The following is a 144,179-nucleotide window of genomic DNA, read 5'->3' on the forward strand; positions in this document are numbered from 1 at the left end:
GGGACTTTCTTGAGTGTGCTTCCCTATAGTTGGTTCTTTCTGTGAACACCTAGGAGAAGCATGCAGAAAAGAACTTGCAAGTGAGTGCCAGTTCTCTTTCTGTCTGGGGATCCCAGTTATTCCAAACTGATACACTAGCCTGTACTCAGGCTTTAAGAAGATAGTGAGTAATCTTAGCTGATTTCTTCATAGCCCCCTTTAAGGCAGCCATCTCTTCTGTTTCTGTTCTCTCTATGGAATTCACTTTAGAATTCAGTCTACTGGGTTGTCTTCTTACTCTAGCTCTCTGATGAGTTCAATAAAAGATAAAATTTTCCTTGATTATCCATGTTTTTTCTTGTTGGTAGATTGGAAGCAACCTTCTCTAGCAGCTTTTTACATCCTAAGCACAAGTGGAACACTCTTGTGAGTCTTTAACAGGGTCATTTTATAATCTGGGCCAGCTAGTTTCAGACCACAAACCTAAGTCCTCTGCTAGGAAGCATAAACACACACACAAAATTCACACACAGGTTTATTTATTACAGGGAGTTGGCTTATGCATTTTGGGGACTGGTTAAGCAGTAGGGCTGTTGTCTTTGCTTCTGAGTCTGCAGTTTGAAGTCTACAGAGAAGAAAGAACAGAAGATCATAAACAGGTTGGAACACACTAGCATGAGCTGGTGTGAAGGCAGACTGAATCCTGGGTCCAGTATTGTTGCCTCTGAGGATGGTGACGGGGATATTCTGCAGGACCTGGACCCCTTGTTACAAAACTCTCCACACCACCTCACCTAGGAATCAGAAAAGCTAAAGAAGGGAGAAGGGGAAGGGAGAACCATTGCAGGCCCAGTGAGGTGGCTCAGTGAAGCAAAAACATCTACTACATTTTAAAGTATTTGTAAAGTATTTTGTAAAGTATTTGTAAAGTATTTTGTCTACTACAAAGTGGCTGTTGCTCCTTTACTTCCTTCCAACTCACTAGTATAGCCAGCCTACCCTAACAGGAAAAGACCTTCAGCTTAGACAAGTTGACACATTACAAAATCACCAAAGATAACTCCACAGTCATGGGCCCTATTCTTCCACTAGTTCTCATCCATTATGACTGTTTGCTCATGTGTTTTGTTATCTTTGATTGTGAATTCTTCATTTTTCTTAGAAATTAATTTGTGGGAATTCTTATAGACTTGGTTTGGAGTTGGGTTTTTACAGAATAGTTTTTATTAGCTTCTCAAGGAAACTGAGACACTACTAGTAAGTGACCATACCAAATTCTTGGCTTGATATTTTTGGGCTATACAAGTTATATAATTTTGGGAGCAAATCCACAGTGACAAAAGAATTGTGGATCCAAATTCTTAGCATCATTTTTTTTTCTCCCTTTTTGTCTGTGCCATTTTAAAGTTTTTCTTTGTTTGTTGTTATGTTTTTGGGGTATGTGTGTGTGTGTGTTTGTAATGCCTTGGAGATTGGGAGCAGATTTACTTCTCGTTCACCTGTACACTAAGAGTATAGCCCATTAGGGCCTGAAGTCATGTAGGGGATGGGAGAAAATACATTTTGCTAGATCCCTACATTAGCATGGTCCTGGGTTTATTTTAGGTTTCAATTATGGAAGAAAAAATTTGAAGGAAATGTCTTTAAAAGCATCATTGAAAAAAAATATAGACTATACCATAGCTATACAGTTCTCAGAGAATGAACAATTTGAGAAAAATCTTTACTCTGAATATTTCAGGTTAACTTAGGATTTAAACTTAAATTTTGAGCTATTTTAAAATAAAATGTTTTTTATAATAGTTCCCTGTCATCTTTAGGATTTTTTTAATACTAAATTTAAATTTTCTTTTTCCTTATTCAGAATAATCACTCTGTGTACTCTTAAATATCTGGTCATACAATAATCTTACAAGGCAGAGATTATTTAAAATATTCATTTTAAAACCCACAGAACCCTAAAGCAAAGTTCTTCAAGCATGGGGAATAAAAAATAATTAATGTACTACTGGATGCTAATTTTGATTTTGGTGAGTCCACCATGATTACATTTTAGAAGAGCTGTTCTTGGGGCTGGGGATGTGGCTCAAGTGGTAGCACGCTCTCTTGGCACGCGTGCGGCCCGGGTTCGATCCTCAGTACCACATACAAACAAAGATGTTGTATCCGCCGATAACGAAAATATAAATATTAAAAATTCTCTCTCTCCCTCTCCTCTCTTTAAAAAAAAAAAAAAAAAAAGCTGTTCTTGGTGTCTTCTGAGCATGTTCAACCTTGGCTTTAGTGACACTGATGGGAATACCAACAACTTGGTTTTGTTTTTGTTTTTGTTTTTCCTTGCTGCAGATGGGACCCTGGGACTCCTACATGCTGGACAAGCACTCTACCTCTAAGCTACACCCTCAGCCCCTAGTAGCTTACATTTATTGATCGCTTACTGTTTGCCAGCATCAAACATTATATGGTTGGTGCTATTATTATTCCCACTTTATATTTACATTTATATTTGGGGAATGGAAGTGCAGGAAAGTTAAGTAACTTATTCAAGGTCACAGCTAATGCGTAAAAACTTGAAATATGAACACAGGAGGTTTGGCTCCAAGGTCAATGGTTTAGTATTCAATTGTGCTGTCCTTCCAGCGTTATTCTGCCCGAGGAGACAGGCAGAGCCACTCTGCACTTCTGAGGCAAGACATTGAGTTTTACCACCTTCCCATTTGGAAAGATCTCACACCTACAGAATTTTTTTTTTTTTAAGAGAGAGAGAGAATTTTTTAATATTTATTTTTTAGTTTTTGGCGGACACAACATCTTTGCTTGTATGTGGTGCTGAGGCTCGAACCCGGGCCGCACGCATGCCAGGCGAGCGGGCTACCGCTTGAGCCACATCCCCAGCCCCAAAGAACTCGCTGGCCTACAGAAAATTTTCAAGATGAAGACACTGAGCACTCTTTGTCTAGACTTTTAAATCTTTTTTTTTCTATTTCTCTTTTTTAATCCTTTGCAAACATCACTATCATTCAAGCTTAAATATTTATCCTTATATCTCTAAGAAAGAGGGTGTTCACTTATCTTATTGTGGCCCATTATTAAATTTCTGTTATTATTTGATTATCCTTTCTGTTTTTTTTTAAGTCCAAGATCTAATAAAGAATGACTCATTACATTTAGTTGTTGGACATCTTTTGTCTAAGTCTAGAGAAGCTTCGTATCCTCCATCCCCCACTTTTTTTTTTTTTTTAATGACATTGCCTTTGAAAAAAAGTCCAGCCCAGCTATTTTTGTCGAATGTCCCTCCATCTTTACTTGTCTGACTGCATCCTCAGGATTAGACCTGGACAGGAGCACCCAGAGGTGATGTGGGTCCTTACAGGCATGTGCCACCACACCCAGCGATATATTGCTTTTAAAACTAAAAAAATCTAACAAAGACTTTAAACTTTGGTCATATCAAAATAAGATAGATGTTATATCAAAATGATTCCCAGAGAAGTTAAAGGGATAAATTTAAAAGTCTAATCTTTGAAAGAAAACATAAATGAATTATTTGTCAATTAAAATTAAAGGGAAGACTTTTAAGAATTTTATACTTCCAATATGTAAACCAATAGGCACTCTAATTTAAAAAAGACAAACAAACAAATAACTGCTTATTTAGCTGAGTGAGGTGGTATATATTCTTAATCCGAGAGGTTCAGGAGGCTGAGGCAGGATAATCATAGTGCAAGGCCAGCCTCAGCAATTGAGCCAGACCCTGTATCATAATAAAAAATAAAAAGGGATGGGGATATAGGTCAGTGGTAAAGGTCCCTGGATTCACTCCCCAGTACCTCCCCCCGCCCAAACAAACAAATGAACCAATCCTGCACTTACTTAAATACAGATTTTAGGTTAGGAAGTTTTGCTATAAGGACACTAAATCAATAATTAGCTTTCAAAAGTTTCAGAAACTAGTTGAAAAAGTGCTTGTGGGCTGCTACACCATAACAACATCTTTGCTTATGTTTTCCAAAGTCAGGAAGAAGGGAAGCGGCTCTTGGTGAACTGTTCTCCAACTAGGACCCAGCAAAACAGGAAAGGGTTAGAGAGGCAGCTGTCAGGGAGATGAGAGAGTGTCAGGAAGAAGCAGAGGAAAACGACTGGGACATCTGTTACTGTGCTGCTAAGAGATGCTTCCTTTTTCTAACTGGCCCCAGGCGACAGCCCCAGAGAAGACAGGAACAGAGCAGTGGTTGGGAGAGGGGTACTGGGCAGCCAACCTCCTTCTCAGGCCCGTCAGCCTGCCCCCCAGGAAGGAGGCTGTGGCGACGTTGTCAGCCTTTGGTTTGGGATCCAAGGATGAAGAAATGAACGCTGGACCCAGAAAGAACGAGGCCTAAGGCTTTACGTAGGAAGGGATTTCTGCTCCTGCCCGAGGGAGACAGTACCCTGGGGAAAGAGATCCCAGGCTGACTCAAGGGAAGAGCAAAGGGAAGTAGCTTTTAGGGCATCTCTGGGATGGGTGGCGCTGGTCCCTTGATGTCATCACACGCAGAGGCGGCACTTCTTCATGTGTTGTGCGTCTCATTGCCGTCTAGCTCCCAGAGCTTGAGACTGATGCTCTTATCTCCCAATTATCTAGAATGGCTGCAAACACCCCAAGACAGAGAGCTGGCTTGGATGTCTTATTTCCTTCAAAGACGTTCATCCCTTCCTCCTAAGGGGTCCTGTTTTTCATGGGGGTCCCTGACTGTGTCAGCAAGGAGGGAAGCACTCTGGCTTTTGACACCAACCTGGCGTGAAAAACCTGAGGAGGACTAACACAGAAGGAAGACTCAACAGGGGCTGGGCAGAAGCCAAGCCTGGAGAAATCAACCAGGTGTCAACCAAGCAGTCATCGTTATTATTATTATTTGTTCTAATTAGTTCTATATGACAGTAGAATGCATTTTGACTCATCATACATAAATGGAGTAAAACTTCTCATTGTTCTGGTTGTATGTGATGTAGAGTGACACAGGTCATGTAATCCTATATGACATAGGGTCATAATGTCCAATTCCTTCTACTATCCTTCCTGCTCCCATCTCCCCTCCTCTCCCTTCACTCCCCTCCGCCTAATCTAAAGTACCTCTATTCTTCCCTATCCACCCCTCCATTGTGAATTATATCCACATAGCAGAGAAAACATTTGGCCTTTGGTTCTTTGGGATTAGTTTATTTCATTTAGCATGATATTCTCCAGTTCTATCCATTTACTGGCAAATGCCATAATTTCATGCTTCTTTAAGGCTGAGTAATATTCCATTGTGAATATATATATACCACACTTTCTTTATCCATTTACCTATTGAAGGGCACCTAGGTTTGCTCCATAACTTAGCTATTTTGAGTTGAGCTGCTATAAACGTTGATGTGGCTGCCTCACTGTAGTACACTGATTGTAAGTCCTTTGGGTATGAATCAAGAAGTGGGATAGCTGGGTCAAATGGTGGTTCCATTTTGAGTTTTCTCCATACCCCAGGCAATCATTATTAATATATTTTCTTAGCTGTTATGCTCATTTTAATTCCAATTTAAAACTGTATTTGGAATTACCAGTTAATTTTTTAAAAATATTTATTCTTAAGCTTTATGTGGATAAAATATCTTTATTTTGCATTTATGTGGTGCTGAGGATCGAACCCGGTGCCTAGTGTATGCTAGGCGAGCACTCTACCACTGAGCCACAACCCCAGCCACCAGTTAATTTTTCGCTTAGATTTTGTTCCCTTCCTAAGTGAAGACCTCTATTTTGTCATGGGACAGTTTTTAGAAGCATATTTGTGTGGAATGAGGCCCAAACATCTTCATCCTATAAACCACTCCTGTGAGTGGCCTCATCTTGAAAGGTCACGACGTAACCATAACTCCTATTACAGGTGGCCTGGCTCAGGTGTGTCAAGGACACTCTCCTTCTCATTTTCTCTTCCAACTGGATGAGGCTGCTCAAACTTACCAGTCAACACCCACACCATTCTGATCACACCTGTGATTGGGGCATATGTGTAAAGAAGTGTGGATTTCCCTTCCTCCTATTTCTCCCAGTTCTCTTGGGTTCTATGTAGGGTACAGACATAACCAGGACTCTCGCCCGGGGCCTGGGCAGGTGACAGAACCTGTTTGGAGTGGGCTGGCTCAGAAATACGGCAAAAAAATCACACAACACAGAAAATAGTTTTAAAGAGCGGGGGCAGGACGGCTGTTTGACCTGGAGGGTCAAGTTCCATGAGAGCCCGCCTTTGCTTTATTTATATGGGGGAACTTCAAAGGCTTTCTATGGAATGTTCTTAGTCAATTAAGGTAGGAGGTGGGCTGTCCAGTTCCCCATGGGTCACTCCCAACTCTGGAGCTGTAAGATCAGTCTTCCTAGGGCCACGGCAGGCAGAGGTCACATGCATTGCGCAACCCTTTAAGTGGGAAGAGTCACAAAACAGCTTGCAATGCCAAACCTAAATCTCCCAGGTTCCAAGGCTCAAATAGCTCAGGGGTGGCTCCCCACACAGGACTCTCCTGCGATGAGGTAGCCCAAGATGGACCGATTGGGAGCTGCTCTGAACCAATTCTGAGCACAGCAGGGTCCAGTCTGGTTGCTGTTTATAGGAAGGATAAGGAGCAAAGTTAATTGTAGGCATTGCCCTAAACAGGCAGGGTTGCCAGACACAGAGCCTGGTATGTCAAAGTCAGCCTGCAACTTGCCCAGCTACCACTCCATGAATTAACTATTTGTGTGTCTGGGTGTGCACACATGACTTTTACTGTGAGACTCAGGAAATCGCGCTGTTGATTTACAGATAGCGATTACGTAGCATAGACTCCATTTTTCAGGGCTGCTGTCCCTTTGTGAAGTCTGGGTCAGTCTTCCTCAGATCTGTCCTCTGCAGGCTTGTTGCAGTTTCTCAAAGGTCAGCTGCTGTTTAGCAGCGTGTCCATTGTGAAGTGCAGAAATCTCCCATTCTACCTGGGACCTTTGACCTAGGTGCATATTGGGTGCCCTCAGCACCGTGCTAACTCTTAGGCTGTGTTGGACACAGCTTCAAAATTCACATGCTGGATTCTGGCACCCTCCTCCCCACCCCACTTTTTCCCCCTCCTTTTTGTTTCAAGGTATTTCCTGTACACTTGGAGCAGCCTTTTGTACTCACAGTGCAGCTTGGTCAAGGAAAGGTGGAGTTCCTTGACTTTATTCTCTCCTCCTCTGGCTGACAAGACCAGGAGAAAATTAATGGTTGCTTCCTGTTGTCAGCTAGCTCCCCCCCAACACACCCCCACCCCCACAGCTGGGGCTACTAGGCAGCAGGTTAGCAATTCTCTACGTTCACCTAACCTGTTTCTCCACATCTTTGCCAACATCTGGTATTGTTGCTATCTTCTCTTTTAGCTGTTCCGATCGGTATGTAACAGTATCTCAGAATAGTTTTAATTTGCATTTCTGAAATAAGTGAAGATGCCTAACATCATTTTTTGGGTGGGTGCTTATTTTGCCGCCTCTATCTCCTGTTTTGAGAACTATCTGTTCATATCTTTTGCCCATTTTCTAGTTGGATTTTTCTTTCTCCTGTTGAGTTTTAAGAATTTTTTAGACACCTAGATGCCAGCCCTGGTTGGATATGTGGTTTGCAAATATTTACTCTGCTCGGGGGCTTGTCTTTTCCTCCTCTTTACATGGGCTTTCACAGGGAACGTTTGCAGATTTTCACAGATTTTATGAGGTTCCATTAATCAATTCTTCCTTTGGCATCACATCTAAGAACTCTTGACCCACCCTATGATCTTCTTTGTGTGGATTTGTATCTTTTCCCAGATTTGGGGAATTTTCAGCTATTATTTCTTCAGATACTCTTTCAGCCGATCCTTATGCCGCTGTGGTGATACAAATATTGGGCCTTTCATTATTGTTCCACGTCCAAGTTCACAGCCTCAGGTTCAATGCTTCTCTCTGATATCTCTACTGAGCCTGTCCCAGGGAGAGGTCTTTGGCTTTTTTATTTTTATTTTTCCATTTCTCTTATGGCATTTTCTGGTTTTATAATTTGTTCTGTTTTATTGCTGAGATTTTCTATTTTTTTTTCCATTTGTTTCAAGACAATGGGTTCATAAACATTGGAGCTGGAGGTTTTTTGGGGGTGGGGGAGTACCTGAGTTTGAACTCAGGGGTACTGGATCACTGAGCCACATCCCTAGCCCTATTTTGAATTTTATTTAGAGACAGGGTCTCTCTGAGTTGATTAGTGCCTTGCTTCTGCTGAAGCTGGCTTTGATCTCAAGATCCTCCTGCCTCAGCCACCTGAGCTGCTGGGATTACAGGCATGCACCATGGTGCCCGGAGCATTTTTTATGATGCCTGGTTTCAAATCCCTGTCAGATAAACCCCTACCTCGGGTTTTTCTGGGTGTTGCCATCGGTTCATTGTCTTTTCTTATTCACGTTGTGACTGTCTTGGTTCTGGGTCTGACCGACATTCTCAATCATATCCTGAACATTTTTTTCAATTATTTTGGGAAGACCCTGGGTCTCATCAAAACATTTTATTTGGGCAGTTTTCTCCCTGTGCAGAAATAGCACAGAGACAGGTCCTGGCCTCATTTGCATGCTGTGGCTCCAATGGCAGCTGAATTTCTACAGCCTCTGTGTTCTCGTTTTCTTCTGCTAGGTTCATCAGGTGGCCCTGGGTTCCAAGTGCTGGCTCCTGCCAGTTGTGCCACCTGCCTCACTATTTCTCGGCAGAGCAAGGGAATGTCAGGCTCATAGGGAAGGACAGTTCCCCCCTTGCCACAAAGCTCCCAACCGATAGCCCTTGCCTGCAGTGTCCGGCTCACCTGGTGTTGTCAGCGGACTCCTGATCCTCCAGGGGAGGATTGAGCTCACTGTGGACTCCCAGTGGACTTCTGTTGGGTGGGCAGGCACCAGATGCTCTCCCACCGTGCTATCCTTCCATCCCGGGGTTGCAGGCCAGCTCACCTTCCTCTAACCACCTCCAGTGATCTCCTTTGGTTGTCTCATGCTTTTAAAGTTTACAGTTGAGCAGGCAGCCAGGACTCTGAGCCAGCTTCTCCAGACTGGACATCTGTGTGCTCCTGCTAATAATGCCTTCTGCAGACAGTTTTTGGGAAGTTGGCGGGGACACGGGGACAGAAAGCTGTTTGAAGAAGCAGGCCCACATTAGATAAAATAACAGAAGTGGCTTCTCATTGGTTTAGAACTTGATAACTTATTTTTAAAGTTTATTTCTTGAAGATTGCCTCCAAACATTTCCCCCAACAACCTCTTTCACCCTTGCACAGACTGCAACAACTGGAGTTTTACAGTTGGGCCCACAATTCCCCAGAACACCATGGGATGTGCTGAATAAAAAGAACTGTCCTTCTACCTCATCCTGCTTCACCTTCCCCTACAACTTATCCCCTCTGCAGTCGAAGTTTCTAGAAGCAACAGTAAGCGCAGATGTAGTCATTCCCAAACCATCAAGTAACTGCAGACTTAATAGTTGTAAAGTCGCATATTGGAATATGTCATTGATAATTATCAGTTGCATGAGTGACTCATTTGCCATTTCTAAGAAGTTTTCTTTGAGTCTCTGAATCTCTCCTTCCCTAAATTTAAATAATTGAATTACCATGTATGTGCATGTGTGCCAGGACTAGGGTGGAAGCTCTAGCTGTGCATTTCTGTAGTTTTCTGTCCTGCCCTTCATGCCAGGGACATCTGCAGGTCCAGTTTGTTGAACTCTTCTCCACTGGTGAAGTTCACAGGAATGCTAGAAAAAGCTAAAGATGGGCTTTAGGAGTATGTCACTGGGTCGTCATTACAAGCAGCAGTCAGTGATGCTGGTTCGAGTTCCTCCACTCTACCCGACATCCTCAAGGTGCCTTCAGGGACCCTTCTTGGTTTAGTTCAGACCCAATCTGGGGGCGATGCTCACACAGTGCCGTCATAGACGCAAAGACCAGTAACTGACACTTGAATTCAGTTTTCCAGGAAGTCATATTCAGCCTTCAACAGAATGCCACCAGACAGGCACTTCTCGCTTCACGTTAGCCGTGGAGTACTGCCCTTTCCCCTAGATGCAGACAGGCCATCAAAACAAAACCTTCACTGGACACATGGGCTCCCATAACAGGATACAGGCTTGTGGTTTAATTGCTTATTTAACTACATCTTTTACCCATTCGTGGCTATAAACAATGGGCAAGGAGAACTGAGCTAATTTTCCTGTCCACTTTCTCTCCAGCCCCTAACACAGTGCCTGACACCCAGTGGATGTTATTATTTAACAATTAACCATTTCAGACACTGGTGGGAGGAGAGGTAGAGTCTAAAATAGGAAAGAACTGGTTGTTTCCTCTAACAGCTTACAGCTTTGGTGAGGAAGATGAACGGGCAAATAGCTAACAACAATGTAAGTTGCTAAAATAAATACTGGGAAGAAATTTCAACGATCAGCTCTGATGGACTCCACCATAGGGAAGTTAATTGCTAATTTGTGGGATTAAGGGAGACTTTTTAGAAGTGGCTTTCAGCTGAATGTGGAAATACTGCCATCTAATATGTGGGAAATTCCTTTTCTCGAGTGCACCTTCTTTTTCCTGACTTCTATTCTTTTTCCTGAAAGGAGAATTTTTTTTTTTTCCTTTTTAACAAAGTCTTCCTGTTCCTAAGGATCTGCATCCTGTGGAAAGTCCTGAATAGCAGTCAGTGATTAAAAAGCAAGAATCTCTCTATGTGATAATAATGGATTCAGGTCTGGGTGCTTAAGATGGGAAGGAAAACATGAACCAAATTTTCAGCCCAGATACTATTCCAGGATCTTTGAGAATCTCTCTGTTTTGGTTTCAGCCATTTGTTTTAGGCTCATAAATTATCTCAGATGGTAGCAGCATTTCTAATTAGATCTTAGTCCTGCTGACTGTAATTTACTTAAGGGTGTGAACAGTTTTTTTCTTAATTAGATTCATAATGATATTGAATTCTCCAATGACCAAGATAAATTATATAACCTTCACTGATTGGATTTTCCAACTGAAAGGCTATTGACTCTCCCAAGAAGACAGAACTTATAACAAATCCATTTGAGCTCTGGTATTATTATAGGACTCATATTTTCATGAAATATTTTGTGAAAATACTACCAAAGTCTTTGGGGGGGACCATCAGACTAATCTTCACCAGAACCTGGTTTCAAAGATTGAAAAGAATCCAATTATATTATTTTTCTGAGATAATGTCTTCAGCATAGAATGGTTAAGTAATTTGCTGCTCATCACACAGCAGACTAATTGCAGAATCATTATTGTATCCTATATTATATGCTTGCTTTGGGGCTATAGAGATTTGAAAAACCTGTGCTCTTAGTAATAGAATTTTCACTGACCACTCTGAAAATGAGGGCATTCTGGATTGAGGGTGAAGGAGTTCAAAATATCCTGAAATCTGTCATTGTTCAGCTGTTTGTTTCAGCCAACGTCCTGAAAAATGGCAAGAGAAGGTGGGGAGATGAAAGCTGCCTGAGGGAAGCAGGATTTCTTGAGGTCACCATGAAGGTCATACCATTGACCTACATCACTAAAATGGCCCACGTTAGAAGAGGCTGTGACACTGGGATTTGGGGTATGGAGAAAGAGCTTTGGCGGAGGTGACTGACTTCATAAAGATTGATGGAGTGAATGAACCATTTTCAGGCCCTTCCTCCATCTGAAATAGCTTATGTCTCCTTAGCTTCAGCAAAGCTGCCAGGGTCAAAGCATTGGCTGTCTGCACCTTCAGTTAGCTCTCCTCTATTCCGTGTAGTGTCTTGGCGCCAGGCGTCTCCTTAAATGGACAAATAGACTGTGGTCTGTTCAGGGTTAAGGACCAAGTTCCCCTACTTCCCACCTGTGAATCACCAGAGGCAGCACCAGAAGACAGGATTCCACTTTGTGATTCTCCCTGGGAGGCCCAACGGAGCCAAAAGGAGCCTTTCTCTTAGACACTTGGAGTGTTGACCTAAGGGTGGAGTCGGGGGAGATTTGAATTTCTCACCCATGAAAACCCATTAAAGGGAGAATGAAAGGTTGTAAGGATGGCTTAACCTTAGCCTACATAACGCCATTTTAAAACAAAACTGCAGTCCCTACTAGGCAAGCCTACGGAGCCTCCAATACTGTCATCAGGCATAGCCTAGTAAAATAAGTCACTTTCCACAACCCTGATAAAACTCAGAGTGAGTAACGGATAGGGACTGAGAGGACGAGCAGAAGCCCCCAAAACTTAGCATAAACGATGGAGCAAATGAAGAGACATTCAGACACTGACGCCCACATGCCAAAGAGCCTAATGAGGACCGGGACTGACATCCCAACTCTTCTCATCATCTGCTTGATCCTCTGCATCGTCCTCACCACTCTCAGACTCTACAGCCACATCTTGACCCTGGTGAGAACGGTGGTGACTTCTCCCTATGACCCTCTCTTAGCTCCACCCAGGAGAAGCCTCCATCAGTGCCTGACCTGGTCACTGTGTTCTGAGTGACTGTGCATCTGCTGGACTTAAGGCCCAAGACTTTAGATCTGGCACTTGAGCTTAGCACGCAGAGGCAATGTCTGTAAGGAGTCTCTCATGGTGAAGTGTGTTTGCAGCGCTTAGGATTAACCTAGAATTGTTTGCTTTGAATTGAGCATGTCTAGTGCAGTGCCCAGCATTAAAGATTGTCATTTTCTTGATTAAGAACCTGTAGAATGAAATTGTATTGAATGATTTGAGTGAATAAAGCATTGAAAATGGAAGAAGTATGTGGACATTCTTTATTTCTCTCCCTCAACTACATAAGTCGCACCGTTGCCCATCACAACAAAGGTCTATGAACTCTCTGGTTCCCTTATGTGGCCCACAGTATGGTTGCTGACCAAGAGGCATGGTTTCTGTCCTTATTTACTGACTCCACAATTCCCTCTCTGCTACCTGCAGAAGAGTCTTCCATCTCCTGGGAAATAGGTTCAGCTTCCAGTCTAGGCATAGTCATAAAGGCCAATGATAACCATAAACTTTTTGATGATAATCATAAAATTAGTTCTATCTAAAGACATGACAGAAAGTCTGCTGAAGCTCTTCTGAGAAATATTTATTGCTCCTTGAAAAAAAAGGGGAATAATGAAAAGTTTTCCTCTGCCCTGGCCACTACCCTCTAGATCCCCCTGCTTCCTGTGCTTGAATGGTGTTAAGGCAGCCATCTTGTGGCCATGAGGCGACCAAGCAATGAATGACCACATACCAAAGCTGGTTAAAAGAAGGGACTGGAAGAGTTTGGTTCCCTGATGACATTGAGCAGGGGCAGATAGAGTCTTGGAATATTTAAAGTGCTATTTTGCTAGATAATTAAATATTTTTATTTCTAAAGTCACTCTTAGATTTTTTGGTTCTTGGAAAAAAAAAAAAAGTGTCCTAAATGATGAGACAAATGATCCAGACCTTTTACTTTATATCTGAGTAGATTCAACAAGAAACTTTCTACAAATTCTTTTTCAGTAACTAAACTTCTAGTTTGTGCAGCAAAAAACACCATTAATGAGTGGATAGGTTTTTAAAAAAATATTTGAGATTGTGTTTTTCTTTCCAACTTAGTGAAGCCAGATTTAAAATTAGGCAGTCAGTGTAGTTAGGTAAATCGGGTCTGATATCGAGTAAGATCTAAAATGGAGGCCATATTGAGAATGAATTCCGGGGAAATGCAGGATAACTCATGGAATGTTAATGAAGTCCTGAGAAAAGTCCTAGGCCCAGAGCCCATCCCAAAGAAGTGTTAATGAAATCCTTCCTGCCCAGATTACTTCTTTGGCCCACCTGTGTCCCACCCCTGGGGCCTTCCCACCTACATTCCATCACTGAAAGAACTATAAGAAGGGGAAACAACCGCACTTCCATGGATTCCACCTCTTGGGTCCCCTTCTTCCTCCGGGAGAAGTCTTTTCTGCTGTCCTTTAATAAGCTTCTAATTTCCACTCTGACCTTGCCTCGGCGTGCTTCTCTGGTGTTATTCTTCAACACTGGGGAAGCAAGGACTTGTCACCGGTCAACAGCGGTAACACTAGGAGGAAGTCTAGAAATGGTTCATCCAAATACAGAGACTAAATAATACGTTCTTTGTCTTCATTGAGTATTTTTCTCTTGATTTGACTCAACTCTGGGTCAAGGTAACGATGAACTCACAAACTGTGGCCACACTCTGGGTTTTGCCAAAGGGAAATGGGAATTAGAACATGGCTTCATCAAAGAAAAGGTGCGCTTGGTAGTAACTGAGGAAACGTAATCCAGGGGGACCACTAGATGTCACCTGAGAGGAGGGGAAGGTTTGAATACAAATATGCAGCAAGGAGCCTTTCCAACTTGCATGTCCCCCTTTTAAAGGGATAAGATAATATTTAGTAAAAGCTACAGAGACATTCAATCCTTTAACCAAGTAATACTACCCAGAGCACTTTTCCTAAGGAAATATTTTGACAGATGTAAGACAGATGTTTCTATTTGTTAAGAGGAAAAAAAATTAAATACTCAAAAACAGAACAATTTAGTAGATGACAATGTAATCAAAAGAAGGCTGATAATATAACAATTAAATATGATAATTATGAAAGCAAAGTAAGAATATAAAAATGTGATATGGTTGTTTTAAAAGCAAAACACATAATATGCATATTGTGACTTCAATCATAGATTATTAGATCTGGAAGATCCATGAAAAATAGTTCTTGGAGCCAAGTGAAATTTGTTTCCTTTTTCTTTCCTTTTCTTATTCTCAGTTCATCCTACTGTGCTTTATTGTTCATGAAAAACATTGTGTCATGCCAAGATTAGAGCCTGTGCATAGAAAAGTTTAGCCTCTCTCTAAATACCACGTGGAATTAAGAATTTGTTTATCTTTTCATGCTGAATAATCTGAGCCATAGAAAACTTTTGAAGACTAACAGCTGAGAACGGACATCTCCATCATCACAGGAACACAAAGGATACGTAGCTCAGAGGGGACTTAGAAAAATGAAGACGTGGCCTAAGTAGCATCAGGGTGGCTTATGGTCTTCCTGGATGGTTTGAATGTGCTCTCTGAAGTTCGTGTGTGGGAAACCCAATCCCCCAGGCCGCATGGCTGAGAGTGGGCTCTTCAAGAAGGGATTGCATCATAAGGCCTCCGACTGAGTGAGTGGGTTACTGTCATTATCCTGCAGGGGGTCCCTGGTAAAAGGATGAATTCAGGCTTCAGCTCCCCTCCTCCCTCCCGCCCCTCCTCTCGTCCCCCTCCATCTCTCACTTCCTCACCTGCTTGAACACTTTTGTCCTTCCAATGAGACCAATCACAAAGCCTCTCACCAGGTGGGCCCCTTGACCTTGGGCTTCCTGACCTCCCAAACCAAAAAAAAAAAAAAACCAACAACAAGAACAAAAAAAAAAAAAAAAAAAAAAACTTATTTTCTTTATAAATCATCCAGTCTTAGGAATTTTGTTGTAGCGGTATAAAACAAACCAAGGTGTTTCCTAATCCCTGTTGTCTGCCAGATGACTCCTTATGTTTTCTTAAAAAAGGTTTCTGAGCCTAAGAAGTCTTCTCCTGGGCATTCTGAAGTTGAACCTAGAGAGGAAAAGATCTCAAGGAATAAAAGCAGTCCCTCTCCCTATAACTGACAGTGCTCTTCTTGAAGGGAACATAATGGACACAAGAGCGACATCTGGAATATATTTTCATTTTTATTTCAGATGAGAAAGTGCTGGAACCTGTATAGGCTGGGCTGAGACAAGCTGGGACTGAATTCCTAGGTGAAGCAAACACCATAAATTCCACCTCTATGTTCGTTTGTCTATAGAGAAAATAAGCAAACACTAAGTAATTATACACCTTAAACTTATGTGCTAAAACCCCACTGAATAGCAACGGTCTTTTTTTTTTTTTTTTTTTTTTTGAACCTGGGATGTAACTCAGGATGCTTTATCATTGAGCTGTATCTGCAGCCCTTTTTATTTTTTATTTTGAGACAGGATCTTGCTGAGTTGCTTAAGGCCTCACTAAATTGCTGGCCTCCAACTTTTGATCCTCCTATCTCAGTCTCTGGAGCTGCTGGGATAACAGATGTGCACCACTGTACCCAGCTAGCCATGGTCATGTTTAATGGTAAGAATGAATCTATGTTCAGAAAGAACAGAGATCCGAAGAGAGACGAATATACTCCTGGAGCAAATCTTCATCTTGTGTCCCAGTCACAAGAAGTAAAAATTGCCTTTTGGGGGTTGGGGGAGGGCACTTGTGAATACAGGCGCATATATATATATAGGAGGTCTTAACCCCATGGATAGCAGCCCCGGTAGGCCTTTGGAAATATGATCGAGAAAGGTTTCTCAATGTAGTGATCAAGGGCCAGGAATAGTGAGTTCTCACAAAGCTAGAGACGATCCTGAATAATGAAGAATCATTTCCCACAAAATTCCAACCAAGTCCCTGTAGGAAAAAGCTAATTTGAAAATCAAAGCCAGAGATAATCTTGAAATATTGTCAAAATGGAAGGAATAGGGGACTGGAGGACAAAAACACATTTCTGAGGGTTGAATTTTTTTAGTAGTAATGATTGAACACCTCAGGCCTGCGTATGAGGAAAGGCTTTATCTCAGAGCCTTATATAGCATTGTTCTGGAACATTCTCAGGAATACTCAGCTGTTTTGGAATTTTGTCCTCCAGTTAGAAGCATTCTGAAAGTGGTGACATTGTGAGAATTATTTTAAAGACTAGCTTAAAAAATTAGGTTTCAAAAATCTTATCTGCCAGAATTTTTATTAGTCATTGTGATTTTTTTTCCCCAAGTTTTGTAATTTTATGTACTGGGATAGTAAAGCTGATGGCAGAGAGTATCCAGCCAATTAGAGGGTCTAAAAATGATACTTTTCACTTTGAGTCTAAAATTTTTTTTTTAATTTTTTAGTTGTAGATGAACATAATACCTTTACTTTATTTATTTATTTGTATGCTGTGCTGAGGATCCAACCCAGTGCCTCACTGATCAGCAAATGCTCTACCCCTGAGCTACAAACCCAACCCCTGGAGTCTTATCTTACTCAAAACAACTCCAAAGTCTTTAGGACTTATAATTTTACTTTTTTTTTCAAATTAGTAATAGTTGGGTTTGTGCTAATGTAGTCGTGCAGCATGATAGACTTTTAATTAAAACTGTGGCATGAAGAACTGAAAAAGCATGAAGAAACTCTAACACATATTCTTCATCGGGTAACTTCATGGAAGATTATTTTTACAATCCCATTAGCTGTGGTTTTGTTTGTTCAACCTATAGTTTTTAGCCTTTTAATTTTAATCCCCTTTTGCCTGTTCATTATTGCAGAGGATTAATATAAGGGAAGGACTGGATTCTTCCTTAATTACAGTCTACATTATATAAAGGGGGAAAAAAAAAGCCCACACAAACTGAAACACGTCCTTGCCCAGGCTGCGGGAAATGAACATGTTGAGAGAGAGAAATATTATCAGCTCACTTCCTTTCTATATGTCGCTAATGTATTTTAAAGTATATGCAACTCTGAATCCAGACTATATTAGGGATTAAGTTTCCTTTTAAAACTGAAGTTTTCTCTCTCTGTGGGTCTGTTTTTTCTCTCCTATTTTCCTGTCTTATCAAAGGATCCCAGGACCTTGGCTCGTCCTCATTGTATTCTTCTTGTCTAGGTGCTTATCTTTATGAGCGAGCCTTGGGTAAGGAAAGCCAGCACAGAAGTGACTTGAAGGTCTAATGAACCTTTTCACCCTTCACTTTTCTCCTTGCACAACCTCTGCCGTGTTGCTTTTGGCCGAGTCCCCTGGTGCAGGTGTGGGAGGCATGCTGGCTGGAAGCTGGTGCAAATTCTTGGGCTGGCCCTGGGTCCTCCTAGGAGGCTCTTTGGAGCCTAAGTTTCCATGCACTTACAGAAGAAAAGCCCTCTGAGGCCTGGACAGAAAAGATAAAAGAATATTTTTCTTTGAGTACAGACCAACCTAAGAAACTGATCCTTGTTTTTCATTTCAGGACTCTCCACGCTAAGGAAAACAGAAAGGGAAGGGAAGCCTGCCTCTCTCTCCACTTAGGTGGCCACAGCCAGGTCCCCAGAGGCATTCCCTCCCAAGTAGAGCAGTGCACACAGCCTGGGTGGCCAGGCGAGGTCCTCCTAGAAAGATGAACAGGAAGGGGATAGGCAGAGCCTGGGGAAGGTGAGGCCTGACCTTCATTCTTCCTGATACTACCCAGGAGGCCTCGGTTGGGAGCCTCAAGGCAGGAGGGCTGATGGAAACTGGTTTTTGTTGTTGTTGTTCTGTGCTGTTTTAAATGACAGGACCAAGACTATTATTTCGCCTCCCATGTTCTATTGAGCCCTACTTCTAAAGTGTGCCATTTTCCCCCAGCAGATATCACTTACCTAAAAAAGGGTCTGTAATGAAGGTCTGATGAGTGGATACAAGACCACACATAAAGACGTGCAGAGGGATGCATTTCCCCTCCTGTGAAGTCCTAGTAAGGGCACATGCTGTGCCCAGGACCTCGTTGCCCTCTTGTCTGTTCAGAGGACCTCCTGATCCAGCAAAAGCTGCCCTGAGATATTCCGGAACGGCTCTGTGAGAACACCGCTGTGTTAAAACTTGCACAGGCAAACTGCTTTCTCAGTGTTGTCCATTTGCAGATTTCAGACAATAAGACAGTAGTGAGAAGGGTCCATCCTCTCTTTCCACCAGAGAAATTTAGAAAGAGAACAACAAAACCACTAAAGTACAGTGAATGACTGGGTTCATGTGGTGAGTGGAAACTGTTTATGTCTGACTACAGACTTCACCTATAGCTCTGTTCTGGGTCTCTTGGGATCTTAGCAACAGCCTCATCTCTTTTCCCCCTTATAGTAGGATCTGGAAGCTTGGAAACTACAGTTTCCAGCCTGCTTTGTCATCGGGATTCTAGCTTAGGGACTGTCTTAATCATCTTTCTGTCACTACAGTGAAATACCGGTGGCCATGAACTCATAAAGAATAAAGGTTGATTTCAGTTCATGTTTGGAGGTTCCAGACCAAGATGGGGGCCTGGGGCATTGCTCTGGGCAACACCTTGTGGCAGGAGCATGTGGTGGAGCCTGCTCACTTTACAAACCAGGAAGCAAAGCCGGAGAGGAAGAGGACAAGACCAGGGTCCCACAGTCCCTCTTCCAGGACATTCCTTCATTGACACAAAGATCTCCCCCGGGGGCCCCACCTCCGGAGGGTTCCTCTGCCTCCCAGTAGCCCCACCTTGGAGACACATGGGCCTTTGAGGACATTCAAGGTCTGCACTACAGCCGGTCCATGAACATAGGCCCTCCTTGAGACTGACTAGGACCTAAGGCAAAGACACCATCGCTGAGGCAGCAGCTGTGAGCAAGGAGGTAATCTTGGGCCATGAGCAGACAAGGGGTTTGGCTGGAAGCTTCCAGGTATCCTGCCATTTACCTACATTGGCGCTGCACGAAGTGGAGATTATTGGTGGAGGTTTCTTCTTCTGCGCTCTGAACTTCCCGATTTCCTGAAAGCTACAAGGGGCTTCTTTGATCCTTACTCTCTTAGCCTTTGTAGAGGTTTTGTGTAAGGCTCAAGTTCCCTGTATTAAATCCTTTTCCACTTAAAATACCTAGAGAGGGTTCTGCTTTCTTGTCCAAACTCTGAGCAATGCAATGTATATAACCAAGAAGAGATATTAAGAGCTACAGGGTGAATTTTTAATAAAACTCTCTAGTAAGTACTCATGGGGACCCAGATAATTAAAACGAGGGTCAATTTTTAAAATTTCTTCATATTATCCAAACTCCCCCCACCCTCTTCATGAGTTTCACTCCTGTTTTTTATCTCATACCTGTGATTTGTTTTCCCTGTCAGGGCTCTTGGCTTGTACATGGTGGACTAATAATACTCACTAATTTAAAAACATGAACTGTGCTTACACCCTTGATTTAAATACATTTCAACCATCATATTTGTATCTAACTAGCAAAGGTTACTACACTTTCAAAATAATTTACAAAAAGTCTGATATTCACATGTACCAGGGAATAGTTAGTTCCTCCCCCAGTGTGAATAATGTCGAGTCATTGCCTATTCATTCTTGCATGTAATCATTTGCCCAGGAAATGTTTATTGATCATCTACTTTGTTCAGGCAACACTATAACCACTTAGGATGGAGTGAACAAAACAGGCAGAGATCCCTGCCCTGTTCCTCTCCCTGCTTTGATTTGATCATACAACTTGAGACTGGGTGCCACTGCCTTGGTCCCTTTGTGTTATGTGCCTCACTGACTAAGGAATTACTCTTAGGGGGATCTTGAGGGTCTTGAGTGTAGATACAAATGTAAAACTGATTCTTCCTAGCAGGAAGAAGCGTAGAGTGCAAGCCCCTGTGCACCTCACCTTCCCAGGATGCTTAACATAGATATGACACTCTGTTTAGCTCACTACCTGATGTCACCTAGGTCACACAGGTACATAGACAACATTCTTTCCTGCAAGAAAACGCAGTCTTTCCTCTCTAGTAGACACAGCAGGAGTTAGGCACAGTGTCTCCCTGGGCCTTGGCAAATTGTGTTCTACCGGGATGGATAACATTTCCTAGGGCTCTCATTTCAAGTTCCTTCTTGCCTATGACTTATAGTATTGCTCTCCTTGTTTATTTTACACATAAAATAGTCTGGGGGACCCTCATAGAGTGATTGCCTGGCACGCATAAGGCCTTGAGTTCAATCCCCAGAACTACACACACACACAAAGTCTGGATTGGTTGCTTATTTTTATGTATTGTTTTTGGCATACATCCATAAAGAAGTCCTGATTGTCTTTGCTCATACGGTGCCTGTAAGTGACTTCTGGGATGAGGATGACTCATTGCTATGACTAATTTTGGTACATTTCCTTTGCAAAGGAGAACCCTATAGTTAACCCTAGTACATTATAAATATTCTGAAAAATTAAATAGTAAGCTATGAATAAATGACAGAAATGTATTGCCCTCATGCATGTATTTTGTACTTTTTGGAAACTGAAGCATCCACTCCAACATTGGTTAGGATAATTTTGCTTCTCTTCGTGAGTAAGGGAGGCTGAAGCAGTCACTCTACACCTGCTGGTCCTGCAGCAGGCCAGAGGGAAACCAGGGTCATAAGTGGTTGTGGTTGCTGTGGAGTCTTAGGCTGCTGAGGTTGGGCCTTGGCCTTTCTCTCCTGCTTTACGCTCAAGGGATGATGCTCTGAGCAGAGCTGAGTAGGACAGGGCTGGGAGTGGATGTGGTGAGACCTGATGATCTGGGCCAGCAGAGCAACAAGAAACCCAGGAATTGTACTGCCCATGACCAGTCCAAGAGATGCTCAGGCAGCTGAGACTTGACTGTATTCAAAAGAACCTGTGATCGAAAATAACACAGGTCACTTGAATTCATTCTAAAAATGTAAGTCAACTAGTATAGCATAGACCAAAAGGTGGAAAATCTATGCTTCTAGGTTCTCATTCTCTATGTGCACATGTCACAGGAGAAGATAAATCTCTGAAGAAAGGTTTGGGGAGTTCCTAGACAGAAGAGGAAACTTGACTCAGGGCCAGGGGCGGGGGTTCTTGGCACAGTGAAGGAAAACAATTTCTTCACAGTCCAAAAGCGTTGAGAGCGGAAGGAGATGCAAATTCAAGGGAGAATGGGGACAATCTCAAGAGAGATGCCTTTGAAGTAAAGCAAGAAAGATGCATTCTGTGGGGCTATCTGCAGCATCCTGTTGATGTGGGGTGTTAATATTTAGAGAGGGACGGTTGCTAGGGTCTGAACTGGAGGTGGAGTCAGGGTAGGGTTACATAATTTTGCACCAGTTTTCCTTGCACTTGCACGTGGTTACAAGGGCTTAGGCCAAGAGTGCGATGCTTGGGAATTGCGATTATTCCTGGACATTTCATTGGTTTATGGCCACTTCCTTTGAGACTCTGTATCTCTCCCTTTATCCCCAAATTCCTATTTCACAAACATGAAAGTAGAAATCAGGTCAAATATATTTTACTGTTTGTATCTTGTTGACTGTCTTCCTACAGAAGCAGCCTCAGCTAGGTAGAGGAAAGAGTCAACAACCGTGAAGGGAATGGGAGAGGAAAAGGGAGCAGGGTAGTCGGGAGAAATTTTAATTATTTTATCATTTAAAGTGATGTCACTGTTAACATTTTTATTTTAACTTAAAATGTATAAATCTATATTTATTCACCAATCTTTTAATATATATTTATTTTTTTAATTATTATTTTAATTTTACCAATTGAGGGGTACTTTGTGACAATGCTACACATGTATGTATGTATAGTGGTCAGATCAGAAAGCTGGGGACATAGCTCAGAGGCAGAATGCTTGCTTAGCATGTGGGAGGCCCCAGGCTTTGCTCCTGAGCATTGAGGGGTGGAGGGAAGAAGAAGAAAGAAAGAATAAACAATCAAATCAGGTTACTTAACACTTCTGTCTCTTTAAACTTAAAAACCTTTGACTCACACGTAGTAATATATACTTATGGGACACAGTGACATATTTCAATAAATATATATAATATGTACTGATCAAATCAGGGTGACTTAACTTTCCACCTCCTTATCATTACTTTGTATTTGGAGCTTTAAAACTCCTCTCTTCCAGTTATTTATAAAGCATAATAGGTTGTTTTAACTACAGTCTCCTCAAGGGGCCATAGAACTCTAGGACGTTTACTTCCTTGTAACTGTGTTCGGGTACCCCCAGCCTCCCACTATCTGCTGTCAGCAATCCTTTCTAGCCTCTGGTAGTCGCATTATACATTCCAATCAACTCTTTAAAACATTCCTATATGAGAGATTACATGCGAATTTACCTTTCTGTGTCTGACTTGTTTCACTTAACATAATGTCCTCCAGTTCCATTCATTTTTCTGCAAACGATAGGATATCATTCTCACTATGGTCAGCCAGTGTTCCATTGTGGATGTCTACCACATTTTCCTCAACACATTCATCCACTGATGGGTACCTGGCTTGGCTCTGTATCTTAACTGTTATGAATAGTGCAGTAACACACATGGGAAAAGTGTCTCTGACATGCAGGTTTCATTTCCTTTGGATGTATACCTGGAAGTGGGACAGACAGCTGGATCAGATGGTAGATCTATTTTTAGTTTCTTGAAGAATCTCCATGCCATTTTGGGGAGGAATTTTAAATCAGTTATCCAAAAAATACAAGGAGAGGAAATACCAGGAGCCTAGTATTCAGTAATAAATTGTCTTATATCAGGAAAAAAAAAAAGAACCTTAGGAAATTAGGAGCTAATTTTAATACCTTTTCCACCTAATTCTATTTGAAGTGTTGATGAAGTTCAGGAAATACTACCCCCAAATATGACACTTTGATATACTGATTCCTTTGAATAGAGGGTGCTTGGAGATGGTAGATGCAGGCAGTGACTTTCTATGAGACAGATCCTAAAGGAACTAGCTGCCTAGAGACAGATCCTGAAGGAACCAGTGGTCAGGAATCCCCTCCCTGGGAATCTTAACCAGGGAAGATTGGGATCACAGGCAAGGACAGCAGAGGTTGACACTATTCCACATGATCTGTCAGCTGTTCTAAGGGCTGCTTCAGGTACTGCTACTACTGAGAGGCTCTATCTGCACAAGACTACCTTTAGTCAACAAGAGCTCCCTCCCCTCGCCTCCTCCTCACCTCCCCGCTCACCTCACTTGTCTCCACCACCTCCCAGAAACTCCAAGTCCTATTTTTTTTTCTATAGCTCAGGATGCTATAGAAGCTTCAGTCTGCCCCTTCTGCTCTCATATTTTGTTGTTTTTTCTCCTGTTAATCTGGTTTTACGTCAATTTAATTTGTAGTCCCGCCAAGGAACCTAGAAAGGTGGACAGAAGCCATCTTTGGCTCTCTCCAGGCCTGAGGCACTGCTGGGGAGACACCGAAAAGCCAGTCTTTCTGGTAGACCCCTACCCCTTTGTAGTCAATTTCTACTTTAATCCAGCTTATCTATTGTTATTCTGCATGGTATTTATTAAATAAAGGAAGGTAATAAACATTAAATATAGGAAGGCATAGCTGGAGATGTTCCAGGTTTGAAAACGTGGTAGTAAAGGGGCAGCAGAACACCCCTGGGCAGCACATTCCAGTTTTGTTGGCTAACCAAGGGGTGGTACTGAAAAAAAAAAAAAAAAAAAAACTTAAGCAAATATTTTTTCAGTTAATGGGCACAATTACTGAAATTTCACATAACACTTTAATCTTGTACTGCTGTTCAATTTCCCCTCCACATTCAATATCCAACCTTTTAAAATACACATTTGCAGAGTTCAGTTTGCTTTAGCGAGTTTTGAAGAGTCCTACCAAGTGGGTGGAAACATGCTTTGGCTTGGTTCAGGCTATGAATTTCTTCTCTTTTTCATTTATTTGTCTCCCTCAGGTTTTCTTGTCCTGGTTTAGGGAATGTGTTGAGGGCAGGGAGATAGCTGGGGTCTGGAGGCAGGAAAAGGGGAATTTATGTAAGTTTATATATACTATTGGAGCATCTTTTTTAGGACAAAATCTCCCCAGGGAACAATTTAGCTTTTTACATGCCAGTCATATAGTGACTTTAATATCCTTATTTAATTATTACTTTTACTACTATCATGATTATTTCTACCAAATTTCTTCCTATCAGGAAAGATTTGAGGATTTTGTAATTACAATCATAGTTAATTAACGGAATAATAAAATTAGGAGGTAAATTTAAAAGCCATTATAGTGAAGGCAAAGGAAGTATAACAGATCATCAATTATATTCAGATGTTTATTGTAATGAAAACAACGAAAAGAGCAGATATAAAGCTGTATTTATTGAGAGCAGTCTTGCAATTGTTTCCCATCATGCATCAGAACACAGAAAAGCACTTATAATAATGCCCAGTAATATCCAATTATCGCATCTTTGGTGTTTTCATTCTGGAGAAAATTTGGTGATAGATTTATTCTCACTGTAGTTTACTGTGATATTCCAAACATGCATTAAGCAAAGGTCATGGCTAGGGAGTTCAGAGTGTTTGTAAACCTGTCTAGGGATATGAAAAGGTGCTGTTACCAGGGGTAGCTGAAGAATTTGGCTCCAGGCCAAAATTGTATGTGTGATTTCTTTGGGGGGATGGGTGGGAGCTGGCCACAGGCAATGACTGGAGTTAGAACCTCTGGTGGGGAAGACGCCCTCCCCACATGGCGCTGGGTGCCCAGTCTGGACAGAGCCGCCTTCAAGGACTCCACCACACAGACTAGCCACACTCCCACGAATAACTGCATTCCTAGTCCCAGTGCCTCCTTGCGCAGGCCTCCTTATCAAGTGTCTTTTCTCCACTTTCAGTACTTCTACTCCTCTTGCTGTCCCCATGGGCTATGAGACAATCTGCCCTGTTGTGTCTGGCTCACCTGGAGCTCTTCTGGGGGCAAAGTGAGCACACGGAGGGAGCTGGCACCTCTTCCTGTTTGGCCTCTTGCTTCTAGTGTACTGCAGTCAGAGAATAAGAAGTTTCTTTTCATTCAATTTGGCCTGTCTTCCTTCACCACCTCAGGACCTGTCTGCTCAGCTCTCTCCAGCTCACCTCTTGGCAGCCATTAGATATCAAAGTTTGGAATAAAGACAATTTTTATTTCTTATCAAGGGCGAATGGACCTCTATTCAACAACCATCGGGCAGCTCATTCTTGGATGCCCCTCAGAGCAGTTATCACTGGACTTCACTGTCAGAGTGATGGGAAGAGGTTGTGGTTTGAATGTGCACGCCCCCACAGTTAAAGTTGAAATGGACTCTTCATCGTGGTGGTGTTAAGAGCTGGGGCCTTTGGGGGAAGGATGTCATGAGGGCTAGGAAGGGTCCACCTCGTGAAAGAATTAGTGCCTCACAAAAGGGCTGGAGGAAACTAGCAGGTGTCTCCTTTTGCCATTTCATCTTCTGCCATATCAAATGCAGCCAGTGCGGCACCAACTTGGAAGCAGAGCAGCCCTCATGGATGTCAAACCTGCCAGCACCTTGACCTTGGAGTTCCAGCCTCCAAAATGATAACAGACTAATTTCTATTCTTTATAAATTCCCCAGTCTTGTGTATTTTGTTATAGCAGCACAAATGGACAGAAAGGGACACATAGTATAGTCCTCAATGCCTTCAGGAGTATCCATCGGCCCAACACTGGTTCATCTGGGTAGTGCTGGGCCCCAGATGAGAATTAAGAGTTTTTGTCTTATGTGAGGCTAAGAGTCATTTGCCTTGGAATTTATAAGACTTTATATATATTTCCCAGAGCAGAGAAATCCATGGTTTACTTTTAGGATATTCCTGGGTTAGTTTCCAGATTCTTGGCAAATGAATACTTTTCATTATATGTGGACATAGGGGAATACCTATTCTATTATTTACTAAATTTGTAGATTTTGAACAAACAGAGGTGTTATAGATTGAAATGTGTCCCCCTTTCTTTCAAATTCATAGGTTGGTGCCCTAACCCCCAAGGTGACTATATTTGAAGATGGGGCTTTTAAGAGGTAATTAGGTTAATTGAGGTCCTAAGAGTGAAGTCCTAATCCCAGTGGGATATAAGAAGATGACACACCAGAGATCTCTGTCCGTATGCACGTGCAGAGGCGTGTGAGGACACAGAGGAGACAACTATCTGCACACCAGGAAGGAGGCCTTCCCAGAAACCAACCCTGCTGGCACCTTGATCTTGAACTTCCAGCCTTCAGAATTGCGAGAAAATAAATTTCTGTTGTTTAAGCCATATCAAAGTTCGGAATAAAGAAAATTTATTCTGTTAGGGAAGTCTGAGCAGATTAATACAATGAGGAGAACAATAATATGTATAAAATTTATTGTCTAAACATAAAGCAAACAAAAAAAATCTGGCAGAGCATTGGGCAATTGATAGAATGTAAGAATATCCATTTGACCTTGATAAGGTTCCTTGAAGTAGCCCAGGTTTATTGACATAGGATTATGTTTCTCTCTTTGTGGGTCTGATCGTACCATTTGTTCTGCTGAGAACAGCATTTCCTGAAACTTGTATTTTAATTATTAGTAACTGGTTTTCAGTTTTTATAATTTGGCCTTTCAACAAAGATTTGGACATTTAAATATAACAAATGCATGTATTTACATGTCTGTAAATCAACATAAAATAAAAATATTATAAAATTTAAGAGTGTAAAAATTAAAGCTAGAGTTGATAGGCTGGAAGATGGTGGAGGAAGAGAGTTGGAGCAGGATGTGGGGAACTAATTCCTCATTTTAGACATCATAGGGTTGAGAAATACTATCTAAAGTAGGTTAGGAAATAGAAGATATAGTTTATTAAAATTATAAAGATTAGCAGGAGAAGAACTCAAAAATGCTAGCAAATTAGCACTGTTGGCATCGGAGGAGAAGGAGCTGCTGAGTGAGCAAGATCCTTTGTTATTTATAATGTAAGATCAACAGGTACTACGAAAATGGACACACCAAGAAATAGAAATGTAAGGATATTGTTTTGAACTAAAATCCCCCAAAGCCATCAGCAGATGGTCTTAGAGCCTCTGCAGAGAACTGATTAGCAAAGCTCCTCTTTCCCATGCAGTTTCTGAACAGATGGAGGAATAAGGCAAGGAATAAGACTGTTGGGAGATTCTAATGCTACTGTATTATTAATAAGGCAAAGCTGAAGTACGTGGCTTGGGAGAGCTAAAAGCCAGGCTTAATGCACTTCGGGGGGAACCTCACCCATAGTCATAAAAGTACTGGGCCAGGGCAGCCTTTCTCACATTTTGGGAAGGGCCTATTCCTGGAAAAGTAGCAAATGCCTTTCCCAAGAGAAAGGGGAAAAGGAGCAAAGCCAGGCACACACAGTTTATTTTTCTCAAATTTACCCTCAGGTTAAGCCATTTTTTAAAGTGAATTCCTTGGTGGGACAGAGAGAGGTCAGGTAAATCACATCTCCATACGGAAGGAGACACCAAGACTAAGGAGTTTTTTCTTCTTCACAATTGCCTCTAGGGAGTCAAAGTTGCATTTGGTGTGGGGTGGATGGGAGAAGAATTTTAATTTTAAACCCCTTTGTCTTTTATACCTGTATAACTTTTGAGTCCCTCCAAATTTGGGCAGAATGTCAATAAAAAGGAAGAGGCGAAGAGGATTTGTTCTGAGCCTAACCACACATTGGCCTATTTTTGTTCTTATTTTATCCTTCAACCCAAACTGGAGATTTAGGTTGGGCCAAAAGAGAGGAGGAGGCAATGGAAAGATTAAAGTAAGAACAAAGAAATAAATGTCAGCTCAATACTGTTCCGTTCTCCTGAATGTTTATCTCAATTCACTTCTGAATATTTATCTTCAGGTACATTTTCTCTGACCAGGAAGCTAGGCCTCAACCCACTTCCATATGGTTACTTTTATTTGACCCATTAAGATAGCCACCCTCTCCTGTTCTTTTGGATTCTCAATAGTCTTGTTTTCTCTTCTATGTGAATAAATTCTAACAAGGCCAGAGTTCAGAGAGGCTCCTTCGAACAGACCAATGGCCACTCCAACAACCCTCAATCACCCCTTGCCCATCACTCTTCATTCTATTGACCCCTTCATTCCATTCACACCATTGCATTCACCAAACATCCCTCTGGTGTTTAGAACCAAGCATCACTTCTTCCTGGTGTGCCCGGTGGTCAAGAACTGGGCAGTCCCAGATCTTCATCTGGGTGTAGTTACACAAGTATACATGTGTGAAAATTTATTGAGTTGCTTGCTGTAGACTGTTGAGCTTTATTTAATTTACTATATCAATTTAAAATACCAAACCAATTTAAAAACTCTCACCTTCAATTTCTTGGAAGCCTGTATTCCTGCCCAAGACCCCAGAGCAAGGGCAGGTGTGACTTGTATTCTGAAAACACCTTCACAGTGGGGCTTTCAAACACTCCACAACCGGCCAGTGTCTCTCTGCCTTTTAAATATTTCTTTCCTCAACACTTACTAAATATTTTCAATGCACATTAAATTTCTTCTCATCAAACCTTCCTAAGTGTGACACAGAAACAAGAATCCACAAAAAACTGTTATATTTGGCTGTATTAAAAACCCCTTCTTCCTGGCAAACACACCATGAGCAAAATCAAAACATAGATGAAAAGATCAATAAAAGTGGGAAAACATATCCACAACTTCAACAGCAAGCAATGTGCTATGTCCCTAAGAGAGAGTTATGACAACTTATAAAGGACTAACAACCCAATAAAAAACTGGGCAAAGGATATGAATACTTCCATAAAATGTAAAGCCCCAAACAAACAGATGCTTCACCTCCTTCACAAGAAAAGTGGAAAATAAAAATTAGAAGTAAAAATGAAAATAAAAATTACACTAAGATACCATTTTTTAAGCTGTTGGGCCGGATAAAATTCAAAGGTTAGATATGACATGGTGTTAGGAAGGCTGGGGACACAGGCTCTGCCTTTGTTGCTTAGAATAGCAACTTTTCTAGTTTTTGTAGAGGGAAGTTTAACAGTGACTGTTACTTACAAACACACATTTGATATTTGATATTTTTGATATTTTTCAGAATATCCCTTCGAGATAGCAGTTCTATTAGAAATTGAAATGACAGGCATACTTTTGACAGGCAAAATGATGCCTATCCAGGGCAACACCATTCTCTGTAATAGTGAAATAGTGTAAATGACCGTAATATATGTGAATTGAGGTCTGGTTAAATAAATTATGATATATACTTACAATAAAATAGTAGGCAGATATAAAAACCAAGAAAGTCCCCCCCCCTTTTTTTTTGGTCCTGAGGATTGAACCAGGGTGTGCTTAAACCATTGAGCCACATCCCCAACCTTTATAATTTTTTATTTTGAGACAGGGTCTTGCTAAATTACTCAGGGCCTTGCTCAATTTCTGAGACTGGTTTTGAACTTGAGATCCTCCTGCCTCAGCTTCCCTAGCTGCTGGGATTACAGGTGTGTGCCACTGCACCTGGCAGGTTTTTTTCCCTGAGTATAGGTTACAAATAATCTTTTGTATCATTTTCCCTGTTTAACACCACAGTCACTGGGTTTTATCTTAGCTACACTTTTATCATTTAGAGTAGGATACACTTATTAACTCACTTATACTCTAGTAGTCTTATCAATGAAAAACATTAGAGAACTAAGGACAAATAATGGAGTCATTATTTCACCGATCCACATCTAATTTCAGGAAAATCACCACCATGCCCAGCCCTCTTGGTTTAATATGAAAAAAAAAATCTAGATTATTGTTAAGTAAAAAAAAAATATTATAGATAGAATGAAGTGCAGTATGTGTTAATATTTGTGTAAAAAAGGAAGGGAAAATATGCGTATCTATCTATATCAGCTAATAAATGTATAAAAACACTCTAGAAGAATAAGCAAGAAATGAAATAAAAAATATTGCTTATGGGAGACATTTTACTTAAATTTTTGTTTGGTTTAATGTTTGAAACTTAATGCTAGTTCAAAACAAAACAGCAACAACAAAACAGTCGCAGGTTCACCTGTCTCCTCTTGGTGGCCCATAATGGCTGAATGTGCCCCTTCTGTTCATCCAGAAAGGACAAAATCTTCCTTCCAGTCAGTTGTAAACGTGTTCAGCACTTAGAGATGGATGGAAGGATGGAAAATATTGATTAATATTTTAGACATTTATTTTCTTTCCTCATATGTTGCTTTGCAATTGGAGCTGATATCCCCACTTGTGAGCTATAGAAGTTCTCCCTCCTGTTTCTTCTTTGTGATTATGTCCCTTGGCTTCTGTGCTCATTGTCCATCTGATGCTGGAGTCCTGTGGCTCTAGATCCCCACTTTTTTTTTTTTTTTTTTTTTTTTTTAGTATCAGGGATTGAATCCAGGAGTGCTTAACCTCGGAGCCATATCTCCAGCCCTTTTTAAAATATATTTTTTTTATCCCCACTCTTAATGGGAAAAACCTCCAAATAAAGAGATTTCCTCTTGCTAATATGAATGACTCCTCCCAGAGTGACTTCAATGAGAATGGGAAGGGATAATGAGGTGTCTTGTTATAGAGACTAAATAAAACTTAACACATTCATATTAATCTTTTTTTTTTTTTCATCAGTGCTGGGGATGGAACCCAGGGCTTCATGTCTGATAGGCAAGTGCTCTACCACTGAGCTTCACCTCTCTAACCTTCAGAATAATCTGCTGCCCTCACTTTTCTATATTTGGGCCACTCACTCCCAGAGCTCCCTACTCCAGTGCTCACACAATCCATTTAGACAAACCAGAAATCTAGACCTCATCCATGGAAACTGAACTCCATATCCTGAGACGTAATCTATCAATAGGTCTATGAATTTTATTTCCTAAATATCTCTTGACTTTCTTCACCTCTTTCCATCTCACTGAGATCACGTTAGCCCAGATAATCATGATCTGGGTGTAGATTACTGCAATATCTGCATTCCTCTCTTTTTCTTCCATTCCTTCCTAATCTTCTTCCACTTTCTCCATCTTTTTTTTGTGAAATATAATATTCATTCAGAAAGCACATGTAGTGCATGATTTTGGTGACTTCCCAGGTTACCTAGAAGCAGGTGCACCTGTGCCCAGGTGCTGTGAATGTTGGCTGACAACTTACAGATGCTCTCTTGTCTGGAGTTTCCCTCTGCCACATCCAGCTGCTATACCTGCCAGGTCAGTCTTGCTGGAACCTTCTGCCCACACAAATGGAAGCCAATCACAGGAAAGATGGCTCTTCTGCCTCCAGTGAGGTTGACTGTGGGTTTTGAGTTCCAGAATTCCCTGTAGGGTCAGATCCTGGCCTCTGGACAGCGCGTCCTCACTTACCTTTCCTCCTGCTCCACCATGCTGCTCTCATTCCCTCTACTCTCCTTCCCTGGAGACAGGGAGAAAGCACTTCCCCAGTAATCCACTTGAATAAGAATCCTCATCTCAGGCTCTACTTCTATGAAACCCAACCTCCCCAACCTCACACAGTGCATAAACTGGAATCCTTTAACTTGTCGAATTAGTCTAAATACCTAAGGAAAACTACCCAGGACTTAACAACAAGCCAAGGGAAAGGCAACATGTTCTTTCAATGCCACATTTTAATTTGCCTAATGATTATTTGATCATCAAGGAAGCATCCTCAAACTTTGGTGTTCATCACGATGGTGGTTATGAGCTGAATTGTGTCCTTCCCAAAATTTGCATGATTTAAGAAAAAAACACCAGAAGGGTAAACTATGAAATTAAACAAAAATGGATACAGTACCAGTGGGGAAGGAAATAGAGTAGGGAATAGAAAAGGGATAGAAATTTGTGTTCTTGAAATACACTTTTTGTAGTTTTCAAAATTTTTATTTTAGAACCATGTACATTGTTTTCTAGTTGAAACATGATTTTACAATTTTAAAAATTAAATTTATTTTGACTATAACATAAAAATATAAAATTATACATATTAGTTAATGGAGAACCATGTAGCATTTTTCAAAAAAAAATTTTAAACTTTTATTTTCTTTATTTATTTTTTATGTGGTGCTGAGGATCAAACCCAGGGCCTTACACGTGCTAAGTGAGTGCTGTACTGCTGAGGCATAATCCCAGCCCCCATGTAGCATTTTGACATGTGTATTTTGTATAAGGTCTACATCAGTTTGAATATCTATCTCCTAAAACATTTATTATTTTTTTATGGCAAACTTCCCAAATCATTTTTCTACCTTTTTGAAGTGTACAGTGTATTATTGTTATCTACAGTCTACAGCAATTGCATACCAGAAATTTTTGTTCCTGCTAACTGTAACTTAGTACTCATTAACAATCTTTCCTCATCCCTCCCTCCCTGCTATTTTTCCTGGTCCTTGGTAACCACCATTCTGCTCTCAAAATTTCAAGAACTCTTTGTAGATGGCACCTCTCTCAATTCTCATAATTTTGTGCTTCTCCTCTGCTGTCAGCCACTGAGCCTCTGCTGACATGGCTGCCAGACTCAGCTCTGACCTGCAGTGACTACCAACAAGTGCTCTGTGGCCCCCATGCCCTGTGTGCTGCTTCTGATTTTTTTAGTTGTGAAAATTTTTTATATAAAAAAAATAATTCTTAGATGAAACTGGATTCCCTCTTTCTTACTCTGCACAAAAGTCAACTCAAAATGCATCAAAGACCTAGAAATTCGATGAGACACTTTGCAACTCCTAGAAGGAAACCTAGGGTTAAAACTCCAACAGATAGGTGCAAGCAAAGACTTCCTCAATAGGACCCCTAAATCTCAGGAAAAAATTAATAAATCACTAAATGTTAATAAATGGGGATGGTATCAAATGAAAAAGCTTCTGCACAGCAAAGGAAACAATTGAGAGCATGAAGAGAGAGCCTATAGAATCAGAGAAAAACTTTGCGAGCTACTATTCTGAGAATTCATATCCAGAATATATAAAGGATTAAAAAAATTAGTATCAAATGAACCAAAAAATCCAGTTAATAAATGACTCAATGAACTAAACAGATATTTCTTAAAAGAAGAAATACAAGTGGATAACAAAGATACAAAAAATGTTCAACATCTTTAACAATTATGGAAATACAAATCAAAACTACAATGAAATTTCATCTCACTCCACTTAAAATGGCAGCCATCAGAAATACAAATGATAATAAATGCTAGAGACCATGTGAAGAAAAAGAAATACTTTTACACTCTTTGAGGGATTGTTAATTAGTACAACCATTATGGAAGTCAGTATGGAGTCTAATCAAAAGACTAGAAACAGGACCACCACATGACCTAGCTATACCACTTCTTGGTATTTATCCTAATAATTAAAGTCAGCATACTATAGTGACTCATGCATCCTCAGCCTGGTAGCAGCACCAGTCACCATAGCAAAATTATGAAACCAGCCTACGTGTCCACCAATGGATAAATGGATAAAAAATAAACGTAGTATATGTACACAATTAAGTTTTATTCAGCTATAAAGCAGAATGAAATTATGTCATTTGCAGGAAAATGGATGAAACTGAGAATATTATGTTAAGCAAAATAAACCAAACTAAGGTGGATTATATGTTTCTCTCATATGCAGAAGCTGGAGAGAAAAATGTAAAAAAACAAAATGTAGTGGTGGTGGTGGGGAATCTATGATTACTGAAGGGGATCAGTGGAATTGAGGAAGAGGACGGGGGAGACAGGAGGGGAGGGTAAAGGGCAGTTCTGGGGAATGAAACTGACCAAATTATATTGTTATATTTTGTGCATGTTCAAATGTAATAGGGAATATCACTACTTTTTATAATTATAATTCACCACTACTGACAAAAAATGAATTTTTAGAATTTAGTGATAAAAGTGGAAATATTTAAAGACTACAAAGTCTGGGATTGCTTCGAATTAATTCCAAAGGGAAGCAGGTGAGATGGGTACATTGGCATTCATTACCAGTTTGGATTTTTATATCTCTGATATTTTCCAGTTTGAAAAATAAGTTATACATATAGCACAGGACAGCTAACATTCTCCTTGAAAGGTACATTAGCAAGTTTTTAAACCCCTAGATATATTGTAGGCCTGAAAGAATAATGAAGTTCTTGATCTCCTATCAGAATTCAGAGGTGTAACAGGCCAGTGGATTTTAAAACAGGTCCTAAAGCTGTTTTCCTTCAGTTCATATCTTTTTCCCTCCTGCTGCTAACAGACAAATCCCATCCTGTTCCAATCTGTCCCTAGGCTATTCTAGCAACTTCCTTTTTGTTTCTTCCCATAGCACAAGAACAGAATAGAATAGAATAGAATGAAGCAATACCAAGGCCTCCTTAAACACAGATGTTTAAAATAAAAATCAAACCAAAAAGTCATAGGATGTACAGGTACTATTTTTTTTTTTCCTTTTGGTAAGTGAGAATTGGATCACTGAGCTATACCCCAGTCTTTTGAATAGGCACTATTGATTAAAAATACTTTCAAAGCAACAATGAGAATTTAGGCTTACTATCTCATTAGGTAAAGTTGATTAAAAAATAAAATAAAATAAAAGATAAAACAAGTACAAATACATGTGCATAATAAAAAATTCAAAAAGTACAAAAATTTACTGCAAAAAAACAGGTCTTCAAAAGCATTAATACTAGCAATTTATTGTGTATTCTTCCAAAGATACTTAAAATTATTTGTAGAAAATATAATTTACATAACACACATTGTAGTATATTAAATATAGTTAATAAATAATCTTTAACTTTCTCCAATATTATGATTTTTTTTTAGGACTCCTTTTTACTTTTGTACTATCATTTACACAGTGAGCATGGGAAAAAAAAACAATTCTGAAATAACATTTGCCTCACATTTATTTTTTCCTTTGGTTTTGACAACTCAAGCAATTTCATTTTTCCAGATGAATACTTACAGGACTGCATAAATAAAAAATTTAAATTAGCATGTGCATAAATTCACTACTGGATTTCAGCAAACATTTTTCACTGGGTCATAAAATTTTCAGTGGCATAAAATTTAACATTTGAAAAAATAAAACTAGATCATCCTGACTTTGCCTCCTATTTTCCTAGTTTCAGAATTGTGGGTTTTACAAAGACCCAAACCACGAGGGTTTTTAATGAGAAGCTACCATGAATAAGTGACTGTATATTAAATCAACCATTGCAGGGTGGGGAAGAAGCCCAGAGCCATTCTCTCCCTCCAGCATGGGGGAGGCAGAGACTGGGGGTGGGAAGGAAAGAGACTAGGGAAGTCCTTGCTTCTTTGTAAGCTCTACCCTTCAGGATCCTGTATCCTACTTTCTCTTCTTAGTGCCTCTTATTGGAGAAGGCCCATATGGCCTGATGTCCATGCTCACTTTTCTTTTTTTCCCTTCAGGGACTGGGGATTCAATCAAAGGGCACTCTACCACTGAGGTATATCTCTAGACCTTTTTAATTTTGAGACAGGGTCTCACTAAGTTGCCTAGTCTAGTGTTGAATTTGCAATCTTCCTGCCTCAGCCTCCTGGATAGTTGGGATCACAACCCCTTCCCCACTCCCCTCCAATACTGGGGATTGAATCCAGGGGTTCTACTGGTAAGCCACATTACCAGCCCTTTTTAATTTTGAGATAAGGTCTCATTAAATTGTGGAGGCTGGCCTCTAACTTGCAATTCTCCTGCTTCAGCCTCCCAATTCCCATTTCTAAACTATACCTTTAAGTATGAAATAAAATTGTAAAATCCCAGCAACTGTCCTCAAGCCTGCTATCTTTCTCTGTGACCTTCTCCCCTCCCCCTTTATCCCCCTTCCCTTTAACATCTCCATTGTCTTTATTTTCAACAGTTCAATTAGTTCCTAATAAACCCTGATTACTCCATCCTCAAGGACAAGTCAAATCCAAGCTGGTCTTAGACCCCACCTTGTCTCAGTCATCTCTTTCCATGACAAAAACCTGGTGGATTTCTTACCAGGTTATACTTACAATAGATGAACCTACTCTGAAAATTCATGAGCCCATCAGCCAACCAAATTAAAGAGAGATTATACAAACATATTCTAAAGATCAAGAATCCACAAATTAAATAAATGCCAGAAAGAATCCACAGGAAGTGCAATATAACTAAAATCTATAAAGAAAATATTTTTTCCCTATGTTCCCCTCCACCCCCCACCCCCACTGGGGACTGAACCCAGGGGAGCTTAACCACTAAGACACATCCCAAGCCCTTTTGTGTTTTATTTTGAGACAGGGATCTCACTAAGTTGCTTAGGGCCTTGCAAAGTTGCTTAGATTGGCTTTGAACTTGTGATCCTCTTGCCTCAGCCTCCCAAGGCTCTGGGATTTCAGGTGTGTGCCACCACACCCTGCTTGCTATGGTTTCTGACTCTGCTTTTTAGTTAAATACATTAAGGCACAAATGAACCAAATACTTTCCCTCAAAAACCTTCCACCTCTCCAAAAATTGAAATTTTCATACATTGTCTTATTCTGTCAGTTAAGGGACATAATAGCCTCACAAATTCTAACAGACATTTCTTCAATTATCTGCAACTCACTTTGGGAATCACAAACTATTAGATCAGATACAGATCCCATTCAAGGGTTTTCTTTTCAAAATTTAAAATAATACTGAATGAATTTTTAAAAATCACAAGGTTATCATCAGCTTCTGGGAAAACTTCCTGCTAAGAGCACAATTTGGGCTCAAAACATTTTTTGGAAGAACCCTAATATTTTGCTTCATGATTCTGATTTGCCTAAGTACATTATCTTGCTAAGGACACCTCTCTCCTGTGCATACTGCCTAGTGGAAGGGTATTATGGTTCTTCAGAGGAAAAGAACAGTGGAATGTATACATAATTATAAGAGGGGCTGTACTAAATTCACTAGCATGAGTAGAGGCTTGATGGTCCCACAGTGGCCATCAATCAACTGCAGAGCCAGGGGAAACTAGAAATGGCTTAGTTCAAGAAATCTGGAAGCCTCAAGCAGTTCCAGTCTGAGACCTGGACCCCCAGAGAGTAGTTAGTGGAAGTCTGCTTTCAAAGGCTGAAGAATCTGCAGTCTGATATCCAAGGATTAAGACAGCAGCAGCAACAACAACAAAACCCCACCCACGTGAAAAGTCTACCTTGCACATAAGGCCAGCTTCCCCTTAATTTTGTTTTTTGTCCGGTTTGGGTCCCTAGCTTATGGGATGGTGCCATTTCTATTCAGGTCAGGTCTTCCACTCTTCTCTCATTCACGTGCCAGTTGTCTCTGGAAACACTCTCACAGACACACCCAGAAGTATGTCCATTTTCAAGGAATCTCTTGATCTAATCAAGTTGATAAGCAAGATGAAGCATCCAGGTGCTATTAAGAAGTCCTAATAAGAAGTCTGTTGTTTTTCCGTTGTGTGCAGCTGTCTTGCCATAATGGCATCCCCTGCAGCTGACTCTGGAGTCTCTAGTGCATGTGGTTTCATAGATGGTTGATCTTGGACGTGTGCTTTCAACGATTGTATTCAGCAGGAGAGTCATCATTAGAAATATATAAGAGGACAGAATCCACACTTGGTGTTTTTGTTAAGCTAAATTTCTATAATGGCTATAATGCTGCCTCAGGAGAAAAGGATGATGCAAAAAAGAAGTACAGAGAAGACACAGAAGAGAGGTCATCTGAGGAGTCAGCCATGTGTCTGTGCAAAAGATATTGGTAGTTCTACATTTTTTTGTTTGTTTTTTACTTGGAGGTATATAAGGAGTAGGCGAGGCAAGTATGGCAGACTGGTTTTCTCGAAGATCCCATGTATTTGTATGATCCTCAAGATTTTTCATTATTATTTTTTTTGGTTGCCAGCTCTCAGAGTAATTGTTTAGCTTTGACCAGCTTACTTATTTCTCCCAGCTCAATTATGCTGTGTGCATTGGGAATGGCGACTCCCCTTAGAGTGATTTTGAGTCTTATAGTAAATGGGGCTGGGGTGTAGCTCAGTGATAGAGTGCTTGCCTAGCATACATGAGGCCCTGGGTTCCATCCCCAGCAACACACCAACCACACACACACACACACACCACACATAAATGATCTCTTAAAGGTGATTGATTAGGGTCAGAAAATGAAAGAGTAACACACATGGCTCTTTGTTTAACAGCTCTGTTGAATTTCTGCGGAGAGTAGTAAGTCATTAACTAACGGAGCCTTGGGAGGTCGTCACCAAACTCTTGTCAACTGTGTTCATACATGTTGTTAATGAAGATGCTTTTTATAAAAAACACGATGACTTGCTTATTGTTCTTTATTCAAAACCAGTACTCCAGTGGTTAACTGATACTGATTCTCCTGGAAAGGGAAGATAGGGAGTATTTAAAGTCTTTACTGTCAATCAGTAGTAGATCTGGGAAGATAATTTATTTGCCAGATGGCAGCCAGCCTATTATTTTGTCTCTAATACCTAACCATGGTGCCCTACTTCTTTATGTTCTGATAAGGAATTGTGGAATATTCAATAACTGTTCCAGACAATTGCTGACCTGTTTATTGGCAGCCAGTATCCTCACTGAAGACAAAATAGAATATTTGGGGTTGTCACTTCCCAAGACAAGATTCTTAACTTTGCTTGGAATGTTTTCTGTTACTATTTTGCTGGATTTAGGGGAAGCCAGTGAAGACTGAGAGGCAAATTAGTGCTATTGTTGTAGTTATTTTGTGTTCATTTTAGCCATGGGTGAGTAAAGTTATAAACTTTTGTCAAAATATTGGCAAATAATGTTTATGCCACATTACTTCTATTACTAAAAGCCAAAAGGATATAAATTATCCAGGGAAAGAAATTATTCAGCAGAGACCTACAGAGGTATACCATCAATTTCAGCTACAAACTAGTTTTCCAAATTCTGAGCCTAGATTTCAATATTTTTCTCATGAACTCTGGACCATGGTTTGAGACAGAACCAAATTAAGGCCAAGCTTGTCTTTCACACCTGAGGATGAAGTTCTCTGGAAATATGAACTGTCAAAAATATAGCATGGATAGTCCAACATCTGCTTGGACTTAGCCAAGTATAGACCATCTTGGAGAAATGACATAGCAGCAGGTCTGGTGTTCTGTTCTGGAATGTTGTGATTTTGATATAGAGATCATACAAATCACAAGACAGACATCCTGAAAAATATTCACCTTTGTTATTGTCTGCTTCAAGAAACGAGGCTCAGTGGTAGGAAGTGGAGGACAGAGTATAACCCAAGATGAAGAAGTAAAAATAAACTTAAAAAGAAGTCAAGATGTTCTAATACGCTTGAGCAGATGTTATGAATTATTTCCTTTATTATATGGTAGACAGATTGGCTAATAAGTTGTCAACAGCAGCAGTATTAAAAAGTAATTTTATTGGTCTGTTGCCTTAATAATGGGGAAGTCATCAATATTATTATAAGTTCCTCTTTCAGAATTCATATATGGCTCATTTGTTTTCACAGCTGTTCAGAAATTTAATATATGAATACTCACAGTTTATCTAACTAGTCTTCATGGACATTTTGATTATTTCAAGCCTTAGGCCATTATGAATACTGTTGTTTTAAATATTTAAAAATGTATTTTGTGCATGTTTTGTTGGATCTATCTCTAGTCGTGGAGTGGCTGGATAACAGAATATATATATAAAAAGTTATATATATATATATATATATATATATATATATATATATATATATCACTTTAGAAGATACTGCTGGTTTTCCAAAGTAATCATATGATTTTTTACTCCCATATGTAGGTATCTATTAGAGTTTACATTTTCCATTTTCATCAACATTTGTTTAATTTTTTTTTATTCTATTAGCATTTAATGGCTTATCATTGTGGTTTTGTGTCTTGATTATTAATGAAGTTCAGCACTTTTTTGATGTTTATTAGAAATTTGTTTTTGAAGTGCCTTCTCAACTCTTTTGCCCATTTTACAACAAATTATCTTTTAAAATTTGATATATGGGGGGGCTAGTGTTGTGGCTCATAGGCAGAGTACTCACTTAGTATGTGTGAGGCCCAGAGTTTGATCCTCAGCACCGTATAAAAATATTGTGTCTACCTATAACTAAAAAATATTTTTTAAAATTTTGATTTATAGCTGTTATATATATATATATATATATATATATATATATATATATATATATATATATATATTCATATAATCTACAATTATGTTCCATTCATGGCTTTTTTCATCCTCAATGGTGTCTTTGATGAACAGAAGTTTCCATTTTAATGTTATCCTTTTTATCATTGTTTTCTTTCATGATTAAGGCTTTATTTTAAATTTCTGACACTAGGGATTGAACCCAGGGGTGCTTTACCACTACACTACATCCCCAGACCTTTTTGAGACAGGGTCTCCCTAAATTGCTGAGGCTGGCCTCAAATTTGCAGTCCTTCTGCCTCAGCCTTCCACATTACTGGGATTACAGGCATGTATTACTGCACTCAGAATGACCAAGGCTTTTTGGGTCTTATTTAGCAATAAACCTTTCCATTCGCCTAGATTTTGAAGATATTCTAATAGGTGATATTTTAGAAATGCATAGATTTACAATCCACAAGAATATATTTTGTATAATGCGTAAAGGGATAATTTTCTTTTCTTTTACATGATTATTTAATTGCCTCATTAATATTTAACAAAAATTATCATTTTTACAGTGCTCTAATGTTTGTACAGTGTTTGATGTCTAGGGTGACCAATTTACTGCAACTTGCCTAGGATTTTTGTTCTTAGCTCTGAAAGTTCTGTGTCTTATGAACAGCCTGTCTCTAATGAACTAGGATAGGTGGTCACCTAATTTTTGTTATAAATCACGAATGCATGTAAGTATAGGTTTACTTCTGGATTATCTTTTTAAAATAGAATAAGAAGCCCACTCTCTCTTTACTATCTTAGCTGTGTAATAGCACTTACTATCCTGTTTAAAAAAAAGTCATCCTACCTTTCTTTCCAAGAGTCTTATATTTTTTGTAATTTTTCATTTTAGAATCAGCTGAATTAACACAAACAAGAATTCCAAGATTGAGATTGCATTGATTATGTAGATCAGTTTGAGGGAAAATTAGCATTTATAATATGAAAACTTCCAAGTCTTCTTTAATTTTCTAAATAAATATTTTGTGTGTGGAGGTCTTGTGCATGATTTTTCCCTAAAACATCGAACTTCTAGATTTATACAAAACAGATTTTTGTGTTGTTTTTAAATTAATACTTGCCCTTGGTATACAGAGTTACCCTTTAATTTTGCATATTGACTTTGTGTTAGGGAAGTTACTGAATTGATTAATTCTACTGAGTTTATGTATAAGTTAAATACTTTTGTTCATTATTTTGGATTTTAAAAATAGAAGTAGGTGACTCGCTCAGTCTGTAGTTTGCCAACTCTTTTATCCATGTTTATACTTCTTTTCTTGGGAGTCTCATGTCTGTCAGCCTGTATGGTAGAAGCCGCAGGAGATGGAAATCGTTGCTGGTGGACACAGTGTGTGCTTCTAGCTTTTCAGTTACCCTCTTTCCTGGACGTTCTGTAAATTGAGTCCATTATGTCAAGTCTATTTTCTAGCCTTCTTTTTTCCTTTGTGTAGAATCAAGTTTCCATCTGGTAACACTTTCCCTCAGCCTGAAGAATTTTTTTCTTTAACAAACCTCATAGTGCAAATATTCAAGAAAAATAATTCTCTCAGCTTTTGTCTAACAAAATGTATTTCATTTTCACTTTGAATGAAGTTTTTACTGGATCTAGTGAACATTCACTAGGTTTTTTTCTTTTCTTTCTTAAGTTTTTAGATGTTTTTAGATGTCATTCCACTGTCTTCCAGCTTGCATACTTTCTGATTACTGTCTTTCATTTCTCTATATCGAGGAACATGACCTTTTTCTGGCCATTTCAATTATTCAATTCTGCCACTAGTGTGAAAACAGTCATGGACAATATGTAAGCCAACAGGTAAAGCTGTTACAATAAAACTTAATATATGAAAAAACAGGAGATAGGCTAGATTGGTCTGAGCTGTATAATTTGTTGACCTCAGTTCTATGCTTATTCTTCTTGTCTAGTTGTTTTTAAGAGTTTCTCTCTTTATGACCATTTTAAAGTGATTAAAAAGTGGAGTGCCTTGGTGTGGTTTTGTTTATTCTGCTGGAGGTTGGCTGAACTCTTGGATCTGCCATTTCTCTCTCTCTATTGTATTGATGTTTTTTTTTTTTTTTTTTGACATTCCTTTTAAGCTCCTAGTTTGCAAATTCCATTCCCCTTTTCCCATAATTTCTGCAGCTGTTTCTATTGATTGGTTTTTCTCCTTGGTATGAATTACCTTTTCTTCCTCCTTTGAAGGTTTGGTAAATCTTGTTCAGATGCTGGGTATTGTGAATTTTACTTTTGTATATAATGGGTTTATTCTTTTAAAAACCATTAAACTTTGTTCTCTATGCAGTCACATTACTTACACAATTTAACCAGAATTCCATCCTTGCAAGGCCTGCTTTTAATCTTTGTTGGGTGTAAAAGATTAGTTTTTGCGGGCAAATTTAGTTTTTTTAAGTATGGACTTTTTGGGACTGGGGTTGTAGCTCAGTGGTAGAGCACTTATCTAGCATGTGTGAGGCTCTGGGTTTGATCCTCAGCACTGCATAAAGATAAATAAACAAAATAAAGACATTGTATCTATTTGCAACTACAAAAAATATTTTTAAAAAAGTATGGACCTTTCAAAGAGAAATATTAGATACAACCTAGGATGAAAGGGGGACTAATTTTAGAGAGTTAGAATAAGACTTGAATATATTAAACAGTGAGCTGGAATTAGTCAGAGAAAGTAGGATAAGGAGAACAGTATGCTCTACTGAGATGGGCATATGCAAAGGCCTAAACATGGCAATTACATGATGTTGTCTGAGTCAAATGATGCACAGGTCCAAAATGATTGAGGGGGAACAGAAAGGATGGAGATAATAGACAGGTGCAGATAAGATGTTAAGTAAGCAGATAATAGACAGGTGCAGAAATGAGCTGGTAAAACATGCTTCCCAACCCTTTGGATTACCATATCAAGGTTTTAACAAAGCAGATTATAATTTTTTTAAAGGAATAATGTTAGAGGTGCAAGATGTGGTGAGACAGATTGGAAGAATTTTATTTCACAATATTTATCTTAAGCCTTTATTATATAATTTGCTTAAAGCCTTTGCTCACATTTTTCTCCTTGTAACTGTTCCTCCAAACTAAAGCACTGACTTAGAAACCCTAAAGACTTGGATTAAGATCTTAGTTCTGATTTTTCACTAGTTGAATGATGTTGAGCAAATTCCCTAATCTGAGTCTTTATTTTCTTTATCCATAAAGGGGTGAGGGAAAGGTGTGAAATGAGCTTACAGGGCTAGTGCTAGTATAAATTAAAAAGACATAAATACCTGCCAGTGTACAGAACATGGTAGAATATTAACATATACTATTAGTCCCCTAAGATAAAAATCCTAGGAAAAGAATTTCTTTTCGAGCAGAAATTTTTAAGCCAGATTTCAAATTTAAATTGCAAGAGGAACTTTAAAAATGAGGATGCCTGGTCCCCACATAATTTAACTGGTCTGGGATGAGGCCTGAACATAGTATTATTTTTTCCAAGTTCTCCAAGTAATTTTCACATGAATGCAAGGTTTAAAATTGCTATTTAATCTGGGAAGGTTAATCTTTTCATTCTTCTGAAATTAAGGTGTGTGCGTGTGTGTGTGTGTATGTGTGTGTGTGTCTGTCTGTCTAGCACAGAAAGCAAAACATCAAAACATATCTATTAAGAGAAAAACAACTGCAGGCCATAACAGACACTGAGAGAGCTGGCAATACACTTGGCTGACTTCTTAGATTCTATTTTTAATGTTAAATCCACATGAGTTATGTAACATCGGGGCCAAAGGTTTTATATAACAAATCTTTTTGAATTTCTGAAACTCAGATTGTTGATCTTATAAAATTTTTGATTCTCCTTTCTTGGAAATTATTTCTATAGAATCCTTTTCATATGGAAAAGTTGCAGTTTTTTTTTTTTCCAAGTACTTTTTTTTTTTAATCCCTCATTCATTGTGAGGTTCATTTTCAAAAAAAGGACTCTGTACAAAAATTAACTTAGTTAAAAAAAAAATAAGGCCAACACTGAAGACATATGACAGTTTGGTAAATACTTAAGAATATTTGGAACACCTTGTAGATTAGAAATATTTCAAAAACTTTCTTGAGATACTTTACTCCATTGATTTTGCATTTAAGCTTTTTAGTTACTGGATTATATTATCCAAGATTTAGCCTTACTCCTCCAAATGATATCACTGAGATATTAATAATAAAGAGTTCACATTTCCTAATAAGTTTATAAAATGTAAATAAATTACCCTCCATCTCAGGAATATTTAGTTTTAGAAACCTAAACTCTATACGAAAAAAACACAGATTGTGAAAGGATATATAAGGTATAGCATTCTTATAAGATAATATATAAATACACAGTAGTGTTTCCTCTGAAATATTCATTGAAAAAGCATTCTTTATATAGAGTATATTATATAATGTACAAATTTGGAAACAAAGTCTAAAACATCAAAATGATGATTTTCACTAACTGGACAGACTATGCAAATTTTTTTCCTTAAACTATGCTAGGCACAGAATAAACATCCAATCTCACTTATAACAGCACGGCACTGAAGAGGTAGCACATAAAAAGATGACAACTTTTGTAGATGGCATTATCATAAAAAGAAGAGATTTAGTTTTGCAATATTTTTCTTCTCCCCAGATGTGAGTTAATAGGCTGTTTGAACCTTCACAAGGATACTCTAGACATCATGAGGAATTTATATTTCTACATCCAAAGGATTCTACCGGTATCTTAAAGTACGGAGACAAAAGTCATGGCTCTCTAGTCCTTTAGCTTCCCTGATTATTCAGCTGACACAGAGGGATAATGCTTGAATGGGGGATGAGCTAGAATCCTCCAACATGATCTGTCCTAAGTCAGAGCTACAGGAGCACCTGCTAGTGAACAGGTTATTCGGGCCTATGAGACAACATCAGAAGTATTTCCTTCTTAGAATATCTCTCTGGAAAAAAAATAATACTTTTCTCAATGTGTCAACAAACATCTTTGAGGATAAGAAACTCAAATTTCCAGCCTTTTATTTTTGTTTGTAGTGAAGCCTAATATGTTCTTTCTTACTTTTTTGGGTACTGGGGATTGAACTCAGGGGCACTTGACCACTGAGCCATATCCCCAGCCCTATTTTGTATTTTATTAGAGACAAAGCCTCACTGAGTTGCTTCGTGCCTCGCTATTACTAAAGATGGCTTTGAAATTGTGATCCTCCTGCCTCAGCCTCTGAAGTCAATGGGATTATAGGTGTGTACCTTTGTGTCCAGAGTATTACTGTATTTTTACTCTTTGAAATCAACTCAGTATTACTATATTGCTAGAATTTAATCTTTATCATTTTGAAAATTCAATACATATTATCTTAATACATAAAAATCATTGAGCTAGGCACAGTGGTACACACCTGTGTACACAGCTACCAAAGAGGCTGAGGCAGGAGGCTCGCCAATTTGAGGATAGCCTCATAAATTAGTGAGACTCTATCTCAAAAGAAAAAATAAAATGTTTGGGGATATAGCTCATAGTAGAGAGAGCCCCTGGATTCAGTATCTAGCACTACAAAAAAAAAAAAAAAAAAAAAAAAAAAATCCTGGAAATTCTTGATACTCAAGGATAAAACTGTGTCTTATTGACTATAAAGAATTTTCTAGAAGCATTTTAACCCAATATTAATTCAAGCATTAAATGACTTCATTAATTTCAATAAATGCTAAAACTGCTATAATATGATTATAAATTATTTTGCAGCCAGTGGATAACTGAACACACAGGGTAACTCAGATACTCAGGGTAACTAAAAAAAATCACTATTAGGTCAAAGGAAGCCACAGGAAAGTACGATAAAAATCTTTCTGGTTTGTTCATTTACAGAGAAGATAAATGTTGATTAATTCTGTAAAGCATTGCCAGTTTTAATCAATTTTCTTAATCTTCTGGGTGATTAGACACAGGTTAGGAGTGGGGAAGTAGTGGAATGAAGAGGAGGTGTTGTTTTTAACTGCTGCCACAAGAGCTTGGGAAAAAAGAAAAACCCCGAATCACCAAAGAACCTTATTTCCTTAAAATGTTTTCAAAATAAATATGCGACCAATCTTTAGAACAATGCACAACCATGGATAAGTTAAAACCTTCAGGAAGGAGGATATTTGGGATAACTCTTGAATACTATATAATCAAAACCCAGGAGAACTGACATGCTTCCAGTTTCCTGGCCAAACATAATGTGTGATGGTAGGGGCTGGCATTTTCACATTGTATCTGAAACTAAGAAATAGAAACAATTGTGGAAAACATAACTCAAAAAAACCCCAAAAATTCCAAATATACAACTCCAAAGATACATTAACAATGTTTAATGTTTTGAGGATTAAGTAACAAATCAAAAAAGATTTTTCACTTAACTAAGTTCACTTCCTTTGAATTTTTCTAAGAGTTAAAAATTGACTATTATACTTACTGATTTAGAACCATCAGATTTGCTTCTGGAAAAATCTAATACCTTTCAAAAAATTACAATTGTAATGTTAGCACAAAAATTACTTCCTAAGATTTCATTTTTTAAAAAACTTTTCTGCAGCCAAAGATTCCTATTTTTGAATTACAGTACTGCAAGGCACATACAGAACTCACCTCCTTCAAAATACACAGATGATACTCCCTGAAATATAAGTTTAAAATTCTTGAACAATTAGAAATACTACAAAGTTAGCAATTTTTAGGTAAAAACATTGCTTCTACAGGATCATGCACCTTTCTTAAAATCAATTCAGCAATATGTATAAATAATCCTTTTTTAAAACATCTGTACTTGAAATGCAGATACAGTGATACTGAAGATAGCACTAAACAGAAACCTGAAAAGTACTATAATTTGATAAATTTAGTTATTGCCTTCATTAGAGACTGGATCATCTCTAGTATTTTCAAAGACTTGAATTTAATAACTGGGCAACTACCCAAGAAACAAAGGAATTTCTTTAAAACAACATTTCTTACTTCTAGCATTGATTTTTGTATAAAGAATGCTAAGTGAATTATGTATTTTTTTGTTCAGTAGAACCCAAGATAGACCACTTAAATGCTTCTACCAAATTTAGTGCAGCTTAATTAGGGACCAGGTACATTGTTTCCTCTGAACATTTTTGGTCGAGCATGACTAACCATAATGCAAATGGAATCTTAAGAGGTAGATTTTTTTCCCATGATGCATTTTGTTAATAAATGTATTGTCAATAAAATAAAAACAAGCACTGTATGTGTATTCTTAAAGTACAAGGGTCTAATGAAAAGAAAAATAAAAGATAGGTATGATATTTGTTACAGTCTGACATTTTAACAGTCATAGTATTAGATGTTTTGTGACCAAGTGCATTTTGGACACTCTCGGGATCAAAATACGAGTCTGCCAACTGTATTAAATCCTCCCCCACCCCCTCCACCAGTTGGTCCACAGCTTCCTGGTGGGTCATTGTCATCAAATCCATTGGGCCGAAATGAACAGGAAGCAGATGCAGCTTGTAGGGCCCGGGTTCGAGCATTCAACTCTTGTTCCTAAAATTAAAAATAGTTCTTATAAAGATAAAATGCTAAGTACATGAATAGGTATATTGCACAAACAAATATTCTAAAGCTGCCTTAATCTTTAATAAGCATCTTTCAAATCTCAATTACTTTAAAAATATTGACATTAATCCTTACCAAATCCTACTGAAGTACATAATCACCTTTGGAACAAATAAGGCAGAGAGCAAAATCCTCATGTAACTCCACAGAATGACATATCTCAAAACATAGAAAGTTTCAAGATTTCACTTTATAATAAACTGTAGCTCCTAAGACATACAACTTCTTTACAGAAAATATTACAGCCCCTGCAACACTCTTTCATAGGAAGAATTTCTTCTTCTCTATAAAACAGAATTCAAAGATTCTAACAGTGGGTTTTCTATACTTTATCACCTGGAGCTATTTTGGAAGTGAGAGATTACAGTAAAAGTTAAAAAGAAACACCTTGCATTTTTTCTCACCCTTCCCTTAGGCTACTTCTTGACACTAAGACAGATTTCAAAAACAACTGATAAGTAAAAAGAAGTCTATCTCTTTATAATAGTAGTACTTATTACTTTTCCCTACCAGATCATTAGAACTTTTATCAGGAATCAGTCTTATTCATTTATGGCACATATTAGGTGTTCAATAACATCAATAATTTCATATTAGAATGCTAGTTGGTGCATGGATTCAAAAGGAATAATGTGAGTAAATAATGTCAAATTCTTTTGGCAAGGTGTGAAACTGGATTTTAAAATTATGGAACCACAAACTCCTTTAAATAGTACACAGAATATACTGACATGTGCCCATTTTCTGGAAGAAGGTCTATTGACTTCAAATGGAGTTGATCCAATAAGGTCTAAAAGCCACTGCTAACAAGCATAGCCCTTTGTTTGTCAGCAGAACCACCCTGAAGAATTCTGAAAACCAGCTGACATTAGCCACAACTGTATGATATCCCATGTTTCAACTTAAAGCCCCCAGACTCTGCCATCTGGAAAGGCAATCTTATTTTATAATTTCTAGCTAAAATTTTTATGAATCCCTCTTTATGAATCACATATTTTTATAGCTAAAAGGAACTTTGAATAAGAAGTCCTTAATGGCCTAATTAACCTGAAAGGGCCTCTAAAACTTAATTTGTAGAATATTTTTGAAAACATTGTTTTCATCTACTGTGTCATTTACTGTATTCATAATTGTTAGCTCCCACATAGTCATTTTTCAGATGATATAGTAAATATTCAATCTATATTATTAAAAAATGTATTTTTTTGACAGAAAAGCATACCTCAGAAAAAGACTAAAATAAAAAAACCAAAATCCTCAGTGCACTATCTTTATATTAAGCTGTTCAAATCAGCAATGAAACCATAACTCTATATCTAAGGAACTATAGTTTCTTATATAGATGTATTCCCTAAGGAGCTTGAATATGCAAGGCAGTGTTCCAGAAGTTCTGCTTCCAAAAGATACAATAGTTTTTAACCTAGACTTTGTTTTAAGCTAATAACCCCACTGCTTCTAACACCTACAAAATTCATATTTCAAGACATAAAAGCATCCCCAGAATGTTTCTTTTTTGTATAGTTTTCTGTTTTCAGAAGATGAGTTTATGAATCAAAGCAGAAAACATACCTTTCATTTTATTTCTTTTAATAAAGAAGAGACATTGTGTACAATGTTAAAATCAATTCTCATAGCATATATAATTTATATCACAAATTTATAGCAAGCATTCAAATTAATTCTAATTTCAGTAGCAGACCATAAATGAAGCTACAGAAAGGCGTTACTGTTGCTTTGGGACAGATTATAGTATATTTAGATCTATCCATCAAGTAAAACTGTTGACACTAAATTCCCCCCTTTTATTTTTCTTTAAACCATATGTATTATATATACTTTTCTTTATGTATGATAAAAAAAATTAAGAAATTAAACTACCACCTCCTTCAAAGAAACAAAGAAAACAAGCAAAAGCTAGAAAACTTTGCCTGTGGTCAATGTGGGCCTGATGGCTGGTGATTTCCACTCTGCAATGATGGTGGTATTTACGTAGTCTTTATCTTACTGCATCCTAACCAAAGGCTTAGTTTTTGTAATTGGGACAATAAAACAACAGAGTATCTACTACTAGTGGAAGTTGGATTGAAGGGAAAGAAATATATGAAGAGGAAGATCCTTTTACTATTTGAGTTTCAACAACTTTTTATAAATCGGTACATTGCTATTTCTTACATCCTATATTCTAGACATAGTTATCTATTATAAAGCACAAAATGCTTTGTAATATGAAGTACGTGCTAGGAAATAAGCACAAATTTAAATTATACCTCAAAACTAAGTGCAAAACTCAAAATACACATACATACTCTATGTGTTCAAAACTGAAAAACTGACAGCTAAAAAACTGCTGTATATAAGATCTCAACCACAGACATTCCCATTACTGTCAGTACTAGATATGTTCATCAGCATAACAGGAAAAAACAAGATAGCCTCTCACCACAAACTTAAAATACCAGAATGATTTGGTTAGATGGTATGAGAAACTTTAGAATTAAAGTCTTCATCAATTACACCACTGTATTTGAAAGTAAATAATTACAATCTACATTATATTTAAGTTCTTATTTAAAAGTTTACTGTTTATCATTATAATTTGCTTTAAAAAGGCATTGATAGAAAAGTTTTAATAGCCAGTCTAAATATTCTTAAATAAATACCTTACTGTAAAATTTGGCAATACGTTTTCTGCTTTAAACAACTAACCAATCTGAGACTTAAGATGGGGTTTAGGACAATTGTACAACACTGAAAAACTATTCACAAACTACATGACGCCTTTTCTTTATTTAATATAAGAGTCTTAAAAAATAATGGGTGGCTGGTGTTGTAGCTCAGTGGTAGAACCCTTGCCTAGTATGTTCGAGGCACTGGGTTCAATCCTCAGTACCATATATAAAAAAATAAATAAAGGCCCATCAATAAGTAAAAAACAATATTAAAAAAAAAATAAAAAGAATGGCCTGTTTGAATCTTGGGGCTGGGGATGTGGCTCAAGAGGTAGCGTGCTTGCCTGGCATGCGTGCAGCCCAGGTTCGATCCTCAGCACCACACACAAACAAAGATGTTGTGTCCGCTGAAAACTAAAAATAAATATTAAAAAATTCTTTTTTCCCTCTCTCTCTAAAAAAAAAAAGAATGGCTGCTCATGCTCAAACACTAAATCAGGATGTAATGGGGAAGACAGCAAGATGGTTAAACTGGAAAATCTAGGTGGCAATGCGATAGTCATTATGGCTGTAATAGTATTTGACACTCTAATTACAGAAATTAGAGTAGTTCCTTGTCTTTCCAAATATTTGATAAATATAATATTCTGCCCAATCACTGGTATGTAAATAACCTTCTGCATATTTCCAAAAGTCAGGATCGCCCTGGGCCTTATTTGTCTATACTTTGTAGAAATTTTCTATTTCAACTTAATTCTCTGCTCTACTTCTCTAATCTTTAAGAATCATGATAATTAATAACTAGTGCTTACATGTAACAAGAAGAATATGAGTGAATACATTCTATTTCTATTATCTAGATAATATACCACTTAACTGGTGTTAGTCTTTGGTAGTGAATCAATTCTAACAAACATTCTGAATTTCTATTTTTTTTCTGTAAAGTTAATTATTTACGTGTCACTTCAGAACATTGCTGTCATCCTTTAAAAATGTGTCATTATTTGGGTATTTTATAATGCAGGAAATTTGAAAGCTCTTGAGAAAATTTACCTCTAAAAATCAGTACTATAATGCCCATTTCTTCTTTTATTCTGCTTGTATCTTTTAGTTTGGTGACTTTCAAACACAAAAGTTTTAGAAATTTACTAATTTAAACTCATAAAATAATTTGAACTACCCAGTTACTACACCTATAATTTCCTTTTCTACAATTTCACTTATAATTTGCTACTGGTCTTTTTTTTTTTTTTTTAACCGAAAGTTGGAAGGTTTCAAAGAAAAACACTTGCAACATGACCATTACTAACTTTAAAGTAAATAAAATACTCCTTGAAAAAAATATATTAAAATAAGCAAATTTATCTCATTTGAAGCAGTTATGCCATGGCTTTTATTTACTAACTGTGCTTTTATCTCATTGATTTTATTGCCCAGATACTCAAAAATACAAACACCCTTTCTTTATATATTTTCTCCTTTTTAATATCCTTTATTTTGTCCATCGTGAATGTCAATTCACAGACCTTAAAATATTTACACAAAGAACTTGCAGGAATGAACACCAAATTTACCAGTCATTTCCCGAGGGGGGAATGAAGGGAAAAGGGTTTCTGTATGGCATGATTTTATAATCATCTTTTCTAACTAAAAATAGAGCTTTCATAAATAAAAACAAAATAGGTCTTCTATGTTGAATCTAATTGTCACTTTTCACAACTACTTCCCAATATTAGAAAGTATAATAATTGAATTATATAGGTTGAGCTCATTTTATATATAAATCCAGAATCAAGTTTCAGAATTTCTTGAAAATGTGTAAGTCAAGTTGGATTTCAAAATCTGGCCACTCAATTAACCACCTATCAATTGTGTAATATTTTCCACAAATAATAAAGATATTTTCAACTTACCTGTAAATATAGTTTATTGTCCTTTGTTATAGCATCCATAAGTTCCTTCTGAAGAGGTGGGTCTCCATTTACCCAGAGTCCACTGGTTGGATTGTTACCACTTAAACCATGAGTGGTGTTCTGTTTTTTATACAGAAGCACATATGCAGTATCTTTTGGAAACCTACTTGTAATTTTCTGGACTGACTGAAATGAAGTGAATGTCACTCTGCTGTCATTAAATAAAAACCATTCTTTTGACATTTCCTTACTTTCCAAATCCTGTTCAATAATTGCACTGGGACTATCTCTGCTTAGTATATGATTCTGGGAGGGTGCTAATGTGAGATTTTCAGGCTGGTGGCACATCTGGTATGAAGACTCTGCACCTGTGATGTTTCTGGCATAAGAATAGTAATGCCCACTTTCAGAGGATATACCAGAGTGCACCACAACAGAACTTAATAGGTAGGGGATCAACTTTGGACAGAAAGCTTCTTCAGTTCCAGAAGGCTTTAATTTTTTAGCTAGGTTCTCACCAATATCAGTGAAATCAACATCTACAGACCAACTTTCTGACAATGAAGAGAAAGAAGTAGTTCTTTTAACTGGCAACTCCAAAACCAGTGGCAGTGACACATTGTCTAAAATTTTTCTTCTCACATGATACTTCTGATCATAAGAAAATCTCAGGAGAGTAAGAATAAGGTATTCGGGTTCCTCCGTGATTTGCATAGTTTTCTCAGCATTCTGCAGAGAGGCACAGTTTTCACAATAATATTGGTTGTCACCAGTAAGAATCTCTGGAGCCAAAAAATAATTTAGTAAGTCAGTTACTGAAGGTGTGGTCTCACCTCCTGGTTTCTGAGGTACATCTTTATTGATAAGAATCTTGGGAGATTCATTAGGGACAGAACTGTTTTCAGTATAGTGAAACCCATCAGGAGGACCACCTATTGTTCTTTCATTCATAACTGAATCACAGACAAAGGCAGCTGTTGCTGGATTATAAACTACTGGTTCTTCTGAAGGACCAGATACACTGGCTTGCATTAAGCTGCCATCTTGTGTATTGGATAATGATGCTGGATCTTGGAAAGACAAGTCTTCCATAGCAGGGGAAGGACAAAAGGCCAGTGAAAGATCCGTGAAGGCTTCCACTTTTTGTGAGGTACTCCTGCAGTTCAAGCAACATATGTGAGTCTGTAATTTTCCTCCAAACATTTTTTCTATTAAAGTCTTCTCACTGTCACTTGTGCAAGGGGTCTCTGTCAGTACAGCTGCCTTACTGGCTACTTCCTGTAAAGAAGTTTCACTGTACCCCAGACTTTCAGAAGACTTGTATGAGGATTGAACTTTCAAGATCTTCTCTTCTTCATGGAGCCTGAGGGAGAATATATCAGTATATCACTACTTTACTTATGTTAAAATATCATTTCTATTTAACAATATTGGTGGCTTAAAATATAAATTATTTTTAATCAATATAAAAACCAAGTTTCTCTTCTTCTAATCAAGAAGAATACTGAATAGTTACAGAATCTAGAAGAAAAGTTAAGGGGTAATTACTACTCTATATTCTCATTATACTTTCTTCATAAGGCTATTTTATAGCATATATTATATTACAATTAGGTATATATGTCCCTTATTGTCTCATATATTTTTGTCTGCTTGAGATCTCAGAGATGTTCGGCACAAAGAAACCACTAATATATCCTTAGCTGAAAGAAAGGGAGGTTGCACAGGTTAAGACCAACTAACTTTGTCATTCATACGACAGAAGGGAGCAAAGACAAGGAGACCCAAGAAGATTGTAAGTTTTGTTCATTCAGTGGTAAGGATACAGTAAAATGTACCCTATGCTTACAATTATAAATGGTCTAAAGGAATGGCTCTTAAACTTTGTGGTGCTAGCACCCCTTTATATTCTTAAAAATAACCAAGCAACCCATTTATATTATTTTAATAATAACTCATATTACATTTTGATAACAGCTGATCTGAAGTACAAAAATCCAGGGGGGGTGGGAAACAAAACCAAATTAAAAACAAAAGTAAACTTAAAAAGTATACAATAAATGCTAGATAAGTACCTGAAATGTTTTCAAAAGTAAAAACAATATTAAATAGAAAGAAACTGTTATGAGAAGACACATTCAAGTTATATTTTAAAAATACTTTTTACCTGTCAAGCAGAAACCTGAGGTATTCAGAACAGTCTTGCTGTGATCTGGGAGTAAACCATGGAGGTCTGGAAGCCTCAAAGAATATCCGAGGTGCATATGCTTCCCTCTTTAGATAGCAGCACAGAAAATACAAGGAAGTATTATAGCATGAACCAAAAGTAACTGAAATCTTAATATCTAATGTTTAATAAAGATTATTTAAAATTACATTGCACTCGGCCTTTTCTAAAAAAGCCAGAAACATGGAGCAACCTGAAAGCATATAAAACTAATTAGAAATAAATGTAGGCAATCTTTAGTCCCACCTTCTCACTCTGTAAAGAACAGAGACTTCAGAAACTATGGGGCTTGTCCAGGGTCATACAACTAAGTGAGTAGAGGGATTACATTAGAACCCAGGTTTCTCTAACTCTTGAAATACTATTACCTCTCTATGATAACTGTGTTTGAGTCCCTAATTTTTTTTTTAAATGAAAGCATAATGAATATATATTGTGGACAAAATAATATGGTGAATGGTCTACAGAGCCAGGCAACTACCTGCTTTAGTTGAAAATTTCCTTGCTTGGGTACATGTCTTAAATGTACAGAATGTGAACACACTGGTTAGGGACCTTGCTAGTTTTGTTTTGTTTTTTCTTTTAAAGAGTGTGGTATAGCAGAGATCCAACCCAGGGAAACTTACCACTAAGCCACATCCCTAGCACCTTTTTTAGAAACAGGGTCTCGCTGAGTTGCTAAGTGCCTCAGTAAGTTGCTGAGGCTCGTTTTGAACTCGAGATTGTCCCGTCTCAGCCTTCAGAGCCTTTGGGATTACAGGAAAGTCCCTGGCTTTTGTTTTCTTTTTAAAAGTTCAGATAGGCAGTTCAATCTAGTAGTTGATCTTAGACTCTGGATTAAATTAATCTAGGTTCAAATACTGGACTTTTCCACGTACACACACACAAAAAAGCTGAATAGGTGTATGAAAAATATGATTATAACTTGAAAAATCTAAAATTCTCTTGATATTTTGAATATATTTGGTATATAATAATGAAATCCTCCTCAGTTAAAGAAAATTTTATTCAAATTAGGGGTGTTTATAGCATTTTGCAAGAAGGGAGTTTGGCATACTGATTCAGCATAAATTTCAGAGCTATTTAATTCATATCCTAATCCTGCTACTTTGTTTGCATGACCCTGAGCAGATAACTTAAACTTTTTTTTCCAGCAAACTGGGGATATACTGATAGATTGGTTTTGAGGATTAAGAGATAAATGACTTACCACAGGGCTATAAAATTTAAATGCTCAGTAAATGTTAGCTTTATTATTTATAAGAAAAAAACTTTAATTATTTAGGGAAATCTATCTACCTAAAATAATCCTTGCCAGTCTGCTACCCAATCAAGAAGGTCTCAACTGTGATAGAACTTTAATTAGGATCTCTCGTTAGTTTCTTTCTTCTTTTCTTGGGAATGGGGAACCTCCTAGAGTTTTTTCTTAGTAGCTCTGATTTAGTAAGTTAATATAGTATACATATATCTATATAAATATACATATGTACACATATACATATATATCTATGATATAGTAAATGCAGACTAACGATAAATCAAGTACAGAAAAAAAAATCACTAGGAAAACAAAGAGGAGAGAAGAAAGAGTTTTCATTTCTCTTGGTCCTGATATGTTAAATTTAATTTGTTGGCATATTTCTCTCAGATGAAGACTAATAAAATGATCTCTCTGAGAACATCAGTACTCATAGGCCATCATTATTCTGTCAATCCTGTTTCAATCATTTTCATGTAAGAAGTTAGACTTGAGACATTTCTCAGTTTGTAGATGGGAAACAACTTAATCCCATCAATTGTGAATCTTTTTTTTCTTCTGGCTCTAATTACCAACTACTCTTTAAGATTTCTGTGAGTCAATAGCAATCAGAGGAAAACCAGAAAATAATACATTAAAGTAATATATATCATTTGTCTGTGTATGTTCAAAACCTAAGCAATAAGTTCACTGAACATAGGATTCCCTTTGCTTATCATAGACTATGTATTGTATCTCTCCAAAAATATTCTGTTGAATATTTACTATATATGACCTTTTTCTATTAGCATAAATTCATTTCCTTGAATTAATCTATATACATAAAAGATCATGATAAATTTTAAGCTTTAGAACTCAACACAAACAGTTCTACAAAAATCTTAAGTCATAATGAAGGATATATATAAGAAAAGGGAGGGGTAAAAAAGTCTGGCACCACACAATTACTTTAGTTGCTCATTTCTATGCAAATCCATTAATTTAGTATCTGTAAGCTATTAAAAATGCATTTAAAATGATTTCTTCATGATAGATTCTTTATTTGAAAGGAAACTGGATTTTACGTATAATAGTTCTTAGAACAGTAGGTCTCTATAATATTTACCAATAAAAATGGGAAGTGGAGGGAATGGGGATAAAAACTTGGCATATTCTGATATTTAGATATTTTAGTTTTGCTTCAGTTAAAAAGGTTTGGCATATGTGAAGTTCAAAGAATATTATCATCACAGTTAGCATATACTACTATACACACATACACTCACCTGTGTATGAGCCAAAAAGGCAAAAAGATGCTGTAATTTTTTCATTAATGAATTGCACCCGTTTAGATTTAAAGATAATACTTGTCTCCTGAAACTGAAGGAGAATAAAATATAATGCAATATATCTCTATAAATATATACACAAGCATTTTTTTTTTTCACAAAAGTATCTTTAAAAAGCTAAAAAGAATAGGGCAGAGGGGTTGGAGGGAAAGGGATGGGGCATGGGGTAATTAATGATGGTGGAATGTGATGATCATTACTATCCAAAGTACATGTATGAAGACACAAATTGGTGTGAATATACTATGTATACAACCAGAGATATGAAAAGTTGTGCTCTATATATGTAATAAGAATTATAATGCATTCTGCTGTCATATATAAATAAAAAAATTACATAATAAAATTTTAAAAAAAGCTAAAAAGAAGCTATTAGCATAAATTCATTTTCTTAAATTAAAACTTATGCTTAGCTGGATGCAGTGGTACATGCTTGTAATCTCAGTGGCTTAGGAGGCTGAGGCAAGAGAATGCAAAGTTTAAAGCCAGCCTCAGCAACTTGGTAAGGTACTAAGCAATTCAGTGAGACCCTGTCTTTAAATAAAACAACAAAAAATAGGGCTAGGGATGTGGCTCAATGGTTAAGCACTCCTGGATTGACTCACCGATACTAACCCCACCTCCCCCCACCAAACCAAAACCCAAAAAACAAAACAAACAAAACAACTTATGCTTAGAGTAAAACGTTATTTATGTGACAGTTTTTTTTTTTTTTTTTTTTTTTGCCTAACAAAGTTACCTAACTGTATGTAACACAGTGAAGAGGGAAGAAGGGAATGATAATAAACGAACACTTAACTACATGGCCTGGCAATGACCTATGTGCTCTCCCATATTATTCCTTTTTCCTGGATTAGTATATATAAATAGGCTACTCACTTATATCTTAGATAAGAAACTTTTAAATTCTTTTAAATATGCATGAAATAAAAATATGCTGTCATCAAAACACAATAAAGTTGGAGTGATTTTAAAGAGTGTGGTATAGCATAGCTTGGGAAAAGAATATTAAAAAATAGTATAGGAACAATTGGTTACCCACGTGGAAAAAATAGAAGAAGGCAAGATTTTGTAACATCACAAATGCCATGTTGGATAAAGAAATTAAAGCAAACACAAAACTAATAAAGTACTTAAAAACAAAACGGGAAATTTTAGAGGGTAAGGGCTTTCTAAACCACAGGTACCATAAACAAAAACTGGCAGATTTGACTACATTAAAAAAAAAATCTATATAAATAGCTGGGTATAGTGGCGCACACTTGTAATCCCAGTGGCTCGGGAGGCTGAGGCAGGAGGATGCCAAGTTCAAAGCTAGCTTCAGCAAAAGCAAAATTTTAGCAACTCAGTGAGACCCTGTCTTTAATATTAATACAAAATAGGGCTAGGGATGTGGCTCAGTGATGGAGTGCTCCTGAGTTCAATTTCTGGTACAAAAAATAAACAAACAAACAAATAAGACTATAAAAAATTGATTCATGTAATTAGAAGAAAGCATGTAATAAGGATTATCATGCAGAGTACAAATGAATCAACATAAAAAAGAAGAAAACCCAGCAGAAAGATGCAAAAGAACAAGGTACTAAGAAAGAAAAGCAAATGAACAAAGAAAAATAGAGAAGAAAAAAACCATAATGGTCAATAATATGCAAATTAAAACAAAAAGGAAGAGGAAAGTGCAGTGGCATGTTCCTTTTAGTCCCAGCTACTACATAGGAGGCTGAGTTCCAGGTCAACCTGGGGAAAACAGTAAGACCCTATTTTTATATATATATATATTTTTTGTGTGTGTGTATGTGTATGTGTATATGTATATTTTAAATATCTTTATTTTGTTTATTTATGTGTTGCTGAGAATCGAATTCAGTGCCTTATACATGTTAGGCAAGTGCTCTACCACTGAGCCACAGCCCGACCCTATTTTTTTATAAAACACAAAAACAAAAGAAATTACTCAGATTGGGAAAAAAGTAAGACTGATTATATAAAGTACTTCCAGAGGTACAGACAGTCATAGGTACAACCAGATGTTAGTATGTAAGTTCAAAATGCTACAACCTTTTGTGGAGCAATCTGGCATACCCCAAAATGCTACAACCTTTTGTGGAGCAATCTGGCATACCCTATAGTGCTCACGCTATAATCTGGGGCTAAGCAATAACTGAAAGAACTCTATATCTAATAGTTTTTGACTCTTCTAGGCAGTCATAACAACTATTCAAAGAAAATCCTGCCTATCTGCATATGAGAAATGCTCATAATGACCAAAAACAGATTTAAAAGTAAATTAATAATTTGGTCAACAGGAATATGGTTAAATAAATCATGATAATGATTTTTTTTTTTTTTTTGTGGTGCTGGGGATTGAACCCAGGGCCTTGTGCATGAAAGGTAAGCACTCTACCAACTGAGCTATGTCCCCAGCCCCCCATGATAATGATTTAATTCAAAGTGACATAGATATGTACTGCCCACAATGGGAACATTTCTAACACAAATTATTAAATGACAAAACAAGTGGACTAAAAAAGAATTTATAAATAGGATTCACTGCAAAATTTTTAAAAAAACAATGACACTGTTTTTGTATTAGATATAGGCTAATGACTATACCAAAAAAATCTGGAATGAATAATGCACACAAAACTGTGCCTTTGGGAATGGGTGTGTGTGATGTTTTATATATTTGTACACTCAGTAATTTTTTAAAGCCATGAAAAAGAATTCATTTAGTATCTAAGAAATAAAATACGCTGTCTTCCTATTCTGAGATTATTGGCCACTGCACAGCAAAATGTACTCTCTCAATTTTTCTTGCCAGTTATAATTGCTTTGGTCTCTGCTTTCTGTCATCTGTAAAATGAGATGGCTCAGTGGATGACCTCTGGTGGTCAGATATAGATTCTTCAATCTTATGCTTAGGGTTAGTTGAGCCTGAGTACATCTTTTCTTAAACATACACACACACACACACACACACACACACACACACAAAGAAGAAAATAAAAACAACAACAACAACAAAAAACAATAAACAAAACACTAACCCATATGTAAAACACCTTAGTGCTCACGCTATAATCTGGGGCTAAGCAATAACTGAAAAAGAACTCTATATCTAATAGTTTTTGACTCTTCTAGGCAGCCATAACAACTTTTAAAAGCTTGGAATTCAATTTATAAACATCTTTGGGAAAGCTCCATGAAATCTTTATTGGTACTAAAGAGAAAATATTAACCATATTTTGCCTTTAGGAAAAGTTGGTCATTATTTTGTACCATCATGGACTGCATTCCTCTAACTAGCAATTTTTATTTCCTATTCACTTAGCTGCAAAAGAAAATGGATTTAAAAGTAAATTCATAAGTAGGCAAAGGAATATGTCTGTTTATACATTTGTTCAGTAACTACCATATTGGAGTGGGAAGCAGAGCTTGTTTTCTAAACAACAAAGAAGTTGTTATGATAAACAGTGAAATAACTATAAGCATATAAAACTAAATTTGATACCCTCAAAACATATATGGGTTAAATGGAGCATAGTGTTGCTAATCCCAGTGGCTCAGGAGGCTGAGGCAGGAGGATCACAAGTTCAAAACCAGCCTCAGCAACTTAGTGAGACCCTGTCTCAAAATGAAAAATAAAAAGGACTTGGGATGGGATGTGGCTTAGTTGTGAAATGCCCATGGTTTAAAAAAAAAAAAAAAAAAGATATATGGGTTAAAAAAATATAGTGCGCTTATAGATAGAAACAAAGATAAGAGGGAAAGGAAAGGAGAAGGGGAATAGCATGGATGGTAAAAGGAGACCCTCATCATTATAAAAATACATGTATGAAGATGTGAATTTGGTGTCAACATACCCTATATATAATCAGAGATATGATAAATTATTGTATAATGGTGTATTAAGAATTGTAATGCAAAATAAATACATAAATAAATAGAAAGGGGAAAAAAGAAACAAAGATAAGAAATAATAATAGCAAATGAGATCTCTAGGACACTTAACAGACTACATCTATCCCTCTGTTATTAAATGTCAACTCATAGAAATTAAAAAGATAGTAGCATTATAAATAATGGAATGCACACTAGATATAATCAAGCAGACTTTATATAAGTATTATTTCAATAGTTCTTGAGCACTAAAAGCAATTTCACTTCTGAATAAGCCTAGTATATGGAAATATTAACATTTATGCCATTTATAAGAAATAATGTATAGAAAATCCCCACCTTATATTTTGTTAGCATCCATCAAATTGTATAGTTGAAGTGAAAATGTTCAAATTTAAACTTACTCTGTAGCCATAAACAATGCTTGTATAACACTGTTCATATAACATGTATTTCCTAGGTTAATAAGGCCAGTTTTTCCAGTTTCAGATTTTCCAGAAAGTCTAGACAAGCAAGATGCCAAAGAATTGGATTGAGACGTCCAGGCACTTTGACTGAGAATCAGCTTAATTTTCTCCTCACCAGGCTTAGGAAAATCCTACACATCATAAATAGGGAAAATATTTTAAAGTAAAGTAAAAACTATTTTTGCTATTAAATTAATTAACACCACAAAGAATATTTTTCCACTGACATTATTTTACTTCTTAGTTTTAAAATACTGACAGCAGTAATTAGCTAGTCACTAAAAATTCAAATTACAGTGCATGGCAAAAATAAATGCCTCCTGAACACAGTTGCTCAAGTTGAACAATACTTACGAATTGTCACATTTGAACTATTTATGCTAGCAAATATTTACAACATAAAACTTTGAGATCAGAGAGTATTCTGTGCTATTTAAAGGCAGTAGGAATGAGGATTTGAAGTGGCCCATAACTGAATAAGTTAAACAACAAATAATCTGCTTTTCAAATTTGGGGATAAAAATCATATTTTCTTTTAATTCATTACTAATATTTACTTAGTATTAATCCTTTGAAACAAAAGTCCAAAGTAATTAGGGGATTAAAAAAAAAGTACACACAGGCATAATGACCTCTGACTCTGAAAAACTAATCACATTTTATCATCTAGAAAATTATTACAACATACAGATTTTTCTTACTTGCTTAGTAAAGTATGTGATAATGAGAAAAGATTTTAAGTGTAAATGATTTCAAGCTTGAGTAGAGCATTGGCGAATAAGGAAAGTTGGTCAAATAATTTACAATCATCTTTTATTGACTGCTATTTCTGGTACTTAGACCTTAGAAAACAAACATTTTTAAAGTAATTCCGCTTTTTTGTTTTGATGATAGCTAAGAGAAAGTGTTTCCTTGGGCTAAGAGTAATTCCTTTCCTTCTTCTGAGACTATATGAGTTATCAGAATTTTCAATATGAAAGCACTGAAGAACAGTCATCAATAGACACAGCAATAGAGTATCATTACTATTAAATCCATGACAAATGCTCCTTCATATAATTTACTTTAGAAAGGTCAAGTGTCATACCAGAGTTATACATCACACACATTAATTGTTTAACAGTCTTGTCTTCTGGACCCCAAAATTACTTTGATAAAGTTAACTAGACAGTAAAAATTATATGATTTGAGTCCATTTCAGATACAAAGTAGTATAACGTCTGAGTTAAACTCTCTTATTTTGCTCTACCTTGACTTTGTAGTAAATTTACTGAGAAAAGTGTGCTTGCTGTGATCCATTTTCAACAAACAGAAACAATGCACTATCTATACAAAGTTGAAAACCAGAGTGACCACAAATAATTCAAGTAAAGATTCTATGAAATACAGACATTCATGAATAGTATATAGTAAAAGCAGAATTAAAAATAGGGACAAAATCAGGCAAATACTTTATTATCTGCATTTCCATGATTCTAATATGTACTTTACATATTTGAACACATGGGATGCAAATCTGATATATGGATTCATTTAATATAGCATATTTTTAAAACAAGTTTCCCCAAAAGTGGTTATAAATTCTAAGATATGCCTTATTTGATGGTACCAGAGAATTGAAGAAATAAGGTTATTAATCTGCAATTCCATAAATACTGGTATAACAATTCTCATACCTTTATTGCCTCCAGAATAGATTCATAGAGATCTGGAAATCCAGAATAATGATACATCATACAGTGTATTAATTCTGTTAACTGCACTAAGAAGGTTGTGCTGGAAGGCAGGCCATCATTTTTGAAAGAGTGAACCAAATTAACTACATGAGGAACAATCTGAAGAGAAAAAAAGATAAACATTTCTTAAAATGTATACAAACTGGCAACACATTCTCTAGCCTACAAATAGAGTACAATGGTATATGATCAGCAAGTTCTTTCCCATGTGTTGTCATAGCCTTTTCTAAAAAAGTTATAAAGTTGAAATTTTCTAGAATATCAAGATAAATCTTGTCTTCAGTCATGTACAAGTGTAATTCCATTTACTATTCCTCTCCTCATTCTTACACTATTATATGTCTGACATAGGTACAAATAGGAATCTTAGTCATTGCAACAATTCTAAAGAAATGCCTTCAGTTGAAAAATTTTAGGGCTATTATATTGACCAGATCATTTGATCGGAACAAATTAAAAACAAATAAACAAGCAAACCTAGAATTAGCTAAAGAGCTCCACCTAGTGAGAACTTAAAAATTTTCAGCTTGAAAGAATTACATGTATTGTGCAGTTAAGTCTACCTTAAGTCTTTGAAATAACTTACAAATGTAACTAAAATTATAGCTCAAATAATATACTTTTCATTTAGATAAGAAGAGGGACAATGTCTAATGTTGGATTGGATATCCTTATTAACAAACCCTTTCCTCAACCCAAATAAAGATGGTCCTAAAAATAAAAGAAATCAGAATCTTCTATTATATTTAAGAAACTGGGGCTAAAAATAAAAAGGAAATTGAAAATGTATATTGCTTGTAAACATGTAGACAATTGTTAATATTGATGATCATCACAAAAAAATGTTTTCATTGTAAAATTAGTTGAAAAAACCCAACAAATATAGACATAATAACATATTTAAGAAGTTATTACCCAAATGAAACAAATTCTATTTTTCAGCAATGGTTCATTCTATTTGAATAATGCTGTACTTTTTCCAAATAATTGTAATATGAAACTACATGTTTACACTTCTCATGCTAAAAGACATCTTATTATGTTCTATTTGTGGAATAGTTTTGGTCGCTATCTCATGAAAAAGTGAAGCTATAGTTATATTAGGGCTATGTCATGAGGCAATAATAATGACAGTTATAGTAATGCCCCAATCAACTTCTTTTCCTTTTACCTAAAAAGAATCATTATAATCTTAAATTAACAGTGCTACTTCTGTTTTCTGTCTAGCTTTATCCTTAAGCCTGAGGTCTTAAATCACATTTTAGGTTTATACTACTTTTAATCTTACCTCCATCAAAGGTATGGATATCACCATAAAACTAGCAGCTCCTAATGAGTTCATACTATCGCTATCATCTCTACATATTTAAGCAAATCTGAATGCAACCCTGCCCCACAAAGCCACATCTCTCAGACATTCTTTTGATAAAATAATTAAAAATTTAAAATTATTTTGTTTTCTCAGACATGAAGGGAAAGAAATAAAAAGAGGAAATAATTTTAAAATGATTCATAATTCCAAATTGTCCAAAAGTACTTCTAGTGTACATTTGATCTTTGCAATCAGGTTATATGGTTTTCTATTACTATGCCCCAAATGATCAATATTATCATTGACACAGAAATAAGACCTTTTCTTAGAGATATACTTCCAAGCAAGCTATATTGACTCCTCAATGCTTGAAAGTTGAGTTTTTGAATGAGGAAACTAAATGTTTGTAGACATTATTGTAACACTAAACATAAGTTACTATTTGAGGACATGCATAAAACTTAGTTTTTTTTTTTTCTTACCCAGTATGACTATCTGCCACAGTGTCTATTTAAATTTTTTCCACTTATAAAAAATATGAGGGGCTGGGGTTGTGGCTCAGTGGTAGAGCACTTGACTAGCATGTGTGAGGCATTGGGTTCAATCCTCAGCACATAATAAATATATAACATAGAGCTATTGTGTCCATCTACAACTAAAAAATTTAAAAAAAAATATATAAAAAGCAATCTGTCTCATTACAATACATATTATAACATCAATCCTGGTTTGCCCTAAACTATTCTAAACATAAAATATGATGAATAATGATGTTGATGATTCCAAATTGTTGCTCATAGTTAGCCACCCTTAAATCTCAGTCCTTCACTGAATTGTTTGGAATTATATGTGATTTAATTACCATTTAAATCACTTCTAAATGTCCAAGTTATTCTTAGTTAAGTGGAGGGTCAAACTCTACACAGTACTTAGACAAGAATTTGATCTTTGTTTTTAGGCTTTACTAAGCCAGATCAAAATTTTCAGATCTAATTTAAATAAATGATCCCTTAAATAAATGATTTAATACCCATTTAATTAATAATCAAACATTTCAAAGTCAAATATTTGTTATTTTAACTATTTTTCTCAGGGGAAAAAAAGTAGTTAAAGTAGTTTAGGTACTACTAAATAAAGTAGGCAAGGTAAGGAGATAACTTATTTTAAAACATTCTGAGCAATAAAATAGGTTTAGAGTATAGAGTAAGCGACTAATACCAGAGATTAAGAAATGTCCTTGGTGTAATAAAGTAATAAACAATAAAATAAATGATTAAGTTATGTTAGAGAGTCTCCTTCCTAGAAATTTGAAAACAAGCCTTTTTTTGAAGGGCCTACACACAATCATGCTTGGAAGAAAAAAAAAAATAGTCACCTAAAAATTAACAACTAGGATTCTATACATCTTCATCAGTCTCCTCTGAATTTTGTTATGGTGATCAGTATCCTTAAGATTTCAACATTGTAGGTATTCTGATAATGAGTTAATAGTCCTGTAAAACTGCGGATCAGATCTTGGAGGAAGCAGGCATTCACACAAAGCTACTGCTTTCCTCTGATGCCATAAAAATGTCAATGGACAGGTCCCTAAAGTAACATCTGGGTCATTACCTGTGATAATTGATAATCAAATCAAAACCAGTGAAGTAATTGTTTAAAGTGGTAGCATTCTAGATATGTTTTAAGATGGAGTCAACAGGATATGGGCTGAGAGTGAATAAAAAGACTTAATTTTAACGCAACAAATCAAACTGATGTTTTCATGGCTCTGAAATTTTAAAGCCATCAGTGATTTTCAACTATTTTAATCCTTTTGCACTGTTCATATGTACAGCAGACATCCATCAGTGACATATCTCACATAGAGCAGTAACAGTTGGGTAGTTTTGGTGAGACACAAAACATTCTGAAAATACATTCCTTGGAGAGAAATTACACAGCTTCAATTTTCTAAGAAAAGGTAAAGCTATGTGAAAATAGATTCAGAACTATCCTACAGCCTTTTCATTACATGCAAATGTGACTCAATAGGAAACTAAATTTTGAAATTTTTTTTAATTATAGGAAGCTTCTGGCATAACTTACCAAATGGAACGCCTCTGGAGAATGCTGAAAACTAAGCAGCATGTGAGAAAGAACTGCAAGAGCACCAGGTCTCACAAGAGGAAACCAAAGTCGATTAAAAACCTTCAAAATAAGATAAGACACCCATCTTAAGAATTTGGAGGAAAATCAGTAACTCAATCAGTAGTTATTTCCCTAGAGCAAAAATTATTTATATGAATGCCCCCATTCCTGAAAAGTTCTATCATAACATGTTATTAAACTTTGAGGGAAGGACAAAGTTTTGAGATAACAACATGACTGAGATCAAGGGGAATGTAATGGCCTACCCAATTCTTAAAATACCCTAATAAATGGAAATCTGTTAAACTATGTTTATATGATGATGTTTCTTGGGCCACTCTTCATTTAATTCACTCAATAAATATTAAGCACTTACTATTGCTCAGCACTGTTTTAGGCAATGGAAAACAGTAGATCTGAAAAATAATTTCTAAAAGGACTTTCAGTATAAAGGATGTGAAGAGATAATAAAAAGGAACATATAATGATAAGTGCTATCAAAATACAAAGCATGAATAGGAAATACTCGGTGGCAGAGGGGTTTGCTATTTTTACAAAAGATGTGCAAAAAAATGCCTCATGTAAAAGGTGATATCTGACTATAAAGCGGAAAGGAGAGAGATAAGCTTGGTAGATACTTGAGAAAACAGCAATTTAAACAGGACAAAAAGCAGTGCAAAGGACCTCCAGGTTGGTGTGATATGAATATAGTATCCTCCAGGTTGGTGTGATATGAATATAGTAAGGAGAACAGTGTAAATGAAGCAAAAGACTAAAGCAAGTGGGAGATGGAATTAGAGAAGTAGCAGTGGGCCAGATCACATGGCATCTTGTGAGACACCTACAGGGAACAAAAAGCAGGGAGGCTATGGTAATCAATTCAACAAGAGATGGTGACAACTTTGGATTGAGGTAGTAGTGACGTAACTGATTAAAAGTGATAGGATTCTGGATATATTTTAAAGGTGGAGTCAGCAGGATATATAGGATATGGGTTGAGAGAGAATGTTAGAGATAAGGATAGCTTCAAGTTTTTGGCCTAAGTGAGTGAAAGGATGGAGTAGCCCTTTATTAAGATGGGAAAGATCACCTGTGGGAGAAAAAAAAACTAGGAGTTTCATATCTGAGTATAGAGAGTTAAATACATGAATATGGAATTCAAGGGAGAACAATGAACTAGAAATATACATTTGTCAGTCATAAAGCCTTGGGACACCTATGCTGTGAATATGCACTGAAAAGAAAGAGGACCAAAGACTGAACTCCAAGGCAATCTAAAAACTGGAAAGAGCAAGAACAGGAGACTGATATGCCAGTGAAGCAGGACAAAACCCAAGGAAATATAATGTCTTGGAAATTGAGTAAGAAAAGTGTTTTAAGAGGGAGTGTTCAGTTGTGTCAAATGCTGCTGACAGGTTGAAGAGGAGAGCCCTGAGAAATGATCCCTGGTGTAGCAACATTGGGAAGCACTGGTATCAAAGGTAATTTTGGTAAGGTAATGATAAAAGTTTAATTAGATGGATTTAAGAAATAATGGGAGAAATGTTTTCATAGTCAGTATCTGAAAATAGCAAAACTATTTTAATTACACTTACATGGCATTTTTTAAATTACTAAGGCCTATTCAAAACAAAACCAAAAACTGGAACATTTAAAATTAAGCTTTCAAATGCTTTTAAAGAGACAATATTGATTATAAAAATATTGATTATAAGATTTCCTGCATTCTAATAGATTTATATACTCCCACTTACCAGTTCTATTTTCAGCAAAGTAACATCTATCAAAATAGTAAACTTCTGAACAGCTGCTAGTCCTTTCAGCAGTGCAATTACCCAAGTATCCACATGCTGAGCCAATGGCCAGGAGAGCCAGTCAATCATTCTGAAAATTGAAGAAAAATAAAACTATCAGTATTGGAAATATTTTCAACATTACTCAAGAGTAGACTACTCTTGTTACAGTAAATAACCACTCACTTCATAACTCATTATTTACAACTTGCTAGTAAAAAGCACTGACCAAGATGTAGAAATGAAATACAATGGATGCTTACCCTCAAGAAGTTTTCAATTTTGTACAGTGACAATTTCTTATATTTAATGCATTTCCATTATAAAATTTCTAATTTTAACAAATGCAAGAATAAAAAAATTTATACTATATAGTGGTATCAAGAATTTATTATCAAACTTACTCTAAGAACAACTGAAATATAGATATCCAAATGAAAACATATGGGTATCAACCAAGATTTCTCCTTCCTGGTGAGTGCAGTTTAATGTAATACACCATTAAAAGAGGACATATTTTCAATTATGGAACAGGTATCATCATCTCTTTCAAAACTCTACTATGTAAAGACAACAAAAGAAAACTTCAAATATATAAAAGGGTACAAATTGTGTAAATATGCTAATGGCCTAATTTCATTAATGAATGCCTTTCTTCTTGAATATCAACCAAGTTCAAGGGAAAAAAGATAAAGTAAAACAAGGTTTGAAAGAGACTAAGATATTTACCACAATGAAGGCAGGTACACCTCTTTTGGAAAGCAATTAGACCAAATGTTCATACAATTCAACTTAACAGACTGATTTTAAGGATTATCTAATAAGAAAATATTAGGGGAAAAAACTCACCTTTTGAAGTCAGAGCAAGTGGTTTAAAGACCTCAATTTATAATTTATTAGCCAGAAAACTATATATTATATGATATATATTATAAGTACTTATAATCTCTGTGCCACAAATTCCTTATCTCTAGATTGCAGGTAAGCATGCTCATTTTCAGGGATGTTGTGAAGAGAAAATGGGTTAATATATAACACTGGAAATATTCATTGTGAATTCCTCTCTTTTAGCATATGCAACAATAAACATCTTCATCCTCCAAACTGTCAAACTACCAATGCCGAGGTCATAAATCTGCCCCCAAAAAGCAACTACCATGTTAAAAGGACTGACATCTAAATCGATTTGGGCATCTTCACCAAAGCTATTATATAACTATCTATAATAATATTGGAGTGTTGTCTTTATTAAGTTTTTTCCTTTTAAGATTAAAATGCCCCTAAAGTCCCAATACACACTGACTACAAGTTATCTGTATGTTCCTTCCATTCCCTATACTCAATTTACTTCTTGTTTTCCTGGCTTCTTCCAACAATGACAGCTACAAGTCACTAAAGTAGCCCCTGATGGCTATTCTACATCTTCCAACTATTTCAAGGTTGATTCTCAAAAATTTAGTGACTATTCTACATAAAAGAAGAGACTTACTTGCTTTTGTGAATTAAGAATATATGCTGGGCACAGTGGTGCATGCCTGTAATCCTAGAGACTAGGGAGGATAAGGTAATAGGATTGAAAGTCTGAGGCCAGGCTTAGCAACTTAGTGAGGCCCGAAGTAACTTGGGCCTTGGTAAGCAGTAACTTGGTGAGAACCTGCCTCAAAATAAAAAATAAAAAGGATTGGGGATGTAATTCAGTGGTTAAGTACCCCTGGGCTCAATTCCAAAACCAAAAGAAAATACACACACACACACACACACACACTCACTCACTCACTCATTCTCAATGTAGCACTGTTTTTGATACAGAAAAACTGCAGAAAAACCTAAATGACCACCAATAAGGAAAAGACCAAATACACTGCAGCAGTGACACTGCAGAACACTAAGCAGAATTTGAAGAAATGAGGTAGATGAATCTATCCATGGTTATCTAATATGGAAAGATGAAATGTTGTTAAAATAAGTTTAAAAAATCTTTCATTTTTGTTTAAAAGAAAACAATGTGAATATACACATGGAAATATACACAAAAAAACCTAATGTGGCCTAGAGGGGCATGTGTGAGCATTTCTATTTGGCACTGTGGCTCTAAGGGGAGTGGCACTGTCACAGAAGAACCGGACAGAGCTCAAGACCAGAATCTTCTTTAATTCAGTCTAAGGAGAGTACAATACAGGGTGAGTGGGCAGAGAACAGAAAACCCACTTGCGGGGCTGGGGTTGTAGTTCATTGGTAGAGTGCTTGCCTTGCACAGTGAGGCCCTGGGTTCAATCCTCAGCACCACATAAAAATAAACAAATAAAAATAAAGATACTTGTCCATATGAACTAAAAAAATATTAAAAAAAAAAAAGAAAATCCCACTTGGCAATGGCTCTTTATTATTCCCAAATACTTATATTTTTTTTCCTCTAGCCTCCTTATTTTCTTTCCATCTCATAAATCTTACTCTTCATCCCATGTGTACCAATCCAATCTTCAGAACAATCTTAAAACAAACTTCACATAAGTAGTTACACATTTTAGAAGCTGCTATGGTGTGAAGGTTTGCATCCCTCTAAAATTCACATGTTGAAATTGAATTCCCAATACATTGGTATTAAGAGATGAGACCTTTAAGAGGTGCTAGATCATAATGGTGGAGCCATCACGGGTGGGATTAGTGCCCTTATAAAAGATACTTCCACCCACGCACAGAAGGTGCCATCTATGAGAAACAGGCTCTCACCAGTCACTGAATTTGCTAGTGTCTTATTCTTAAACGTCTCATCCTTCAGAACTGTGAAAAATAAATTTCTGTTGTTCATAAATTACTCAGTTTAAAGTATTTTGTTATAGCAGACTAAACAGAAGTTGTTCATGAAGCAAATATTTGAGTGTGTATTATATAGGAGTACTATGTTAGCTGCTAAGAATATAATAGTAAGATGTTTTGTATCCTCAGATTGGAAAAGAGAAAGTTAAAAATTATCAATGATCACAAAATTATCAAACAGTGGTATTGGAATTAAACTTGCCAGTGCAATTGCTTTTCCCTCTGCATTTTCTTCTTCATTTTGATTAAACTGGTATATGCCAAAGTCCCCTCAGGCACAGAAATCGTAGGATGAGTTATTTTTATGGTTAACTATAGTGATCATTTCTATCACATATTGGTTACTATAAGTTTGAATTCTAAGGACATTTTTCTTAAATTTTTATTTAATTGCTTAAACTAAAGAACATTTTAACCGCAATTGTTGTTTATGTACTCCAACATCTTATCGCCTCTATTAGACTATAAACTCCAGAGCAGATCTTGCTCTTATTTTAATCTTACATATCTTTGGATCCCCTTACTCAGCAGAGTGCCTGGCACAGAGTAGGAGCTCATTTGCTAAATAAATAAAACCATTTCTTCTATAGCTAAAAAAATACATATATGTAACTTTAAAATTAACAATAAAGCAGGAGACATGAAAGGCAACAAAACAGATTTAATCATAATTTATGGAGAGTAAAATCAATTTTCACTTTTACATGGCAGTTTGAGGTCTACATTCAGCCTTCAGTCTTATTTGTCCCAATGTTTTAAAAATTGGGAAGTTTCACATAGAAAACTGGATTTCAGGCTTCTTTTGAAAAATGAGATCAAATAAGATTGAATATAAATATCCCTGTGACAACAAACAATTAGAATTGAGGATCAGCTTTCTCCAGAAGATGCTTGTGTACTGTATTCACTATCATTTCTCCGACATCTGGCCTATTTCGTACTTCAATGTTATCTATCTGGTGCTGCAATGATACTCACATTTGCTTTTTTGAATTACAAAAAATGACTGTGAAGCATGGTAAGTGGTACTTTTGGAAAAATATAGTGCATTAGCAAGTATAATGTAGGAGTATGGTAAAAATAAACATCCTTTCAATTGCACTTTCTATGTAAAAAATAATCACTGTGGGTAGATTATGGGTTAAAAAGGATTGTATAGGTTAAATTGGAAATGCAGTATAAAAACTGGATCACATCTTCTTGTGGAAACAAATAGGTAAAAATTAATTCCCAAGTACATTTCAAAAACAAAATAAATTATTAAGTTGGATACAATGACTGTTTAAAGAAAAAGTCTAGAAAAAATTAAGAACAAGAGTGTTTGCTGAGTGCTGACAAGTAGAATCTGCACATAGTTTATAGTAAGTAGTATCAGTCACTCTAGTTTCTTGGTCAGAGGGAAAAATCAGTAGGGCTGAGTGTTCAGATAAGAAAAATTAAAAGGACAACTAGAAGACCACTTCAACAGTGCAGGTCTGTTTCCACAAATGGTGGGGATAGACAAAGTATCATTCTAAGAAATGTGCTAAAGAAAGAATCCAAAAGACTCAGTGATGTTACTCAAAGGGAATGGAAGGATGGAATTGAAAATTGCTTCTAGATTTGTGAGCAGATATCTAGGAGAATTAAAAGTGTCAATGGGAATCAAAATAAGAAAAATAAATAAATAAAAATCACTATCAGGCCATGAAGATAAGTTCTGTCTCTTAAAGAGCAACCGTGAGTAATAAATCTGATTATTCTGGGTTTTTCTCTTCATTGGTGTCTACATGGTATGATGATAACTCTGGAGCCAAATGTACCACTTCCTTTCTAAGTGAACTTGCGTAAATTATTTAATCTCTCAATTTCCTCAACTATAAAATAGGGTCAAAAATATGATCTACCTCAAAAGGCTCTGGTGAATATGAATGACTTTTGGCATGTAAACAATATTAGCTATTATTACGTATGCAACGAAGGGTATGGAAAAACTAAATTCTAATTTTACTTGCAGCTGTGAAATCTAATTCTCAGAGAATTACACACTCACTTTGACACATTTTGAGGGTTGATCTAGCTTACAGTCTATTTGTTCCAATATTTTACTAAGAGGGCAATATAATTTGATATATTCATTTAAAAGAGATGTTGCAGTCACACTGACACAAATAGGAGTTTCATTAGGGAGAGATCCATGAAATAAGAATATTTCTTTTTTTTTAAATTTTAAGTTTTATTTACTTATTCATTTTTTAAGACAGAATCTCACTAATTTGCCTAGGCTATTCTCCATCTCCATCTCCTAGGCTCAAGTAATCTGCCTCAGTCCTGAGTACTAAGAACTTTATTTAATAAAAGATTGAAATTAACCACATACACAACAGATTAATAAAGTGATAAGAAGAAAGGGAAGGAGAAAAAGAACAGACATAGGAAGCATGCTGTCATAAGACTAGAAATTAAAAAACAATAAATACAAAGACATTAAAAAGATGAAAATAAAAAATACAGACTACCAAAAAAAGGTAAAGCTTTCACTATAAATTAAAAGTAACAGTGACAGAAGCCATACAACATAGTTATATAGACTTTTCTCAAATATATAAATATTCTCACAAGTCCCTGGAAATTAAGAAAGAGGTGAGCAATAAGAAGTCAGAAGTATAAATTACAAATAAGATGATTCTCTTAAGTTTAAGAGCACAAAGAAAGAAGAAAAGCTTGAAGAGAAAGACCTTTTTAAACACAGCAGTGAAAAAGATGAAAAAAAATCTGACTTTCTAGAGTTTGTGTAATAGAGAGTGGCATGAGTACATATGCAGCCTATTGGGAACTCAACATGAATCCTTCAGTTCATATATTTATATATGTAAATTTTATAACAATGGCATAAAAACCATTTTGTTGCAAATTCTTATTTTCTACTTAAATATGTTTAATACATACACAAAGAAGAAATAAAGAACAAAAACAGACAGGAAAAGCTCAATGAGAAAACATATAATAACTGAAAAGAGAAACTCAATAGCTGGAATAAGCGCATAGATGGGCACTTTAGAAGAGAAAAATCAGGAAGTTGTAAGACAGTACAGATGCTCCTTGACTTAGGTTGGGGTTATATCCTGATAAATTCACTGTAAACAAAATATAAATAAAGAATACATTCAAGACACTCAACCTGCCAAACACTCCAGCTTAGCATCACAGTACACCATAAAGATTATTTACCCTCTGATTATGTAGCTGACTGGGACCTGTGGGTCACTACTGCTGCCCAATATTTTGAGAAAATATTGTACCAAGTATTGCTAACCGAGGAAAAGAGCAGACTGAAAATTCAAAGTATGGATTCTACTGAATGCACATTCATAAAGTTGAAAAATCATAAAACAAATCATCCTAAGTCCAGTACCACCTACACTGATATTTTTTTCCTGAAATATCCACAGGTTTGCTCCTTCCATTTCCTTCATGTCTTTATTGTCATGGTCACCTCAACTAAGGTTTCCTTATCCATCTTATTTAAAATTGTAAACCCCTTCTTCACACCACATTCCTCTTCTTACCCACCTTTTCCCCCAAAACAATTGCACATACTAAATTATTTTACTTATTTATGATATATTCTAAAACAAAATCTAAATCTAAAACAAAGTCAATTTTAACATGTATAATTAGTTATACAGCACTAAGTGAAAAAAATTATGCTCATTTAAGTAGAATACCCATAACCAGGCATTTCCACATTTAAACATCTTTGAAATCAGGATGCATGTTGAAATCAGAAAAATGTGTTATCTATCTAAAACTAAAGGAGAAAACTAAATATTAGACAAAAGAAAAGAGTATATTACCCACTGAGCCCAGCTGAAAGATAAAGTATGCTTAAGATAAAATAGGAAGGGAAAATTTAAAAAGCCTGGAGGGAATAAATAGGTGGTAGGAAATAAAAATGAGCAATGAAATTAGAAAAATACATGGATATTGATAATACAATAAACTTCTATCTGTATAATAAATGGACACAAGTGTAGGATTTTGGAATAAAATAGCTAAATTGAAACAAATTTATGAATTACTAGGATCCCTGCCAAGGCTATAATAAGATAAACCACTCCAATTAGTTTGGAATACATTTATATATTTGAGTCCCTGATTAGTTTTAACTATTTCTCTAAGTTTCTCATTACTCACAAGATATCTTCTCCTGTCAAATCTACAATGAGTAGAATGAAGGAGTACCTGCAAAGAGCTTGGGTCATACTTGCATCTTTTACATTGGGATCCGTGGTAAGGCTCCTGATGAGAACTGTAATCATCTGAAGAGGAATATGCTGCACGAGGCTTGCCAGTGCTACAGAAGGTTCAAATGATGCATCTATTTTTTTTAATTCAAAAGAAAAAGAAATATAGCAAGAAGGTTCAAGTGAAGTATTATAAAGAAAACAACACTTTCCCAAAAGAACAAAAGATACATATTTATTTGCAGCAAAGGTGTTAATCAGGAAGCAGCTGTTATACTATACACCATAGTAGATTCTGATGAAAGAGGAATATTAAATTACATGAATATTAAATGAGAGACTAAGAGCAAATAGCAGTATTCACTCATTCTATACACAGAATATTGAATTTTAAAAACTGTTATTTAGCACTGCCATCTTTAATCCATTAATTACTTGACCTCCAATTTTTAATATTAATTATTGTTAAGATATTCATTTGCAAAGCATTAGAAAAGAAATGCAAGGTATCAATTTCAATTCTCACTTTAAGACTACTGAAGGTAATTTAAAACTACTATAATAGTCATTACAAAGCTGTAAGGAAGATTTTTTAAAAAAATCTTTCTTTTAAGTTGAAATTTAGATGAATTGAGGGGAGACTTTGCTAAATTACATAAAAATTAAGTGACTCCAAGATGAGCACCTTTAACAGCTATGGTAACACAGACAATACAAGTAAAATTACAGTTAGAAAAAACTAATCAACCCAAACAAATACTGTAAACAAATAGTTGGCATACATTAAATTCTTTATCAGATTGTAAGAACAGGCTAAAACTCCACCCTTATTTCTGTTTCTCAAAATGAAAGAAGGACACAAGTTCTAGTTCGAATACCCAAGTGGAATAATTAAGGAGAATGGTTGTATTAAGTAGAGAAGTGATGCTGGTTTTGGATGTATTATTTCACAACTATAAACTTGAAAGCTCCAAGGCTTTCTTGGACGTATTATTTCACAACTATAAACTTGAAAGCTCCAAGGCTTTCAGGAATCCAGACATACAGGTAAAATTTCTAGGAAAGAAAGCATTTTCTAGCCAAGTATTATTATGTGACCTTCTTCAATTTTTGAGGATTCAGTCATAGCACAAAATTATGTATTTAAGTCCTCACACTCCTGCTTTCCTCTTTCTACCTGTATCCCTTTCTCACATACACTACTGAAGACAGAAAATGCCAATATTTAAAATCTACATAGTAAACTGTGATAACCTAGTAATAAAACTGCACAATCCATGAATTTATAAATGCGGGAATTCAAACAGGGAGAAAAAAGACTCAACAAGATGACAAAATCACATACAATAATTATGTGGTAAATATTATTACTATGCTACCATTAGTCACTAATGAGTAGACGCTTTACATAGCAGCTGTCATCCTGAAAGCTGGGTAATTAAGTAACTTGTTTAATGCCAAAGGTCTTAGACTTAGATGTTCCCAACTTTTAAAATAGGAACAGGAGGTGTTTTTAAGGTATAACGTGACATCCTGAATAAGGTAGAGGATTGGAATGAAATTTTGGATGAGGGTTCTAGGATTTGCTCTCCCTTAACAATGTTTTCTGGGCTGGAAGCAAACATGAAATGTATGTGAGAGAGACTGAATTTCCAAGAGATAGTCTCCTTAAAAATAATCCTTACCTGTGGAAGAGATGCTTGCAAAAACTTCTTGCAGGGAAGGTAACAGTGTGGAGGGCTCAGCCTTCCAGATGTTCTGCAGCAAATTACTCACTTTTGTTACCTGGGAGACATACTCCCGGAGCTCTTTCTCCTGGGTGGACACGCATTGAAAGTGGCCTATCGTTCGAACCAGCTGTTGGCAGAAGGTGATGGACAATTTCCCTTTGGGGATGCACTGCACGAAGTCGGTCAGAAGGTCGCTCAGTCGGGCACAAAGTTGGGGCTCTGGCCTCTCACATACCATCCGTAACACCTCTACCTGCAGCAGGTTGAAGAGGTCCAGCACCGATGGGCAGCTCATGATCAGCTTCAGGCCGTTGTGAATGTAGTCCAGGATGGCTACGTCTTTCCTGTCCAGCGAGTGGTAGCCCTGCTGAAGGAGGCCCAACACGAAAGTCTTGTTGAAGAAAGACTCGAACTCAGGCCGGTGGTAGCGTGCGTAGGCCTCCAGTACCTGGTGACCCACTTGTCGCTGGAAGGGGTCCTGGCCTTCCAGGATGAGCCGGGTAGTCAGGTCAAACATGGCCTCGCACTGCTCCTGATCTAGCCAATGCTCCGCGGATTCCACCACCTTCCGCACAATCACCCGCTTTAGGGGAAGCGGGTGCGAAGAACTCACCAGGCCCTCCAGGATCTTGTCCATTGTGGCCACGCCGCAGGGCCAGGGCCAGGGCCAGGGGATAAGGAGCGGGCGGCGGCAGCCCCGAGGTAGGGCAGGAGAGCACCCGGGCGGAGGTGAACTTGGAGCGTAGCAGCAGCGGGACCGGCCACCGCCACCGCCGCCTCAGCAGCCACATTTATCGTGTAGGGGAGCCCATCCAAATCGGGGCGGGAGCTGGCGAACCTGGGGCGCGATAAGAACCGACACCACCCACGGCGGGCCTAGAGCGATGGAAGTCCGTACTCCGCAGCCGCCGCGGGCTGGCCGTCCCTTGCGGCATCAGCGCGGAGGGACCAGCAAGGCCCCCGGCTATGGTGGGGGCTCAGAACCGGGGCTGCGAGACGTAGGCGGGGGAGGCGCGCCTTCCCGTTCTGGAGAAGGTGTAGGCGTCCAGGCTCCGGCTGGTGTAGAGAAGAAACCGGCCCAAGGATGAGTCAGGAGGCGCTGTCACTCTGGGCTGTCAAGGAAGGTGCCGGGATCAGCCGGGGAAGCGAGGCGGAGGTGGACACCCTTGACCCGGATTCAGAAGTGCCGGCAAACAGGAAGTGAAGCACGAAAGAGCGCCCGGAAAGGCCCACCCCTCCGTCCCGCCCTCCACCCGTGCACGCCCTCCCCGCGCTCATCCGCCCCGCCCCTTTGCCGACGCGCACGCGCGTCGCCTCCTATCGAGTCGCGGAACGTCACTGGAGAGCGTGTGTCTAGTCACAGGCAGACTTCCGGGAGGAACTGTCTGGGACTCGCATTGTGCCTGTGACCCGCCTCTAGGAATCCTGTGGGCTGACCTCTGTCGATTGTGTCAGGGTCAGCTTACTCGTGAAAACCTAAGGAAGTGCTGTTTAGGTAAAATCTCGTGAGTGAGGGTTTTGGAAGCGCGAGAAGAGCATTTGGGGAGAAAGTAAGGAAAAAAAGTTAGGACGAGGAGAGATCTTTTAATGCCCCGGTTCGTTCGTGGAGAAATGCGCCTAGGGTGTCTGACCCAGACTGGCTTTTCTCCTACCGTGTGGTTACTAGTAAGGATTACACCTGGCACCAAGGTTGAGCGACAATAAATATCAGCAGTTTGTTTTTATCAGGCCCCTAGTAAGCATTCAGTTAGTGAGCTTTTGTATCATGTCGAAAATTCAAAAGCTGCTCTCGAAATGGGAAGGAGAGTAAGGAAAATGGCAGGTGAGAAAGAGAGTTATGTGTATGCTTGGGTCATATAAAACGGTACTTTGAAAATCCCCTGAAAATAACAAAATTTAATGTATTTGTGTGCTGCCACTGAAGATAGTTTGCAATAAGGAAGGACAGGTGGATTTATGATGTTTGAACTCTTTGAAGTTAAAATTTCAATGATTCACAACAAGAATTTAAAAACTTTAACCAGAGTCTTTAACAATGAAAAAAAATTGCATAAGTATAGCTCCTTTTAGGCTTGGTAATATAGTTGTAAAATCAGAGATTAACAGCCTGTAATACAGACAAAACTTTAAGTAGTTCACTTAAAATGTCCAACAGCAAAAGGAACAAAATTGCAAATTGTTTCAATTTGCTAAAGGGTATTTAAAAAAAAAAAAAAAAACCTAGGTTGCAAACATGATTATGCCAGTATATTTAACACACCCGTTACAGGATAATCTTAAAATGAATAGCAGAAGATAGAAGCTAAGTAAAAAGAACTTGAAACTGAGTTGATTTGTAGGAAAAGGAGAGAATGGGGCAACTGATTGATGTAAAAGACAGTCATGATAGAGGACAGGAATGGCTTTAGAACTTTCCTTTTTTGAATAGGTTCAAGGTAAAACTACAGAGAAAAGTAGCTGTACTGGGAATAGAGCTTCCTTGGAATACAAATATAACACAGAAAGTAAAGTAATAAGAAATGGTGGAGCCCCGGCGTGGTGGTGTATGCCTGTAGTCTGAGGCATACCTGGGTTGGGAGGCTGGGGCAGGAGGATCATGAGTTCAAAGCCAGCCTCAGCAATGGCAAGGCGCCAACCAACTCAGTGAGACCTTGTCTCTAAATAAGATACAAAAAGGGCTGGGGATGTGGTCAGTGGTTGAGGGCCCCTGATTTAAATCCCTGGTACTCACCACCTCCCGCCCCCCCCCCCCCAAAAAAAAAGGAATGATAGGATTGTGGGTTTGAGGTACAGTGGAGAAGATTTAGGATTACTTTTTGTGCTAAGGAACCAACTGAGGATGACTGAAGATTATTGAACAATAGCAGTGAAATGATTAGACCAGAGCAGACAGGAAAAAAATATTTAGTTAAATACTTGATATAGTACTTTTAATCACCCATAACATTTCCCTTTTCGCTAATATTATATCTTGAGAACTTGTAAAATAAGATGTCTGAGAAAAAATGCAATTTTCAGGCTATGTAATATATAAAACATAGTTTCATACTATCAGACTTCCATATGTGACTGAGACTCTATTTTTAAAATACTATTGAGTGATATATGCATGAAATAAAATGGTAGGTTTTATTATCATAGAATTCAAAGCATGTTTACTTTTGCATTTCTTTATACATATTTTGCCACATATATTTATTTCATTCTATGGTTATAGAATTTCAGTTTGAAATGGACAACTCTATAGCATAGCCAAAAGTCATACAACACTACTTTGATCCTGTTCAACATTTTTAAATATTGTAAGAAGTCTGTGGAAGGGTTTTGTTTCAGAGACTCATGCCACTCATCATCAGATTAGGAAGTGCTATTACTATGGGTTTTAAGATTTTGTATAGGGATTTAGCCTAAGGCCCAAATTGCTAATTAAATGGTGTTTATAAATAGATCTGAGAATGGGAGCTAAGTGATGAGAGAATTATCATTTATTAAATATCCTCTATATTCTTTATCCTGAGTTCTCAAAACAGACTTTTGGAAATAGGTGTTAGTGTCTATATTGTGTAGAAATATAATTGAAGCCATGAGAGATTAAATACATACATTTGACTCCAGAATCTTACTATTTTCATCATACCACAAAGAGTATGTTTGTGTTTATGTGTTTATGATGAATAAAGAGAAGAGGCATTTCCAAAAGCAGTGGTTAGAATCAGCCAGTTGCAACAGCGTTATTATGATGTTAACTGTCCCGTAGAAATTTATGTCACCTTATAGAATCAAAAGTGAAAGCATTGTATAAAGAGAGCTGTGATCAGCAAACCATTATCTGAAATAATTGCAAATACTCCTGATTTTTAAACTTTCAGTTTATGTTCACATGTATCTTTTAAGTTGTAAAGAAAAAAAAAACTGGAAAGAACACCAATCATTTAATATGGTGGGATTTAAAAAAAAAAGATTTATAATGAACACCAAGCTAATTTCACTATCTACTGGTGCTTCTCATCCCATTTAGAGTAAAATCCAAATGGCAATCTTTGACTGTAACTCCCAACATAAATTTGCTCCTGTGTCTACTACGTGATAACAGACAAAAAATTAATTTTACTTTTATATACTAGCAATAACACATAGAAACCAAAATTTAAAATATAATACCACTGGTAATTACACAACATCAAGACTACTTAGGTGTAAATCTAACAAAATATGTACAGGATTCTTATTGAAAGCAATAAAATACTAATGTAAGAAATCACAAAAGATCTAAATAAAGGATCATGTTCATGGATTGAAAAACTCAACATGGTACTGATATTAATTCTACCCACATTGAAATATGGGCTTAATGCAACTACTAGAAAAAAAGGAAAGAAAGAAAGAAGGAAGGAAGGAAGGAAGGATGGACTAAAGAAAGAAGGAAAGAAAGAAGAAAAAAAGAAAGACTTTGTTGATAGTATGAAAAGACAACTGACTGACTAGGAAGAAATACTTATATACCATATATTTGACAAAGGATTTGTATCAAGAATAAAGTACTCTCAAAAGTCAACAGAGTAAAAGACTTGTGCATCAAAGCACACTACCAAGAGTGTGGAAGAACAACCCATACAATAGGAAAAAATATTTAGAAAGCATGTATCTGTTAAGGGATCATACAAAATATATAAAGAACTCCTATACCCAAAACAAAACACCCAATTTAAAAATGGGCTAAACACTTGAGTAGACACTCCATAGAAGATATAGAGTACTCAAAGTGAAAAAATGTTTAACCTCTCACTTATTAGGGAGACACAAATCAAAACCACAGTGGTATTCCACTTCTTATATGTTGGAATGATTTTTACTGAAAAACACAAAACAATGAAAAAAAGCAAGTGTTGGCAAGGATGTGAAAAAAATGTAAAATGGTGACACTCCTGTAAAAAATAGTTGAATGGTTCATCAAAAGTTTACTTTAAACAAAGTTACCATATGATCCAGCAATTCTACACATCTCAAATGTTCACAGCAGCTTTATTTGTAATAAAAAACTGGAAACCAAAATAGTTGTCCATAAGTAAATGTTAAACAAACTGGTGTACCTATAACATGAAACTATTTATAGATATAACAACTTGTATGGATCTTAAGGATACAGAGTATCTCTCTATATTATATTTGCAACTTTGGGTGGATCTAGGCCAAAGTAAAAAGTTAAAAACAACCCTCCAAATATCCAACTTTAATAATTTATCTGTATGCAATTAGGTAACTCCATAGTATCCTATTTTATTTTCTCCATCAAAACAAACCTCAAATCCTTAACATTTAGAAACTATGATATTGGAGCTTTCAGCATGATTCAAAAGGTAAATGGAATCATGACTATTTATCGCCGCAGTCCGGCTGGGCACAAAATAACCGCGAGGTCACGAGCCACTTGTAGGTTCAAACAGGAACTACTTTATTGCCCGAACCCAATGGGAACTCTCCAGAACTCCACAGAAACTGTGCAAGAACCAACGGGAACTCAATGGGAACTCCGAGGGAACTCAATGGGAACTCCGAGAGAACTCAATGGGAACTGAAAAGTAGCGGGCATCGAGGTAGCAGGAGCCGCCTTATTGCTGGACAGCAGAGGTTTATATACACAAGTGAATACACAGCTTGTTTCAATTTAGCATCATCCAATTATAGCAATCAGTCATTATCTTAATAATTATACACAGCTTAACTTAATTATTATCATCTTAATGGCTCGCTGGCGTTACTTCTCAACCACTCCTTCTGGCAAAATGCCAGGCACCATCCCGACTTGGCTGTGGCTCTCAACAATTCATACACAATGGCCTGATTTTATATGAATTCTTGCTCTTATCTAATTACAGATAAGTGAAAAATAAGGTATGAATAAGTCATGGTGTTCAGAAATGTGAGTTTTTATTCCTAGATATTAAGCTCAAAAACAGAAAGTAGGGACTACTTATATAAAAATTGGAGTTCTGTATAGTAAAGATTTCAACTGTTTGCATGTATTATAATGAGGAAGTGCTGCAACAGATTCTTAGTAAAAAATAATCTAGATAGAAACAATCTTTGTGTTGTCATAACAAAATACCACAGACTGGGTGATTTAAACAACAGAAATTTATCTTTTTTCCCCAGTTTTAGAAGTTGGAATTTCGACATGAAGTTGGTAGAGGCCTTTTTCTGGCTTGCAGGTAGACGCTTTCTTGTGTCCTCACCTGACCTTTTAATGTGTGTGCAAGGAGAGAGAAGGCACTCTATGTATTATAAGAATACCAGTCCTATTGGAATCCGCCCCACCCTTATTAACTCATTAATCTTAATTACCATCTTAAGACTTTATATAGTTACATTAAGGGTTAGGGATTCAGCATATGAATTTTGGGGTGGCAGTGGTGGGCACACAGTTCATTCTGTAGTAGAAACCAAAATTTCCCCCCTGTGGACTATATTCTTGCTCTTATCCAAAACAAACAAACAAACAAAAAACCAAAAACAAAAAAAACTCAGTTTTTCTCAATGGACCACCTACAATTGAGGTGAAATTTGGACTTATTTTCCATTATGGTTTGTATCTGGAATGTCCCCAAAGGGCTCATGTGTTGAAGGCTTGGCTCCCATTGCAGGGGGTTTGTGTAGTGATTGGATCATGAGAGCTCTCTAATGTCATCAGTGGGCCAATCCATTGATGGATTCATGGTTTGCTGACATTATTAGAAAGTGGTGGTAACTGTAGGAGGTGGAAGGAGTAGGTCATCGGGTTGCCATCTTGTGCCTAACCCTTCCCTCAACCTCCCGCCTTTCCTGGCTGCCATAAGGTGAACAGCTTTTCTCTACCATGGAGTTAGCAACCAGCAGGGGTGGGCGGGGTGGGCTCTTAAGAACTGATGTCAAATAGTGCAGACTGTTGAAAAAGTGTAAAGTGCAGACTTCAGTTTATACTTCAAGTGATAGTTATTGGAGGGTTTGAACAGAGGTTTGGCATGATTTGGCTTGATGGCTTAAAAATGTCAATTTGCAATATCATAAAAGTCAGTTCTTCCCTTGGAGGGTTTGAACAGAGGGATGGCATGATTTGGTTGATGGTTTAAAAATGTCAACTTGCAATATCATAAAAGTAAATTCTTCCCCATGTTTTTTCTTTTAAATTTAGTACAATAACAATACAAATGCCATCAGTTTCTTTTTTTTCCCCTTGGAGTTAGACCCATCTTGAATATGCAATTCAATTGGAAAAACAAAACATTAATACCAAGGAAATTCTAAAAAAAAAGAACAGTGGAGAGGGAGGAGGGCTAGCTCTACCAGATTAAAACAGATACTCTAAAACTTATTTTGGAAAAAACTATAAGTCATATGACTTAAAGTTATAATTTGGAAAAATTTTTATATTGGGACATGAAAAGACACACAGAACAGAATGGAGCTGAATAGAAAATCTAGAAATAGACTCAATTACATAGATATATAGTACATGATCTAACGCATCTCAAATCATTGACCAAATGATGGGCTGTTAATGAGTAATTGATAGCCATGTGAGAAAACAAAATAAAATTATATCCATTCTTGAATACATTCCAGATGGATCAGAAATTTAAGTGGGAAAAATAAAATCATACAATAAAAATATGGGTGAATTTCTCTTAATCTCGAAGTGAGGAAATCTTGCAAAATAGGACTCAAAGTACAGATACATTAAGGGAAAAATGGAAAATTTTGAGTATGTATAAAATAATTGGGGGAAAAAGAAAAAGTCACAAGATAGACAACAAATTGAGAAAAAAAAACATTTGCAGGTTAATCACAGAAAAAGGGGTGTCCAAATACAACAAGAGCTTCTGAAAATAGACTTATAAAAAGCCAACAACTCCATTTAAAAATAAGCTAGGAAAAAATAAAAGGCTACAACGATTTATGCAGAAATGTAGATGGCCCTTAGTCATATGAAAATATGCTTACCATCACTCTTAGTAAGACAAATACAAATGAAAATTATACTTAAATGTGTCTCTCATATCTCAGATGCAAATAACATTTGACAACATCCTTTGGATGAGATTGTGGAGAAACAGGCATTCGCATACATTGTTTTTTTTTTTTTTTGTTTTTGTTTTAAAGAGAGAGTGAGAGAGGAGAGAGAGAGAGAGAGGGAGAATTTTTTAATTTTATTTTTTAGTTATCGGCGGATACAACATCTTTGTTTTGTATGTGGTGCTGATGATCGAACCCGGGCCGCACGCATGCCAGGAGAGCGCGCTACCGCTTGAGCCACATACTCAGCCCATCGCATACATTGTTTAAGGGAATGAAATGAAAAAATGGTATAACCCATATGGAGTTTATACCATTTTGGCAATATAATAATATGGCATTCATTTACCCTTGGATTTGGTAATCTTACTTGGAGGACTCTATCCCAAAAATGCATGGGTCAAAAAAAATTTACATCTATAAATGCACAAGGACTTTGGACTAATTCAAGTGTCTAACCCTAGGGGACTGACTAAATAAAATAAATTGGTACAATGGATACTCTCTCACAAAAAAGAAAAAGAACAAAAAGGAATCTTCTTCAGAATATATTGTTAATTTTAAAAAGCATGGTAGGAAAAAAGTGTTAGTATTTAAAGTAAGCTTTTTTTATCTCAGAATGCATGGACTAGGAATATATAATACACATATGTATATATTTAAATTTTTAAGTACTGAAAGAACTATTCATAATAGAGTACACAAAGGGGAAGAAGAGCTTAGTAAAGCTTGATTTCTTTGGAAATTTCTTATATTTTTGGCTTTGGACTCATGTATATATTTTACATAATTATAAAACAAAATGAAATAAAAAATACTAAAATGAAAAATGAAATGAATGAATTTTTCTATATAACACTTTGTTTATAACTGCACAAAAGGAAAATATTACAAGTGATTTTTAACAAAGTAATTTGTACATCCCTAGTTGAATATACCCTAAGAGCAAAAGGAACCACAATATTGTAAACTTTTGGTAACCACATTGTAATCATATTATTTGGGGTGGAATATTTGTGTCTATTGTAGGAAAAGCCTATAATAAATGAGTAATTATATCTTTAATAATGGAGATTTTCATGATCTTTAAAAGAAAACAAACAGATTTATGAGTGGTAAGGTTACATAAAAATCCTGTTCTGAATTTGAATTGGAAGTATCAGTATGAATTTATGATAGATTTTATTTTTAAAAATTTATCATCTATCTGCCAACTTCTGATTTAGAAGTGGGCCCAGAATCAATAGAAATAAGGCAAATGTAGTTGTACTCAGAATGCAGTCTTTACTAGTTCTCACTAAAAAGAACAAGGATAATTTGAAGAATTAGCTTCTTCTAGGGATGGAGCAGGATATGTTCTAGAGGATCCTATAATATCTTGTCAAACTTGAGATGAAAAAAAGGCAATAAAGACTATCAGGGTCATGTCTAAAGGATTCAGGAGTCAACTTGAATAACCTCCTTGTGTTTAAAGATGGCAAAAGTTGAGTATCTATGATATTAATATGATGTTTGCATTCATTAATCCATAGTAATATATTTTTTAAAAGCTTATTGATTCTCTTTTAAAAATTCTTTTTGGAAAACTATGGAAAGGAAAGAACCAAACATTTTTCCTGCTTTATCTATAAAATATTCACCTTAGAGTACGTGAAGTTTGAAAGATACAGAAGTATTTCTGCTAAAGAAGAAGGGAAGGTAAAATATCACCATTTGTAACTAATGAATTAGTGATTCATCCATGGTGTTAAAAATCACAAAAAGAGAGATCACCACTTTATGTATCCCCTGACAGAAGTGTACAATTCAACCCATTAAATAATGTAGAAAATAAATACAAGAAAATCTGTCTCTGATGGAGCTTCTAGATCAATTGGTCAATTAATCAATGAAGAATATAAGAAGTCAAGAAACATGATGCCAAACATCTATAGTAGAATCCGAACTCTGATAAACTCCAGGATAAGCAAGAGATAAATTTTCAACAGATATTTTGAAAGAGAGGGAAATAGGAGGAGAGATTTTTTAGTATAGATGAAAAGAGACTTAAGTAATATATTACCCAATCACAATATATAGATTTTGTTTGGATTTCAATTTAATAACATTTAAAAAATAAAACGGAAAAAGTGAACCCTGATGGGATATTTGATGATATGAAAAATATGAAAATTGTGTGAGGTATATGTGATTATGTTTTAGAGTCCTTATCTTTTGTAGATGTACACTGAAATATTCAAAGATAAAATGATGTCATAGATTTACTTCAGAATGATGTGGGATAGGATTGTGGATTTTATTGAAAAAAGATTGCTGTATATTGATAATTGTTGAAGATAAATAATAGGTATAAAAGTCAAAAAAAAGGAAGAAGAAGAGGAGGAAGAGGAAGAGGAGGAAAAAGAAGAATGATAATAATGGTGGTGGGGCATGGTGGGTACATCCCTGTAGTTCCAACAACTGGGGAGGCTAAGATAGGAGGATTGCAAGTTAAAGGCCAGTCTCAGCAACTTAGTGAGACCTTGTCTCAAAAATAAAAATGGCTGGGAATACAGCTCAGTAGTAAAGTTCCCCATTAAAGGTTAAGGCTAGAGATAAAATTCATTTCCCAGTACCAAAGTAAAAATAAAATTTAAAAAATTAAAAAACAACAATGTTCTGGATCTTGTTCTAAAAAAAGACTTAATGTGGGAAAGAAGGATTTCAGTAGTAGTAGTAGAGAGATCAGTTAAATAACTTGTAATAATCCAGAAGAATAATTGACTGTGACTTGGATCTGGACTATAATAGTAGAGGTAGTGAGAAATATTAAGATTACAAGTATGTTTTGAAGGTAGCACTCATAAGATTTTTTAGATTGGATGTAGAGTGAGAGAGAAGAGAAGAATGACTCCTAGACTTTTCACCTGAGCATTTTGGAAGATAGAGTTTCCATGAACTGAGATGAAGAAGATTGTCAAAAATGCATGTTTAAGAGAGGTGATCTTCGCTATTAATGTTTTAAACTTGAGATATCTGCTAGATAATCAAGTGATGATGTTAAATAGTTGAATGTGTCAACTAATAGTTGAATGAGTCTCAAGTACAGGGAAAGATTAAGGCTGGAGATAAAATTCAAAAGTTATCAGCACATAATGGTATTTAAAGCATAAGAAGGTTGATATCAGTAAAGGAATTAGTGTAAAAAGATACAGAGTTATAGCTCTTAGTTGAACTCCAACATTAAGATATTTGGGAGGTGAGAGTTGTAGTCCATTCAGTCGGCTATAACCAAATGCCTTAGACTGGGTAATTTTATAAAAAAACAAACTTATTTCTCACAGTTTAAGATGCTAGAATTCCAAGATCAAGATACCAGCATATTCAATGTCTGGTAAGGGCTCTGTGTTTCAAAGGTGGTGCTTTGTTGTGTGCTCACATGGTAAAAGAAGATGGGGCTCCTTTGAGTTTCTTTTACCTAATTCCTTCCAAAGGTTCCCCTCTTAATATCATCACCTTTGGGGTTAGTTTCAAAAATATAAATTTTTGAAGAGCACACATTCAGATCATCTCAGAGAGGAGGACAAAAACAAAAAAGTGTTCTAAAGAAATAACCAGTGAGGTAGGAGGAACACGAACAGTTTGTTATATTCTGGAAGACATTTGAGGAAGAGAATTATCTGTGTCCCATATTGCTAAATAGTCTAATAAAATGAGGCTTGAGGATTGAATACTGTGTTTAATAACATAAAAATGAGCAGTTGGATGGAGAGGTGAGTATTGAAGCTTAATTGTAGGCTTAAGAGAAAATGGGAAAGAAATTGCAATCAGCAAGGATAAATAACTACTTCAAGGAGATTTGCCAAAGGCAGAGGAAAAATGTGTTGGTAGCCGTAAAGTGAAGTGTACTATCAAGCTGAAGTGTTAACAAAAGAGAAAAATTATGTTTTTTGGCTATTAGATAAAATATCTAGAAAAGAATAAAATTGCTGAGACAATGCCCTTGAGTAAGTGAGAAAGGATTTAGTGCACAAGTGGAGGGTTTGCTTTTGTTATGAGCATGAAGTTCACTCACAGTAACAGGAGAGAGCATAGTGCATGTATGTGCATAGTGAATGTGGTTCTGAGAGTTTGCAAAAGTTCTCTGATTCTGTTTTCTCAGTAAAATATAAAGGAAGAATATCAGTTAAAAATGAGAGGATGGGATACAGGTTTTAGGAGAGAGGTGGAACTATGTTACAGTTGTTTGGGAGAATGGAAATACAGTATAATTTCTAGCATTAAGGGGCTGTTTTAGAGACCATGAATGTTAATGAGAATAGTCAATTTATTCATGTTTTTTAAATCTAGCTATGTTAATATGTGCAGGTAAGTGTAGAATAGGTGGAGAAAGGGATAGAACCAAGGTTGTGGTTTAGTCAAGTACAAGGAATCAAGCAAGACAAGGACAGGTAAGATGTATGCAAGGGAGTGATTAGATTAACCATGGAATTTAAACTGGATAAAGATAGAACTGAGGATCTGAGTGAGGGACAATGAAAAAGATGTTAGGATCAATAAATTAATTGTAGGTTCTAGTGAGGTCAAGGGGTATTGGGATCCTTCAGATTTCAACTGGAGGAAGTGAGTTGGAAAGATAGATGTTTCAAGGTGAGATGGGTACTGTATTTGTTGGGAATGACAGTGGATAAATTTTAACCATGAGGGTAAGTAGCTGGAGTAGGAAGGGAGGCAAAAACATTGGAAGAGATGAACTCAAGCCACTGAGTGACAGACACCATATTAGAAAGATAATCTATGTTAGCTTTGAAGTCACCTAAGGATTATGACAGGAATAGGGTCTGAGACAGTCTTAGTGAGTCAAGAGCTAAATTCTGCAAGGAGTGGAGTGGAGAGAAAGTGACATGGAGATTGAGCACTGCAAAAGGAAAAGATAGCATGTATTTTGATGTCATAACTTAAATGGGTGTTTCTTCAGAGAGGGAAGAGGAATAGTCTGGAAGGAGCAACAAAGAACAAGAATGTCTTCTTAATCTCTAGGAATAGTAATAGTGGAGTTTGGGTGAAATAACACACACTTTTGAAGAGAGCTGCAGAGAAGAGGGCTACAGGATTGATAAAGTTTAAAAGCAAGACAGAAAGCCCTGTTCAGAGAAGCTTGTTCTGCTGATGATTACCTGGGTAATCATCTTCATATGAGGGCATAGTGGAAAGATTTCAGGAGTTGGGCAGGGATAAGAAAGGGGGTCAGAAAAGGGGATGTTTAAAACCTTACAGAAATAGAGTCCCGAGGATGAGACTTGATTTTGACTTTTTGTGGCAACTAAAATCAACAAGCTTGAAGGGCATAATGAGATTCACTTGGTAAAAGTTTTTGATAAAAACTTTAGGTTTGCAATTAAACCTTTAATAAAACAAATATACAAGTTCTGTGAAGATTTAAGGACAAGCCTGTGCTTAGGTTAGCCACAAGTGAGATGCCCAAGGCAAAATGTCGGCCTTGCACAGGTGGTACCTGAGGTTAGGAAGGAATCGGAAGGCCTTGAAGGTTACTGAGGCTCATTATTCATTACCTTCAATAGGTGTAATACAGCAATTGTTTCTACTATCAAAGATTTTTATTATCACGATGATGATCTCTTTCTCAAAGATAGGCAAAAAGGTTTTGCCCTCTTGCCTGACAGGAATTTGAGTGGCAGTAGCATCTTTTTGACTTGTAGACATTTTAGCTATTAACATTCAAACAATATTTTAAACTTGAAATCTGATGCAAAAAATTCCCAAAGATCAAAATAATCATAACTTGCTGAACATAAATTCAAAACAAAGAAATGGTGCTGGGGGACTCCAAACCTGAAAAAAAGCACCTGATTGTTTATAGGCACAGCAAAAACCTGTTACTGTTCCCTTTATGCTGCCTGAAATTATCAACATGTGACACAGGAAAAACATTGGGTAGGGATATTAATTTTTAGACGCTTCTTTTGTTCAAATCACTTACCTGGACTGGACCTATGTCTCCTGTTTACTCATTTGAACTCAGAACTATCATATCTACTGCTGAATGTTGAAGGGTTTACAATTTTCTGGTTGGGAAACAACTGAGGCATTGACTGGCTGGCAGAGGGGCTTGCTTGTAGGGGTAGGATGGTATAAGTGGGAATGAGGTGGAAAGCAAGAATGGTGTTTGCTATGGCAAGGATTTTTTTTTAGTAGTATCCCTGAAACACAATAAACAAGCAGAAATAAATAAATGGGATTATATCAAGCTAAAAAGCTTTAACACAGCAAAGGAAGCATTAGAGTGAAGAGACATCTTACAGAATGGGAGAAAATATTTGCAAACTGTATGTCCAATGAGGGGTTGATATCCAAAGTATATAAGGAAACCAAACAACAGCAAACAAGACAAAAAATTACTAAAATTGGGCAATATATATAAATAGACATTTTTTAAAGGAAGACATAGAAATAGGCATCAAGAATATGAAAAAATGCTTAACGTACTAATCATCAAGGATATAAAAATCAATACCATAATGAGATATCATCTCACTCCAGTTAGAATGGCTACCATAAAAAAGACAAATATTGGTGAAGATGTGGAGAAAAGGAACAATTGCACTCTTTTTGTGGGAATGCAAATGAGTTCTGCATTATGGATAAGTGTAGAGGCTTCTCAAAAAAATTAGAACTACTCTAAGAGGTCTCTATGGCATAGTTGCAAGTTTTACTTTTCATGTGAGTGGGGTGTTTATATAGTCTGAAATCTCATGTTTGCTAAAATAGGAGGAAGGCTAGATTGGATAAAAGTGCAATGTTTTTGTATAGATTTTAAAGATTTAGATGGAAGGCAGGGCAGGACTGATAGCTTTATTATTTAATGTTTAAGTTCATTTTCACTAATTTTTAAAATTGATGCATGAGTTTGTACATATTTCTGAGGTCCAAAGTGCTATTTTGTTTTATGTATGCATTGAATTATGACCTAGGGTAATTAGTATATCCATCATTATATGGTTTCTTTATATTTACACTCAAAATCCTATCTTTAACTATTTTTGAGATGTGCAATGCATTTTTGTTAATTATATTCACTCTCTTATATGTACTTTCAAAAAGTTTCTGTGTGGCAATTGATATGCAATATTTTAGCCCAGTAGATTTATACAGAGAATATATCTAGAATCTGGAAATTATTTTCTTGTAAGAATAGATTAAAACTTGCAAGGTATATAGCCTAATGCTTGGCTTAAGTTGCATTTTCTTTCTTAAAACCTCTTTGAGAAATTATCCTATTAGATTTTAGGATGTCTTATAGACATAAAGTAATGGTTCTGGTTGCAATAAATTTCTTTAACTATTTATATAAACTATTTAATGTTGAGCTAGCTATGTGCATCCTTTCTCCACTCTTTTTAAATCATAATATATCTTCTCTATCCTGGACCCTTTCCTCGAGCCTCACTGGCTCATTATTTCAGGTTTCAGCTCTAATGTTCCACAGTCTAGGGAAGCCTTGCTTAACTTCATCAAATAGGCCAATTATTCTGTAAAATACTCTCATAAATCCTGTATTTCTCTTTGGTATTAGCACAAATATTACTTATTTCAGTACTTCTTGAATGTCTTTATTCTGCATTAGATGTAAGTTCTTTGAGGACAGGAATCATGTTTATCTTCTCTCCTGCTCCTTATCCAGCATCCAGCAGAGTATCTTCTAGTACTCAGGACTTAGCAATTATTAAATTACCATGCTATTAAAAATACTTTGGGAATACACTGTTTGGGTGTATAACTATATCTTTAAGAAATGATTTGACAGTAACTTTTTAGTATTATTATAAATTTAAAGCATGGAAGAATGAGGCTTTCACAATGTACATAACCTTGGCACAGTTGGCATAGGAAAATCCTATTGAAGTTTCACAGGTTGCCTTAATATAGTAAATATTTAGGTTGACTTTATGAGACTTTCAGATACTAAGTTTGAGAAAGTTAATAGTTGTCAGGATTTGCATACACTACAGTTTGGTGCTGAATGTCTTCTATAGGCTTATTTGTTTAAGGTTTATTTCTGGATGGTGCTATTGGGAGGTGGTAGAACCCTTAGGAGGTGAGGTGCAGTGGAGGGAAGTTAGGTCACTGGGGGCCTGCCTTTGAAGGGGATGTTGACACCCTGGTGCTTAGACTCCTTCTCTTTGCTTATGGTTGCCATGAGGTAAATAGACTTCCTCTGATATATGCTTCCACTGTGACATATTGTAGCACCATAAGCCAGGGCAACAGGGCCAATCAACAATAGCTTGAAACTTCAGAAACCATGAATCAAAATGAAACTTTCTTCTCTATAAGTTGTTTATCTCAGGTATTTTGTCACAGTGATGCAGAACTAATCTAATATAGCACCCATGATCACAATCAAAACCAAACCAAACCAAACCAAAAAATAAGACTTTCACATTCTTCTAACTATAATAAATTACAGTTCTAATAAAACATTTGTTCATATGTTGTTTTCATTTTGATCTCTTATTTTCCATTTTTTTCTTTTTTTCCTTTTTTTTTAAAACCAGCAATTGAACCCAGGGATGCTTAATCAATGAGCCACATCCCCAGCCCATTTTTAATTTTTATTTTGAGGCAGGGTCTCATTAACTTACCCAGGGCCTCATTAAGCTGCTGAGGCTGGCTTTGAACTTGTGATCCTCCTGCCTCAGCCTTCCAAGCTGCTGGAATCATAGGCATGCACCACAGTGCTTGGCTGACATTTATTTTTTCTTTAAGACTTTTGCATTATAGTCTTAATACCACAGTCACTGTGTTTTATCTTAGCTACATTTTTATCATTTAGCGTAAGATACACTTATTAACCCAATTATATAGTCTTGTGAATGAAAAACATCAGAGAATTAAGGACAAACCATAGAGTCTTTATTTCACTGATCCTCATCTAATTTCAGGAAATTACTTACCTAAAGTGATTCTGCCCGAAAAATTTTTCCATGTCTTAAAAAAAAAACACAGAAAGAAAAGTGAAATTATGGGAAACCTATGATAGTTTACTAATCATTGTAAACTTTTTATACTTTCTCACTGGTAATACTTGATAATAAAGAGTAAATTAATGGCCCAACATTTTTTTTAGATTCTTTTTTTATTATAATTATTATTAGTTGTTCAAAACATCACAAAGCTCTTGACATATCATATTTCATACATTTGATTCAAGTGGATTATGAACTCCCATTTTTACCCTGTATACAAATTGCAGAATCACATCGGTTACACATCCACGTTTTTACATACTTCCATACTAGTGTATGTTGTATTCTGCTGCTATCCTCTACTATCCCCCCTCCTCTCCCCTCCCCTCCCATCTTCTCTCTCTATACCATCTACTGTAATTTATTTCTCTCTCTCATTTTTTCTTTCCCCTCACTTCTTCTTATATGTAATTTTGTATAACAATGAGGGTCTCCTTCCATTTCCATGCAATTTCCCTTCTCTCTCCCTTTCCCTCCCACCTCTTGTCCCTGTTTAATGGTAATATTCTTCTCATGCTCTTCCTCCCTTCTCTGTTCTTAGTTGCCCTCCTTAAATCAAAGAAGAATTTGGCATTTGTTTTTTAGGGATTGGCTAGCTTCACTTAGCGTAATCTGCTCTAGTACCATCCATTTCCCTGCAAATGCCATGGTGCTGAGTAATACTCCATTGTGTATAAATGCCACATTTTTTTTTATCCATTCATCTATTGAAGGGCATCTAGGTCAGTTCCACAGTCTAGCTATTGTGAATTGTGCTGCTATGAACATCGACGTAGCTGTATCCCTATAATACACTCTTTTAAGGTCTTTGGGGAATAGTCCGAGAAGGGGAATAGCTGGGTCAAATGGTGGTGCCATTCCCAGCTTTCCAAGGAATCTCCATACTGCTTTCCAAATTGGCCACACCAATTTGCAGTCCCACCAGTAATGTACAAGTGTACCCTTTTCCCCACATCCTCGCCAGCACTTGTTGTTGTTTGACTTCATAATGGCTGAATGACCCAACATTTTTAAAAGTTTACTTTAATAAGTATAAAGAATATAATAATTAGAGAAACTTGTGGAGAAGCTGATCAAGGGAAAACAAGTGTTAATCTAAATTTTCTAAAATTATTTTTTGATACAATATTTATTTAAATTATTTAATATGCAATTTGTCATTTGTCACTTTTGAAGTCCTTCATTATAATGACTGTTCTTTTGTCTGATGATAAACAGCAGCCACAATGATTATTCCAGATCTCCACATTGGATAAATTCCACTTTTCCAGATTCAAATTTCCTTCAGATTTCTGAGGCACAATTTTTATTATTTCTGCAATGTCTGGTGGACCTGGTGCATCAGCAACTCTTGTGACTAACTTCCCTTAGAATGCTGAGAAATTGCAGAAGAGTGAGATGGTAGCCTTGCTGATCTCTGAGCTTCCGATACACTGGGTTCAGGATTCAGCCCTATTGTTGGGGTATGTGGCTTGACTGTCTGAATAGACCCTGCTGGCAGACACAGTCTTGTTGCCCTCATCACCCCTGAGAGGGGACAGTCCAGCTGAAGGGAGAGAAGAAGAGAGGAAGGAAGAAGGGAAGAGAGGGAGGAGATGGGGAGACAGTATGTGGTAGTCTATTACAAATTTGAATGCAGGGGAAAATATTTGTATCTTAGGATTTTGCTTGAGTCGGCTTCAGCTATGAGACACTTTCATGTACAGAGCATTTTGGAGTGTTTATTTAAAGTGTTCCTCTAGAATGTAGGCTGTAGTGGTGGCAAAGAACCAGAGAATTGGGAACAAAGTCCAGTTATCTTTCTGTGTTTTAATATGTTGTATACTTTTCACTTTGAGTTGTAGATTAGTGGAGAAACATCTATGATTTTTAAAACAGACTAAACTGGATTGACTACTTTTATTTGTGGCCTCCTATAAGTTATTTGGACCACAGTTTACTCATCTGTGCAAAATGAGGACAGTATGAGTTTTTCAAGAGACATTCCATAGATTAAAAAATCTAGTGTACCTGTTTCTGACACATATGGGCATACAAGAATACAGTTATCCCTCTGTATCAGTAAAGGATTTATTCTGAAATCTGCTGAAGCTCAAGTCTCTTACATAAAATGGCATGATATTTGCACATCTTCCTGCATACTTAAATCACCTCTAGATTACTCCTTATTCCTAATACAATGCAGATGCTAGGTAAACAGTTATACTGCATTGTTTAGGGAATAATAACAAGAAAAAAGTCCATACATGATGCAATTAAAAAAAATTGTTTTCCATCCACAGTTGGTTGAACCTACAGATGCAGAACCCAAGTTCACAGAGAACCGACTGTATTTCTTTCTTATCAGATGGTGGTTTGGATTAGAAAAAACAGCAGCCTAGGATTTTAAACCACATCCTTTTACACTGCAGACCAGGTCCCTCCCTCCTGCCTTTCTACCTCCTTTCCTTTCTTCCTTCTTTCTTTTTACTATCTGAAAAGGTAAAGATTGTGGTTTGGATTTCATCTGTAATTAGGAGTCAGGGGAATGTAGGGTATATACTCTCCCAACTATCCACGTGTGTATCTTGGATTGGTTTAGAAAAGGTGGAAAACCAGAGTAGCAATAAGCTTGTTGAGAAGAAAAGTTCTAATAAAAACATTGAAGATACTTAAGGGTTATTAAGTAAAATTATTATTTGTTTTTAAAAATATTTTTTGAGTTGTAGATGGGCACAATACCTTTATTTAATTAATTATTTATATGTGGTGCTGAGGATCAAACCTAGCACCTCACACTATCCAGGCAAGTGCTCTACCACTGAGCCACAACCCCAGCCCAGGTTTTATTATTCTTGACTAAATAATTTGTTTATGTTAATTACAGAGTTTCTGTATTATAAAGGGGCCCACAAAAGAGATGGGTGGAATTGGTAGGAAAGCTAAAAATTATTGGTTTTTGAGCTGATGGGGCATTTTCTTTTAAATTTTGTAAGGGGAACTATTGAGTATAATTCTCAAGTATATTGTCCTGAAGCTAAAGAAAGCCTGTCTTTTCCAGTGGCATTTACAGCATAAAATCAATAATACCGTATTTATCTAATACCCCTGCTCCCCCCTCCCCCGCCCAATTTCTGTCTTAATGTATTTTCTTTTTAGGCCCAGATTATTGTACTGGTAAAATTATCTGAAAGTGATAACATCACAATGATAAATTAATCCATCTATTCACTTTAGCTTCCAGCAGATGCAAATTCTAATTATTTAAATAATTCATTTGTTCTACTTCAAGGTTTATTTTATTCTTACCAATGATATGTACCACAGTAGCTTTAACTCTCTATAGATCACTGTGAGTTTAATAAAAGCCCTTTTTACAGAGAGAAAAGTTTCAACAGATCAGTAGGCAGAGGCCACTTAATTAGGCATTACCTAATCCAGTTAAATTTTCATACTTGGATTCAATCTGTTTCCTCACAATTCAATTCTCCTACTCCAGTTTTCAGACTGTCAAATATTATTAATACTTAGACTTAAAACCAGATTAATTGGTTATACTACTAATTTATGCTCCCCATCCTTAGTTATGGCCTCATTGCTGTTCAATTTTATATTCATCTCTAAATATTACATATTATCCCAGCACTCAAGTACCCTATCCCTACTTCTCCTTGTAATATTCTTCATTCTTACTGCATTGAAAAGATTGAGAACTATCACATCAACTCCTTTAATTTCCCTTTGCTCCAACAGAAAACACAGTTTCTGTATTATGTTTTTCTCTTTCCTTAATTCTGATGTTTGTGCCTTTCTTTTCTTTCTTCCCGCCCACCCTCCCCCCAGTACTGGAGATTTAACCCAGGGGTGCTTAACCACTGAGCTATACTCCCAGTCCTTTTTACTTTATTTATTTCTTAATTTTATAATGGGGTCTCACTATGTTGCTTATAGCTAAATAAGCTGAAAGAATTTGCAGGGCTCCTGTTTCAGCTTCCCAAGCTCCTGGAATTACAGGCATTCACTACCATGCCCTCCTGTGTGTGCCTTGTATTCCTTCCCACCTGCTGTGACATTTTGCTTCATCAGCTATCTCCTTGATTCATCAATCTCTCTCTACTCTCTTGGCTTTCACTCCGTCCCTCAATCTTGTTATTATATCTATTTACCCTTTGGGCTCTTATAGGACTTCAGCAACACTTTATAAAGTAACAGATTACACTAAGTTGCATGAAAAAGAATGTTCACTTACTTTTGGTGGCTCAGGAGTCATTTCTTATTGAGCCTCTGTGAGATTTTTAATGCAATTTATATAATTAGAGAGACATTTGTGGAAAAAAATCTGTAAAACTGTTAAATTTTAGAAACATATTATGTAAGATATGCTATTTACTTCACGCTGTCTATTTTGGAATTTTTATTAGAGATTCAGGCAGAATTTGTCAGTTCTGGGATTTAGTTCTACCTTACTTTCAAGGTTAATAAATTAGCCTTTTGCTGTCTCATCAACTGTTTTATCCACAGTGATAGGAGATATGTGTCTTCTGCATCAGAGGAAGCACTTTATTACTATGGCACAGCAACAAGCATAAGCATCAATATGTTTGCGTTGGATCTGCTTTCCTCCTATTCCCAAGGGGTGGCACAGAGAGTCCAGTTGGGAGCTTGCACATTCAATGGGTTGTGTTACAGGAGAGCAATCTTGAACTTGAGAGTCCACTGCTTTTATAGCAAGCAGTCAGTAAGATGGCTTTTTTGATTCTCAAGGTTGCTAGTAAATCCAACTTCCAGAAATGGCCTGGGCAGGAAATAGTCAGGTCTTTGCATTCTTGTCATGTGCTGTAAATACTGCAAGATGCTAGGAGCTAATGTCAGATTGACTCTCCTTTCAGTTCTGGAATCTCTTTTTAGCAATACTTAAGGAGAGAAACTCTTCACATTTGTGGATTTTTAATATATAGGTACATATAATTTAAATTATTTATAAATGGGATACTGATGTCAATTTCCATTTCATTCTTTAGTGTGTGTGTATGGGTGGGGGGGGGTGGGGGTATCAGAGATTGAATCAAGGGGCATTTTTTTTATTGGTTGCTCAAGACAATACAATAATCTTGACATATCATACATTTGATTCAAATGGAGTATGAATTCTTATTTTTCCGTGTGTGCAGATTACAGGTTCACATTGGTTATACAGCCACATTTATACATACAGCAATACTAGTGTTTGTTGTATTCTGCTGCCCTTCTTATCCCCCCTTCCCTCTCCTCCCATCACCTCTCTCTATCTAATCGACTGTGACACATTTCTTTCTCTCTTTTTATTCCCCCTCACACCATCATATATGTAATTTTGTATAATAATGAGAGTCTCCTTACATCTTCTGTGCAATTCCCCTTCTCCCTCCCATTCCCTCCCACCTCTCGTCCCTGTTTAGTGGTAATCTTCTTCTCATGCTCTTCCTCCCTACTGTTTTGAGTCACCCCTCAAGGGACATTGAACCACTGATCTCTGGCCCTTTTTATTGTATTATTTATTTATTTTTGAGACAGGGTCTTACTAAATTGCTTAGGGCCTTGCTAAGTTGTTGAGTGTTGAGAGCCACAGCCGAAGCGGCCCCAGCAAACTTCCAGCTGATTGGCTCACTGCGGCCCCAGCAAACTTCCAGCTGCCAGCTGATTGGCTCCTCTGCAGTGATGCTCATTGGGCTGTTTCCCTGCCCTTTCAGACCATGGAGCTGCTCAATGGGGGCCTCTTTTGGCTTCACCCACAGGACCCAGCCAATCGGCCTCAAGAGCCGGAGGAGTGGGGGTTGAGAGGCTCGCCGGAAGCCGGTGGTGGCAGTTGGGCTCTGAGGGAATTCCTGAAGAGCTCTTGTGGTGCTGAGTGTGTGTTCTAAAAATAAAGTTCGTTTCTGCTTGACAAGTGGCTCGTGAATTGTGCCCAGCCAGACTGCGGAATTTGGTGGCCCGCATGGGGAATGACTGAGGGTAAGTGATAAGGTAAACTGCTTGCCCCTGAGGGCAGGGCGAGAGGATGGGTAGACATTTTAAGATTCTTCTTTCATTTTGTTTCGCTTTTGTTTTAAATTGCCTGTCCCTGGAGATGGGTGAGACGGAAAAAAACTGCTCACATCTGAGGAAAAACTATTTGTGTCTGAGGAACAGATAGGGAGAAAGGAGTAGAATAAAGATTTAAAAAGGATAGAAAAGGAAAACCCAGGAACTCTGCCAGTTGGCACATTGCCATTGTGGATGATAATACAATTTTGTTTGCCTAATCCAAAGCTTTCAGTGCAGATTATGGTAGAAGACATATTAGATCAGGAAAAAGAGGAGGCCTCTCAAGATAGTCAGAATGGGGAAGAAAGTTTAGAGCAGAAAAAGCTATCAGGGGAAAAGTTACAACAGGAGGCTGCTACTAACACCTTTCTATTACCAGAGGGTGTAAGTGTCCAACCAACAGCTCCACCTCCATATGCTGGGAGGCCCTCAACCCCTATAGTTGATAGATGGGATCCTGAGACAGGACATCAAAGATTAGCATGCCCTGTATTTGAGCAGGCAGGAGGGCAGTGAATTCACCATGCTTTAGATTTCAAAACAGTGAAGCAGCTAAAAGAGGCTGTAACAACCTATGGTCCTCAAGCACCCTTCACTGTAAGCATGGTCGAATCCATTACCAACTTGAACATGATGCCAGCAGATTGGACTAGTATGTGTAAAGCTGTTCTAAATGGAGGACAATACTTGTTATGGAAGGTTGCCAATGAGGAATTTTGCAAGGAGACGGCTAGGCGAAATGCAGCAGCCGGTTATCCTCAGAGAAATCTAGACATGTTGTTAGGAAAGGGACCTTATGAGGGACAGCAGCAACAAATTGCATATCATCCTGCCATATACTCACAAATTGCTGTAGATGTGGTTAGAGCATGGAAGACTTTATAAGGACATGGAGGATTACAAGGTCAATTATCTAAGGTAATACAAGGAGCTAATGAACCTTAAGCTGAATTTGTAAATAGGCTTATTCAAACAGCTACCAGAGTTTTAGGGACTACGGAACAAGCAATACCATTAATAAAACAACTGGCTTATGAGCAAGCAAATTATTGGTGCAGAGAGGTCATTAGAGCATGGAAACATGAAGATTTAAACACATATATTAAATTATGTAGAGACATTAATGAACAAGGGCAAGTCTTGGAAGCTACAGTACAAAAGGCTTTAGATGCCAAGCCACAAACATGCTACAATTGTGAACAATCAGGATATTTTAAAAGGAATTGCCCCATAGAAGGAGGGTTTAACAAAACTAGGTATCAAAGGAGTAGAATACCGGGTATTTGCCCATGATGCCATAGAGGGAGACATTGGGCTAATGAATGCCATTCTCAAACCACCATAGAGGGTACTCCGTTATCATAAAACAGACAAGAACCAGGTGTTTACCCATGATATTGTGGAGAAAGGCATTGGGCTCCATTGCCAAAAAAAATGGACAGGGGGGCCCAATGCTCCGGGGCCCACGACCACAAATATACGGGGCACTGGAGGAACCCAGCCAACACCATCAGGATACTGCCCAGGACACATTATCCATTAGATCCCTCACTAGACAAACCAGAGGAAGCGCAGGATTGGACATCTGTGCCTCCGCCAGAGCAGTACTAACTCCAGAGGTGGGAGTTCAAATCATTCCCACAGTGGTAAAGGGGCCTCTTCCCCAAGGAACAGTAGGCTTATTATTGGGACGCAGTTCTTCTACTCTAAAAGGACATATGATAAGTCCTGGGGTAATTGATCCTGATTATGAAGGTGAAATAAAAATTATAGCCAATTCTCCAAAGGGTATATTAGTAATTTCACCAGGAGATAGAATAGCACAGTTATTAATAATACCCAGCCTACACGATAAATTTTCCAGCCATACTGTAGAAAGAGGTTCCAGAGGATTAGGCTCCACAGGTGTAGATTGGGCTATGCTTTCTTTAAATTTAGATTCTCACCCCATGCTAAAACTAAATATTCAAGGACATGAATTTTATGGGCTACTGGATACAGGTGCAGACTTTAGCATCATCTCTCGTCAAGAATGGCCAAAACATTGGCTGTTACAACAAGCCACTCAAATGCTTCAAGGCTTAGGAGTGGCGACTAATCCCCATAGAAGTGAGATAGTATTAGATTGGAAGGATCCTGAAGGATGTAAGGGAACTATACAGCCATATGTATTGGATCATCTTCCTGTAAATTTATGGGGACTAGATGTCCTAGATCAATTAGGACTACCATTAACAAATAACATCAATTCAAATGCATCCACTATTATGGCTAGATAAGGTTTTAGGAAAGGAAAAAGATTAGGAGAACAAGAACAAGGTATAGCAGCACCAATACAAATAGATCAAGGAACAGACAGACATGGATTGGGTTTTCAGGAGGGGTCACTGAGACAATAAAAATTACATGGAAATCAGAAAGACCAGTAAGTGTTCCTCAGTGGCCCCTGACTAAAGAAAAGATACAAGCAGCCCATGACCTGGTCAAACAACAATTAGTGGAGGGACATATACAACCTTCCATATCTCCCCATAATACTCCCATTTTTGTCATCAAAAAGAAATCTGGTAAATGAAGATTATTGCAAGATTTAAGAGCTATTAGTAATGAGATGGTAATTATGGGACCTGCTCAATCAGGGATTCCTCAATTGTCTGCTTTGCCAAAAACCTGGTATGTTTTAGTTATAGATATTAAAGATTGTTTTTTTTTTTCAATTCCAATTCATCCTGAGGATAGTCCATGTTTTGCATTTACTATCCCTGCACTGAATCATGAAGGTTCTGATCAGAGATATGATTGGAAAGTACTCCCTCAAGGGGTGGCTAACAGCCCAACTATGGGTCAAATTTATGTTAACAAAGTAATCCAGCCACTTAGAAATCAAAATCCTGAATTACAAATATTTCACTATATGGATGATGTATTATTAGCACACAAAGATAAAAACACATTGCTAGAATGTTATGCCACACTTACAAACTTATTAAAAAATTATAATCTAGAGATCACAATAGATAAAGTACAATTAAATTTTTCAATTAGTTATTTAGGAGTCCTATTTTCCTCAACCATGGTCCATCCACCAAAAATTCAAATACGAGTAGATCAACTCAAATCACTTAATGACTTTCAAAAGTTATTAGGAGACATAAATTGGATAAGGCCTTATCTAGGCATACCAACAGGAGAGTTGGGACCTTTATTTGATATACTAAAAGGTCCATCAGATCTAAATTCACCCCGCATGTTAATGCCTGAAGCAAGAAAGGCACTAAAAATCATTAAAACATATATGGAAATATGCATTTGGATAGAATTGATATAAGTTTGCCTTTATTATTTATTGTACTACCAACAAAAAATATTCCTACAGAAGTATTTTGGCAAGAAGGTCCATTATTGTGGATACATTTATCTTATTCTCCTAACACTATTCTTACTAGGTATCCTGAGGCTGTAGGACAATTAATACTCAAAGGAATAAAAGCAGCAAAGGGAGTGTTTGGAATTTTGCCCAATAAAATTATAACTCCATTTACTATGGATCAAATTGATGAGTTAGCTAATGAGTTAAATACTTGGACAATAGTCATGTGCAAATCTAATGTTTCATTTGATAACCACTTACCTTCTAATCCTTTGTTGTCTTTTTGGTCATCGCATCCTGTAATTTTTCCAAAAATGACAAGAAAAACACCTGTCATGAATGCTCCAAATATATTCACTGATGGGTCAAATAATGATGCAGCAGCAGTAGTTACCCCTGATCAAGTTTTTATATTTTTAGTACCCAAACAATCAGCTCAAAAGGTAGAGCTTAATGCAGTATTACAAGCTTTTGTGATGTTTAAAGATTCTGTATTTAATTTATTTTCCAATAAATAAATTAAAATCCTACCAGCAACTTCAAGGGATACTATAGCATTAACTATAGTATATGCTATAGTATCCCTTGAAGATGCTGGTAGGATTTCCCCTTCCTCTACTGTTTTCTCTTTGTTTTCCACTATATAAAGTCTAATCTGGGACGAAAAGATCCAATCTTTATAGGACATATCAGGGCACATACAGGATTGCCTGGAGCTCTTAGTTTGGGCAATGATTTAGCAGATAAAACTACACATGACATACATATTTTCTCTACACTAGAAGAAGCTACAAATTTTCATAAATCCTTCCATGTCAATGCTAATACTTTATAAAAGTGTTTTAAAATAACTAAGGAACAAGCTAGACAAATAATAAAACAATGTCAAAATTGTGTGACCTTTTTATCACAAATTAATCTTGGAGTCAATCCTAGAGGATTGATACCTAACCATATTTGAAGATGGACATCACACACTTGCCAGAATTTGGAAAATTAAAATATTTGTATGTTACAGTTGATACTTCTTCCGGATTTTTGATGGGCTTCCTTCATGCTGGAGAAAAAACTAAGGATATTATAGCTCATTGCTTACAAAATTTTGCCACTGTGCGTGTTCCAAAACAGTTAAAAACAGATAATGGCCCTGGCTATACTTCTACCTCTTTTAAGCAATTTTGCTCATCATTTGGCATTACTCATTTAACAGGAATCCCATACAATCCACAGGGACAAGGCATAGTTGAAAGAGCTCATCAAAATATTAAAATGTACTTATTAAATCAAAAAGAGGGAATTGGGAAGGGGTATATATTCCCCAAAGATAAACTTAAAATAACCCTTTTTACTCTAAACTTTTAAAATTTGGATTCATCAGGGCTTAGTGCTGCGGAAAGGCATATGTGTCCAAAAAATGTACATAAGCCCAAGGTACTTTGGAAGGATATTCTAACAGGACAATGGAAAGGTCCTGACCCAGTGATTGTCTGGAGCCGGGGGTCTGTTTGTGTGTTTCCACAGCAGCCGATTTGGATTCCAGAGAGACTAACTAAAGTGATTTCTACAGACCAAAAAGAAGATGATTTGGCTCAAATCCATAACAGCTGATATCCAGAACTCTAGTTTGGCTATCTTTACATCTGCGACAGTGGTTCTCCCACACCTGGAGGCTAATGAAACCAGGGTTCTTTATTATTTATTTATTTATTTGTTTATTTATTATTGTCCTTTCCCACATCATGAAGTTCTATTTTGTTTTTTGAGCTCATACAGACCTAGGTTAATGTTTTGCTGATCAGTTCTATTTTTTGACTATGGAGTTTTTAAACATTGCAAAGGAGATTTCACCTGTAAAAAGTTACAAGGCCTTTACTATTATGTTATGTGTTGTATGTATTATATTATGTATGCACACTTGTGTTTTGTGTTGTATGTTTGTATGTCCATATATCATGTATGACGAGCACTCATGAAAAAATGGATCCAAATATTTTTTTTTATTCACGTGATTTAAATGGTTTAATTTAAATTGGGTAAACAGCTATTGAGGATTGTTTTAATATGTGAACAAAAAAGGAGGTTAACAGATCTGTTTGTTTACTTTCACCTTTCCCTTTCATTATATTTAATAATTCTGTTCAGGATAATGTAAATTGTTCAGAAAATTGTTTTCTTTTAGTGCCTACTGGAATGTTACATAATTTTTTCTTTAGCCATTATTGCCAGAATTCCTATCTTCATCCCAGTGCTGGTGAAGACAAAGATAAAACCAAACTACAGCTTCTGCAATAGCTATCACTGAACTGCTTGCAGAACTTGCCTGGACTTGTATGCATTGTGAACTATCTATTGGTGCAGCGACTTGTGGTAGTGCCGGGGTATTTTTGCTGATGGTGTCATCAGTGGTACAATTTTTCCAAAAGGAGCTGTCAATTGGCTTGGTGTATCCTCCTCCCTTTGGCTTGTGATGGTCGTTCAGCTAAAATTTGGGGGCCAACAGAGGTGAGGCAAAGAACCTCACCCCCGCACTGGTACAAAGGCCTATCCACAGGTGCGGCTGTATGCTGACCGGTAGTCAATAACCGGTAAGATCCAATTGCAATGGTACCAAGTTAAGACAGGAGGCTGACACCTTGAGGTCAGCTCATCCGATGACAGGTAAGGATCATATGTAGTATTGGACAACCTAAGACAGGCACAGTCCCTAAGCCACATGCTTGTTGTTTAATTAAACAGAGAGGGGGAGATGTTGAGAGCCATAGCCAAAGCGGCCCCAGCAAACTTCCAGCTGCCAGCTGATTGGTTCCTCTGCAGTGATGCTCATTGGGCTGTTTCCTCGCCCTTTCAGACCACAGAGCTACTCATTGGGGGGCTCTTTTGGCTCTGCCCACAGGATCCAGCCAATCAGCCTCAAGAGCCAGAGGAGTGGGGGTTGAGAGGCTCGCTGGAAGCCGGTGGTGGCAGTTGGGCTCTGAGGGAATACCTGAAGAGCTCTTGTGGTGCAGCATGTGTATTCTAAAAATAAAGTTCATTTCTGTTTGACAAGTGGCTCGTGAATTATGCCCAGCCAGACTGCGGCAGTTGAGGCTGGCTTTGAATTTTGCAATCCTCCTGTCTCAGCTTCCTTAGCTGCTGGGATTACAGGTGTGGGACACCATGCCTGACTCTACTTCCTTCTTAACAAGCATTTACCTGTTTAAATACAAGCTATATTTTTGTTTCTTCAAATCCTCCTTATCTTCTTTTGAAGTGTTCTTATCCCTTACAAATCTGCAAAGGGATAGTGGCACTCTTGTCTATAAGTCCTTCACTATTTACAAAGATTTCTTTATCTCTGCATATATAAAACCATAAATATCTTTTTCTAATGTGAGTGCTGGGCACTTTGTTTTCTTTTATTTGACTTGTTTTCTGCAATGGCATAAGCTATAGTTTACTCCCTTTGTCAAGAAAAGTTACTCCAGTTAGTATCTAAACAGAAAGCACAACTGCTATATGAGCAGAAACATGGCCATCATAATGTTTTCTGGGTAACTTTATCAGATAATCTTCCATTTACCTGCATCAACTCTAAGGATATTGTTTTAATTATTTTATTCTCTGTATTATGTAGGCTGTAAAAATCCATGGAAATATGATTCAATATCCAACCTACCTACAGATTTTAAATATGATTAAATCTGAACACTCTTTTACCATCCAAAATAATATATTTCAGTCATAAATGTTAATCTAATTAGTGCTTTTGGCAAAGTCACTGGAGTTATGTGTACCTCTTTTCTTTCTTTGCTTCTATTTTACTTTGTAAGAAAGCAATAAGAAGGTGAAATAGCTTGCATAATTTGTGATCATAGAGAGAAAAAGAATCTTATCAAAACTCTTGCTAGTTTTCCTGAAGCTCTAGTTTTATTTTATTTCAGAATTGACCATCTCATGCTTGTTTTCAGGGAAGCACAGGGGATTATGCTCAGTGGAATATCAAAGGCCTATTACATTCTGAGAAATGGAGTAAAAATAACACGGAGATAGTTATCTGTATTTTAAAAATTTCTCCTGACATTAGTAACTGCTTGGTTAAAAGTCACACTTATTTAGCAATTGCATCAGCATTTTAAAATTTTAAGACCATTTTATTGCTAATTAGTTAATTATACTTTCATCTTATTAAAACAGCACCTGGCTGGCCATTCAGATGGACTTCCAGAAGGCAGGCTAGTATAACATAGCATTTCCACTTGGCATTAGGAACATCTTAACTGGGGAATTAGATCAGCTGGGTTTCAAATTCAGTGCCGCAATTTACTATCTGTGTGACTCTGGCAACTTATTTTCTAGGCCTCAGGCTTCTTATATATAAACATAGAGCACAGGGTTATGGGGATGATTAAATGAGGTAAGCCATGGAAGGAATTTAACACAAATGCCTGCCACATAATATTTACTCCATAAAGGATAGCTGTTATTGTTCCCTAGGATTATAACAACATATTAATAAAAGCAGAACTTAGTGAATACTTACTCTGAGGTTGGCACTGTTTTAAGCATTTCCTCAAGCATTAACTTACTTAATTCTCAAGCAATACTCTCAGAGATATTAACACCAAAGATTGTACCATCAAGCAGACACATGAAAATCAGAGATCTTACCCTGCACCAAACTTTACTAATATTCATGAAAGGGAATCTCAGGGTTCAGGCTTAATAGGGAGAGTTCTAGACCTACAAACGCTGTTCCTCATGTCCTTTCTTGCTGCATCAGGATTCACTCTGGCATATATGAATATATTAAATCTTTAAATAAGTAATACATGGGCTATCTTACACACAATGGAGGCTTTTCAGTAATGATTCTTTTCCTTTATAATGCTTGGTTACTAGTTTACATGATACTCTCCAGGGCCATGAGTCATAAATTTCTAGATGCTAAGGTTGTGTACCATAAACAATACAGACCAGGTACATCCTCTTGAAAGCTTTCTATGTACTAGAACTCTCTATAGCAAGTATAATTAATGTGTTTGCCAGGATGTTTGTCATTAGAATGTTCATATTTAACTAGGTCACCATTTTTCTTTCCCGGGGGCCTCCCTCAAGTAAAGAATAGATTTCAACCATGCTGCCAAATAGTTTCTTCCCAGATAGACACTACTACTATTCTTATCTTAAGGCTGAAGAAATTAAGGCACAGAGAGGTTAAGTTAGTTGTATAAAGTCAAGTAGCTGGTGAACAATGGAGCACAGATTTAAAAAATTATGTTTTTTTGAATACCAATATACAAGAGGCACTAAACTGCATAAATATCCTCAAACTCGTTTAATATCTAAGTAGTTTGAATGATATTCTAAAAAATAATACACACACACACACACGCATGCACACATAAAGCAGCACATTGAGAGAAGATATTATAAAAGTAGTATTCCCTTTCTCAGGAATAATAGCACTACCATGAACTTAATGCAAACCAAAAACAGGAATTATCCCTGACACTTTTCCCCACCCCCATATCCAATACTTCCATATCAAATCCTGTTTTTTTTACCTCCTAAATAATTTTGTTAAGTGATTTAATTTGCTCCACCTTTCTCTTATTCCTTAGTCCAAGTATTGAACTACTACAGTGATTAATTCCCAGCTAAAAACATTTGGGGTAGTACATATTTGTGATCCAAGCTGCTTGAGAGGCTAAGGCAGGAGGACTACAAGTTCGAGGCCAGCCTCAGTTATTTAGCAAGACCCTGTTTCAAAATTAAAAATAGGGAGGGTTGGGAATGTAGCTCAATGGTAAAGCACACCTGCTTCAATCCCCAGTACTAAAAAAAAAAAAATTAGGTCAGAAAATATCCTATGGCAGCATACTCTAAAATCTAATATCACTTAAAATCTATACCACTTGCAGAAGGGACTTTTCAAAGTGCAAATCTGATCGTGTCATCTTGTAGTTAAAATATATTAAGGATTCTTACTAAGAACAGGAATCTTCATCATGTTGATGAGGCCCAGCCTGGTCTCCAGCTCCTCTTTCTAGCCTCAGTTCTCACTGTGCTTCTTCTAGTTTCCTAGACTCCAGCCACAGTAGCCTTTTTTGCAACTCTTGTAATTTCAGTGCTTCCTCCTTCCAAATGGCCTATGCATATATTATTTCTTTGAAGTTCTTTTATTTTCCTGGTGGTTTTTCATTTATTATTCTGGCCTCAGTTCAGGTATTTTTTTCCTCCCTCCTTTCACCTGCCTGATAGGCCAGTTTCTTCAGTTACAGGCGAATAGCACATGGGCTCTAGGTACTTTCACTGAGAAACAGTTAATTGAGAGCCAGTTCCACAAAAGACCAATTTACTGACAACAGTTTGGCAACAGACAATTTGCAGAAGATTAGTTCATCAGCCTGATCTCGGATGGTTCTCTGCAGCTGTCCTTTTGGCAGTGTCAGATAGGCAGAAGCTGAAGTCTGAAGATTGCAAATTGCATTTAAGGAAAAGCCCACCATTTGCTTACATTGGAATACTGTATCATTGGGCATTAGAGAAGGGCTTGGCATTTGAAACGTGAAAACATGAAATTGACATTCAGCCGCAGACAGTCAAATTTGGGGTTAAAGAGTTATATTGAAAGAATGCATCAAAACTTCTGTGAAATGAAGAATTTAAAAAACCTCAATAATTCAGTGTATTGGTCATTTGGTGAAATGATGATTTGGCAGACTGCTTTTCATCAAATTGATTTTCTAGAAATTGGCTTTTGGCAAACTGACTTCCAGTGAATTGTCTGTTAGGGAATTCAGTGAATCAGTCATTTGGAAAATTGACTTTTGGCAAACTGGCTTTCTGCAAAATGATTTTTGGTAAAATGGCTTCCTTATAGCATCATGTACCTCACCTTGTAGCATTTTTTGTAGTTAATGTTTTCCATTTGTTTTATAATAATTGGATTTATGGTACTTTCTCCCAGTATATGCAAGCACCAAAGGGGAAGGGTAATATCTATTTTTATTCACCATGTATTTTCAGTGTCTAGCATAGCATCTGGCACATAGTAAGAACTTGATAAATATTTGTAGAATGAAAGAAAAAATAACGCTTTTGCTACAGAACAAAACGGAATAAAAATAGATTTGGAGCACCACTGGGTGAGGATTAAATGCTAAATATCTAGTGGACTGGAGCATAAGGCAATTTGCTTATACTAAGTATTCTATATGGATGCTGCATCTATATAAGATGGTGCTCTTTAACCTTAGTAATACCAACAACAGTACTTTTCCACTGTGGGGCCATTATTAAGTAAAATAAGCACTACTTAAACATATGTACTGCAATATCATGACAGTCTATCTAATAATTAAGACAGCTACTAAGTGACTTATGGGTAGGTAATGTATACAACATGGCTACACTGGACAAAGGAACAATTTATATCCTAGACTGAGCAGGATGAAGCAGGATGGTATAAGATTTCATCATGCTACTCAGAACAGCACACAATTTAAAACTTATGAATTGTTTATTTCATGAATTTTCCATTTATCATTTTCAGAACATGATTGACTGCAGGTAACTGAAACTAAGGAAAGCAAAACTTTAGATAAAGGGGTGTATACTGTGTATAGACAGTCTCTGACTTAATGATGTTTTGAGTTACAACTTTTTTACTTTACAATCATGCGAAAGTATACCCATACAACCATTTTTATGCCAATTTGTTTTATACTTTGTGTGGTATTCAAAATTATGTTATTCAATATTTTATTATAAACAGACTCGTGTTAGATGATTTTGCCATAAAGTAGACTAATGTAAGGATTCTGAGCATATTTAAAGAAGGCTATTGTGTTTGGTAAGGTTAGGGTTTTGACTTAAAATATTTTCAACATGAGATGGGTATATCGAGATATAATCCCATTATAAGTCAAGAAGCATCTGTACAGAAATTCCAGTGTTGACACTCATTCTTGTAAGACCACTTGGGTGAGAATGAAAGTAAGAAGTGAGAAATATGTTAGGGACAACTATGGAGAACTATAGAGAGTAGTAGGCAATGATGTTAAATAGGTATTGGAGGCTTATTAGAATTGTTCGAATAGCAGTACAAAGCATTACATTTCTGCACAAAGATAGAGATCAAAAAGAGAAAATAAGAACTTTATGTTTCATTGTCAGTGTATTTATTATTTAGTTGGGAGAGATACATATGTACCACATTTAATTTTTACAACTTACAAGTTAGATATTCTTTCTATTTTTCAGATAATGAAACAATCATTGTAAGTAATTTCCCCACTGCTATATATCTAGTAAATGATCTTGTGATTCCAATCATGATCTTATTTTAAAGGCTATGCAATTTTTACTACATCACACAGCTCTTGTAGAATATTGCAAATGTTGGGGACAGTGATGGATAGTGTTCAAAATGGGATGTTTGGTCTCAAGAATATATTGCACAAAATGTGAAGAAAGTGAAGTTTATGTTAAGAATTGACTGTTGGTGAAAGATGCAAAAGAAAGAGATGCCTGAGGTGAATGGATCTTATTTAACTAAATGGAGTAATATATTACCATAGCCATCTCTCAAAACCTTACAGCAGTGTGTTAGCAACACAGGCATCTTCGGTTTGATGGGACTGACTGAGAGGCTGTTCTTGAGAAACTCCATTGAATTTCTCTCCCAAGGTTCAACATATACTTGAAAGGGACTCAATATATCAAATTAAAGTTAAACTGCTTCTTGTAAAGTTTCTTTTCTCAGTGAGATGTAGTGTTGGTTATTGCTATTTTTTTTCTAAAGAAAGTAATAGCTCTAGAGCAAAATTGGAAGGTTTAAAATAATCCAGGCAGTCTTTCAAGAAAACTTCATCAGCAGTTCCTAATTGATTTTGCAGAGAATTGTTAATTTCATCAAATTCTATAGAAGCAACAGGGATGGATTCATGTAAATTTCTTTCATTACGTTGTACTTGCTATTTTTCTGTTGTTGCCACCTATGAGAAATGCTATTGTTAGGCTAAAAGTTAAATATATTATTAAGCAGATTCATTGTTAAAATTTATTTTGAGTTAAATACTAGGGTTTTTTTTTTTCATACTGTGCTTAAAAACCTGACAGTAATTTAAAAAAATACGTACTTTAGATTTTTTTTTTTTTTAATTTCTGACAGAGCTAAGGAAATTGTAGATTTAGGATTCAGGTATTTTAGGGAGAATCCAATGCATTATTTACTAACAAGTATTGTTTTTGAGAATAAGATATTTGCTTTTTAGGGAGAAACAATTTTGAAAATTACCTCTTTTTAGAGTTGTCTTTAGATTTAGCCATTAAGAACCACATCTGAACAAGTTTCATTCTAATGCATACACACAATGATGTAGATTTGTGACCAGGATTTGTTTTGTGATGATATGAGAACTCTTTTAATGTATGTGTATTTTTTGTAATAGTGGTAAAAATTGTACATTTTCTTCTATTCCTATATGAATAAGACCACTTCATTGATTTTGGAACTTCATCTGTGCAAGAGACTAATCTTGATTTTCTGATCTCAAGTATCTTCTAAAACTTTTTAATAACATAGCTTAAAATGGGATTATATGGCAGATGAAATACTTTCCAAGAGAGTAGCAGTAAAGACATTTGTTATTCCATAAGGTATGGTGTATTGCAGAATCATTTCAATGCAAAGCTGATCCAACTATAAAAAATAAGGTGTTCTGAATGTTTCTTTCCTTCAAGTTGTTAATAAAATAACACTACCTTATTTGTTTTTTAAATGGTGAACACTATATTTTTGTCTATTTGACTAAACATGTGAGCAATTACATATTAGAGAAGCTGCTGTCTTATGCAGTTGTTTTCAGACCATGGTTTAAAAGTTGGTTAGATTTTCTTATTTATACATTTTCAGGTTAATTCTTTTACTTTGCTAAACAGCAGAGCCATTTCTTTCTTGGTGAGTATTTTTCCAGTCTGAATGATAGTCAGGGAAGGCTAATTGTATTTTAAGCAAACAAGACAAAATATTACTGGAAGGGGGCTATTAAAAGTGGGCTAACATTTAGTAGATCAACACTTATGGATATAAATGAAATTAGCTTTTTTTTAGCCTATCAGATTAAGAGAAATTCTCCTTTAATATCTTTTGCAAGATTTTCTCAACTTTAGAATAGAAACAGGATTCAGTTTCTATTGCTTTTTTTTGAAGTTTTCTATAATATATTAAAAGGTAACTATTTTATTAACATGATTTAACCTTACTTAGCACTTTCATAATTTAACAAATTCTTTTGTTAACATATTATCAAATAAATTTTCTTTTCTGTGCATTCCTTTATGCCCCCAAAGTTCTTTAGGTTGATGCCATTTCAGTTTTAAATACTTTATCAAAAAGTCATAGCCAGACAATAATGCTTGCTTCCAGATACTCTAGAGGCTGAGGCAGGAGGATTATAAGTTTGGGGCCATCCTGAAAACTTTGTAAGACCCTGTCTGAAAATAAAAGTTAAAAGGCTGGGAATGCAGCTCAGTGGCAGACACCCCCCTCCAAGAAAAATCAGTCCCACTCAGTTATTCTTATATTCTTAATGGACTTCCTTTGGTATTGAAGGTAGTTATGAACTGGTATGGACAAACAATAAAGAATCAGGAACTGGAAGCTTGTAATAAATCATCTTAACCACTACTTGCTTTGGGTAGGCCAAGTTTAATGAATATGAATAATATTTGCTGGGGGAGGAAGTTTGCCAATATTTGGGAAATGTGATTTGTGTCTGAAATTTAATTACATTGTCGTTACTATTGACCTGATACTAGTTTCCAAATCAAAATATCCAAATCAAGGATATTTTTTCCCTCCATGTGTAAGTAAGAGTCAATTAAATGTTCATTTCATAATTTTATGCCTTTCTATTATATGTTAGTGTGTTTTAGATCAGATTTCTGGGCAGTGGTATGATGAATGAGCTGATAAGGGATAGGATTGGACATAGGTTTGGATATAAGGAGATAGTTAAGATGCTGCTATAGACAAGTTTGAATGGTAGCCAAGAAAGGACAGAGGCTTGAATTAATGTAATACCAGTGGGATGATGTTAATGAAATAATCTGTATTGAATACTTGCTATATGCTAGGTATAGTGCAATATGTACCATGCATGGGGTGTTCCATTGAATATTTATCATATCCCTATTAGGTAGGTTTTTCTCCTTATTTATTTGATTTTGTGCTGGGGATTAAATTTAGGGCCTGGTGAATGCTAAGCATGTGCCTTACCACTGTACTTTTCCCCAAACCCTCCTTCCTGTTTTTCAGAGGAGAAAATTGAGGTCTAGAAAGGTTAAATAACTTATAATGTTATGAATCCAAGAAGTAGTGTAGATGAGATATGATTCTAGTCTATGTACTCATCTACCACATAACAGAAATATTTAAGAAGTAGAATTTAGTGCCTGATTAAAAGCAGGGTTGATAATGACTGAAAGCTCAAGCATGGTGTGAAAGATTCTGAATGGTAATGTTTAATTCTGGGTCAAGAGATACAGAAGAGATACATATATGGGGGATGAGACAGTAATATATTTAACTCTGGGCATCTTGACTTTGAGGTGCTTTTGAGAGGTACATGGTTACAGAGGTCATATAGATTGTATGGACTTGGAGCTCTAACAGGAGTTTGACCAGACTTTTTTGGTCCAAACTTTTGGACCACACTTTTATTTTTTTGGTACCAGGGACTGAACCCAAGGGCACTTGACCACTGAGCCACATCCACAATCCTCTTTATATTTTGTTTCGAGCATGGTCTCCTTTAGTTGTCTAGGGCCTTGCTAAATTGCTGAAGCTGGCTTTGAATCTGTGATCCTCTGCCTCAGTCGCCCAAGCCACTGGGATTACAGGCATATGTTTAGCATAATTCCTTGCACAGATTAACTCTGATTGATAGAAGGAAAGAGAAAGAAGGAAAGAAAAAGGAAAGAATTGATAATCATAAAAGTATAGCTGGTAGTTGGGATTATAGGAGTTGGTATATCTCAGTGGCAGTATGTTAAATGAAAAGAAAAGAAAACCCAGATTGACTTATCAGCACATCAGTGTTTAAGAGGCAGATAAAGGAAGAGGTGACAATTCAGGACAAGAACTTTAAAAGACTATCACAGAAGCCAAGGGAATTGAGGATTTCAAGAAGGACATTACTAATAATATTAAGGGACAGAAGGTGGTAGGAGTGGTATATTTGATGGTTAAGTTTAGCTGGTTAGGTTTTTGCCCTTTCTGAGATGTTTCCTGTTAGATTTTCCTTCAGTTCCAGGAGCTTTAATAAATCCCTTTTCTTTCCAAAATGTCTCTTTTGCTTAAATCACTTGTAACAAATAGTGTATATGACAAAGTCTCTTAAGGGAACTTAAGAAATGTGGCATGGAGTAAATGGTTTAGAATTCTGAGTTAGCAGTGATGGAAAACCAAAATGAGGTTCAAATAGAGACATGAAAAGGTTTCTTGGAAACACAAAGGCCCTACTGATGAAGGGAAGCCATTGTTTTCACTTGTAATTAGTTTTGTTTTTCTCCTTGTTTCCGTCATTGCAATCTCTTAAAAAATATGGCCGGTAGGGACTCAGGAGATAGCTCCTAAAAAATAGTTGTTCTAACTTTTTTGAAGAGTTGCTAAGAGTTGTATGGTTTCCTAATAATTAATGGTTTTTGAGGTAAGTTTTATTGTGTTTATATTAAAAAAACACCTTGTAAGAATTTTTTAAAATTTATTTATTTTTTAGTTATTGGCGGACACAACATCTTTGTTTGTATGTGGTGCTGAGGATCGAACCCGGGCCGCACGCATGCCAGGCGAGTGTACTACCGCTTAAGCCACATCCCCAGCCCCTTGTAAGAATTTTTAAGTTAAGGATTTTCAGAGGGCATAATTAATGTTTGGTTTACTTGGAATATTTAAACACCAAATAAAGCCTTAGCTCTCAGTCAAATGCTTCATCATAGATCCTTCACACTCTTAAGGATATTTCCCAAAATAAATTTATGAGTGCAAATGTACTATAGGCATTCTCCATAATTTCACATTTAAATGACTAGCTTATCAAAAAGAGAATCTGACCCTTGGACATATTGCATTCAGACACATCATCATATACAATTGTCATTTGTTGTTTGCTATTGCCCATAAATAAATTTTCATGATTTTTGTAGAGTTTTATAGCTCATGCATCCTTTTATTGCTGATAACTTTTCACCTATTGTGAATTTGTAGTAAATTTTATGGTTGATGATGTTATAGAACAGTAAAAAATAAAACTAGGTTAGCATAGTAGAAATAGGCTACTAGATGGTTTAATGGACATCTTTTCTAATTTCACTTTGAACAGGATTAAATTTGAGGAAAACACGTTCATATTAGACACTAGAAAAAATTCTTTAACTCCTAGAATTATATTTTTGATATTCAGGAAAAATTAAATTTCTTTTTTGATATTGTATGGGATTAGAGACCATACACATAACACAGTCCAGAATGGTGAACATGGCAGTAAGTTTTAAGATGTTTCAGTAGAGTCTTGATACATGATCAAAGGCATAGTTTTTCCAAGATGTTTTAATACTTTTTCTGTAAGTACCAGCTACCCAAAATATTTTAGTCTAGTGAAGCCTGCAGAGAAAACAAGAAAAGGTGCCAAAGATAGAGTAAAATAGGTATGATAGAAAGACAAATGTATGATAGAAAAAATAAAGTCATATGCCTACATGGAAGGTGAACCTGACAGTGATGTCTATTTAAATGCTCATACTCAAGGCAGGTATGTAAGGTGGAGAAAGATATTCATTTACTGAAAATTTAAAAATTTGAACTTCACTAATCCATAGCAATGTGTTTATCTTGATTTGACTCTGAGTATAGCTCTGAGACAAGGAACAAAATGGTACCATTTGCCAGTGTTGTTAGTTTTCCATATTCATTTGCATCAGAAATCAATAAAGTTGCAGTATTTAGAGGGAATGCACCAGAGATTGAAATAGCAATAGAAAATAGATCTATATTTGCAGGAGGAACTACTCTGATTCAGAAGATTTTGGAGGATGATATTATACAGACGTTTATATAGCTGTTCCAGAAATAATACTTGAGCTTCATCCATTAAAGAAGCTGAACAAAAGTTTTCCAGAATTTATTGGAAATTCCATTGGTTAAGAACCTTCTAAAATGCTTGAATATCTATAGCTAGACATGAAATTAAGGTAAATGAAGAAAGGAAGAATTTTCTTAAGGTCAAAGTAGCAGATTGGTATGTCAGGTAACCAAATAGCTGTCAATCTACAAATAGTTATAGACTTGTAGTCATAGACCACTTGAGTTGGATTTAATTATGGTATCAGTTTTCCTTTTTAGCTCAACATGTGAAGGTTTGTTAAACTTAAAGATTGATCTATTGTTGCCGAAAGAAATAGAAACTGAAGAATTAAACAAAGAATCTGCTTAAAGTGTTGAATTGTAAAATTAGTTTCAGTGAATTAAGAATCATCATAGCTGTGTACAGTGGTGCATGCTTGAAATTCCATTGATTTGGGAGACTAAGGTAGGAGGATTGCAAGTGCCTCAGTAACTTAGCAAGGCCCCAAGCAACTTAGTGAGACCCTGTCTTGAAAGTGAATTTTAACCCTGAAAAATCTTAAGAAAGGAAACTATTGGTATAAGCTTTGTATTGGCAGTGTGCTCTTGAGCCAGTTATTTAACTCACCCGTTTTTCATCTGTAAAATGGGATAATGGCACCTCATACTTTCATCATAAGTGTATGTAATCTAAATGATACCAAATAAAATATTCATATAAAATTAGTTAAGCTTTTGTTAAGTTCACTGTGAGAGAATCTTGTTTGGTATTCTAACAGATTGCTGGAGAGGCTTAAATAGTTTTAAAATACTTTTTCTAGAAGACTTCAGGAGTTCTTCAAGCATAATTTAATTTGAGTACTAGTTTATAATTAAATTCTTATTTATTAGACATGGATACACATTTCATATCCCCCATTCTTTCCATAAAATTATACCATAACTTTTGGTTAAATGAGCAGTGATTATGTATAGTTACATTTAAATATTGTTCATAGTTAAGCCACACTTAGATTTTCTTTCTTATACAATTTTTGTTTTCTTAGACAACAATTGCTTCATTTTAAAACTTGCTTTGTTTTTATGTTCCTTTTATTAATTCAGCATAAAAGATCTATACTTTTCTTGCTTTGTGTTTTAAATACTCTTGGTTTACCGGCTTATGATACTTTCTCTAGGTTATACTTTCACATTTACTTATTCCTTCAATGATATTTTAATTATTCTTTTATAAAAAAGAGAATTTTATTTCTTATAGTTCTGGAGGCTAGAAGTCAAAGTCAAGTTGCTGCAGGTTTGGTGTCTGATGAGGAATTGGTATCTACTTCCAAGATGGAGCCTTATCTGTGTCCTTTGGAAAGAACAAATATGTGTCTTCACATGGCAGATGGCAAAAGAGTGGGAGAGAGAACCTTTGCTAGTTCTTACCAACCTTGTATATGGATGTAAATCTCACTCATCATATACTTACTAGGTGTACCTAATATATATTAGGTATCTGAAGGGCATTTTGGATCTCAAATTTTCTCAAGTTTGGAAACTGCTGCAGCTTTAGAGTTCTTAGAGCCTACTATGACTTCTTGTGTTTAAAGAATTAAAAGCTTACATTATGAGTAACTTATAGCTTATTTTTCACTCAAGTATTAAATTATAAATAAAGCTTATGAAACTGGAAAAACTGTTAAATAAATGCTGGGATCTGAATTTGTCCCCCATTGAAACCTCATGGCCATTTTATTGCATATGGATTTCCAGTTTTCCCAGCACCATTTGTTGAAGATGCTGTCCTTCCTCCATTGCATGCTTTTAGCCCCTTTATCGAATATAAGATAGTTGTAATTTTGTGGATTGGTTTCTGTGTCCTCTATTCTATACCATTGGTCCACCCGCCTGTTTTGGTACCAGTACCATGTTGTTTTTGTTACTATTGCTTTGTAGTACAGTTTGAAATCTGGTATCGCTACACCTCCTGATTCACACTTCCTGCTTAGAATTGCTTTTGCTATTCTGGGTCTTTTATTTTTCCATATGAATTTCATGATTGCTTTATCTATTTCTACAAGAAATGCCGTTGGGATTTTGATTGGCATTGCATTGAACCTATAGAGAACTTTTGGTAATATTGCCATTTTGATGATGTTAGTTCTGCCTATCCATGAACAGGGTATATTTTTCCATCTTCTGAGATCTTCTTCTATTTCTCTCTTTAGGGTTCTTTAGTTTTCATTGTATAAATCTTTCACCTCTTTTGTTAGGTTGATTCCCAAGTATTTTATTTTTTTTGAGGATATTGTGAATGGGGTAGATGTCCTCATTTCCAGTTCAGAAGATTTGTTGCTGATATACAGGAATGCCTTTGATTTATGCGTGTTGATTTTATATCCAGCCACTTTGCTGAATTCATTTATTAGCTCTAGTAGTTTCTTTGTAGACCCTTTTCAGAGACTATGCGTCTGATAGATGAAAAGGTTGGCTCCGATCTACATATTGTGGGGTCGGGCTCCAAATTCCTTAATAGGACACCCATAGCACAAGAGTTAAAAACAAGAATCAACAAATGGGACTTACTTAAACTAAAAAGTTTTTTCTCAGCAAGAGAAACAATAAGAGAGGTAAATAGGGAGCCTACATCATGGGAACAAATTTTTACTCCTCACACTTCAGATAGAGCCCTAATATCCAGAGTATACAAAGAACTCAAAAAATTAAACAATAAGAAAACAAATAACCCAATCAACAAATGGGCCAAAGACCTGAACAGACACTTCTCAGAGGAGGACATACAATCAATCAACAAGTACATGAAAAAATGCTCACCATCTCTAGCAGTCAGAGAAATGCAAATCAAAACCACCCTAAGATACCATCTCACTCCAGTAAGATTGGCAGCCATTATGAAGTCGAACAATAACAAGTGCTGGCGAGGATGTGGGGAAAAGGGTACTCTTATACATTGCTGGTGGGACTGCAAAATGGTGAGGCCAATATGGAAAGCAGTATGGAGATTCCTGGGAAAGCTGGGAATGGCACCACCATTTGACCCAGCTATTCCCCTTCTCGGACTATTCCCCGAAGACCTTAAAAGAGTGTATTATAGGGATACAGCTACGTCGATGTTCATAGCAGCACAATTCACAATAGCTAGACTGTGGAACCAACCCCGATGCCCCTCAATAGATGAATGGATAAAAAAAATGTGGCATTTATACACAATGGAGTACTACACAGCACTAAGAAATGACAAAATCATGGAATTTGCAGGGAAATGGATGGCACTAGAGCAGATTATGCTAAGTGAAGCTAGCCAATCCCTAAAAAACAAATGCCAAATGTCTTCTTTGATATAATGAGAGCAACCAAGAACAGAGCAGGGAGGAAGAGCAGGAGGAAAAGATTAACATTAAGCAGAGTCATGAAGTGGGAGGGAAAGGGAGAGAAAAGGGAAATTGCTTGGAAATGGAAGGAAACCCTCATTGTTATACAAAATTACATATAAGAGTTTGTGAGGGGAATGGGAAAAAAATAAGGAGAGAAATGAATTACAGTAGATGGGGTAGAGAGAGAAGATGGGAGGGGAGGGGAGGAGGTATAGTAGAGGATAGGAAAGGTAGCAGAATACAACAGTTACTATTATGGTATTATGTAAAAATGTGGATGTGTAACCAATGTGATTCTGAAATCTTTGTAATGTTTTGAATAACCAATAAAAAAAAAAAACAAAAAAAAAACCTCATGGCCAATATTGGTATTAAGAGATGGAACCTTTGGGATATAATTAAGTCATGACCTATCTACCTTCTGCCATGTGATAGCATTTGTTTTCTCTAAAGGATGCAACACCAAGATGCCATCTGGAAAGCAGACATGGGGTTCTTACCAGACACCAAACCTGCCAGCAGCACCTTGATCTTGGACTTCTAGTCTCTGGAACTCTGAGAAATAAATTTTTGTTGTTTATAAATTCCCCAGTCTCAGATATTTGGTTATAGCAACACAAATAGACTGAGACAATAAACATCTTTTGGTAAATAGATTTCTCTAACTCCAAATTTGGAATGTGTTGGTATGTTAATTATTATTGTAAAATAAACCACCACAAGTATAGTGTCCTAGAACAAGAGTGATTTGATTGCTCATGACTCTACATATTGAACTGGCAGATGTCTTTGTCTTCCTGAGGCTCCTCATCTAGCTGCAGTTACTGAGAGGCTTGGCTGGGGCTAAAAGATGCAAATGCCATCATGTATGGTGTTTGTCTAGTGTGATTGGCAGGCCACCTTGATTCTTGTGCATATGGTCTCCCCAATAAGATAGCCAGGTTTTGATATGACAGTGGCAATGTTTCATGAGGACAAAGCAGAAGCTACAAAGTTTCTTGAGGATAATGCTTAGAAATCATACAACCTCACTATTAGCCCATTCTCTAAGTCACTGCAAGACAGAAGAACAGCTTAGGTTTAAGGTGTTGGGACTCCCACTTCTTGATTAAATATATTTATGGCCATATTTAATCTAGTATAGCCAACTCTCTGGCCACAGTTACACATATTCCTGCTTCATGCAAAATATGTTCATCACTTCCCAAGACCCCAGATATCATACAATTTTGAGATCAAGCTTGCTGTATGAGTTTATGATCTGCATCAAACCTGAATATAGATGAGACTCCTTGAAACAATTCCTCCAGTTCCAAAGAATTATGAGTTAAAAGTTGCTGTTATTACTGGTATGTAGAATTATAAAATCCACCTGTGCACAGGTAGTCAGGGTTCCCTATTCTGGGGTTAAAAACATTTATTGATTAGAACCTAGTTCTGTTCATTGGAGGGGTTCCCTAATTCTAATCAAGATCTTCCTTGATCTTTCCATGACCTTTCTTGCCATGCTTTGAGAGTTCCTTCCTAATCTGTTAAATAAGAATTTGACAATTGGCATTTTCCCTGGTATCTGGAAGAATCTAAATGGTTGGAATTTCCCAAAGTATATTTGTTATTCATGAGCCCTTGGTTAATACTTGAGTTTAAACTAATAAAGAGTCTCATGGTAAATCTCTAGATAGCTTCAGAATGAGGACTTGACACAAAAAAGACAAATTACATGGTTAGAGGATTAGAACTTTGAGGCAGCCTGACCTCCAGGGAAGAGAAAAGGACTGAAGATTGAGTTTGATTACATAGTCAATGAAATAGCAATCACAACTATGTAATGAAACCCATATAAAAATTCCAGATACTGAAGCTCAGTTGGGCTTCTTGGTTTGTGACATATTGATGTGCCAAAAGGGTTATGCAAACTTGATTCCACAGGGAGAGTGCACAGAAGCTCTTTGGGACCATTCTAGACTTTATCCTATGAGTACCTTCATTTGCCTATTTCTGGGTTATATCGTTTAACATGAAATGTTAAGCCTAGCACTTTTTTTGTTCTAGTAAATTATCAAACCTGAGATAGTTGTGGAAACCCCTGGATTTATAGCCAATAGATCAGAAGTGCAGGTGGCCTAGGGACTCCCTGAACTAGCAGGTGGTATCTGAAAGTGAAAGGCCTTGTGGAGTACTGAATCCTTAACTTATGAGGTCTGTACCAGGTGATTAGTGCTTCATCTTGTTTACTCCATCAACTATAACCTTTGACCTCAATTTTAATGTTTCGGTTTTTTTTGATTTTTGATTTTTTAGGATTTTTTTTCTTTTTTTAAAGAAAGAGGGAGAGAGAGAGAGAGTTTTAATATTTATTTTTCAGTATTTGGCAGACACAACATCTTTGTTTGTATGTGGTGCTGAGGATCGAACCCGGGCCGCACGCATGCCAGGCGAGCGTGCTACGGCTCAAGCCAGATCCCCAGCCCCTAGGAATTTTTATATTTCTTTATTTTTATTTTTTAATTTTGATTTGTTATATATGACAACAGAATGGATTAAAATTCATATTACATATAGAGCACAATTTTTATATCTCTGGTTATACACAAAATAGAGTCACATCCTTCTTGTCTTTTTACATATACTTAGGGTAATGACCATCTGATCCCACCATTTTTCCTACCCCTATGCTCCCTCCCTTCTCATTCCCCTTTTGCCCTATCTAGGGTTCATTTAATACCCGCCCCCCCCCCACACACAGCATATTATGGATAAGCATCCTTAAATTAGAGAAATCATTTGGAATTTATTTTTTGGGGATTGGCTAATTTCACTTAGCATTATTTTCTCCAGCTTCATCCCTTTACCTGCAAATGCCACAATTTTATTCTCTTTTAATGCTGAATAATATTCCATTGTGTAGATATACCAAATTTTCTTTATCTATTCATCTGCTGAAAGGCATCTAGATTGGTCCCACAGTTTAGCTATTATGAATTGCTCTGCTATAAACATTGTTGTGGCTTTGTCCCTATGGTATGCTGTTTTTAAGCCTTTTGGGTATAGACGGAGGAGTGGGATAGCTGGGTGAAATGGTGGTTCCAATCTCAGTTTTCCAAGTATTCTCCACACAGCTTTTTATATTGGCTGCACAAGTTTGCAGTCCCACCAGCAATGTATGAGTGTGCCTTTTCTCCAACATCCTTGCCAACACTTATTTTTGTTTGTATTCTTAATAGCTGCCATTCTAACTGGAGTGAGATGAAATCTTAGAATAGTTTTGATTTGCATTTCTCTAATTGCTCTAAGGAACATGACAGGGATGCCCTCGTTCACCACTTCTATGTAACATAGTTCTTGAAACACTGGCCAGAGTAATTAGACAGACAAAAGAAATTAAAGGGATATGGATAGGTAAAGAAGAACTCAAATTAACATTATTTGCCTACGATATGATTTATACCTAGAAGACCCAAAAAATTCCACCAGAAAAATTCTAGAACTAGTAAATGAATTCTGCCAAGTAGCAGGATACAAAACCAACACCCACAAGTCATAGGAATTTCTGTATATCAGTGACAAATTCTCTGAAAGGGCACAAGGAAAACTACCCCATTTACAATAGCATCAAAAAATAAATCAATAAAATACTTGGAAATCAACTTAATGAAAGAGGTGAAAGACCTCTACAATGAAAACTACAGAATGCTAAAGAAAGAAATTAAAGAGGACCTTAGAAGATGGAAAGATCTTCCTTGTTCTTGGTTAGGCAGAATTAATATTGTCAAAATGACCATACTACCAAAATCATTATACAGATTTAATGCAATTCCAATCAAAATCCCAATGACATTCCTCATATAAATAGAAAAAGCAGTCATGGAATTCATCTGGAAAAATAAGAGACCCAGAATAACTAAAGCAACACTTAGTAAGAAGAGTGAAGCAGGCGGCATCATTGTACCAGACCTTAAACTATACTACAGAGTAATAGTAACAAAAATAGCATGGTATTGGCACCAAAATAGATGGTAGACCAATGGTACAGAATAGAGGACACAGAGACTAACCCTCATAATTATAGTTATCTTATATTTGGCAAAGGTGCTAAAAAACACATTGGAGAAAAGATAGTCTCTTCAATAAATGGTGTTGGGAAAATTGGAAATCCATATGCAACAAAATGAAATTAAACTCCTATCTCTAATAACCATGCACAAAACTCAAAAGTGGATCAAGGACCTAGGGATTAAACCAGAGACCCTGCATCTATTAGAAGAAAAAGTAGGCCCAAATCTCCATCATGTGGGATTAGGCCCCAACTTCCTCAATAAGACTCCTATAGCACAAGAATTAATACCAAGAATCCATAAATGGGATGGATTCAAACTAAAAAAACTTCTTCTCAGCAAAAGAAACAATCAGTGAGGTGAATAGAAAGCCTACCAATTGGGAACAAATTCTTACCACATGCATGTCAGATAGAGCACTAATCTCTAGAATATATTAAAAACTCAAAAATCTCAACACCAAAAAAACAGATAACCCAATGTGTTATATAAATGGGCCAAGGACCTGAATAGACACTTCTCAGAGGAGGGTATACGATCAATCTTAATGGTTTTCTTGGTGGTATGGTCCACTCCTTCATTTCTAAGGGTTTGATCCCCTAATTACCATGCCCTTTTTTTGGCCATCACTGTAGTTACCTGTTTACCATCAAAATTGGGCCCAGGAGTATCACCTGGTGTCATACATATTCCTTTCCCTTTTGTGTAGCAGCAAATTATCTCTAGGGACTGGGGAAAAATATCCCTGCCAAGATGATAACTTGCCTGATGATACTTTAACACAGTTAATTGAAATATCCAGCCATCTCTTTATAGTCCATGAGACTTGTTGTAAACTCTAGGGTAAGTATTCTCCCACTGGGAAATAGAACCTTTAAATCCATAGGGCCTAGAATTGAAGGGACAGGAATTATACATTCCTTAGATGGGTCACTGAGAACAATGGAAAGCAAGAACCTTTTGGTTCCTAGACAGAAATATTATTCATATAGGGCACCTGGCACCAAACAAACTTCATTAATTTGAAGTACACATTGTATCCAGGAAGATGGGACACTATATTAAAAAGGAATCTCGGGCTGGGGATGTGGCTCAAGCGGTAGCGCGCTTGCCTGGCATGCGTGCGGCCCGGGTTCGATCCTCAGCACCACATACAAACAATGATATTGTATCCGCCAATAACTAAAAAATAAATATTAAAAATTCTCTCTCTCTCTCTCTTAAAAAAAAAAAAAAAGGAATCTCATTCAAACATACCTGAACTGTTCCTCCAACAGCATATACCATTGCTTTATTAGGCTTGTTGCTTCAAGATAATGTGGTGTGTGATGTGACCAGTGGATTTCATGGTCATATATGTATCTTTTGATGTTAAGGGGTCCTTTAGTCTGATGCAATACTATTTCTGATCATATGCTGGTGGATTATTCATTCATTCAATCCTCTTGAGACAGATGAAGAGTAAGGTGCTAAAGGCAGAAAAGGAAAACCAATGCAGAGAATTTGTTTTTATTCTCATCAAAATAAATTTTTTGACTACTCCTAAGAAGAAGTGACCCAATTCAATGAACCTGTCATTATATGGCAAGTTGATCTCTTCAAGAGATGGTACTATATGGAGGTAAGCATTGGTTTGTGTTGTTGACAAGTTGTACATTCTGCATGGTAGCAGCTAGATAAGCCTTGGTAAGTGTGAGCTTAAAATAAGTGAGTGTTCAGACATGTCATTCATTCTTGATGCCAAGGCTACTCTGTTTCAGGTGCCTATTGTACTAGCACTGGGTTGGTTGGTGACAGGTGACTGACATCATCTTATTGAGTCTTTTTTTTAAACCTAGTTTAGTGACTTTTCTATGTTACTTGCTTCTGATGGGCATTAATGTTAAAAAAAAGATTTTCACAATTATGTGAATACTTTTTTGGGGGGGTGGTAGTGATTTGGGGGATTGAACCCAGGTACTTGTTAATGATAAACATGTGCTCTACCACTAAATTACATCCCTAGGCAATGACCACTTTTATATGACTATTCACATACCTCTTCTTTCTCTTTCCCTACTCCTGGAACCAGTTTCTAGTGCTTTGTATCCAGTGCTTATCTCAATGTCTGACACATTTCAGGCATCCCACAAATATTTGCTAAATTGACATTGAATAAAGAAGTGAACAAAAGAATGAATAAATATGAGAGATGCCGAATGAGAAAAATATGAAAAAAGAGTATTCTGCTTAGCTTTTGCATTTTTGTGACCAAAAGACTTGGTAAGAACAGCTAGCCTAGAGGAAGAAAAGTTTGTTTGGGTTCACAGTTTCAATGGTTCAGTCTATGGTCAGCTAACTTCACAGCTCTGGGCCACGTGAGGCAGAACATCATGGCAGAAGCATGTATAGAGGAAAACTTCTCAGGACATGACAATCAGGAAGCAAGGAGAGAGATCCACTCCCCAGTGATAAATGTAACCCCAAGTTACATCCCCAGTGACCTACTTCCTCCAGCCACACCTTACCTGCCTACAGCTACCTCCCAGTCAGTTCATTAGGTTAAAATTCTCATCTAATCATTTCACCTCTGAGCTTCTCTCATTGTCTTACCCATGAGCTTTGGGTTAATACCTCATATTAATGATAATGTTCCCCCCTGACCCCTCAAACGTCATGCCCATCTCACAATGCAAAAATATTTAGTCTAGGTTGGAATCCCTAGAAGGTGAAATCATAGACTGAAATTAGTATGTGGGAGATTGTTAGAAATTCCTGTGGATAGATAGTAATGGTAGGAATTAGGATTGGGCAGAAGGAAATGCTGAACTGCTCTAGTGATTTCAAAATAGAGGCTTCAACTGATGATCCAGGGGACAGTATAAAAATAGAATGAGTTGGGGAGAAAAGACTGGACACAAATTTGTCACAAATTGTGTACGGGACTCTTAAGACAGAGTCATGACTTTAAACCAGGTAGGTCTTTTTAGCTATGATAATTCCCAAAGGGGATAGTAGCATAGAGCTATTTCCTAGAGCAGTAGTCCCCCAAAATGGGATAATAAATCTTTCATTCCAGAAAGGGCATATAGATGGTGCAATATAGTGCCCACTATTATAGAAAATTATTTATTCAATTTAAATAATTCTAGTTCCTTTTAGTCTAAGTTACATCCATAAATTGGTTTGAGACAGACTTCTTTCTGAATGAAGCACCAGATACTGCAGAAAAAATACCCCCAAATTATTAACCAGCTATTTGTCAAATTGAGAGCCCACTGGGAACCATCTTAAATTCTTCTGAGATCTTATCCAGGCATGGTGGGCATGTCTGTAATCCCAGTGTTCTGAGAGGCTGAGGTAGGAGGATCACAAAGTTGAAGCCAGCCTTAGAAACTCAGTGAAATACTTATGAGATACTTAGCAACTTAGCAAGACTCTGTCTCAAAAAAAAAAAAAAAAAAAAAAAAGAAAGAAAAGAAAAAAAAAAAGAAAAAATTGCAAAAAGAGGATGAGAATATTGGTCAGTGGTAGAGTACCTGCTTAGTATGTATGAATCTCTGGGCTCAGTTCCCAGCACTGGAAAAAGAAATCTTTCTGAGATTTTAGAAAACATGCTTGAGTCTTCCAACCACTCTAGGGTTAATCTTTACTCTGAGATCATTTTTTACTTTAAAAATTTTTACTAGAAGAATGAGATTATTATATTTATATACATTTATGTTATTATATATTACATTTATGTAGGATGTGTCAAAATGCATTCTATTGTCATTTATAACTAATTAGAACTTTTAAAAAAAAATTTAAAAAGGGAGTTTTTCTCTAGAGAAGCTTGGGGTAAGAAACAAGTTTGTATTCTAATTCAGCAGGTCCCAGGCTTTCTGTATTTCCTATATATTCTTTTTCTATTCTGAGAAATTCCTTCTCTATTTATCTCTCTTGTACTTTATACACAGTTCAAGCAAGACATTGACCCTTCCAACTTACTACTCATTAGCTAGATCTAAAAACTCATTAGTATATTATCTAGCATTCAAGTTCCTTTTTTTTTCTTTTCTTGGTACTGGGGATTTGACCCAGAGGTACTTTACCACTAAGCCACATCCCCAGCTCTTTTGATTTTTGATTTTGAGACAAGGCTTGCTAAGTTGCTGAGGCTGGACTTAACCTTGTGCTCTTCCTGCCTAAGCCTCCTGACTCACTGGGATTATAGGACTGTGCCACCGTGCCCAGCCCAAGTTACTTCTAATGTTTTTTTTTGTTGTTGTTGTTGTTTTTTTTTTTAAAGAAAGAATGAGAAAGAGTGAGAAAAAGGGAGAGAGAGAGAGAATTTTAATATTTATTTTTCATTTTTTTTTTTTGGCAGACACAACATCTTTGTATGTGGTGCTGAGGATCGAACCGGGGCCGCACGCATGCCAGGCGAGCGCGCTACCGCTTGAGCCACATCCCCAGCCCCTACTTCTAATGTTTTAACTACTCTCCATGAGTTTCCATTTTTCTTGACTCTAGTAACAATCATAACTACCTCTTAGGCATTCTAAGTGTTCATTCACCATAATTCCAGTCATTCATGCTGCTTTTGCCCCCTCAGTTAGCTCTCTCTTATGGTTTAGATAGGAGGTGTCCCCCAAAAGCTCATGTATGAAATAACGCAAGATGGCTCAGAAGCAAAATGATTAGATTATGAGAGTTGTAACTTAATTGTACTACTTGATCCCCAATCCAATGATGCATGTTTTATATTTTTGTTAAGTCAGGACCCTACTTCTGGGTTCCAATTTCTGTATCAATTATTTTGATTTGAAACAAAACATTCTCAAACTTAGTGGCTTAAAATCAGATCACACAGTTTTGCAGTTTGATTGGGCTTATTTAGGTGATTCTTATGTTGGTCTTTCTTGGAATGGTTGTGACTGCAGTAATCTGGCTGCTCCACTGCGACTGCTCTGTTAACTGCAACAGTTGACCAGGGAAGTTTTCTTGCCTATAGGTCCCCTCTTGCAGTATAATCTGTGTTTTTTAAAAAAATATAGTGGTAATAGAGGTTCAAGAGGATGAGAACAGAGTTCTAAATGTTGAGTTGAACTCAACATTAAAAAATTTCAAATTATATGGTATAGCCACATATTCTATTGGTCAAAGCAAGTCACAGGATGAGTACTGATTCATGTGGTTGGGAAATAGACTGTACTTCCTAATGAAATAATAGGCAATGCAATCAGAATTAATCTTTGCACTTAAAATATTAAATAAAGCTCTCTTTTGGTTAGCTCTCTATTATGGTTTATATATGAGGCATTCCTCAAAAGCTCATGTATGAAACAATACAAGAAGGCTCAGTGGTGAAATGTTATGAGAGTTGTAACTTAATCAGTGGATTAAGTGGGTTTTAGTGTGGCAAAGTGTAGCTGCAGTGGTGACTTCTGAGATTAAGAGATACCAACAATGTGGAATGTCTGCTGAGAATGTCTGCAGAAATTGAGCAGAAACAAGCCGGGGGAGGCCATGTGGACTGAAACCAGCAAGGCCATAGGGGCTGACCAACCCAAGCCCTTTAGAGGGAACATCACAATGTCATCTGCCCCAGATGATGAATGTAGTTTTATAGCTATAGGACTTATTTTCAAAGTCCAACTAGATTTTGGTCTTACTTTGGTCCTATCCCTTCTTTCTGTGTTCCTAATTCTCTCTTGTGGAATGGAAACGTTTATTCTGTGGCATTATATATTGGATATATGAAACTTGCTTTCTTATAGGGAAAACTTCGAGTTTGCCTTGAGTCTCAGATGAGATTTTGGACTTGGACTTTTGGGGAATGCTGGAACTGCTAAGAAAGACTATGGGGACTCTTGAAAATGGACTAAATATTTTTGCATTATGAGATGGGCATGACGTTTGAGGGGTCAGGGGGGAACATTATCATTAATATGAGGTATTAACCCAAAGCTCATGGGTGAGACAATGAGAGAAGCTCAGAGGTGAAATGATTAGATGAGGATTTTAACCTAATGAACTGACTGGGAGGTAGCTGTAGGCAGGTAAGGTGTGGCTGGAGGAAGTAGGTCACTGGGGATGTGATTTGGGGTTACATTTATCACTGGGGAGTGGATCTCTCTCCTTGCTTCCTATTTGTCATGTCCTGAGCAGCTTTCCTCTATACATGCTTCTGCCATGATGTTCTGCCTCACGTGGCCCAGAGCTGTGAAGTCAGCTGACCATAGACTGAACCATTGAAATTGTGAACCCAAACAAACTTTTCTTCCTCTAGGCTAGCTGTTCTTACCAAGTCTTTTGGTCACAAAAATGCAAAAGCTAAGCAGAATACTCTCTTTTCATATTTTTCTCATTGTCTCTCATATTTATTCATTCTTTTGTTCACTTCTTTATTCAATGTCAATTTAGCAAATATTTGTGGGATGCCTGAAATGTGTCAGACATTGAGATAAGCACTGGATACAAAGCACTAGAAACTGACAAAATTATAAAGTTCTTTTAAAAATTGTAAATTCTTAGAGATTCATATAATTTTTGCTTTCTGGAGTTTAAAATATTTTATAATTGTGAAAGCTTTTAAGTTGTGATCCAATTGAACTACTTAATTGGAAACAAAACACAAAAGCGGAATGAAACATCAAGATGTCTTTCTGTGAATGAATTTTTCTAACTTCATTTTCAGAATAGCTTATTTTCTGATCCATATAAATTAATAAAGAGAAAACAAGATTTGTTTTCCTCCCCAAATGAGGAAGTTTTGCTTGCTTACTTAGTTTTAAGGAATGAAGTTTGTTGTTATTGTTATATTTTATTTTTAATGTTTCTGAGAAGTCTCATGGAAAGGCACCTTTATTTCCTCTATAGCTAGACCTGATTAGCCATGAAATATATTTTTATCTTTCTGGGTGGAGAATTCAGGAAAGGCACAGATCTCAAATCTTAATTACTTGAACAGATATTTTATTTTCTAGTTGCCCTCATAATTTTCAAAAACATTTTCTTACTCAACTTTCCTTTAAATATCTCTTATTTCTGACAATATTTGGAGGGAACTACTATCTATTCCAATGTAGTAGAGGGGAAATATGTATTAGAAGCCTTCAGAAAGGCAAAGTAGATTTAGATTTGCTTTTATTATTATTGAATTTTGTTCATCTTCTCTCCAATACTAGTCTTCTTTGGAGATTGCCTAAGCCTTTTTTTTTCATAGGTGTGTCCAGGTCAGAAAAGAATGAGAAAAGCATAATTTAAATCTATATAATGCATGCATGTTATAAATGTACATACATACATGCAAATATATGCACACACATTTTTTTGCCCAAATTATATTTGTCACTAAAGTAAAAGTCCACTTTTTTTATAACACTTTTGACATTAGATGTGTAGGTTTTCCACACATCACAATTTCCCCATTCTTTGTGGATACCAATTGTGTCCTATACTTTAATTCAGTTCTTTCACTAACTACCTATTATTAGAACAAACCACACAGGTTAGGGGCTTCATTCCACAATACTGCTCCCCACTCAAGTTGTCCACTGCAAGCAGTAGGTCTCCAGGTTACCCATACTTCCGTCTGACTTGGCTATAAATCCAGGATTTCCACAAGCCCCTTACCTACTAAAGATAAATTCTTCTGTTTCTCCATGGATATCTCCTGTGGTTTTTGTAATTGATGCTAATATTTGGAATCCAAGTTTCCTGCTAGCTTTTATAGTTTCTCTAGGGTTGATTTTGAGTGAGAGAATCAGCAGCTTGTGCTAATTTGCCATATTGAAAAGTGTAGTTTAAACTTAATGAGGTCAAAACCAATTTACTTTTATATAATTCTTGAATGATCAGAGTCACTTTTTTTTTTCATGTGAGCTTTCTTATGCTTCTGTCTTTAACCTAGGAAATAGTTCATTTATGAGACACAAAAACTCAGTGAAGCTTACATTTTTAAAAAAGTTATTCACCAGCCTGTGAATACCCTATCCTCTCTGTTTCTTGGCATTTATAAGGACACAGATATAGGTTTTAAAAAAAATCATTATAACTTTCTTGCTATACTGGTTAGGTAATAAGAAAACCAGATTGAGCATCTACTGCTGTGACTTTATCTGTTTAATCTTGGACAGATCCCTTAAACTTCTGGAACTAAGAATTCCTATCTAAAGATTGAAAGAGACCATCAGGTCTCTTTCTGCTTTTTAATTTTATTACTATCATTTTGTGGAGTTTTCAATAATTTACTTAAGGTATATTCTTAAAAAAGACTTACTGTGTGAAATCCTTGTCAATCATTAATGAAACGTCTTGGATTATAAAATTAAATATAACCAGTGTGGTTGATGTCAATCAGAATAAACTACTACCCTGCCAGATTAACAGTGAAGCTATAAAGGGAAGACATCTTTTTATGAACCAAGAAGCAGCAACCTGCTATCTGCCAGCAACCTGTTCTTGAATTTCCCTGCATTCAGAAATGTACACAGAATATTCATTTTGTTTATAAGTTACCAAGTTTAAGGTGTTTTTAAGTTTTTTTTTTTTTCACAGCTTGAATGGATGAAGAGAAGGAGGTAATTAATGATTTAGGGGAAATGGTGTTAGGGAAGCTTTCCTGAGAAAATGATGCATGAACTTCTCTTAAAGATTGAGTAGGAATTTACCATTTAAAAAATTTTAATTTTGGATATAACATTTTCACTCTGGAAAATGCTTTTAAAACCCAAGAATAAGGGCAACAACAAGGTCACTCTAAGACAAGACTGAAATGTGTAGCTAAGGAGCCTTAGTGATAAGATGTTTATGACTTAATTAACTATTTTTATGTTTTGAAATTCTGCCACAAACAGAATAAGAAAAAATAGCTAAGTATTAAAAGAATATGAGGTAGGGCTGGGGGTGTGGCTCTAGCGGTAGCGTGCTCGCCTGGCATGCGTGCAGCCTGGATTCGATCCTCAGCACCACATACCAACAAAGATGTTGTGTCCGCCAAATACTAAAAAATAAATATTAAAATTCTCTCTCTTTCTCCCTCTCTCTCACTCTCTCTTTTTTTTAAAAAAAAGAATATGAGGTAAAATTTAGGAGCTACAATAATAGAGAGAAAAGGAAGGTTGATGTGGTGTGGAATGTTCTGAAAGACTTTAGAAGAAATGAAACCTGAAACAGACTTGAAGATGAGGAAGAGTTGGGGGGTATCAAAGAAAGAAAGGATGTTGATTATATTAGTGCTATGCATTCCCATTAAGAAAAGAATGTCAAGAAGGAAGGCAGGAATGATAAAGTGTCATGGAGCTTGTATTGGGCAGAGTTCTCCAGAGGAACAAGAACAAGAAGGATCCATATATATGGTAAAATAAAATATATATGGTGATTTACTGCATATTGACATTTCAATCAATGATAAACTGTATATATAACAATGATCCCATAAGATTATATTGCCTATTACCATCATAGCCATCTTTGTTTTAGTACATTCTATATCATTTGTCCAGTGATGAAATCATCCAACAATGTGTTTCTCTCAATGTATTTCTGCCACTCAACAACATGTGACTGTTTATGAGATTTATTATGGAAATTGACTCACATGAATATGGAGGACAAAAAGTCCCAATATATGCCTTTGTAAGCTGGAAAACCAAGAAAACAGTGATATAATGCAGTTTGGGTCTGAAGGTCAGAAAATCAAGATTCCAATATCTGAGGGCAGAAGGCTGTGTCCTGCCTCAAGAAGAGACAGAATTTGTCTTTCCTCTACCCTTTATTCTATTTGGTCCGTTGGTGGATTAGATTTGATGCAGATTGGTGAGGGCTTGATCTTCTTTATTCAGATTTCCAGTCTAAATGCTAATCTAGTCTAGGAATATCCTCACAGACAAACCTAGAAATAAAATGTTATCAACTATATAGACATCCCTTATCTCCATTAAGCTGACACATAAAGTTAACCATCCCAAAACTCAAGTGGGGGTAAGGATTGAAAAGAGATCAATCACTAGGCGAGCACTGGTGATATTTCAAAAACAGTATTGGATTGGGTGTAGAGTGGATACTTGGATGAGCAGGTATGTAATGAATTAGGGAACAAATGGGAAGTATTTATTGAGAGGTAGTCTGTGTCTTGCATTTTGGATGCCTTTGTTTACACTAAGGAGTCAGTGGTGTTAAGTGATAGATTAAGGAATTAAGGGTTGACCAATGAAAGGAAAACTTTCTTTTTAAATCAATAGAATTTTTACAATTTGAGGAAACCTTGTGATATTTTAGCCTTGAGATGTCTTTCAACAGCTGGTGGAGTTTGACAGGGAATTTGAACTGCATGGAGGTACTAGAATATCAGTATCAGTGACTTTCAAAGCTTTTGGACTGTGATCTTCAGTAACAAAGAAATTTTATATTATGATATTGATACCTAAATATATGCACAAACATAACTTGAGACAAAAGTTTAAAAACAATACTTTTTATAAGAGAAACTCTGATGTTTTTTCTCTTGAATTTTGTTTTTAATAATTGATAATCAGAACTTCGGTGTGCAGTGCAATTCAGCTTTGGTTTCTGTCACTTTGAATTTTGATAGCCTACAACTGACTTTTTAAAATTTTTTTAAATTTGTTCTTTATAGTCTATGACTGATTTTTAATCATGAAAAGGACTTTAGATATTTCTAAAACTTCTATTAATTGTTCATTTAACTTACAACTTATTTGTAAAAATTTAACTTACAAGTTATTTATGTAAAAATTTCTAAATCTAATAATTTTTATATAAAGTAAAATAACCATCATTTAGAGGACTTTTGATTTATGGTCACTCAATCCAGCTGAATAGACTAAACACACTTGAACAATAAATTCCACTTATAAACTTAATTGCATTTTCTGAAACATTCTAAACTGCATTTAATAAATTTAATATATTTGGTTTTTATTTTGAGTGCTTCAAATACTTGACTATAGGCAAACTATGACTTTAACAAGAAAAAACTCCCTTGAGAATGTCACTCTTATAAATCTAATAAATTAATCTTCAATGGAGAAAAATCTCAGGTTCTTCTAAACATGCTCATGATATAAAAAAATTAACTCCCAAACATAGTACTGTGGTCTAATCACCTCTATGGATAATGCTTAACATTTCTAAGTAAATGCTTGAGCAATTTACCTGGTAGATTTAAGAGCCTCTTCTGGGTAACCTACCCTGACTGTCAATCATGGAGGACCCTAAGGACTTTCAATCAATCTTGCAAGGAGTTTGATGATCTTTAATCAACTATTCTTTCTCTTATATCTAATCTCAAAATGACTACCTAGCCATTCTTTTCTTTTTTAAACTTATAAAATTATCAGTACAATGATATTTGAATTGGCTCTTTTAGAAGATTTCTATAGCAAATTTGAAATAAATTGCTGTAGCCCGGCTGGCTGGGCAAAATAACCGGGGGGTGACGATCAACTTGTGTAGATTGATATAGCAGGAATAGGAGCCGTTTATTGTAGGACAGGAGTGGTATTTATACATTCCACACAGCTTATCTAATTAACATAAACTCGATACAGCAGTCAACCAATAATAAATCTCCACACTTAATGGCTCACTGGTGTTACTTCACAAACCACTCCCTCTGGCATTTACCAGGCGCCATCCAGGCTTGTTTACAGACTCTAACATTTCTCTGGCAAAATGCCAGGCGCCATCCTGACTTATTTACAGACTCTAACAATAAATTTTATAATAGAGGAATTTGTAACTTGCTCATGTTAAAGTATAATTTTTTAACAGAGGCAAAATCTTGTATAAATTTAAAATGAAAACGTGTTAGGCATTTTATTTAATTAATAAGGAAACTGGTAATATGTCAAATGAAAACAAACCACAACCAAGAGGTCCCAAAAGAATTTGCTAATAGATTCAAAATAGACATCTTCCTTGGAGTGGATGTGATGGTAGTGGTGAAATCAGTGGAAAAAGTTGTTTGCATCTCTATAGATAAGACTCATTTTTATTACTAATAATGTTTTACAATTTTAAGTTAATCTGTTAGCTCAACTAGAGATAATGAAAGAGATGGACCCCTGTACAATCAGATAACATGAAAGCATGCCTTAGACAATGCCTGTCCCATTGAAGAACTATTCCTGAATTCAATTTTTTCCCATTTCAAAATCTTTTATAATGTTCCCCTGCAATTTCTCTACCTGATGAAAGTTATTTTAAAAGTTACTTTTTAAAATTATATTTTTTAGTTTTCAGATAAAAGTATGTATTGTGTATACCATTGTGTTTTGAAATATATGTATATATGTAGAGAGAGATAAGTTTAGTGAATTAATGAATCTATTCCTCACATAATTATTATTTTTGCAATGAGAACATATGTCTTCTATCTTTGCATTTTTCAAGAATATAATATATTGTCATTAATTATAGTTATCATACTATACAAAAGATCTCTTAAATTTATTTCTCTTACTTTACTATAGTTATATATTCTTTGACCAACATCTCTTTATCCCTTCTCCCGCATACTTTACCCAAGCTTTGGTAACTATCAATCTATTCTCAACTTCAATGAGGTCAACATTTTAATATTCCAAACATGACTGAGATCATGCAGAATTTGCCTTTCTGTGCCTGGCTTATATTTTTGAGGGGTGGTGGTGGTGGAGTACTAGGAATTGAACTTAGAGATTCTCAACCACTGAGCCACATCCCCAGCCCTATTTTGAATTTTATTTACAGACAGGGTTTCACTGAGTTGCTTAGGGCCTCTCTGAGTTGCTTAGGGCCTCTCTCTTGCTGAGGCTGGCTTTGAACCCACGATCCTCCTGTCTTAGCCTCCCAAGCTGTGTGCCACCACACCTGGTGTGTGCCACAACACCTGGCTGTGCCTGGCTTATTTTGTTTAACATAATGTCCTCCGGGTCTATCTGTGTTGCAAAACACAGGACTTTGTCCTTTTTTTAATGGCTGGACAGTGTGTATTTGCCACATTTTCTTTTTCATTCATCTGCTAATAAACACTTGTTTTGATTTTGTGCCTTGACTCTTGTAAATAGTGTTATAGTAAACATGTGAGGTATGTCTCTTTGACATACTGACTTTATTTCCTTAGAATACATATCTCCTAGTGGGATTGCTAGATCATATGGTAGTTCTAAAGTTTAAATTTGGTGGGGGGTTAGTTTCTGGTGATTGAACTCAGAGCCACTTGACTACTGAGCCACATCCCCAGCCTTATTTTGTATTTTATTCAGAGACAAGATCTCACTGAATTGCTTAGCACCTCACTTTTGCTGAGGCTGCCTTTGAACTCAAGATCCTCCTGCCTCAGCCTCCTGAGCTGCTGGAATTACAGGCATGTGATACTGCACCTAGCTAAAGTTTAAAATTTTTGAGAAAACTCTCTACTGTTTTTCATAATGACTGTACTAATTTACATTCCCACCAACTTTGGGAACATCCTTACCAATTTTTAAAACTCTTTTTGGATAATAGCTATACCAATGGATATTAGGTGATAGTTCTGATCTGCACTTCCCTGATAACCAGTGATATTGAACAGGTTTTCATATACCTATTGGACATTTATGTCTTTTGAAAAATAACTATTCAGGTTTTATGCCCATTTTCTTCTTTTTTAATTGATGCATTATAATTATACATTACTGGCTTTGTCCATTTTTAAATCAGGTTGTTTTTTTACTATTAAATCGTTTGAGTTCTTTATATATTTTTTATATTAACCCCTTATAAGATATTGTTTCCTAATAGTTTCTCCCATTCTGTGGGTTGTTTCTTGCTCAGTTTTTTTTTTTTTTGCTTGTAAAAGCATTTTAGTTCGATGTAATGTCATTTGTCTATTTTTGCTTTTGCTGCCTATGCTCTTGAGATCACATCCAAAAACCCCATTGCCCCAACAAATATCAGGGAGCTTCCTCCATGCTTTTTCATAGTAGATTCATAGATTATGGACTTACATTTGAGAACTTAACCTATTTTGAGTTGGCTTTTGTAAATAGTGAGAATGAGTGTCTGATTTTCATTCTCCTGCATGGGGACATCCAAATTTCCCAACAGCTTTTATTGAATAATCTGTTCTATCCCCATTGTGAATTATTGGCATCTTTATAAAAAAATCAGATGGCTGTAGATGCAAGAATTCATTTCTGGACCCTCTATTCTCAAAGATTATTTCTTTATCTATTTATTTGTGAGGCATGGTGTCGCTGTGTAGCCCAGGCTGGTCTCCAACTCCTGTGCTTAAGTGATCCTCCAGTCTCAGAAGGTGCATGCCAGTGTGCCTGGCCTCAGAGATTATTCTTAATCACACACAAATAGGTTGGTCTCTTTCAGTTTGGCCTAATTATTTACATAAGTGCAGCATAAGCATTAATAATATATTCTTCCTTCATTTTGCTTTGCAAACTAAAATCATATTTCATATATGTGAAAATGGAACATTATAAGAGAATAATCTCCCAAACAATAACAATAAAATTTCATGTGTCAGTTCATTCATTTTTATGTACATCTTATTTTTCTGGATATTGGGTTAGCAGTCTACACCTGTGAATTCATCTGTTTCATAGAGAAAAGTCCTGAAAATTCTGACTGTTCATATGTAGTTATCTTAGCAACATCAGCTTGGAAACTATTCCCAAGTGTCAGTTCTTTGAAGTGTCAATAATTTAAAGTATTGTTACAATTCTTTTTTTTCTGAGGTTCTGGGGCTATCTTTTGCCAATGAAGGCCTATAAATTTGTTTTTTGTATGTTTTCCTTCTCTTAAACAATCAGCAATGTAATAAACCCAACATAAATCACAGAAAATTATTCTGGCAAGAGGCAGAAGTCTGTGTAGCACACTTAATGTATTTAAAGTTCAATTGTCTTATTTTCTCAGATTTTTAGAAATATTTGATTTATGCAAGTGCATATTTACCAGATAACCAAACAGATCCTTTAAGAGACTTCATATTCTAATTTATATTACCCTCCAGAGATAGAATCACTCAACGAGGAATTAAATCCTTTGACTTAGTTAAATTCTCATACTTTTCTACTGAAAACTCACAAATCTAAAAGTCAGTAATGCATTTTCCATTAGAATCATAAAGCCATTATATTATGTTCTCTAATATTCCCATTTCTTTAAACATTATTGTAAGAACTTTCTTGTCAGTATTTCAGGCTAGACATTTGAGGCTAGAACTTAGGATCTGCTTTTCCAGACATTTAGGTATTTCTTCCCCAGCAACATATATGCCATAGTCCATAAAAACAGGTTCCTGAAAGTCCACATATTCTAGATCAGCCTTATTTCACTAACCATTCTTCCTAGCTAAAGTTATACTCTTTTAAGTTCTTTCTTTTAATTTGAAAAGTGAGAAGTCTACATACCTACTAAGGTTACAGATAACTTCTTTTTCATCATGATGGATTCTGTATATCTTGGATTATTATGAAATATTTTAATTTATTTAAAAATATTTTATGATAATTTAATCTGTTATAAAAAGACTTTTTATCGGCATTCTGTTGGAACTTAATTACATCACATATTTTTGGCTGAGATAACTATAAATTAATTGAATCTTGCATACCCTCACATTTTGATGCTTATAAAATCCAAAGCAAACACCCAACCGACCCAATTCAACCATCCAAACACCAATAATGACAAAAACCTAATTGCAATAATTTATTGTAAATGGCCTGTCCTTTAAGGGTCTCTCCTCTCTCTAATATTCTGTTCAGAATATTTACACAAGAAGGTTTGCCAAAGTAGTCGAGGATTTTCTGTACATTATTATAAAGAAAATAACTATTGCTTCTACTTATTACTAAAATTATCAGAAGATTCTACTGAAAATGACATTTCAAATATGATACACCTTTTAAATGAGAAAACTCAGAATAAAAACATATATATATATATAACTTAAAGCTATGTCTTCATCAGATATTCTTACTATCTTCCATATTTCTCTATCCATGCTCTACTTAGGCCCATTTGTGTGTGTGTGTGTGTGTGTGTGTGTGTAGTGTGTACTTCTCCAACATAATTAGTCTAGTCAAGCTCCATTTCTACCTCCACATTTTCTCTCAGAACCCAGAATGCCTTATAGTCCTGCTTTGGATTTTTTAAACTCCACCTGTCCTTTCAGGTTCTGCTCAAGTCCTAAAGTAAGACTTTTTGAATTTATTTCACCCAAGAGTGACTTCTGTCTTTGAAATCTTATGGCACGAATAATCTAATTTATCACTAATGTTAAGAATGCTTGTTTCCATTTCACCAACCAGAGTCAGTTTCCTTAGGTAGAGAACCTGGCATCATTAGTCCTGAGTACCATAATTAGCATAGTGCTGAGGGCATAAAAGGATATCAAAGGAGTCCCACTAGAATCAAAGCTCATCAGAATCCGGGCACAGTGGCACGCACCTGTAATCCCATCTACTCAGGAGGTTGAGGCAGGAGGATCACAAGTTTTAGGCTAGCCTGGGCAACTTTATAAGTCTAAAAAAAAAAAAAGTCTGGGAATGTAGCTTAGTACACTCAGTAGAGTGCTTGCCTGGCATTTTCAAGGGCCTGGGTATGATGCCCAGTTTACCAGTTTTAGAAAAGAAAAGAAAAAAAATAGCCCTTCAGGAGCAGGAATTTTATCTTATTATTTTAATCCCAATACATAGCACTTAATGATTTGACACTTATTAAGCATTAGTAGAATTTAACAAATGATTATCAATAAACTCTCTGATCTAAAGATTACTCTGACTAGTGCCTAAGTAAAAATATAAAATCATGTTGGAGTGGTCTTTTTTTTCATATTGTAGGTGGGTGGGATAGAAGAACAGTTATCTTAATAAATAGAAATAACTAGGAATTAATATTCCTTCAAGCTATTGAACAAACACGAGAACACTGCATTCATCAGCTAGTGTCTTTATTCTAATACCTTCTCATCTATATAATATTTTCTTTTTATTGCATTTATACCCAGTAATTTCATTCTGATCATAATGTGATAATCCTGATATCTTGATGTAGTCAAATTTGAACTACTGTTCAAGTTCAAGTGTAACTTTACTGAACACAGGAGGTCAAATGACTTTTAACTTTTATATGCACAGCTTTCACCTTTGTGCCTTTGTCATTTTATTGTAGTAAGTAAGTGCAACCCCATCACTCTGTCCGGTGGGTCTTAATAATAATACAAAAGGCTTTATCACAGATGTTAAATATGCAAGCTGTACATACATAGGCAGTTGTAGGGTTCATGTTTGATTAATAGGCACACCTTAAGTGTGACTCCCAGGAAACACTTGAGTAAATCTCAAACTTAAAAAAAAAATCACCAACATCTGGGAATTATCACAGAATGAGTGAAAAATAGGAGTTCATGTTTGTGTTAGTTATCTGTTGCTGAATAACAAATCACCAATGACTTGCAGTTTAAATGATATCCACTTATTATCTCAGTTTCTGTGAGTCAGGAGTCTGGGCACAGCCTGGCTGGATCCTTTCCTTAGGCCCTCAGAAGTTGTAATCTACTTTTCTTTTTAGATCTTGGGATCCTCTTTCAACTTTATGTTGTTGGTAGAATTCAGGTACTTCAGGCTATAGAACTGGGGTTCCCACACTCTTGGTGTCCATAGCTCGCCATTCTTGGCTCCTGAAAGCCCCACAGTTCCCTCTCATATACCTCTCATGGGCCCTCTCACAATATGATAGTCCCTTATTCAAGGCCAGCTGGAGAAACTCTGACTTCAGGGGATATCTCAGTCACTCTTGTAAAGTCTTTCTTCTGAGTTAAGTCAAACCCACCAGGATAGCAATCCTTCTTTCCACTCTTTTTGCCACATCATGGATCGAATCATGGAAATAAAATCCCATCACATTTTTGGATGTAGTCCACACTCAAGAAGAGAGGGCTACTAGGGAATAGCACATCCACAGCAGGGGATGGAAATTTCTTGGAATTCTCCATATTATAATCCCACATTGTAAAGACACATAGTAGGCTCTTTCCATAATGCTGAGCCTTTCACATAACTTTTTCCTATTTCCCTTCTTTCTTCCTAAGACAATGTCAGCATCTATGGAGATAGGGTGAGGATGGGGATGGGTGGAGTTAAAACACCCTTATCAAGGTGGGGATATTCTGGACTCTTCAGGTGCATACCATTCTTGGCCTCCTCTCCTCTCCTGTCTCCTGATATGTTCAGCCTACCGGGTACAGCATGTGTTGCTGCCATTCAGGCTGAAGTCTGGGGCTAGTATAATTGTCATTTCTTGCTTTGTTTGGTTAGGATCCAGTAGCACTTCCTGAGCTAATTGCTCTCATTTGAGCCCTTGCAAATGCC

The 144,179-nt window shown here is 36.5% G+C and overlaps 1 protein-coding gene and 1 pseudogene across 1 annotated transcript; one reads left to right on the forward strand and one right to left on the reverse strand.

The window, feature by feature from the left end:
* Window positions 1-44,675: 44,675 nt before the first annotated feature.
* Window positions 44,676-78,974, reverse strand: Usp38 (ubiquitin specific peptidase 38). The gene is made up of 10 exons (XM_076864767.2): window positions 77,765-78,974; window positions 76,078-76,213; window positions 68,998-69,127; window positions 67,202-67,303; window positions 63,745-63,903; window positions 62,006-62,199; window positions 57,639-57,732; window positions 55,056-55,162; window positions 52,889-54,251; window positions 44,676-48,234 (listed from the first exon to the last, which is right to left on the reverse strand). Exons 1-10 carry the CDS (start codon window positions 78,444-78,446, stop codon window positions 48,073-48,075), a joined length of 3,129 nt encoding a protein of 1,042 aa, XP_076720882.2. The 5' UTR covers window positions 78,447-78,974; the 3' UTR covers window positions 44,676-48,072.
* Window positions 78,975-117,859: 38,885 nt separating this feature from the next.
* On the forward strand, window positions 117,860-118,773 carry LOC143405791 (large ribosomal subunit protein uL1m pseudogene; annotated as a pseudogene).
* Window positions 118,774-144,179: the final 25,406 nt, after the last annotated feature.

This window comes from Callospermophilus lateralis, chromosome 8 (genome assembly GCF_048772815.1).
Source record: "Callospermophilus lateralis isolate mCalLat2 chromosome 8, mCalLat2.hap1, whole genome shotgun sequence".
NCBI lineage: Eukaryota > Metazoa > Chordata > Mammalia > Rodentia > Sciuridae > Callospermophilus > Callospermophilus lateralis.

Coding starts and splice junctions, on each gene's coding strand:
- Usp38 (XM_076864767.2), bottom strand. CDS start 78,446: ATGGACAAGATCCTGGAGGGCCTGGTGAGTTCTTCGCACCCGCTTCCC. Junction 63,904..67,201: donor CTCCAGAGGCGTTCCATTTG/GTAAGTTATGCC, acceptor TTTTCTCTTCAG/ATTGTTCCTCATGTAGTTAA. Junction 55,163..57,638: donor CCTTTTTGGCTCATACACAG/GTGAGTGTATGT, acceptor TGCTATCTAAAG/AGGGAAGCATATGCACCTCG.